At 38.2% G+C, this 144,179-nt stretch overlaps 4 protein-coding genes across 4 annotated transcripts in view; 2 read left to right on the top strand and 2 right to left on the bottom strand.

Annotated features, from left to right (window-relative positions):
* Nucleotides 1-27,162: 27,162 nt before the first annotated feature.
* On the bottom strand, nucleotides 27,163-72,080 carry cyp26b1 (cytochrome P450, family 26, subfamily b, polypeptide 1). Its single transcript, XM_087789670.1, has 7 exons — nucleotides 71,195-72,080; nucleotides 56,388-56,612; nucleotides 31,851-31,969; nucleotides 31,624-31,780; nucleotides 31,281-31,436; nucleotides 30,204-30,488; nucleotides 27,163-29,931 (listed from the first exon to the last, which is right to left on the bottom strand). The coding sequence occupies exons 1-7, from the start codon at nucleotides 71,396-71,398 to the stop codon at nucleotides 29,539-29,541; spliced, it is 1,539 nt and encodes a 512-aa protein (XP_087645796.1). The 5' UTR covers nucleotides 71,399-72,080; the 3' UTR covers nucleotides 27,163-29,538.
* Nucleotides 43,889-44,731, top strand: LOC148082475 (uncharacterized). Its single transcript, XM_087788333.1, has one exon. The coding sequence runs from the start codon at nucleotides 43,889-43,891 to the stop codon at nucleotides 44,729-44,731; it is 843 nt and encodes a 280-aa protein (XP_087644459.1).
* Nucleotides 72,081-88,340: 16,260 nt separating the features above from the next.
* Nucleotides 88,341-142,912, bottom strand: exoc6b (exocyst complex component 6B). Its single transcript, XM_087789668.1, has 22 exons — nucleotides 142,739-142,912; nucleotides 139,218-139,383; nucleotides 139,105-139,152; nucleotides 138,948-139,038; nucleotides 138,809-138,854; nucleotides 136,975-137,179; nucleotides 132,482-132,664; nucleotides 130,906-130,974; nucleotides 125,433-125,516; nucleotides 125,156-125,202; nucleotides 124,477-124,597; nucleotides 124,093-124,164; nucleotides 122,912-123,009; nucleotides 122,170-122,275; nucleotides 121,983-122,092; nucleotides 119,115-119,226; nucleotides 118,314-118,448; nucleotides 118,061-118,249; nucleotides 110,282-110,417; nucleotides 107,820-107,893; nucleotides 92,600-92,712; nucleotides 88,341-90,123 (listed from the first exon to the last, which is right to left on the bottom strand). The coding sequence occupies exons 1-22, from the start codon at nucleotides 142,888-142,890 to the stop codon at nucleotides 89,997-89,999; spliced, it is 2,484 nt and encodes an 827-aa protein (XP_087645794.1). The 5' UTR covers nucleotides 142,891-142,912; the 3' UTR covers nucleotides 88,341-89,996.
* A 94-nt stretch (nucleotides 142,913-143,006) lies between these two features.
* The window catches only part of LOC148082477 (type-2 ice-structuring protein-like), a 2,396-nt gene continuing 1,223 nt past the window's right edge, over nucleotides 143,007-144,179 (top strand). Inside the window, exon 1 of the mRNA XM_087789674.1 lies at nucleotides 143,007-144,179. This exon is cut by the window's right edge and continues 51 nt beyond it. Within this exon, the coding sequence (XP_087645800.1) occupies nucleotides 144,170-144,179 (10 nt within the window). The 5' untranslated portion in view covers nucleotides 143,007-144,169.

Here is a 144,179-nt window from a genome sequence, read left to right on the forward strand (position 1 = left end):
GATCCTGAACAATGAATTTCACTGAAGACATCCTGAATCATTGGAGCAACTATTCATGTCATTATTGCGTTAGTCAATTGTATTTCAATTAAAGTCTTGAAGATTCATATTGTTAAAACCCAACTCTCCTGACTCACTCACATGTCTTCCTCTCCAAGATGCAGTAAGTCTCTCACCATGACCATGTTTTTAACTTTTTTGACTTTATATAGTCCCCCCCACTCCCCCCGTCTGAAATGTTGTCAGCGAATGAGAGGTAACAAGAGCAGAGTTCATTATGACACAAAAATTTCTTCACTCGTCCTCCAGCTAGCTGTAAGCTTTGTTAATACAACAAGTATCTTTTAGATGAAGAATTCCAAGATTAATGACAAACCTTTATATTTGACTAATCACAGCGTATGTTTATGTTAACAAGATTTAATCTCCAGAAGCACATTTTCTAATGTGAATGTTACAATGGAAATAGACTTTTGTACAAACAGACACAAACTGATGATACAATAGAGACAAAAATCTAAACTGACACATTAGTCCCCCAAAGTGGAGTAAAATCTTCAGTTCGGTTCTCTTCAAGTTGTATAAATTCAAATGTTTTTGTTTGTATTTTTTGGACCTTTGCGTCTCCTTGACTCTGAGATAACAAAAGGGTGAAAAATATCCTAAAACATTGATCTTAGACTATTTGTACTGGTCACATTTTTTTTTTGGCATGGCCTGTTTGCTCTTAAGAGCTGCTCAAGAATTCATCATGGTGTTGCTGGTTGTATGTGGCTGGGCAAAAAACTTGCCAGAAGCCTGACGACTAACTAACATTATCTGGGCAAAGTGATTAGAGGGGGAGATTTAAATGACAGTCAACAAGAGGGACATTGTGGTTTGCTCCAATTCTAGAAACACAGTAAAACAAAACACCCGCTTAGGGCATGAAATCACTGTTCAGATGAGAAAAATGTGAAGATTTTAGACAAGGTTCATATCGCACAGATTGGACCTTCTGGTTTACAGACATTGAAGGTTCAGTAAATGCGATGGTTGTGTGGTCCACTCAGGAAGGTCAAACTTTATTTGAAGTGAAGACAAGAGCGGAGAAACAGCAGTCCTTACAGCAGTAACACATAAAAAAAAAGTCTGATTCATATCACACGCAAAATATATTGACGGACACTTGTAAATGTTTAAAATCATATTAATGCCTTTGATCACATCTTTTTTTTTGTCCTTTCTTTCCCTATTTACTTTAACTGCTAATTTCCGCTTTCATTCCTCTCACTCCATTTTATCTGCTCGCCTGTTTTTCATCGGCTCTTTCCATGTTCCTCCTTTCTCTGTCTCGGAGCCAACTCACCAGGTTTCCTTGAATGTCAATGTTTGTTAAAGAGCTCAAAGTGAATGACTGTTCAACACATTTCTTAGAAAAACTGAAATATTGGCTAATAATTAAATGTCTGTTTCGTGTTCAGTCTTTTAAAACGTGTCCTCGCCGCGACCCCAACGATTGGCCTTGTAACTCAGCGGCTCGACTCGCCAAACTGTCTGCTGATGCCACACGCAACTGACTGTGGAACTTCGGTCGAAGCGAAGAGGTTGATATTGAACAGAGCTGCTGATGAAACAAGAGTCTGTCTGCTGTATTTACTCTACATCATTAGATCAACACAGTTATCAACGTCCATGTTCTCCGAACATCTGTTTAATCCTAATCTGTTTTAGTGGCTTTCTAATCATTTCCCCTTAGTGTCATCTGATTTGATACACCCCGTGCTAAATACACTAAATACTAAACAATTTTTGCATGTTAGCAAATGCATGAAAACAGAACATACATTGGCTCCACACCATTTGTAGGATTCCTTATATAATAAAGGGATATGAATTTTACTGTCTGGAAAGTTCCAAAATAATTTACCAACTCTCTAACAATATTAGAAACTCTAAAAAATAAGAAAATCTTGAAAAATAATTGCTTCAACCTTAAAAATCTATTTATATATATATTATATATATTTTTTAATATTTTATATTGTAATTTATTTGATGGTGATTTGAGGTGTCTTTTATTTTTATTTGTTACAAAAAGTTTGTTTCAAAATGATTTTTAGAACGTCAGATTTTTTTCAGCTGCCACCAACCAAAAGGATTTACAAAAACATTTTGTAAAATAAAATGTTATTTTGTTTGTTTGGTTTAATTTTGTTTATCTTTTCTAATTTTAATTATATAAAAAATTAAATGAAAAAAAAAGGAGACAGAGAACTAAGAATATAAAGCAAAAAAAAAAAATCTATAATTAAATGGGAATAAAATACATTTCATATAAGAGTGATTCTATTTCGTCCCTCTGGCGGTCATCCGGGACTCATAGAACCGTAGTTACATACGTAACTTTCGTTATAACACATCACTTACAAAAGACTAAACAAATGTTTATTTTAATTTTTATTCAACGTGAGCTAGCTTTCTTAACAATTGTGCAAGCTCTGGGTCGACCGGTGGCCGAAAACAAATGTGTTTGTGGTATCCCTTGTGTTGTCTCTGGGTCAAGGTGAACGACCATTACATGAATGAGTGAAAACTTTATAATAATAATTATACATTTTATTTATAAGGCACCTTTCGGGACACACAAGGACACCATACAGACATATTATAAAACAACAGGGCAAAATGACAATAGTAGAAATGGAGTTTTAAAGATAAGAAAGAATAAAAGTTTCTTAAAAAACAATAAAACAAGTGATTTCAGTGAATAAGCAAGTTTAAAAAGATGAGTTTTAAGATGAGTTTTAAAAACATTCAGTGTGTCAATGTTACAAATGTCCTGTGGGAGGATGTTCCAGGATCGAGGGGCAGATCTGCTGAAGGCTCTGGACCCCATGGTGTCCAGACGAGCAGGTGGGATGGTGAGGTTGATGATGAGCTGAGTGTCCGGTGGTGAGTGTTTATGTGAAAGAGATCGAGATGGTAGGGAGGGGCAAGGTTGTTTAGGGCTTTAAAAGTCAGGAGGAGGATTTTATATTTGGTGGATGATGGAGAGCCGGTGAAGTTATTGAAGAACGGGTACGATGAGATTGATAGAGGGGGTCTTAGTGATGATCCGGGCGGCAGCGTTTTGTACCAGTTGAAGTTTAACGGGGGGTTTTGGTGGGAGACCAGAGGCGAGTGAGTTGCAATTGCGTTTGCATTTATTAGCATGTTTTCAAACTATTAATCCATTGAAAAATATTTCTGGTGTTTTAATCATTGGTTCTTTCTTTTATCTCTCCCAGCTGAGTGAGCGAATGTTAAGGAATGAACCTGAACGCTCGCCAGAGCATTCAAGGACTAACCACTCAAGATGGAATAATAATTGCTTCCAAGAATCTGTGGCTCTTCTTCATAACTCACTCTTCTCTGTTGTTACATCCTTCATTTCGATTTATCACACTTTACAGCCCCCTGGAAATGTAGAGTAATCGGGGGAATAGAAGACTATATGGAGTTACTGTCGGCATGTGTGTAATTGTTTGTAAATATCTCTCGCTACATCATATGCGGTCGGAGAGAAGGTCTGGAAAAATGGACAAGCTTTGACGGCTCATTATCTCCTAATGTCTCCAACATCTCACAGATCGTTGGCGTCTGTCTCTCCTCATCATGTAGTTGAAGCAGTAAAAGATCCGTTCACAGATCACTCTCTTTTGTTTCACATCTTTTTTGATCCGGGATGAAAGAGTGGAGAAGTGAAGCAGTGAGACGCACTCCAAGTAACTCCATTTGTGTGATGATGAAAGGCAGACGATATTTTCACGTGTAATAACCATTGATGGTTGAACAGTCCTGACACATGTACGACGTATTTAGCTTTTACACGGTTCATCTTTTCTTTATGTCGCGTACATTTCTGCTGCAATAAAGCTGTCAGAGGTGTTAATGTTCAACTATCTGGCTAGTTGCTATGTTTGCAGTTGGTTTTATTTTTACTTTTGTTTATAATGACTTTATGTTCTTAAATAATATTTAACCCCCAAAAACAATCTGTCAAAATATAATTATATGTTATAAGGTCAATCCAACAACTGATAATTTGATTTATCGATAAATCACTTTTTAAAAGTACAGCCAACTTCAAAATAAAACACAACAAAAATGCGCTGTCAGACAGAATCACTGTATATAATTGGATCAAGCTGAAGATGGGAGGATGAAAAAGATGAATGAAAAGGGGCAATAGAAGTAAAAAGAGAGAAATGCTGGTAAGAATTGTCATCACCTTCACACACACGTGTGCACAAACACACACACACACATGGTCCCAGGAAAACTGCTGAGCAGAGACTCGCTCTGATGACAGAGGGAAAGAGGCAGCGGAGGAGAGAATAGTTTAAAGGGATTGAAAGATTTTCTGAAAGATATTAGAGCCACCAAACCTGTCCAACACTAAGACAACGCTCAGCTTTTTTTGTGTTTTCACAAGGAGAAAAAACGGTTTGGAGATCACTGTGTTATCATTTTTATGTAGGACAACTCAAGATCTTTATTCCAACTTCTTAAACAAGACACTTGTGGTGGAAGATCGTTTCTCTTTTGAATAGAATTCTTGTTTTCGTTTTGGCTTTCGCATACACAAGTGGGCTTCAGAACCCCACATGTACAAACCATATCTCATTTGCACTCAAATACTTTGTAGGAAATTATAATGGTTGTCGGAGAAAATAAGACAAGATGGGAAATAAACCAGTGAGAGAAGTTTCACTTCCAGGAATCCAACTGAAAACATCTCAGATACAACCAAGTGCTGACCAGCTAAGTTGGAAATGCAACCACAGCACACTGAGGACCCAGTGAGTTTGCACGGCTTTGACAATTTGGCCCCAGAGGAAGCAAGCTTTTTTTTTTTCTTTTTTTTCGAGTGTGCGGCCGCTCTATCAACATGTACGTGTTGAAGGTTTCTGAGGAACAATGAATTAGTCTTGGATGTGTTTGCATCTAAAAATAACCAAGCTAGTCGTAGATATTGAGGAATTTTCCAAACATCTTTCAACCAAGAAATCTACTTTCATGTTCAGTGTTTTAAACAGAATTAGTTTTTTCAGTAAATGTGCTGTTTTAATCTGAATAATTATCATTAAAAGAGTTTCAATCAAAGCAGCAACTACTTGTTTTAGGTCATAGAAGTGGCTCCTTGTACAAAAGCAAAATCATTATAGAGTGAAGATGTTAAAATAAGGGTTTTTGTTTTCAACGGTAATTTAAAGTGGATTTGATTTTAAACTGATTGGTATACTTGGTAATGTCAACCTTTTCCATGTATATCACAATTAAAAATTTCTTAAAGTTCTGTAAAAACATGTTCGAGATTTTATTACTGATTTACAAACATCTGAGTTTAATGTTTAAGATTGTTACAGGACTGTATATTTCACCTCAAATAAGAGCTACTGGCAAAAAAGAGGGTGGTTTTCACCCAAAATTCAAACTTCACTCGTTTTAATCGTCATGTCAATATTTTGGATTTTTTTTGGAGTAATCCGTACATTTTGTAATTAAGCCTCAACATCAGAAATTGCTTCGAAAAAAAACCTTCAAAAAACTCTGTATATTTTAGGCTTGTTTTTAGTGGAAGCTCCTGTGTGAACCTTAACAATTAACATTACCAATTATACCAATCAGTTTTTAACTAAATTTCAACATATTCACACGTCTGTGATGTCACCTAAAGAAAGAGCATCTTTGTAATAGTTAGATGTGTGGATGGACATTTGTTTCAAACAAAAGGATATTATTTTATTATATTATATTATTTATTTTCCGTTGCTAATTCTATGTATGACTTTCTTGAATTGGACCATGTCCCTTTAATAAAAACTGACTCATAAGTGTAGGGTTTATTTTTGAAACATGTATTTTGTGATTAACAACACTACAATTAACCGTTTGGTATTTTGTTCAACACTTTTTGACACATTATTAATGCAATTGATGTTAAAGGGTAATATTCATTGTACAATGACCTTTCTTTATTTTCACTCTGCACCTTAGTTCAACCCTCTTTCCTTCCAGTAAGTTCAACTGCCATTACTCAGTCTCCTCTCATGTGTCTGTGTGGGCTTCTGTTCCTGGAATAGGTCAGCGAATTGTAGGAGAAACCTATCATCTGAAGTCATTATCATTTCACCATTACAGACTCAGACACTCTCACACAGCTTGTAATCACAAGGCAAAGGTTTGCAGAATAGGTGTAATCCTGAACTTGACCTGCTCCCTGTCGATATGTGAGAGATGCTGACAAAGCACTTTTTAATTCCATCTTATTGCATGTGTATATTAGAGCTGGGAACTCGCCAGAGATGTATCCTCTGGGAGCCTCCGCTTCAAACAAGCTTAAAGTCATTTTCTACTCACCCTCATGTCGACTAAGAGTTGGGATTATTTTTAGAGTTATCTGTTCTTTTTTAAAGTAATAGACAAAAATGTATGTATTTTTTTCCGAAAAATTCCTTATGTTGAGGCTTCAATACAAGAATTAAATTAATGAAATTTGAATTTTGGATGAATCATCACTTTAAGGTTAGTTAAGACATCAAAACAACTTTAAGTTGTCATGTATGGGGAGGTATTATCAGCTAGAAGTGGAAAGGGAGGCACTTGGACAGTTTGCTGGTCCTTCACAGACTAGAGTATTCACAAAATCGACATCATGGAAGTTTGATTAAAAGATTGTTGACTTTCACACAGAACCAAACTTAAAATACATCTGTTTGTTTCTGGCAATTATTGTATTTAAGCTCAAATCCGAAACATGTAATAATGTTTACTAGCTGCTGTTTTTACTTATGTGAATGGAAATTCGACAGAACTGCTTCGCATAAACCACATTGAGAACACGGGTTTAAGCTTTTAAAATGACCAGTCAGCATTTCCTCAAGATGTTTGTTTACTTAACATGAAAAATAATTACTGGAATTCTTATGTGCAATTTGCAAACAAGAAAACAATCCCTGCCTCCTGTTTTGTTGCTCCGTTATTTCGGTCATGTTCAGGGTTAAGCAGGGTTGTGTTGGCATCAGGGGACATGCTGCCAATGAATGAAACTCTGTAAAAATCTGAAATGCTAATGAACTATTTCAGAATCATCAAAAAAAACTACCGACCATGATCTATGCTACACAATCTCACTACAGCTCAAGGAAACCAAATGGACCATCCAGCCAACAATCCTGAGAAGATATTTGATAACCTGGGGCCTCATGTACTAAGGGGTCGTACGTACAGAAAACATGCGGACATACTTTCCCACTTCAAAGTCCATATGTATCAATAATGAAAAGAGTGTTAAAAAGTTTGGACTTCCCAACACGTTTGTCGGTCGCCTACTATCTGATTTACTGCTAAGATGCATGTCAGCCTCACTAGTCACGTTCGGATGTTCAAATCAGAGTTACATTAATGATCAATATTGATCAAAAATTAACACACACACACAAGTGTTTGTAGTTACACGAGTGTATATTAAATTATTCACAAACTTGTCAATATATTCTCATTCATCAATCTGATTATCTGTATTTATTAAGATGACATCGATCATTTATACTGAATATTTTAATCTGCTATTTCATACTATTCATAAAAAATCTAAAGCAATTATGAGTTTAAAAAATATATATATAACAAACAAAATGATCAGCGTCTGATCGCTTCAAGTCTTTCTCTACGAGAGTCACAGACGTTCTTGTGAAACAACATCACGTCAGATCAAACTGAAGCTGCTAAAGTTTCCCTCATGTGATCACATGATCGGAGCGATCTCCTTGAAAAACACAAAAATTGTTAATTTGTCATTCGTAAACAAAATGCTTTTATTGTATAAATGTAATTTGAGTTTGTGGGTGTTGTCCAGCTGCGCCACATGTCCATATGAAGCTCAGATGATCAGACCATCTTCACAACATCATCAATACTCAATGCTTTAAGTTAATGATTTACAGTTTTCTTCTTTTTAAACTCCATTTTAAGATGTTTCAAATAATGAGTGACAAACAGAGGTTGATTGAAACTTAGGAAAATGCTTCAGTTCATCTCTATCCAGGAGGAGTCCATGGGACTGATCCTGGATCAGATGAAAAGACCAAATGACAACTGAGAGAAGGGGACTTCTTAAGTTCAGACAAGAGGAGCTTACTGAGAAGAAGTCTGGAAGCTGTTGATGAAACTGCCAACAGATGTGGGGTTGAAATGCGAACTTGTTTTTCCCACGTTTTTCAAAATCAATTCACCTTTTTTTTTCAATAAAAATCTGCATTAAATCATCTTTGAGTTTCCAATTTCCCATCTGATTGTATTAAAGCTCGGTCAATAGCACATCAAAAGTGCAACATCTCCCTTTATATAACTACAATTTTTAAGGACTTTGACAAGTGAATGTTATGTGTTTTAAATCATACGAAATACATGTTAATTAATATAATTTGAAATTAGATTGAAAAAAACAACTGTACTCTTCCTTTTTTCACTGCCATTACTTTTTGAAATAGAACAAATCTTTGCTTTTCCCTGAATTTACATCTTGAATGATCTTTTCTTGCAGATTGATAAGGATGTGCTGTTTCAACAGAGAGACCATGTCTGACCAATCAAATATTTACAAAAAAAAGGCTTTAAACCAATGAAAATGTCTTGGTCCTGCAAGAGCACATAAGTTTGAGGATCAGCAATTTAAAATTTACAGAGCAACATAACGTAAATCCAAGGTAGACTAGTTCAGAGAACATGATAGGGTATCAAGTCAGTATCGGTATCAATACTATCAATTCTAGTGTGTTGGGTTGTTAAAAGAAAAACATGTGCCTGTTTTATTTTGTCATTACTCACCAATACATAACATTAAAATACTTTCAAAGTTAGTATTAGAAGGTATCAGTTAAACTGGCTGTGAATTTACCCCACTACTACTACTATGTCCTACTTTAAAACTTATTCTGCTGCTCCCTTTGGAAAGAACATCTCCTGGCATCTCTTGTTGACTCAGAACCACGGCTTCGGTATTTGTAAATTCTAAACGTTAAAAAAATATCAACCGTGAACGATTCAACATGATTTCTCTGAAGACATTCCTCAGCATTGTTTCTTGTTTTAGATTTTTGTCGTGGGGAAAATATTACTTAACTTCCAAAAATGACTCCAAGTCCCAAAACATCTAAATCGTCTAATCATTTCTATCACAATCTGTTTTTCCTTACCCCAGAAAAAAAAAAAGAGTAAAGTATTTGACTCCAGCCAGGGTTGCAGGTTACTGGAAGTTCACAAATGAAATAACAGCCAGAGGACATCCCAAAACCACAGGTATGATTGTAGAGCTGTGACTATGTTGCTTTCAGTATCCTGTAGGAATGTGTGTTTTTCACATTTTTATTGGAGTGGTTAGTTTGACATCATAATTAAAGACAAGTTAGAGCAAAGTGGGTTGAAATATAGACACATACGATAATATCTCCTACTGTGTTTTTTGAACAAGCCATCTCAAGCTCTCGTAGAACGAAAGCGTTTTGCAGCTGTGCAGACGGACTGATGCATTTTTGGTCTTCTATGAATAAAAAGAGCAAACCAATGGCATGCAGCATCTTTTTAGCCTTCAGTGAAACTTAAACAGTTTCCTTTTTTTTCTTCTTTCTCAACTGAATCTATCAGTGGGGGAAAAAAATGCTGGTAAAACATATTTGCGCTTTTGTCAGCTTTTGTAAAAGATCATGTTACTTTGACAGATTTTGTCCAATACTGACTGAAATAGAGAAGCTGATTATTCAGTGCCGTCCTGTCGGAATGGGGCCAGAAGTTTGAGGAGAGAATAGATGTTTTGAATAAAACTCTATGATCTTACAGATAACGTTCATGCAAGCATGAGGAACTCAGCTTGGTTTGTTTCTACCATGTTTGTTCTGTTGAGCTTTTGTTTCTAGACTGCCTCATGTCCTCTTCTACGTTTTATTATTTCATCTGTAACAGTCTTCAGCTGCTCGGTCAAACTTTTAATATAAGGCAGCACCATGTTAGCGACCCAGCTGTACGACTTGTACAGTCAGTGAATGTCCTGAACAATTCATTTTACTGAAGACATTCTGAGTCATTGGAGCAACCATTCATGAGATGATGTTTCAAATGTTGAAGTCTTTCTCTCCAAGATGCAGTAAATCTCTCATCATGACCATGTTTTGAACTTATTACTTTATAAACTTCTCCCCCGTCTGAAATATCAGCAAACAAGAGCATGACGTAATAATGGCTTTATCCCTCCTCCAGCTAGCTGTAATAACACCTGCACTGTTTATACAACGAGTCCCTTTGAGGTGGAGACTTTGGTGAAGTTTGACCAAGCACAGCTAAGTGGATGTGGTTGTGCTAAACAAGATTTAATCTCCAGTAAAATGTGTTTTCAGTGGGTGGGGCTTAATGTCATTTTCTGATGTAAATATTTCAATGAAAAGAGAGTTTTGTACAAACAGACATGTACTGATGAGAACAATAGAGTCCAACATCTATTTAAGAGACAATTAAATCAACAGATTAGTTGCTCTTTAATGTGGTTCAATTTAAAAGTCATTAGAACTTTTTATCTGTGATGCTCTGTGTTGCTAAAATGATTGAATGCCTTCAGGTACTTTTACCACGTCATGGATGGTTTGGCTGTTAGATTGATCTCAAATGAGCGATCCAAAAATTTGATACAGTAATTGTAATCTAGTTTTACAGAAGCTCTGTTTTAGTTCGCAAAATGAAATCAATAACTGTAAAATGATCTTTCTTATAGGAACTGAAAACCTAAAATCTGGAGTAGGAGAGTCAAATCAACAATGTTGCAGATTGGCATCATTCAGGATTCAGGTTTGTATTTTTAACTTGAGATACTTACTTATTACCTGCAATATCTTGGTAGCTTGGTCTGACTAAGGGCTTCCAATAGCAGTCCTTTCTTCGCCGGACTATAATTTGGTCGGACAACAAGTGATTTGGTTCAGTGAAAAGCTGCAAATAAAATGTCTACAGGAACAGTAGTTCCCTCATATTCTCTACTACTCTAAGATAGATCATTCATTCCCTGTCATTAAGAGTGCATTTTTTAGATTTATTATTTGTGCGAAAGTGTCAACATAGAATTGAACTCTATCTAAATATGTTTTCATTGTTGTGGAAATAGACTTCACATTGTTTTTATAAAGCAAAGCCAGTAATCCTAAACATACACAAGAGTATGTCTCAAAGTAGGATCAAATCGGTGGTTGTAAAAAATGCCACATCATGGTATTTTGGCCCCTAAACAACATCCTCTCCGTCAATAGAGCTCAAAAGAACCCACACCATAAAATGTTTACAGCATTTTCACTACAGAGTATTTACAGACTGTTATGACCACATGACGATTCATTTAGTTTATCAGACCAGATGTTTTCTTCTCCGCCAGTTAATGTCTGTAGATGAAGATATGTCAAACACGTGATCGAGCCATATGTGTTGCATAGAATAGCGTAGGATAATAGTGAGATCTGACCTTTGCTTGTCCCTTTGTGCCATATGGTCAAATCATAAAAGAGAGTTCATCACTGTCGTCTTCTCGCCTGCCAATAGTTTCCCTTTTAACTTCAGCCAACCGTTTGGCATGTCAAATGTTGCAGACTACTTGTATGACCAATGTATCTTTGCCCTTTAAAGTTAAACATTCACGTTTGGAGTCTCTTGCGCCGGTTTCTTGCTCTGGAGACACGAGTCACTCCGAGCCATGATAGACGACTCATCAGAGACATGGAGACATCTTCATATGTGTGTTTTATTGCTACAACTACGCTGCCAGTGATTCCATCTCAACTGAAGCCAGATCCTAGTGCGTCTTCTAGACCCCCAGACCCTGCAGCAAAGCTTCTAAATCTTGGCAAGATCTTTTGAGGCTTTAAGATGTTTACAATTAACATATTTGTCATAAATGGCAACTTATTCTCTTTTTTATCCTCGTCAAGTGCAAGAGTGTTTAGGTTTTGATAAGTTTGTATCTTTCAGCAAATACAGCATATGACGTTGCAAAAATAAATTGCCTTGTTGATATTATACAAACCCATATGGTGAATAGAAACTTCATGAACGACAATATTCAATAATAGTAGGTAGTAAAACTTAAAGTACACAACAAGTAGAAAGTTACCCACCTCACTATTGATACTACTGAGTGATGACATTTTAACAAAAATAAAGTGCAATCTGTATCATCGTCATCAACATTACCTACACATTTCATTCAAACTTGAATAATTGATCATAAAATCTTTGGCAGAGAAAATAATTACTTTAAATTTCAATTCTATTTAAATAACAAAGCAACTCTTATTGATGATGAAAAAATATATTAACAAATATATTGAAAAATACAGACATAAAAATGATATGTTTAAATAAATGTTTACAAACTATTAATAAGATCCCATTATTGAGAATATTTTACTGAAATAAATTGACTTAACATGGTTCCTGCAAATATTTGTGTAATAATAATTTTACAAAAAGGTGTTTATCATATGGAATAAAAAACCCGGACATAGGAAAATCAGTGCAGATTCTTTACATACACAGTATCAAGAGTATCAACAGTTGCTTTGACCCAGAACATCATGGCCCCTCTGGTTTTATAAACGTCTATGGGATGACACTGTTGTTGGACTACAGTATCATCACAACCAATCAGTGACTGGATCTGGATCAGACAACCAATCATTTACTGGAACAAAGAGGTCCCTGTCATCTTCCCGACCAATCACTTATTTGGCACAATGTCTGCAGCAGTCTTGTGTACTTCTTCCCTTCCCATTTTCATCTGTCTTCTGTGATGTTGCCTGTTAGAGTTTCAACAACCTGCCCTCAATCTGTTCTGGAAAGAAAAAAGCGACGGGAAATATTGTACTCGGACAAGTGCTTCTCTGGCCTCTGGCTGACCTGCTGGTTTAATTTAAGCCAACCTGGGATTGTTGTGGCAGCGTCTTCCTCTGACCTGATGTCACTGGAAGATAAAACTCTCCTCTTTAAACAGTCCAGTGCACCACACAAACATACAGATAGACATAATAATTACAGTTGCATAAACATTCACTGTAGCCTCGCTTGACCTCTCCGGGTTATTTATGTTATCATTCAATTTGACTTTAGGATGAATGTGAGTTCTAAGTGAGGCCAAGGAGAACCACCGCTGTTATTTAAGACTTCGCCTCACAGTGCACATGTGATCTCTCGGCCGCTTCCTTCTGGGAAGATGCTCAAGGCGTCCGAGGCAGAACCAATTGTGATCAAGAGAAAGAAAAGGCGGGTCAAGAAAAAAGACAGTTTAGACACCGGAGAATGCAGGACAGCATTACTAAAATAAAAACATAAATTGTTGAATTGACACTTAAAGGGTTAGTTCACCCAAAATTCCAATTTCAGTCATTTTCTGCTTGCCCTCATGTCGACTAAGGGTTGGGATTACTTCAGAGCAATCTGTGCCTTTTTAGAGTTATAGACAAGAATGAAAGTCCTTTTTAATGTAGCAACCAGTGCTTAGTTGTCGTCGTTTTCATCTTTGTCCAAAAAGATCTTCATCATGTTGAGGCTTCAATACAAAATGGACATTACAGATAAGCAGTATGGAGGTATTTTGATGTTTTTACGTGTATTTTTGGACAAAGACCAATTTGCTAGATTAAAAAAGGACAGATATTTTTGTCTATAACTATAATCTATAATCCCAACCCTTAGTCGACATGATGGTGAGTAGAAAATTAGTCAAGTTTGAATTTTGGGTGAACTATATCTATTTAATTGTCCAAAACTCGTCAGTGTCTTCTAATGCCGTATGATAAAGTGAAGTGTCCTCGGCATCCACTTAGACACTTCCCTATGTTCCTCCTCCCACCATAGATGACTGCTTCACTGAGAGAGCAACAGACACTGGTTGAGTTTATTTAGAGACTTATTTCCTAGACCAAATGCAAAACTGGGTCAAACTAAAAGCGTAGAGAGCACTCAATTATTTGCATCTTTCGGAGATGTAAAATAGCATGTTCGTGCCAGTTAGAACATTTGAATATAAATGTCAGCTCATTCCAATGCAGTTTACCTGGGAGGAGAGTGTAACTCCAACGATACCTGAGTTACTAATTCTGGGGTACATTTCTGGTCATTTTCTTAAGCACCCTTTTAGATATAGGAGGAAAATGTGTGTATTAGTGCATGGATATAGTTATTGTAGTAAAATAAGACACAGAGAGCTGCAGTTCGGTTTTTGTGTTATGTAACTACAAGAAAAAAAAAACATACTTACACGTTCCAATTTGTATTAGGTTGGCATTTCTTAGTGCTAAGACAAACATTTGGCAAACAGAAGTGTGTTGAAATCTTTCATTTCATTCAACAAGTCGTTCACAAGAGGATATTATGAGCTCACTTTGTAGATTCGAGCTTTGGACAGCAATTCAAGGTCTTGTGCGAACGACACATTTTTTGAAAATGAATGACTGAAACATGTTCTGTTAAATTGACCTGATGACAAAGCAGAAAATGGAATGAATAGAATGTTAACTAATAGTTAGTGAGGTTATTCAAAAGTCAGTTGTCATTTTTGGTATTTTACACACTGAAGTCTCATAGTAAATTATTCGCCCAAGACCCATAATCTACTGAAGTCTACTTACTCCTGACTCCACAGATCAACACTCTGAACTCTGACTTACCTGTTCCTATCTTGCACGTCACAGTAACAAGTCAAACCTGTGGTCTCAGGATGTTTAGCTGCGGTAAAGATGACCACACGGTTGCTCACTAAAGAGAGCGCATGTTTTTGAGTGTGTTCACGAGGTCAGAATGAAATCAAGCATATTGGACCCAAGTGACTAAGCTGAAGTTTACATGTTCATGTTTATGTCTGGCAGAGCCGTAGCTTGTTCATTTCACTGCTCGCTTACACATTGTGACACTGAAACAATAAACCGCTCGAGGGTGCTCTGAGGTAGTGAAAAAAAACAAAAAACTTTGAGCTAGTATGTCCCAATTCCTTTTTTATAAATGAACAAGGCAATGCCTCAGAGATGTTGTTGATCTACAAAGAATACTCCAAAATTGATTTTTATTATGTTGGTTATTATTGTTTACTTTATTATATCTATCTATTATAGATGTTGGAGTCGCTGTTGCTAGATCAATGCCATACAATTGTATACGATGAAAAAGTTGTACTTTCAAGATTATTTGCTAACATTTGGTTAGGAAATTGCTATATTTGATCTTCTTTTTTTTTTTTTTAAGTATATTAGTAGTCGATTAGCTGTTTTAATTTTTTTTTAAATTTGTGACAAAGACATTTCTGGACATGACAGAATACAAGTTGTCTCCCAGTCTTGGGGTGATTTACAAGCTTTTCTAAGACGTCTCCTTGTTCGTGTCAACCAATTTAATTATATTAATAACCATATCCTGTCCTCCACTAAAGGTCATCACCTTACACTAGCCAACATGTAGACCTTCACACGCTAAACCTACACAGGCCAAATTTCTTAACCACCAAATTGCGGATCCAGGGTCAGGGCAGCTTTTGGCGATGACACAAAGACTTTGGTCAAAACTCACTGTGGAACTATGTTTGTGTGGCTCCCAAAGTTGTATATACGAAGTATAAACCAGCACATGGCCAGAAAAATATGTCATTCGTCACTCAAAGGCAAGCCCGAATGCTGTCCTGGGTTTAAGTGACATGGCCAAGGCATTTGAAAAGCCATAAAGATGTAGACCTTTTTGTGAACCTTAGGAAAGTAAGAGTCTATGTGCATGACCAAGTGCATGTTTACAAGGTTAAAAAGCGACCACTAACCATGTAGTGATCTGCTTGGATAGGACAGTGTTCTGTAAAGTATACGTTCAGCAAGTTCACTGGATCCATACGTAATTTTTGGGTTCAAGAATTTTGTCAACTTCAATGAATTCAATTAGAAGGAACTGGTGAAGCAGTGGCCCATTGGGACAAAACTTAGCAAAGTAAATTATGTCATGTTTAATTTGAATCACTAGAAAATTCAAACCTGCTTGTAGCGCATGTAAGGTTGAGGTTTCTTCTCAGTGGTTTCTCGATTAGGAAACTATTTCACATGAGGCAAAAATAACTTTCTCGTTGATTTTTTAGTTAACAGAGAAACATCATGTGTTTTAAGTTGATTTTTGTTCAATAACTTGGACTTAGATAAGACAAAGGGTGAAACATACTGGGGTACTAACAGTTCCTTCTTTGTCCCTCTATGTCTTTGGTTTTATTACTATATTAGAAGTAAACTCAGTTGGGTACAATTATATTCTGTTTGTCAAGATACAATGCAGAAGCTAACTTGAGTTCTTTTCAAAAATGATTGAGATCTGTCAATGTCCTGTAGGAGTCTTATTATAGCTTCCAATAACTCTCTGTATGAGTAACCTTTCTCTGCATCCTCGCTCGCTCTCAACATCATGTTGGCTTCTGTTCAGTGTTCAAAGGTCACACAGAGAATGAGCAGAGATCTCAACCTTTGATACACACAGTCAAGACAACAGATCGAAAACACATGTGGGAGGACCATTCAAGTGCAAGAAAACTGAACACAAAGTTGAGTTTACATTCTTGAAGAGAGGAGAGGAAGAAAGTAGAGAAACATACAAAGGGTTTAGGAAGCATAAAAAACACCGATGAAAGTGTCCTGGTTGATAAAGCAATGATATAGTAAAATATTATGTGATGGACCCTGTTAAATAATGGTACGTTTAATCTTTTAATTGTTAATCAGATCAAGGAACACTGTGAGGTAGTGGTACGTGCTTCAGATTCACAGATTGACAGTTTCTGGTTAAATTCTACATAGCAATGAGTTGCACATTAGATTCTTTTGAGTTTAGATTTTGGATATGACTGAATGAATGACAGTGATTTATTTTCACTAGCAGTGGGGCGGAAAATGTATCTGCAGGAACACATTTGAATCACCAAAAACTCACCTGATGTAAGGGATTTCACACAACAATTCTATTCACTCACAAATCAACAACTGAGGTTTTATATCCTTACATTTTTCAGTTTTCAAGTTTGGTAAATTTAAGGACATTTTGAACGGCTTAGGTTATAATCACAAAGATACAAAACTTGTAATGGTAGCGTAATAACAATGTAATATTCAGAGCTGATTTTTTTTTTGCCTGATTTTCTTACAAGCTATTGACTCTACGGTATTGCAGTGGCTTGTTCATGCAGGTCAATGCATATGTTTGATGATGTTTAATCGTTTGAAGTTCATCTTTTCTGGACAATTCTTCTGGTGAAGAGAGTGACTGATATGTCTCTCCATGCTGTGGCCAAGCCTGACATGTTAAGTATCCAAAGCTGGCAGTTGTGGTTTTTAATTTGGGATTAATGTTGAATAAAAATACAGATTTATCCTGTTCAAGCAGAGAAACATTGTTGACTTATCTCAATCAGCACCAAGTCATTAATCAAAAGAACATTTTGCTACTTATTCTCACTTGAAGTCAAATGTGTGTTCTGGCTCTGAGGTTGAAAATATCTTGTTGAGTTTTGGATTCTCAGTAAAGACATTCAGAGAACGCCAGAATAAGTTACCTCTTTGTAAGTTATATAGTAACTGTCATCCTTTTTTTTTCATATGCATTCCATTGGCATTCTTAACCCTTGTGTTATCTCAGGGTCAAGGTGATCCGAAGGCCCGAAAACAAATGTGTTTGTGGTATCCCTTGTGTTGTCTTTGTGTTAAGGTGAATGACCACTGCCACTGCATATGTATGTCTGGTAGCCAGGGAGGTCGTTCACCTTAACCCAGAAGCAACACAAAGGATAATACAATTTGTTTTCGAGCCTTCGGGTCACCTTGACCCTGAGATAGCAAGGGTTAATTGAAGCCTACTGTCAGTAGACCTGGCACATGAATAAGATTGGTTGCATTAGTAATGTTTAAGCTATTTGTTTTTATTATAAATGGAAAATTGCCGTACGGTTCTATGTGGGTAGGCAAAAACCAAGAGATTTGAACTTCCTCCAAGCAAAGTGTTTAGAGGAGGGGATTTAAATGTTAGCAAAAGACAGTGTTATTGGGTTTAACAGAATGTATTTTGCAGAATGACTACAACTAATAAAAATAAAAGAGACGACGCCAACTCCAGTATTAGAGTCGTTAAGAAGGGGAAAGGTACATTGAAATTGTAGTCCATATCCATAAATGATTGGAGTTCTTTGACACTGACAAGACATTTACTTGGGTCAGCAGTGGATTTGTCAGCTTTACAAATATGAAATAACTCCGGAACCTAATCAATATTTTGATATTTGGGCCAAAGACATTATGTTTATTCAACTATGTTGCCTACATCCCCAAGTTAAGATTGAGAAGTATGGGGTCCGTCATTCTCTACGAAACTAAATATTGCAACTACTGATGGTCAGATGTTATAATGCTAAGCTAAAATGTTATAATATAGCCATTAATTAAACTTCCTTTTCCAATTCAGGAAAGAACAAAAAACATTTGTTGTCTTTCATAAAGTGGTGGATCCAAGGTAAGGTTGAGACAATTACCAACTTTGAAAAAAAAGATTCTCCATCAATACTAAGTTAAAAGCTTTATTTTTAGTGTTTCACTAAGAACAAATACTTTCACTTTGCCATGGTTTATTAGGATTTTTGGTTTCAAACAAGACTGGAGTTGTAATATTTCCCTTATTTCCAGGCTTGCAACAATTTCTGCTCACCACTGAACGTGCCTTGAAATCCTCCACAGGAATGTGACATCTTTGTGTGATGCTTCTTAAATAGAAATGGAAAATCATTGCTGCTGTTCTTAAGTTATGGTGGCTAGTATTCCTGAACAACAAGGTCAGAGTTATTAAATCACGAGTAGGGCTTGTCCCTTCAGGGTGAACCAATTACTTTTTTTTCGCGGCAGAAACCTTAAGAGAACTAGGATGGATTGAGCTGGTTGGTGAGAGAATAACGGAATGTGTGTGCAGAAGGTAAAAAATGACTTTTCATTTATTTATAAGTTATAATCGCAGAGTCAGTACAAAATCAGAATGGATTGGCTAGTCCGTAGAAAATAAAATGCATTTTAATGTTTAGAGTATGTAAAAGAAATTATAGTGAGCTCAAATGAGAGGAATGTACATCAGCTCTTTGAAAGGATTTGAATTTGTTTCATCAAACACTTAGAATGATATACGCGGCGACTGATGGTAATTCCACATCTCCCTCCGGTCTCCACTGCATCCCAGAAGAAACACCAGAACAAAGTGTCCGCAAGTTACAGATGTGGATCTAATTCCAGGTATTAGTCTCGACCGACACCTGAGGGATCGCTCAGCCGACTGCTGTGGTTTTGAATCGGGTCGAATCCCAGAATAAAATCAATAATAGCTGCGATGGATTCCAAAAAGCTGTACAGTTGAAATGGAAGATAATTCGAATTGGCTTGAATCCGGCACTGCGTAGCTGGAAGAACTTCTCTTGAGGCATTAATACATTCTTGTAGGGGAATCATTTTTGTTTTTGTGTGGAAACTATCGTTGTAAAAATGATGATAATGAATAAAATTATATGGATATTAGGTACAACTTGGACTTTTGGCTTCCTTTCGTGTTGCTCTTCAGCTTTATGTGGTGCCAGACTCCAACATTTCTAAAATAAAGAGCATTCTTGTTGATAATCAAGACAATACTACACACTCAGGGTTTGGATCTGGCGAACTGCAGCTCCGCTTACAGTTCGAGTCTTACTTTGAAGCATCAAACGATGGATTCATGACAACATATTAGGAATGCTCTATGTTGTTCATCAGAACTATGATTAAGGTATTGAAACTTTACAATAATAAACAATCCTTTAAGAGCAACATGTTGCTGCCCCCTGCTGTTCAGCAATTTGACTCTTAGAAATGAATTACGTGTGAATGATTAGTGCTGCTCACAGGATTGTCATGTTTGATGATGGATGATTTTGATTGTCGTACTCATGTTGTCCCCAGATGCACCAAAAAGTCTCTTCTACAAGCAACTGTTAATGAAACGTGTCTACATGTCAAACCGAGACTATGAGCGGTAGTGTTTTCTTTTTTTTTCTGTCAAATGACTTCAGCTCATTGAGGTAGGTGTTGTGTTTGTCGACACAGAAACCGTTGCTATGGTCGTCCGCAGCCGATGTGTCGAATTATGCTCATGTCAAATTGTTGTCCCGTTAGTCAGGTTCAACCATGTGTACCCATTTATGCAACTGAATTCTGGTGATATGAATCACAGGAAATAGTGTGTGGGATAAAACTATGGGTAAGTATCAATACTTTTGCAACAGGAAACTCTACTTGGCGTGAACACGGGTCAGTGTTTCTACTGCCTTCAACTGGTGGAGCTGGACCAGGCCGTGGGCCTCCTCCAACATTCCGAATGAATGAATTATGTCAATACTACGACCAGGAGTCGAAGTCAAACCTTACTTTCATGGATTAAAAATGTTAACGAGTATGATTAATTAAATAAATGAGTAATTATATTTTGGTGCTGTATGATTAATTCAGGAGAAACTTGTAAAATATATGTGAACTGATGTTAACTGATAAGATGAGTAAAAATAAACATCCTTATCAAGGGATAATTAACACCTAGTCTGAGTTTGAATAAATATCTTTAACCCTTGTGTTAACTTGGGGTCAAGGTGAACCAAAGGCCAGAAATTAAATGTGTTTGTGGTATCCCTTGTGTTGTCCCTGGCTTCGAAAAATACATATGCATTGGTGGAGGTCGATCACTTTTAACAAAATGCAACACAAAGGAATACCACAAACACATTTGTTTTCAGGCCGTTGGGTCACCTTGACCCTGAGATAACAAGGGATTGAGGGTTGAATTATATCTCTTATTTCTTGATTTATATGCATGTATAATAAGAACATTACAGGATATAATCAAATTGGTTAATTAACTGTTAATTGACAATATTTAGGCACAATTAATGTCAATGACCTCGATATGTAATTTTGAACTCTTACAATGCAAAATGAGTGAAGATAACAGTTGTGAAAGAACGTGTTTAACATAGCACTGAATAAAGTTCCTGCAATGCAATATTTTGTTAAATGTTAACTCATAGCGGGATTTCGATTCCCTCCTTTAAATGCAGTTCGATGTCAGCGTGAGAAAACATCTTCGAGCCAACCATAGGAATTCATAACACATCCTCAACATCACTAATACATCTGCCACACACATAACGCTGATGTGTCATCAATGTCATACACACTCTTCAGCGCTTCTTCACTCTCTGACACAAATGTATTCACGAATAGGTGTGATGTCGGATGCAAACACAGCAACTCACATGCACACATGACCTTCTGCCATTTGGATTGGGAGACAGATTCTTCTTGAAGACCACAAGACGAATCATTTGAAAAAGGCAATGCTGGGGAAGTTTTCTCTGCAGGGGATTTATTTGATTTCCTTACAAGTCGGCCTAAATATTTCATTTATTGGCAACTGTTCTGATTGAAACATAAGCAATATGGGGTGTAGTGGAGAAGACTGATGTCCATCTTGGTTGGACTCTTCACTGACAAGTGCAAGTCATTATCACTCCCTGATTGATACGGTTAAAAAAAACCCTGCTGGACCTGAACCTTTCTCAAAAACTATCCATGTATTTCATATTTTTTCACAACTTTCTCTGCTTCACTGTTGAAATTTGAAATCTGTGCTTCCATTACATCACAAAACAGCAGAGGCGACAGAAATAAAATCACAAATGTTCTTCTCCCTAATAATATCCAATCGAAAATCATGTTTTGTAGGCATTGTCCACACAATAGAAACTCTTTTATTCGGATACAGTAAGACCAGGAAGTGGTTGATTATACACACAAAAAAAAAAACAATGACGCGAACAAGAACGATGTGGACGTTGCAGAGCGGGCTGAGACACACCTGCATGCAATTTCACACAGTGTCTTGAGCATCTGGTAACCTTTGGATGCCCAGCACAGCGATGATAAGAGCCAAGAGACGGGAATGTCTTCTTTTCTAAACTGATACCATCACTGAAACTTGTTAGTTGTGTGACTAAAGGCTTTTCTCAGGGACTACACCCTCGCTGTTTGTTCCCACACACCATCGAATGCCTTCAGTCTGAGTGTGTTTTTTATTTTAAAAAATAAACTTTAGTTTGATTCTGGACGAGAGAAAATAATATCATATTAGATTCTGTATGCTGAGGGACTCATCATTCTGGATGCCATTCTATGCTTGTCCAATTAAGTAAGAAATGTAAAAGTAATTTACCATGTATAACTTCCTAATCTCTTTTGGATTATTGTACATAAACGACATATATTTGGAGCAGCAGTGAGCATTGTGTGAGCTACGCCTTGTGATTACTTGAGTCTAATGCAAACTGAGTGTAAAATGAGTCGCTTTAGATGGCTATCTTTCCAACCAAGCCAGATGTTTTCCCAATTGCTGAGCAAACTTTCTCTCAACCTATTACTTGCTTTGTTTTCTTTGGAGCGACTCCTTAAAATCAGATTATTGTTTACTAAGATTAACTCACACACAAAACAGACAAGTGTTTGAACATAATTCCCTGCTGAGTTACAACATGAACTACAATTTAACACCAGTTAAAATTGACCTTTGCATATTTAAGAAGCATTAAAAATGTAACATTTGAATAGCACTTAATTTAATCTTTTTTTTAAATCTCTTTAATAATGAGTTAATTTTAAGTAATAGCAGAAGCAATCTCGCTATTATCGAGATTAAGTTTATCGACAACAACCAAACACTCTCAAAGGTCAGAGTGGGTGTAGAACCAAACAAGTAAATAGTGTAACTCACTGAGATCGTCAATCAGACACCTGATCGGTTAAACTTTGAAGACTTGTTTGATTGGAACAAAAACCTGTAGCAATTCAACCTTTTCTGGATCAAATGAAGACCTCTGGTGTATAAAGAAATGACAAATATAAAGCTTGTTTGCCCCGCAACTGGAAAGGTTGGCAGCTCCTATAATTAGCTGAGACTAACCAGCCAGACTATGTTACTGGTAGGTTCGGCCAGTCGAAGATTTCCTCTGACATTGTCACGTACTCAGCTGCTGTTCAGACATTTATAACACAGATGCGGGTTGTTCCAACGGTTTCTGCGTAACTTCAACCAGGTTCAAACCAACCATGGTGGGAGTTTGTGGAAAAACATATAGAACTGAGCTCATCTCAATTTTTTTAAACAGATTCTTTAACTAAAAGCTAATTTGGCTTAATTTGCAATAAGTGTCTAATTCTATAGAAAATATTCAAAGATACCTTCAAAAAGATACCTATTGTCCTTCAATAAATAATAAATTACAATACTCATTAATTGAACCAAAGTTGAGGTAACTACATTCATGATTAGGTCAAAATTAGCTTGAACAGATTTTTTGAGTGTATTTGTATGTATTCAACATAGAAAGTTGCAAAAAAAAAATTGATTTTGTTTTTCAAAAAATCTTATATAAAAAAACTATGAAAAACCTATTCTACATGTTACATGCAACCATAACTTAATAAGAAGCTTACGTTCCTCAAATGCTGAATCAGACCTGTCGCCTAAAACTACAACAGTAATTGAAAAAAAAATTACCACAAATAACAATATGTCTTGCCCCATACTAGTATACACACATATTCACACATATACAGTACATCTTGTGTCACATAAAATGAATGGCAATGAACTAAACTCAAGTCATGCGTTTAATTTCAAAGATAAGATTGATTTTTAAGTCTTACAATGAGCCAACCACTGAATGAGACAATATGAACAACAGAAATGACAGGATATTATGATTGTGAACTTAGTTTCTTAAAATATAAAAACAGCAGTTTGCAATAAAAATGAACTCACATTTATACCACACAATGATATTGTTATGATGATTTGCCAGCTGTACTGATTTAATATTAATTAAATGTATTTATGTCACCAATTTCGATAGTGGAATATTCTGTGTTACGGTCAAAGCTTCAAGTATGCTTGATTTTCCTGCCTTTGGTATTCAATAATGATAACCTGCAATTAACAACGTCGTTTTTATTATGAAAGCAGCATCTGACAAGCTTGTATTTGACTCTTCTCTGACCAACAGGTGACGAGAGCCATGAGAATCGTCTTTTTTCCCTTCTGAGAATTCTTATTTTGCACTTTATTTTCTAAATGAACAACAGTACTTTCCCATACCCCCCCTCAAGTGTGTGTTTCTTTCGTCGTGTTCTTGAATTCTCTTTTTTTTTCCATCATAATTAGCTCCCCTCCAGCTCAACTTCAAACCTTGTGGTTGGAAAATCTGCATTCCACTGATGGAGGAACGTTAAGGAAGAGGAGTAAGGAGAGAGAGAAGAAGACTACGAGGGAGGGCAGACAGCTGAATGAACCTATTGTTCCCTGATTAGAGCAGATAAGAGATTCAAACCAGAGGGCAAGTGTAGTGAAAATACTTCATCTATGAGGGATTCATTCATGGACAGATGCAGGATGAGTTTCAAACATGTGAATGGATTGACAGAGAAGGCCCTCTAAGCATCTATCATTAAATTAAGTTTATTGTTGTACGTCCAAACTCCTCTTTAAAACCAAACCACAGCACTTTTAGGCATCAAGATATCTAGTTAAATCAACAAGCATTCCAACAAGGCCAGACCAAGTGCATATCTGGTAACCTAGCTTAACATTCACCGGAGGAATTTCATTGCTACGTATCTACCAATATGTGTTTAAATGTATGGTCTTGTCAATGTTTCGGAGGATAAAACCTGAAATAAAACTCACAATCGTGTTTGTTTTCTCTTCAGGGTTGAGTGCATGGGCGTAGCCAGATGTGTTTTTCTACATTCATAATTGTTCATTGTAATTAAGTTGAGTCGTTATTGTAAAGCTAAGAAGCTAGAAGTTATGGGTCATAGAAATCTACAAGTACCAAATGAAAGTTCAAGGTCAAACTTAGAAAGTTTAACTTCACTTGAAACTTGTTTTCACAATACATTTTCTTCAAAGACTTCTTTTGTGAATTCTACATTTTAAGGCTCATTATGAAAGTGTTTAAGTCGTAAGAAAAGTAAAAGTACAAAGCAGAAGAGTAACAGTCAGATTTTCCCAACATCTGCCCCAACAGGTTTATAAAGTTGTTGCACACCTGTTGCGTTTTATGTGTCATTACAAGTTCAGCCCAGTTTACGATCCCGCTGATATGCACACACCTGTGTCATTCCCTATCTTTCATCTTTCACTAAGAAAATATCTTTCAAGGATTTTTTCACCAATGGGTATATGATATACAACAATGTACACCAAATACCTTTCTGTTTTGTTTTTCAGTTTGGTTCATGGAACATCAAGAAAGTTAGCAATAATCTGCTAATGGCCTCTGATCAGGACAGTGTTCAGTACTTATTCTTCTGGACTCTTCTGGACTTCTGGTGCATTTAACATCGTTGTCCGCCAGATTAATTATTAGACTAAAAAATCAAAGATGTATGAGGAGGAACTGGTATAAGCTGGTTTAAGTCTTATCTATTAGAGGTTCTGTTCTTGGCCCGTTCCAATTCACAATCGTAGTGCGTCCACTTGGCAATGTGAATAGGAAACACTATGTTTGAAACTATGAAGTTTATCTATAAAGCATCATCTAAGACAAGTACAGTCATGTATTACAGATATCAAGTACTGGATGTAAATTAATCTAACCCAAAGTAATAGCTGAGCATACATCAATTAAAATGAAAGATAGCACATGAAGTTGGGGTAAGGATGAGTAATGGAGTGCAGGTTCCTACAATGTTGAGCCACATAGCGTTAGAGCTGAGTTACACTGCAAACACTGCTTTTTCCCCACTTAATTTCCCCAACGTGGGAAGAATAAAGGCATATCTTAAAATGAGAGCTAATCATTGGAGCAACCTTGTAGATCCATACATGCATAGTTGAGTAGACTTCAATGACAATTATATTTACCTTCCTATCTTACTTGTAAAGAACAAAAAAAGTTGGAAATGATGTGCAAAATGTATTGATATATTTACAACAACTCACCTTTATCATCCCACTTTGATGTGATTGCTCAAACATCGAGGTTTGTCACTGTGTATCATCAATCCCGGAAGTCTCCACCACCAGCTGACTTGTTGTATAAACAAAGCAGGGTGTGATTTCAGACGGGGGAGAACTTTATAAAGTAATAAGTTCAAAATATGGTCATGATGAGGGACTTACTGCATCTTGGAGAGAAAGACTTCAACATTTGAAACATGTGAGTGAGTCAGGAGAGATTTCAAATTATTATTTATTACATTTCACACCTCATAGTTTTCCTCAATTGTAAAGAATAGCTTTAGGAAAAGCCAACGTAAGCTTGCAACTGCTAGTTTCTTGGTGATTCAGCTCATTGAAAAAAGGAACGATAGATGATATCTCAGGCACAAGAAGTTATCACCAACCCACTCCTCATTTATCTTTTTTGTTTTGTTTTATTATTCTATTCTCCGCCTTCCATAAACAAAGTTTTCCACTCAGCAACTGCTGTCTTATCAAGCCGACTGCTACCTGCAGGACAAGCTGCTGCTGTGAGGGAGAGGCACAGTTAGGTTGACATGCTTTCAAAATAAAAGTGAGTATACGTTCAGCAATTTTGCCCTTCTTTAATAACTGCCGTTTACAACAATAATGTGTATAGTTGTATAATAATAATCTTATCTACTTAGCTCAAGTCACTATTATTAAATTGGTTATGACTGGTCACAAACTTCACCTATTATCAGTGGAAGTATGATTTGAAATGGTTCAACATCTCATTTTCTATCTCCATGTGAAGAGTTTTCTATTTACTAATTATCTGTCATCACAGACAAGACAGCGGTTTAGAAAAAAAAATTGGCATTCTATCAAGGAAAAAGAGATTGACAGACTTAAATCGCTTGCTTGCATTCAAAAAAAATTCTCTCATATCTTCTTCTCTTTCATATTTAATTAGAAGTCTTGGCATCTGATGTGTAAGAGTTTTAAGACCCCGAAAAGCCTTGGGGAATGAACTCTAATCTATTTTACGATAGAAGAGAAATAATTGACATGATAGGATCCAGTCAGACAGCACAGTTTATTATGTGTATACATTGAACATCGACAATACCAAAAAGGAAAGGAACGACAAGATATTCATATTTAAACTAAATGAAATATTTAAAAAGAAATACAAATATGTACAGAATGACATCAGACATCACTTTCAGAGGGATGGGGAGAGGGAAGTGTAGTCACATGGCACTTAAAAAATAGATATACCTCGCAAGTGCTTTGTGTTTTACATAATTAATATCAAATAAAATGCAGTAATGAGTCTAAATAATAAAACCAATAAAAAATATTACAGTAATAAATCAACAATATTAACATTTAAACACTGTTTACAATATTAACGAAATACATAACATTCTAGGTACATCCATTATTTTCCAAAGACCACCTCTTTTACACTAAAAACTCAAAATCTGTAATAGAATAAAAAATATCATTTCAAATATCTTATAACAACAATATTAATAAAACAACACATTACTATTCGATTACTAGTTTGTGTGAATAGCTGATATTACCCATGGCTTGAAAAGAAATGAGAAATATACAAATTAATGCTCTTTTTTTTCTCTTTCACAAACTGTTGACTTATAATTTGTTACCATATAAATTACATACCTGTAACGTAGCCATGTAAATATTGCTATTTAGATCTATTGTTGTAATCTAGAACTCTGAATGAGACACTATACAAAGAAAAAGCAGCAAAAAATATAACTCTTTAAATCGTTCACGGAGACTCAGTGGTGTTGTTGTTAGGATAAGAGGACAATGTCGAGCACAAGAAAGTCCATGTGACCGGACGATAGCAGTGTCCAAACAAACGTCTGAGTTTGTCTCTGCCTGTTCCTGAGTCCTTAATGGTCCTCCTTTTGTATCTGGAGTAGCTTTCCAAAGACCGAGACATGAGAAGAGTACAATTTCCCCGACCTTTGCGGAATGAACTACAGGATGCCAACTGTACAATCGCCTTCAGTGATAATCTCTTTCAGCTGATAAAGTTGTTTGAACCATTTATCTGATATGCATTCTGGTTTATTTTGTTAAGAAGCAGCAAGAGAGAACATCACCTTCTTCATAGAGGAAAATAGGCTGCTCCAAGGACAGAGAATACTTTAGACAGCACAAAAATATACAGAATGACAAGGCAACACTCAAGCAGCATTTACATAGGTATCCTCCTACCCCTTTACCTTTCCCTGCATCTCTTCTTCTTCATCTTTGACAAACCTTGTTCACTACATCGTGGGATAAGTTTCTGTGGTATTGGTACAATAGTTTTCTCTTAGCTTCACTTTATAAGATTTGAACCTTCAATATTTGAACAACCCAATCTCCTGATGGATTTTAACAAGTTGTTTCAATAAGGTTCATATGTTTATCATTTTCTGGTTCTCACAAAAACAAACTAAAATAAATACGAAATAGGCTCAATAAATAAATAAGTAATAAGCCATGGATTTAGGACTGACAGAAGATTAACCTTGTTGAGGAAAGTCATTCTAATAACTATTTCCTTTTTTATGTGTTTTATTGGATTTACTTTTTTATAGTTTGGGCCACATGATGAGCAACACAAGGAATCATTTTATTTGACCAATTAATGGCATCAAACAGTGCTTTTGATTTGGTTTTGTAGTAAGTGGGCTAGGTTTTAATCAAATCCATTATAAAAAGGTTTTGGAAAGCAATAAATAACTAAATGAACCCCTAAATATAATTATTGAACTCTTCCATCACATTAAGGTAACTGTTTAAAACTGGATGTATTTCCGGACCATGCTATCTTGGGTATCACAAACAGGATGTCAATAAGGTCAATGGTAAGTTCTGCCAGTTTCGTAAAAATATTTAAGATCTTATTAACTCTAAAATATTGAACATCAAACGCTCAATCTCGAGTTGTTGTCCTGTGTGTCCTTCTCTTGACCCACAGAGACTGCTTAAGCCTAGAAAATGAAAAACATATGACAAAATCCATCTCTTACGGTTGATTAATAGTGTGTTAAAATATCACCCAATACCCTGTTTTATTCAACCATCCGTCTATCTATACCTTTGGTTTTTACCAAAAGCAAACTTCCTCATCTTGTGCACAAACCCACAATCTTTAAACCTGTCTATATTACATAGCCTTTGTACATTTAGTTTCAATAATTCTCAAAAATACACAGAATAGAGCAAAGTTACAGACATTTTGGCAGCTTTTTCTCTATTGAAGATAAGTCCTCAACCTCAATGTTGAGTATTTGAGATATCTTCAACTTGGTAGATTGAAGGTGGGGATGAAAAGGTTACTAGTTCCTTGTTTCCTTCCTTCAGTCTTTCCCTAAAGATGTGAGTAATCACTTGCCCTTCTTTGTCTTAGCTTCAGCTTTCTCAGACCGTTGCGCCGAGCAGCTCTTCTGTCTTGGCCATAATTTTGTTTTGATTAGAGTCCAGACCAAAGAACTTCACCTTCAGTCCATCAACCGGGTGGACCACAGGTACTGTGATCAGGCGAGGAAATTGCCGAGTCGCTAGCTCAAAGCGACTGGTGCTGGCCAACTCGATTGCCAGGATACGCAGAAAAAGGGTTGCTAGCTGCTTGCCCAGACAGGAACGCACACCTCCACCAAAGGGCAAATAGTTGAAGCGTCCTTCTTTGTCTTCCCCCCGCTCCTGGCTGAAACGGTCAGGATCGAAGGCATCCACATCTTTGAAGACGGACGATGTGTCATGGGTGTCCCGAATACTGTACATCACACTCCAGCCCTTGGGAATCTGAACACCCTGAAAAAATAACAAAACATGAATATCCTGTTTTCCATGTACCTTCTTTTACTCGTTATGTTGGTTTATGTGTTTGTTCCTTTGTTTGTATGGTCTGATGGTTAAAATTCAAACTTCTGTAAGTTGGTATGTATACATTTTGAAAACTTAACTGTAAAAAAAAGTGTTAGCCCTTTGTCCAATTGTTTTTCCATTATACAACAAAGGTTTCAATATTGATATACATCCATCTTTATCTGTGGCACAATGAGAAGTTATCATTGGTCACTTACATCAAGTTCAAAGGTCTGCATGGCGGTCCGGTAGGCCCCTGAGACTGGGGTGAAGAGTCTCAACACCTCCTTGATGACACAGTCCAGGTACTTGAGGCTCACGATGGTATCCAGTCGTAGCTCTCCTTCAGGGCAAAGACACCCGTTTTGGAGGAGACCCTTGGCTCTCAGCTCCTCGCGCAGGCGCTCCAGAACGTTAGGGTGCCGCAGGAGCTGCATGATGAGGGAGGTGCTCGCACTCGCGGTCGTCGCAAAAGATGCAAAGATGAGTTCAATTGTTGATTCCTGTGTGACATATATGAGAGGCAACATTAAAGCCCATACTACTTCACCAGAGTCCCAGGCATGAAGATTTAACCACTGACTTTTAAACAGTGTTTATGGGATCATATCTGCATACGGTCCTTGAACCCACACCCTTTCATTCAAACTATGCCTAAAGCATTTATCAGTCGATAAAACAGATATTTAGTAATGCATTCCTGACAACTCGTGGCTTTAACCATCTGATTCCCATTTGCAATCGTAGCCGTATGTATGTAGCACAAAGGTTGATATTAGGATAGTGGAATAAATAACACAGAGGTGGGTTAGACCTCACATCTGCCATCATCTGTGGCCAAACACATCTTGGCCTCCACCTACCTGAGCGAGCATTATATATTTATGCGTGCGTCAGAAACCTGCAGGAGAGTGCTTGGCCCAGGGCCTCTGTGACAGGGGCTCCCCAGTTCAATTTTTGTGTATTCATATGTGTGTGTATGTATAGGAGGCCTCATTCAGACCCCTAGCAGGGGGAGTGTTGACTTATTTTTGGCCCTGGACTTAACCCAGAAACCACAGGAGTGAGAGGGAAGCAGAGAGACTTGAGTTTCCACAGAATTCCTCAGGATTACTTTAATAGGTAAACATTGAGTGTGTCCATGTGTGAGTGGTTGTACTACTCTGCTTTCACACAGAAACGACATGAAGGTTTGTTAACTTCCAGATAAAGTTTAATATTACATATAATTAGCCCCGAGCTTGTTGTCATTTATGTCTGCACAAATATAAAAAGCCCCCCGTCGGGTGTGTTACCTTGAGTTCTTGCATGGTCAGCTCTGTGCCGTTCTCTTTGGCGCTCTCCAGCAGAACGTCCAGAGCATCACTGTAGTCCTTCCCATGAGTGCTCAGGGGCTTTTCCCTGATGGCTTTTTCTATGCTCTTCTGCAAAGTGTCTCGTGCTCGGATACCCTTCAATTACACAGAACACAAGTTAAACATTTGACGAAGCACCTAAACCGATATGCACATTAAAGTGCACACATATTTAGGTTCAACGTTAGTTAATTGATTAAATATATGAAATAGTTGGACTAAAGTACATATAACACTGTGGCAGCTTGATGCTGCTATGATTTCCAAAAATCATTTTACTCACCTTCCTGTAACCACTAAATGGCAGGTCAATGGGAAGGCTGAAGAGGTTGTTCACAAAGTCTTGAAATGTTGAAAACAGATGCCGCATCTCCTCCTCCGACACCCTGAAGCCCAGCAGGACCCTCACCGCCATTGTGAAGGACAACCTTTGGCTCTCGCTGTGAAAACACAACTGGGTCACAACCTACTGAAGATGATCTTCCACATCACCCTTTTGGACCAACTTACCTATAGACGTTAATGGGCTCTGGGTTAGAACTCCACACTCTGAGGCTGTCCTGGATGACCTGCTGGATTTTGGGGAGGTAGGACTCGAGGGCCTCATGGCTGAACACCTTTGCAAACACCTGTGGAGACAAACGTGATGGCTTAAGTTAAGACTGTATCTAGGATGCATTCAGATAGTTCATACCTCCTAGAAGGAGTTCATTGGCATACAATCAGTTCAGTAAGGCAAATGGTCAAGAATTTAATTGCCATTGTCCCAACACACCACCAGTTCTTTTCCGTTGTACAAGGATCAAAAATCGAACATGGAAGACCTAAAATACATTTTTCCTCTCACTTTAATCAAAAACCAACTAAATTATGTAATTGTAACTCTTAAACAACAACACATTTCTATACTTATAACATGTTGTACAGCTGATTCACCTTAGTCAGCAAGTTTAGCCTGACAGAGGGAGGAGGGGAGGGTGTTTGAGTCTCTACTGACTGTTTGAAATGTTTCTTAAATGGGTTAAAATATCACAAAATATATGCAGTGGCTATCAGTTGTCTGAATTTAAAAACAAAACTTGCATTGCTGTTGTATGTTTTCAATTCCTTTTTTTCCTTATAGTTTAAATCCACCATATAAATCTAAAGGGCTGTTGGTGAGGGAGAATGAAGGCTAGGAAGCAGGAACATTAGGGTTCATGTAGTTCCTGAGGTTGATGTTTTTGCAACCAAATGATCAGTCGGGCACTCTTATTTTGTTCGCTCATTTTCCCCTCATTTTCCTTCTCCTTCATTGCTGTCTTTTTTCTTTCCCCAAACCTCTATTCCTTCCCCTGGTAGCCCCAGTATGAATGAGCAATTGTCTGCTGTGTGTGTGTGTGCATGTGTGTGGAAGTGTGCTAGTGTGAATTACGTCTAAGTGTATATATCTGAGTGGGAGGGGTCAGAGGAGATCACAGAGCGCTTTAAGACGTTAGCAGCACAACATTTCCTCTGCCGCCGCACCCCGGGGCCGCTGGTCACAGATCAGCTTACATGACCTGCTCTCCAACCCTGACCACAGGGGATAAGGCACACGATCTGACCTCAAAACAGTCTCGAGGAAGAACACAAAGCTGCCACGACTTCTTTTGTGAGCTATTTCGGGAGGGAAATGAAATGAACCTTCCGTTTTATTGGTCTCTGTTCTTCTACTGTGCAGTATATTTTGGAGACCACTTATTGGTGTTGGACTGGAGCAGCACTTTTGCACCCAGTGCTTTCAATTGATGGTCCAAACCATGTTGCTATGGCTGTAGACGATACAATACAGTTGAATAATGTTGGCAGTTATGATTTTCATGTATTCTTTTTATATCTTCTGATCTTGTAACCCTCAACTCAGAAGAAATGGCCATGCCAATTAGAAATTCAAACCTTTTATAAAGATGGTTTATTTGCATGGGAATGGCTTCCAAGGAGCTGTCAAATAGAAAAGATCCCAAAGAACTTGGGATTTCTATCCAAATGTCATCAAAGATGACAGCAAAACACCTGCCGTGGTCGTCGGTCACAAACTTGTCCTGTAACTGTGTTGCAATACGCTTCATTGCAGTCGATTTTATTGTCAGGTTCTCTTCAAATCACACACAGTTGTCGGTTGATTCACTTTGAGTGAGCTCATGTAGAGTCGGCAAGTGTGTGTGTGTGTGTGTGTGTGTGTGTGTGTGTGTGTGTGTGTGTGTGTGTGTGTGTGTGTGTGTGTGTGTGTGGGGGGGGGGGGGGGGGGGGGTGCAGTGAGGTGTGAGCCAAAGGTAACTACAGGTCAAAGACACTCACATACATTAACTCACTTTGTCTGTGAATAGATGCTGTATTTGGACGGCTTGTTCTTCGCAGTGTCAATGTGGGACATTCCACATTCACAGACGCAACAGCGACAAATGCTGTTGAGTCAGAACGTCTTTCCTTTTGTAGCCACAGAAGCATTGATACAAGCCTGCATGTACTGTTGCACACAGTCGTCCTAATAACATCCATATGTCCTAAATTACGTGAAAGTGCTGCGAGCTGCTTACACAGACATGTAAAGACTCCTTTCTTCATGCGTCTGCCCTCACTTCCCTTTTCTCTCCTCATCTCCACATACCTTTGTTAAAAAATCTCTTGCTGCAGTCATAGGTTCAGTCAGTTGGATATTTACTCCATCAAGTCATTGATCATCCTGCTGAAAGGAATTGGTTGTTTTTTCTTCATCTCTGGGAGCATCAAAAATATTTTAAAACAGTTTAGGTCGGATGTTACTTATCCACTGTTTAATGCACAGTGTCTTAATACTTGATTGTGAACATCTATGTCCTTCTTGTGAGTGAAGTTTACTTCCTCTCATTGGCAGTGCCCTCATCTGGTGACAGCAGGAAACACAGAAAACAGCAAAACTACAACAATCTAGATTAATGACCAACACCGATATCAATGCTCCAATCTCTATGAGTTGCCAGGGGGTTTTGAATGTGCAATGAAAACAATACAAGTTGAGATCTACTTAAGTTAAGCACGTAATGCACACGTAACTTCTATTTTTGTTTTTAAAGATGTCAAGGTTTAGTTTCTGCCATGGTTTTAATTTATAATGAGGACTATTTCCCTTGGTCTTCAAACCCGTTTATTAGAAATAAGCTGATTCATTGCAGGATTTGAATAAATTTTGTTTATATGAAAATGACTTTTCAACACCAGTGTTTTATGCAAGAGCCCAAATGAGACATCATCATGGAAGTTTGGATCACGGAAATCATTTTAGAAACTTTAGCTTTAATTGAATCATCTATTCTTATACATAAAAATTCACGTTTCAAGCCACTGCTGCAATTGATTGAATAGTGTTAACACCACCTGTTGTTTTAAATTATTCTTAACATTTTTTCAAACACTCAATGTTGAGAGTCAATTTAAAGTTATTGTTAATGTGAATAACACTCTTTACAGTAACTTTTTATTGCTATTAAGTTATTTATAATGAATTGAATTGTTAAAGATGTGCCTCTTATTTCTTACTTTTTTATTAAAAAAATGTGATTTTATTTACTGATCTATATAGTATATTAATATAAATGTTTAGGGGGGAAGTAGGAACTATATTTCACAGATAGTTATCATTCTACATGTCAAACTTTCCAACTGTAGCAGACAGAATATTTTTTTTACCGAACTATGGTGCAGGTTACCATGCATCACCATCTAAGGTAAGAGTATGTGTTGACATATTGAATTATATATTTAAATCACTTTTAATGAATGAATGAATTGTTCATGTTGGGTCATTTTGAGTGGATTAAAACAACAATTGTCTAAAATAACAATTTCAAATTATTTTCAATTTGAAAATACGTTTTGCCTTATTTTCCTATGTTGTTCCTAACACCTCGACTAGTGATTAATCGCCTCATTCAGACAAATAGCTTTTGCAAATCATGCAAATTGCAAGACATGATATATCAGATTCAGTTTGGGACACTGTAGACAAAACTTGTGTTTGAGTGAAGTTTTGTGACACTTCAAAAGCTACAACTACTCGAGGTAGGTACTAGTGCAATGGTTTTATCCATTGGCTCATTTAATTTCTAGAAAATAACCTTTTAAATAACCAAGGTAAGTGACGGTGACTAACTTGTGGTAATCTGCGTGTGGATGACTTCATCAATCCACATTTATTTTGATACTTATGCTATTCATTGATTATTTATTGGTATTTTATCCAAATACCAATGAATTAGATTCTGCATCATTCCAAATGTCATCTAAGAGACAGTGGAGTAAATTAATAGACATTGCATGTTAGAAATGGAGGAATACATCTCAAGCCTCTAGAGTTTTTATAATTTCCGTCTTTTAACCTATCTTATTCATTTTTTTTCCAGGACATGTCACCCTCAAACAACCTCTCATCTAATTGGTCTTGTTTCACGACCACTGGGTATGAATACAACATCTTTTCCTTCTACATTTGCAAAACGATATTGCTTCTTCCTCTTTGCATCCTTGTCCTAGTTGCCGGTTATAAGAAATGGCGACCTCAGTGCTCCTTTGCAACAGCAAGTCACTTTGAGATCTTTACGTACCACCTGGTTGTCATGGAAATCCTGTCTGCTTCCGGATACGGTTGTATGCTGTACTTCGCATACGAATTCAGTATATTGATGTTAAAGATTGGAGCATTTTGTTCTTCTCTCTCTGTATATGGAGAAATTTTTTTCAACATCGTAGCCTGTGGAGAGCGCTACTTGGCTGCTGTTCACCCCGTCATCTACCAAGGACTAAGAAATGCTCGAGGGTCAAAGATGAGAAACATCACTGTTGGATTTGTTTGGACAATGTGCATTTTATTTGCTCTCATCAATGTTATTTTTCCAGAAAATCCACCAGCGTGGGCAATGTTGCCTCTTCTTTTTTCCTCTCTATCATTCATCTTGTTTTGTACCACGTCCGTCTACCGTGTTCTCGCCAACCCCCAACCAGGTAAAGCCAATGACAAGATGAGCCGGTCACGGAAGAGAGCGTTACGAATGATAGTGGCCACTTTCTTCACCTTGTTCGTTTGGTTAACAGGCTACACTGTATGTATTATAATATCATTTTTTGATCACTATTTGAAGAATATAAAGTGCATCCTTACGTATACTTTAATGTGGTGCAACATGCCGTGCTCTTTGCTGTTGCCAATGCTTTATCTTATGAGAGCAGGTAGAGTTCCTGTTATATGTCGAAATCCAAAGTAAGTGTTTTCTGGTTTTTCAGTACTGAGGAAATCGACTCATGTGTGACCTTTACCATGTTCTTGTACACGTTCATAACTCTAATCAAATATTATGTTTTGTCAAACTTGTTTCAACCTTTCAAAATGTTTATTTAATCTCCAAACAGTTAAGTCAAGTTCTTACATTGTATGTTAATTTGCTGTTATAATAACATAAAAACACTAACATAAAACTATGTTTTAAATTGGTCTCTTCTCTGTTATTCTTATTTTCCATATTTGTCGCCGTGTTGTGGAAGAATATACCGTTCAGCATTGAAACATGCTGTCAACATACACTATATACAGCATCCCATTCACTTCCATAAATAAACAATAATATTTACACTTTCCCTGAAAGTTGTCAATTTCTTTTGACGGTCCCATATTCTTGAATTCCATGTGTTTTAAAACCATGTATATTGGTGCTATCTGTCTGGCAGTCAAAATCTTCTCAGTCATATTTGCAATGGTCATTTTAACAATGCATTTAATGCATTCAAATGTAACCTCAAAAGTTGAATAAATTTGTTTGCCCTCTAGCTCTATTTATTAAAAAAACTTGACGCAGCATGCAAATCAAAGAAAAAAACATTTAGTCCAAGTAGTATTTCTCTACAGTGAATGACCCGGTTTATAGATACATATTATCAAAAGAATTAAACATGTCTATAGTATAAGCTTGTTTTTAGCAGAAGCTGCTAGGCCATCAGTAAATCTTGCAATGAGTTTGAATAAGGAAAGACTATAAACAGTAGCTGAGAAATTGATAATTTGTCTTCAACAAAAGAGGGACATTACATGAAGTATTTGGATATTTTTAAGTGTCTCTTTTTGGACAAAGATAAGGACAAGGGTAACTAAGTGCCAGTTACTACTTTGAAATAGACACGTTTTTGACTATACGCTTAAGCCTCACCCACTCAAAACATTTTTTTTTCTGGAGATTAAATCTAGTTTAACATAACCACACCCACTGTGCTGTGATTGGTCAAGTAACGATGTTCGTCACCGTGCGTCATCAATCCCGGAAGTCTCCACCTCCAAGGGACTCATTGTATAAACAAAGCAGGGTATGGAGGAGGAGTGAAGCCGTTATTACGTTACAATGGACTTCGCTCTCATAACCACTGTTATTTGTAGTAATAATAAAGTATAATAATAATGTGTTTTTTTAGGCACCTTGTAACTTATCTTCACATTTCTAATAGTTGTTTTTTTTTTACTTTTAAATAACAGGTCTTATAAATATAACATTTCTTTATTCAATCCAGAGTCAAATGTCTTTACCGAGTGTGCTGATTTTTTTGTTTACCATAGTTGCTGCCACTGCATGCAAATTCAAAAATGTCATTATAATCTTTCTATATTGCCTGCAAGCCACTGAGAAGTGTTCTCTGCCAGCAGCGATTTACTGGGTTTGGAGATACTGGAGAGATAAAGGTAAGTTCACTCTGTCATTATTTAAGTTGTAGTAGAACTTTCGTGCAAAAGTTTTAATGTGCAAATTGCAAGACATGATATATCAGATTCAGTTTGGGACACTGTAGACAAAACTTGTGTTTGAGTGAAGAAGTTTTGTGACACTTCAAAAGCTACAAGTACTCGAGGTAGGTACTAGCGCAATGGTTTTATCCATTGGCTCATTTAATTTCTAGATAAGAACCTTTTAAATAACCAAGGTAAGTGACGGTGACTAACTTGTGGTAATCTGCGTGTGGATGACTTCATCAATCCACATTTATTTTGATACTTACGCTATTCATTGATTATTTATTGGTATTTTATCCAAATACCAATGAATGAGATTCTGCATCATTCCAAATGTCATCTTCGAGGCAGTGGAGTAAATGAATAGAAATGGAGGAATACATCTCAAGCCTCTAGAGTTTTTATAAATTCCGTCTTTTAACCTATCTTATTCATTTTTTTTCCAGGACATGTCACCGTCAAACAACATCTCATCTGATTGGTCTTGTTTCACGACCACTGGGTTTAATTACAACATCTTTTCCTTCTACATTTGCAAAACGATATTGCTTCTTCCTCTTTGCATCCTTGTCCTAGTTGCCGGTTATAAGAAATGGCGACCTCAGTGCTCCTTTGCAACAGCAAGTCACTTTGAGATCTTTACGTACCACCTGGTTGTCATGGAAATCCTGTCTGCTTCCGGATACGGTTGTATGCTGTACTTCACATCTGAATTCAGTATATTGATGTTAAAGATTGGAGCATTTTGTTCTTCTCTCTCTGTATATGGAGAAATTTTTTTCAACATCGTAGCCTGTGGGGAGCGCTACTTGGCTGCTGTTCACCCCGTCATCTACCAAGGACTAAGAAATGCTCGAGGGTCAAAGATGAGAAACATCACTGTTGGATTTGTTTGGACAATGTGCATTTTATTTGCTCTCATCAATGTTATTTTTCTAGACAATCCACCAGCGTGGGCAATGTTGCCTCTTCTTTTTGCCTCTCTATCATTCATCTTGTTTTGTACCACGTCCGTCTACCGTGTTCTCGCCAACCCCCAACCAGGTAAAGCCAATGACAAGATGAGCCGGTCACGGAAGAGAGCGTTACGAATGATAGTGGCCACTTTCTTCACCTTGTTCGTTTGGTTAACAGGCTACACTGTATGTATCATAATATCATTTTTTGATCACTATTTGAAGATTATAAAGTGTATCCTTACGTTAAGTATCATGTGGTGCAACATGCCGTGCTCTTTGCTGTTGCCAATGCTTTATCTTATGAGAGCAGGTAGAGTTCCTGTTATATGTCAAAATCCAAAGTAAGTGTTTTCTAGTTTTTCAGTACTTCGGAAATCGACTCATGTGTGACCTTACCATGTTCTTGTACACGTTCATAACTCTGATCAAATATTATGGTTTGTCAAATTTTTTTCAACCTTTCAAAATGTTTATTTAATCTCCAAACAGTTAAGTCAAGTTCTTACATTGTATGTTAATTTGCTGTTATAATAACATAAAAACACTAACATAAAACTATGTTTTAAATTGGTCTCTTCTCTGTTATTCTTATTTTCCATATTTGTCACCGTGTTGTGGAAGAATATACCGTTCAGCATTGAAACATGCTGTCAACATACACTATATACAGCATCCCATTCACTTCCATAAATAAACAATAATATTTACACTTTCCCTGAAAGGTGTCAATTTCTTTTGACGGTCCCATATTCTTGAATTCCATGTGTTTTAAAACCATGTATATAGGTGCTATCTGTCTGGCAGTCAAAATCCTCTCAGTCATATTTGCAATGGTAATTTTAACAATGCATTTAATGCATTCAAATGTAACCTCAAAAGTTGAATAAATTTGTTTGCCCTCTAGCTCTATTTATTAAAAAAACTTGACGCAGCATGCAAATCAAAGAAAAAAACATTTAGTCCAAGTAGCGTTTCTCTACAGTGAATGACCCGGTTTATAGATACATATGATCAAAATAATTAAACATGTCTATAGTATAAGCTTGTTTTTAGCAGAAGCTGCTAGGCCATCAGTAAATCTTGCAATGAGTTTGAATAAGGAAAGACTATAAACAGTAGCTGAGAAATTGATAATTTGTCTTCAACAAAAGAGGGACATTACATGAAGTATTTGGATATTTTTAAGTGTCTCTTTTTGGACAAAGATAAGGACAAGGGTAACTAAGTGCCAGTTACTACTTTGAAATAGACACGTTTTTGACTATACGCTTAAGCCTCACCCACTCAAAACTTTTTTTTTTCTGGAGATTAAATCTAGTTTAACATAACCACACCCACTGTGCTGTGATTGGTCAAGTAACGATGTTCGTCACCGTGCGTCATCAATCCCGGAAGTCTCCACCTCCAAGGGACTCATTGTATAAACAAAGCAGGGTATGGAGGAGGAGTGAAGCCGTTATTACGTTACAATGGACTTCGCTCTCATAACCACTGTTATTTGTAGTAATAATAAAGTATAATAATAATATGTTTTTTTAGGCACCTTGTAACTTATCTTCACATTTCTAATAGTTGGTTTTTTTTTACTTTTAAATAACAGGTCTTATAAATATAACATTTCTTTATTCAATCCAGAGTCAAATGTCTTTACCGAGTGTGCTGATTTTTTTGTTTACCATAGTTGCTGCCACTGCATGCAAATTCAAAAATGTCATTATAATCTTTCTATATTGCCTGCAAGCCACTGAGAAGTGTTCTCTGCCAGCAGCGATTTACTGGGTTTGGAGATACTGGAGAGATAAAGGTAAGTTCACTCTGTCATTATTTAAGTTGTAGTAGAACTTTCGTGCAAAAGTTTTAATGTGCAAATTGCAAGACATGATATATCAGATTCAGTTTGGGACACTGTAGACAAAACTTGTGTTTGAGTGAAGAAGTTTTGTGACACTTCAAAAGCTACAAGTACTCGAGGTAGGTACTAACGCAATGGTTTTATCCATTGGCTCATTTAATTTCTAGATAAGAACCTTTTAAATAACCAAGGTAAGTGACGGTGACTAACTTGTGGTAATCTGCGTGTGGATGACTTCATCAATCCACATTTATTTTGATACTTACGCTATTCATTGATTATTTATTGGTATTTTATCCAAATACCAATGAATTAGATTCTGCATCATTCCAAATGTCATCTAAGAGGCAGTGGAGTAAATGAATAGAAATGGAGGAATACATCTCAAGCCTCTAGAGTTTTTATAAATTCCGTCTTTTAACCTATCTTATTCATTTTTTTTCCAGGACATGTCACCGTCAAACAACATCTCATCTGATTGGTCTTGTTTCACGACCACTGGGTTTAATTACAACATCTTTTCCTTCTACATTTGCAAAACGATATTGCTTCTTCCTCTTTGCATCCTTGTCCTAGTTGCCGGTTATAAGAAATGGCGACCTCAGTGCTCCTTTGCAACAGCAAGTCACTTTGAGATCTTTACGTACCACCTGGTTGTCATGGAAATCCTGTCTGCTTCCGGATACGGTTGTATGCTGTACTTCACATCTGAATTCAGTATATTGATGTTAAAGATTGGAGCATTTTGTTCTTCTCTCTCTGTATATGGAGAAATTTTTTTCAACATCGTAGCCTGTGGGGAGCGCTACTTGGCTGCTGTTCACCCCGTCATCTACCAAGGACTAAGAAATGCTCGAGGGTCAAAGATGAGAAACATCACTGTTGGATTTGTTTGGACAATGTGCATTTTATTTGCTCTCATCAATGTTATTTTTCTAGACAATCCACCAGCGTGGGCAATGTTGCCTCTTCTTTTTGCCTCTCTATCATTCATCTTGTTTTGTACCACGTCCGTCTACCGTGTTCTCGCCAACCCCCAACCAGGTAAAGCCAATGACAAGATGAGCCGGTCACGGAAGAGAGCGTTACGAATGATAGTGGCCACTTTCTTCACCTTGTTCGTTTGGTTAACAGGCTACACTGTATGTATCATAATATCATTTTTTGATCACTATTTGAAGAATATAAAGTGTATCCTTACGTTAAGTATCATGTGGTGCAACATGCCGTGCTCTTTGCTGTTGCCAATGCTTTATCTTATGAGAGCAGGTAGAGTTCCTGTTATATGTAAAATCCAAAGTAAGTGTTTTCTAGTTTTTCAGTACTGAGGAAATCGACTCATGTGTGACCTTACCATGTTCTTGTACACGTTCATAACTCTGATCAAATATTATGGTTTGTCAAACTTTTTTCAACCTTTCAAAATGTTTATTTAATCTCCAAACAGTTAAGTCAAGTTCTTACATTGTATGTTAATTTGCTGTTATAATAACATAAAAACACTAACATAAAACTATGTTTTAAATTGGTCTCTTCTCTGTTATTCTTATTTTCCATATTTGTCGCCGTGTTGTGGAAGAATATACCGTTCAGCATTGAAACATGCTGTCAACATACACTATATACAGCATCCCATTCACTTCCATAAATAAACAATAATATTTACATTTTCCCTGAAAGGTGTCAATTTCTTTTGACGGTCCCATATTCTTGAATTCCATGTGTTTTAAAACCATGTATATAGGTGCTATCTGTCTGGCAGTCAAAATCTTCTCAGTCATATTTGCAATGGTAATTTTAACAATGCATTTAATGCATTCAAATGTAACCTCAAAAGTTAAATAAATTTGTTTGCCCTCTAGCTCTATTTATTAAAAAAACTTGACGCAGCATGCAAATCAAAGAAAAAAACATTTAGTCCAAGTAGTGTTTCTCTACAGTGAATGACCCGGTTTATAGATACATATGATCAAAAGAATTAAACATGTCTATAGTATAAGCTTGTTTTAGCAGAAGCTGCTAGGCCATCAGTAAATCTTGCAATGAGTTTGAATAAGGAAAGACTATAAACAGTAGCTGAGAAATTGATAATTTGTCTTCAACAAAAGAGGGACATTACATGAAGTATTTGGATATTTTTTGGTGTCTCTTTTTGGACAAAGATAAGGACAAGGGTAACTAAGTGCCAGTTACTACTTTGAAATAGACACGTTTTTGACTATACGCTTAAGCCTCACCCACTCAAAACAGTTTTTTTTTCTGGAGATTAAATCTAGTTTAACCCACTGTGCTGTGATTGGTCAAGTAACGATGTTCGTCACCGTGCGTCATCAATCCCGGAAGTCTCCACCTCCAAGGAACTTGTTGTATAAACAAAGCAGGGTATGGAGGAAGAGTGAAGCCGTTATTACGTCACAATGGACTTCACTCTCATAACCACTGTTATTTGTAGTAATAATAAAGTATAATAATAATATGTTTTTTTAGGCACCTTGTAACTTATCTTCACATTTCTAATAGTTGTTTTTTTTTTACTTTTAAATAACAGGTCTTATAAATATAACATTTCTTTATTCAATCCAGAGTCAAATGTCTTTACTGAGTGTGCTGATTTTTTTGTTTACCATGCAAATTCAAAAATGTCATTATAATCTTTCTATATTGCCTGCAAGCCACTGAGAAGTGTTCTCTGCCAGCAGCGATTTACTGGGTTTGGAGATACTGGAGAGATAAAGGTAAGTTCACTCTGTCATTATTTAAGTTGTAGTAGAACTTTAGTGGTAGTTTTAACTGTATAAGTAAAAACAACATAATTTATTCCTTTTTTATTACCAAAGAAAATTATTCCAAGCAATTAAAGTTTAACTTATTAATTCCCTTTCCTACTCATTTCCAAACTAAGTCTATATATTTTTGTACTTAATTAAAAATCAACAATTCTTTTTTTTTTTTTTTTTCTTCTAGATCTACAATGACTGCAAACGACACGCTCGAGGACATTCAAATCCCCCTGCACTGTACGACTAACATTAATAGACACATCCAGATAGCCATTGTATTCTTCAAAACATTATTCCTCCTTCCTCTCTCCATCTTCATCCTCCATCATGCTCGTCAACATTGGCAGCAGCATCAGTCCTTTGCTTCAGCAAGTCACTCTGACGTCTTCACCTACCACCAGCTTGTCATTGAGCTCATCGGCTTTCTGGGATATATTTTCTACTCATGTGGTTTGTACATGGATGCTGTAAAACTGTCCATTGTTGGATACACGTTGAGTTCCCCTGTTATATACGGGGAAATATCCCTTCACATTCTGACCTGCGTGGAGCGCTACATCGCCGTGGTTCACCCAGTCACCTACCATGGACTGAGAAATGCCAGCGGGGTCAAGATCAGAAACGTTGCCACTGGTTGTGTTTGGCTCGTGTGCGTCTTGTCAAGTAGTGACGCCCCTTGGTATCCACATATATACTTTATAAAGTTCGTTTACTTCATTGTTTTCTCCTTCTTCATCATTTTATACTGCAGTTTGTCTGTTCTCTGGGCTCTCCTTCGCCCTCCACCAGGGGAAATGAGAAGGCGCACAGAAAAGGCCGACCCCTCTCGAAAGAGAGCTTTTCAGACGATTACAATAATATCGGGATTTGTTCTTCTGTCTTTAACCATGTATTTTATTACATGTTTTTTAGGAAATGTATCTAATGCGTGTTCTTCAATTTCAATTGCCCACTTGCTCCACTTGCCGTCCGCTTTTGTGTTGCCTCTGCTGTTTCTACACAGGAAAGGTAGACTTAAACTAACGTGCTATTGAGAGTCAATGATCCGATCTGACAGTTGAGACTTAGATTCACAGGTTTTTTCCAATAAACATACCATGCTTTGGAGGGGGTTTGTCCTCATACTAGATTTACAGGCTCCTTCTTTGCAGACTTTTCGAAAAACGGATATGGTCACTATGTTTTTAAAGTAGGTTGTTCTTGTTTAACTCACTTTTTAAGTCAACGGTCATTATAATAGCAAACATGATTGAGAAAGTCTAAAACTTATCGTTAAACATTGTGTTAAGTAAATTGGGTTTATAATACTGTTCTGTGTTTAATTGAGAGAATAAAAATATTTAGAAAATGCTGTTTTTGCATTTGACTGATTCATTGACAGACAGAGAGTTAGACAGACAGACAGACAGACAGACAGACAGACAGACAGACAGACAGACAGACAGACAGACAGACAGACGGACAGACTGCCAGTTTAACCTGCTCAAATGCAAATACTATCTATTTGTGTTCTCTCACTACACCAATATCAAACAAATCAGCGGCATTTAAAAGTGACAGGCTTTAGTTGGGCTTGACTATCTTAGCGAGACCGAACTGATTTCACGGTAGGATTGTTTTCCCATTGTTTTTGTTAAGAAGCCTTTCAAAAGCTCACAATTTGTTTTATTCTTGGAATTACAAATAAATGTAGCTATAAAGTAAGTTTCTAGTTTCTAGTTTTTCATTTAATAAATGTAAGTAACACAGCAGGTCCAGTCACAAAGTGTATCACATCACAAAGTGTATCTTAAATTTCATGTGAGTTTCTATTGCAAATGCCTGCTCTACCTTGTGATTCTAGATCTATTATGGAGCGTTCAGCAAGCAACCAGACCTCAGCATTCCAGTATGACAACGGTACCTGCATGGACTTAGGAACTAATTTGTACTTGAACACTGCCTTTTTCACATGTCAAGTCTTGATTCATCTTCCTCTCTCCATCCTCGTCCTCCACTCTGGCCATCAAACATGGCAGCAGCAGCGTTCGTTCGCGTCCACCAGTCACTTTGACGTCCTGACCTACCACTTCGCTGTCATCCAGCTCATGTCTGTGACGGGGTTCTTGTTTTATTACTTTGGCCAATATTTTAAGATTCTAACTTTGGTTCTAGGAGGATATTTTCTGAGTAACATTGGATTTTATGGTGAAATATATTTTTACACGATCACCACTGTGAACTGCTACTTGGCCATTGTTCACCCCATCACGTACAAAGGCCTTGGAAATGCTCGCGGCGTGAAGATCAGAAACATCATTATTGGTTGTGCTTGGGTTCTAATCTTCTGTGCCTGTAGTATGTCTTCGGTGATGTATCCAAAAATGCCAACAGAGGTTCTTACGTGTTTTTTCTTCCTTTCCTTGTCAGTCACTTCTTTCTGCAGTCTGTCGGCCCTCTTTGTACTTATTCGACCACAACCGGGAGACAATAGGACGAAGAAAAAGACAATGAGCAAATCGCAACAAAAGACGTTCTGGATGATGCTGTCAGTATCGGGAGTTTTGTTGATGTCCTTGTTCGGGTTCGAGATTGCCATTATTTGTTTTGCCTTCTTTCCAGAAAACATTTGTTTGATACTCTTAATGGCAGGCTTGTTCAACCTCCCATGCTCCTCGATGTTACCTTTGCTTTATCTTCACAAGAAAGGGTTATTACCATGTAAGAGTGGCCAAGAAATGCATTGAAGGAACATAGTTCATACTTCTTAAGGGTTTTATTCAGGGACATTGAATCGTCTCTTTTGGAAGACCATTGGGCATGACTGAGAGAACTTGCTTTCTTTAACTGGTGGCTGGGTACTTTCATATTAAACATATATATATATATATTGCTGGAATTTTTATGTTTAGGGTTTTTTTGTCCTGTAAATCTTTTAGCTCTCCTTTTCAAGTTATTTAGTGTTATTATTAGAAAGCAGTATCTGTTAATAATCAGGTACATAATCTATTTTGTTATTTTTTCTGACATCATGTTTGTATCGGAGTTGGTATGAGTTGTGTTGTAAAAAACATGTTTTTCCTCTATCCTGTTTATGAAGAAGAAAAAACTGTCATAACTCAAGTGGTATATTCTCTTTCTAGTTCCTCATTACATAATGAAAACGATCGATAGCATCCAACAGAGAAATAGATCTGATGTTATGTGATCCACTCATGTAAGCTTCATTTACACAAGTGTACTTTTCTATCGGCAATGATTGTATACTAAAGAAAGAATATTGTGTATTGTAGTGCTTATAATACATGGTTGTCTAAGCTTTTATTTTTATTTGCCAGATCTGAAATGTTTTTAAATCGGGCAGAGGTCAACTGTGAACAATAACATCATGTAAAGACATTCTTTCATTCAGAAAAAAAAATACAAATAGCACAAAAATCTAAAACTCCCTCATGACAGACAAGAACTGAGATATTTAGTTATAATGGTATCATAATGTGTTCCTTGACTGACCTGCCAGTTTAACCTGCTGAAATGCAAATTCTATCGACATTCATTCGAGTTCTCTGACTACACCAACATTAAACAAATCATCGGCTTTTAAAAGTGACAGGCTTTAGTTGGGCTTGACTATCTTAGCGAGACCGAACTGATTTCACGGTAAGATTCTTTTCCCATTGTTTTTGTTGAGAAGCCTTTCAAAGTCTTACAAATTGTTTTATTCTCGGAATTACAAATTCATTTATCTATAAAGTTAGTTTCTAGTTTCTAGTTTTTCATTTAATAAATGTAAGTAACACAGCAGGTCCAGTAACATCACAAAGTGTATCTTAAATTTCATGTGAGTTTCTATTGCAAATGCCTGCTCTACCTTGTGATTCTAGATCTATTATGGAGCGTTCAGCAAGCAACCAGACCTCAGCATTCCAGTATGACAACAGTACCTGCATGGACTTAGGAAGTAATTTGTACTTGAACACTGCCTTTTTCATATGTCGAGTCTTGATTCATCTTCCTCTCTCCATCCTCGTCCTCCACTCTGGCCATCAAACATGGCAGCAGCAGCGTTCGTTCGCGTCCACCAGTCACTTTGACGTCCTGACCTACCACTTCGCTGTCATCCAGCTCATGTCTGTGACGGGGTTGTTGTTTTATTACTTTGGCCAATATATTAAGATTCTAACTTTGGTTCTAGGAGGATATTTTGTGAGTAACATTGGCTATTATGGCGACATTTGTTTTTATATGATCACCTCTGTGAACCGCTACTTGGCCATTGTTCACCCCATCACGTACAAAGGCCTTGAAAATGCTCGCGGCGTGAAGATCAGAAACATCATTATTGGTTGTGCTTGGTTTCTAATCTTCTGCACCAGTAGTATATCTTCGGTGATGTATCCAAAAATATCGAAAGAGGCTTTTTCGTGTTTTTTATTCCTTTCCTTGTCAGTCACTTCTTTCTGCAGTCTGTCGGCCCTCTTTGTACTTATTCGACCACAACCGGGAGACAATAGGACGAAGAAAAAGACAATGAGCAAATCGCAGCAGAAGACTTTCTGGATGATGCTGTCAGTATCGGGAGTTTTGTTGATGTCCATGTTCGTGTTCCAGATTGCCATTATTTGTGTTGCCTTTTTTCCAGAAAGCCTTTGTTTGATACTCTTAATGGCAGGCTTGTTCAACCTCCCATGCTCCTCGATGTTACCTTTGCTTTATCTTCACAAGAAAGGGTTATTACCATGTAAGAGTGGCCAAGAAATGCATTGAAGGAACATAGTTCATACTTCTTAAGGGTTTTATTCAGGGATATTTTATCGTCTCTTTTGGAAGACAATTGGGCATGACTGAGAGAACTTGATTTCTTAAACTGGTGGCTGGGTACTTTCATATTAAACAAATATATATATATATATATATATATATATATATATATATATATTAATGGAATTTATATGTTTAGGGTTTTTTTGTCCTCTAAATCTTTTAGCTCTCCTTTTCAAGTTATTTATTGTTATTATTAGAAAGCAGTATCTGTTAATAATCAGGTACAGAATCTATGTTGTTATTTTTTCTGACATAATGTTTGTATCAGAGTTGGTATGAGTTGTGTTGTTAAAAAACATGTTTTTCCTCTATTATGTTTATGCGGAAAAAAACTGTCATAACTCAACTGGTATATTCTCTTTCTAGTTCCTCATTACATAATGAAAACGATCGATAGCATCCAACAGAGAAATAGATCTGATGTTATGTGATCCACTCATGTAAGCTTCATTTACACAAGTGTACTTTTCTATCGGCAATGATTGTATACTAAAGAAAGAATATTGTGTATTCTAGTGCTTATAAAACATGGTTGTCTAAGCTTTTATTTTTATTTGCCAGATCTGAATTTTTTTTAATTCAGGCAGAGGTCAACTGTGAACAATAACATCATGTAAAGACATTCTTTCATTCAGAAAAAAAATACAAATACCAAAGATCATATATCAAATGATTTAGCAGAAAATCTAAAAGTCCCTCACGACAGACAAGAACTGAGATATTTAGTTATAATGGTATCATAATGTGTTCCTTGACTGACCTGCCAGTTTAACCTGCTGAAATGCAAATTCTATCTGCATTCATACGTGTTCTCTGACTACACCAACATTAAACAAATCAGCGGCTTTTAAAAGTGACAGGCTTTAGTTGGGCTTGACTATCTTAGCGAGACCGAACTGATATCACGGTAAGATTCTTTTCCCATTGTTTTTGTTGAGAAGCCTTTCAAAGTCTTACAAATTGTTTTATTCTTGGAATTACAAATAAATGTAGCTATAAAGTTAGTTTCTAGTTTTTCATTTAATAAATGTAAGTAACACAGCAGGTCCAGTAACATCACAAAGTGTATCTTAAATTTCACGTGAGTTTCTATTGCAAATGCCTGCTCCACCTTGTGATTCTAGATCTATTATGGAGCGTTCAGCAAGCAACCAGACCTCAGCATTCCAGTATGAAAATGGTACCTGCAGGGACTTAAGAACTCATTTGTACTTGAACACTGCCTTTTTCACAAGTCGAGTCTTGATTCATCTTCCTCTCTCCATCCTCGTCCTCCACTCTGGCCATCAAACATGGCAGCAGCAGCGTTCGTTCGCGTCCACCAGTCACTTTGACGTCCTGACCTACCACTTCGCTGTCGTCCAGCTCATGTCTGTGACGGGGTTGTTGTTTTATTACTTTGGCCAATATTTTAAGATTCTAACTTTGGTTCTAGGAGGATATTTTGTGAGTATCATTGGCTTTTATGGCGAAATATATTTTTACATGATCACCTCTGTGAACTGCTACTTGGCCATTGTTCACCCCATCACGTACAAAGGCCTTGAAAATGCTCGCGGCGTGAAGATCAGAAACATCATTATTGGTTGTGCTTGGTTTCTAATCTTCTGCGCCTGTAGTATGTCTTCGGTGATGTATCCAAAAATGCCAACAGAGGTTTTCTCGTTTTTGTTCATTCTTTCCTTGTCAGTCACTTCTTTCTGCAGTCTGTCGGCCCTCTTTGTACTTATTCGACCACAACCGGGAGACAATAGGACGCAGAAAAAGACAATGAGCAAATCGCAGCAGAAGACTTTCTGGATGATGCTGTCAGTATCGGGAGTTCTGTTGATGTCCTTGTTCGGGTTACAGATTGCCATTATTTGTATTGCCTTCTTTCCAGAAAGCTTTTGTTTGATAATCTTAATGGCAGGCTTGTTCAACCTCCCATGCTCCTCGATGTTACCTTTGCTTTATCTTCACAAGAAAGGGTTATTACCATGTAAGAGTGGCCAAGAAATGCATTGAAGGAACATAGTTCATACTTCTTAAGGGTTTTATTCAGGGACATTGAATTGTCTCTTGTAAGACAATTGGGCATGACTGAGAGAACTTGCTTTCTTAAACTGGTGGCTGGGTACTTTCATATTAAACATATATATATATATATATATTGCTGTAATTTATATGTTTAGGGTTTTTTTTTTCCTCTAAATCTTTTAGCTCTCCTTTTCAAGTTATTTATTGTTATTATTAGAAAGCAGTATCTGTTAATAATCAGGTACAAAATCTATGTTGTTATTTTTTCCGACATCATGTTTGTATCGGAGTTGGTATGAGTTGTGTTGTTAAAAAACATGTTTTTCCTCTATCCTGGTTATGAGGAAGAAAAAACTGTCATAACTCAAGTGGTATATTCTCTTTCTAGTTCCTCATTACATAATGAAAACGATCGATAGCATCCAACAGAGAAATAGATCTGATGTTATGTGATCCACTCATGTAAGCTTCATTTACACAAGTGTACTTTTCTATCTGCAATGATTGTGTAGTAACAAAATAATATTGTGTATTCTAGTGCTTATAAAACATGGTTGTCTAAGCTTTTTTTTTTATTTGCCAGATCTGAATTTTTTTTAAATCGGGCAGAGGTCAACTGTGAACAATAACATCATGTAAAGACATTCTTTCATTCAGAAAAAAAAATACAAATACCAAAGATCATATATCAAATGATTTAGCAGAAAATCTAAAAGTCCCTCACGACAGACAAGAACTGAGATATTTAGTTATAATGGTATCATAATGTGTTCCTTGACTGACCTGCCAGTTTAACCTGCTGAAATGCAAATTCTATCGACATTCATTCGAGTTCTCTGACTATACCAACATTAAACAAATCATCGGCTTTTAAAAGTGACAGGCTTTAGTTGGGCTTGACTATCTTAGCGAGACCGAACTGATTTCACGGTAAGATTGTTCCCCATTTTTTTTGTTGAGAAGCCTTTCAAAGTCTTACAAATTGTTTTATTCTTGGAATTACAAATAAATGTAGCTATAAAGTTAGTTTCTAGTTTTTCATTTAATAAATGTAAGTAACACAGCAGGTCCAGTAACATCACAAAGTGTATCTTAAATTTCATGTGAGTTTCTATTGCAAATGCCTGCTCCACCTTGTGATTCTAGATCTATTATGGAGCATTCAGCAAGCAACCAGACCTCAGCATTCCAGTATGACAACAGTACCTGCAGGGACTTAGGAACTAATTTGTACTTGAACACTGCCTTTTTCATATGTCGAGTCTTGATTCATCTTCCTCTCTCCATCCTCGTCCTCCACTCTGGCCATCAAACATGGCAGCAGCAGCGTTCGTTTGCGTCCACCAGTCACTTTGACGTCCTGACCTACCACTTCGCTGTCATCCAGCTCATGTCTGTGACGGGGTTGTTGTTTTATTACTTTGGCCAATATTTTAAGATTCTAACTTTGGTTCTAGGAGGATATTTTGTGAGTAACATTGGCTTTTATGGCGACATTTGTTTTTATATGATCACCTCTGTGAACTGCTACTTGGCCATTGTTCACCCCATCACGTACAAAGGCCTTGAAAATGCTCGCGGCGTGAAGATCAGAAACATCATTATTGGTTGTGCTTGGTTTCTAATCTTCTGCACCTGTAGTATATCTTCGGTGACGTATCCAAAAATATCGAAAGAGGCTTTTTCGTGTTTTTTCTTCCTTTCCTTGTCAGTCACTTCTTTCTGCAGTCTGTCGGCCCTCTTTGTACTTATTCGACCACAACCGGGAGACAATAGGACGCAGAAAAAAACAATGAGCAAATCGCAGCAGAAGACTTTCTGGATGATGCTGTCAGTATCGGGAGTTCTGTTGATGTCCATGTTCGTGTTCCAGATTGCCATGATTTGTGTTGCCTTCTTTCCAGAAAGCTTTTGTTTGATAATCTTTATGGCAGGCTTGTTCAACCTCCCATGCTCCTCGATGTTACCTTTGCTTTATCTTCACAAGAAAGGGTTATTATCATGTAAGAGTGGCCAAGAAATGCATTGAAGGAACATAGTTCATACTTCTTTTATTCAGGGACATTGAATTGTCTCTTTTGTGACAATTTTCCTTTATGTTTTCTCAACTGTCACACACATTTGAGAATGACTTAGAGAACTTGTTGGTGGCTGGGTACTTTCATATTAAACATATATATATTTTGCAGGAATTTATATTTTCCGGGTTATTTTTCATCTCAATTGTTTTGCTTTTCTTTTCAAGTTATTTATTGTTATTATTAGAAAGAAGCATTCTGTTAATTATAAATAGATCAGATCTTATGTGATCCAGTCATGTAAGCTTCATGAACAAAGAAATAATTGTATGGTACGCAGTACCTATGACAATAAACGCTTTGAATCTTGAATTTACACAAGTGTACTTTCTTATCTACAGTGATTTTATATAAAACAATATTTTGATTTAAATAATTTGTATTCAACAAATCTACGAATTAAACACTCATATGTGTATATTTAAAAAATAGTCAGTTATATCAGTTAAATGAATTTGATTTTATAATGTTGGGTTTTGAAGTAAAAACTTTTATCTAATTATTATCTAATGAAATAAAATAATCTCTTCCTGTAAATACATTATTTCTTTTCATTCTGATCTAGTCTTAAATCATTTTTCATGCAGTCTTCTTTCCATTTGAATAGAAGAGAGAAAGGTATTTGCACAATGTTTATAAATATGTAAATACCCCAATAACATTAGCTCACACTGGAAAGAACATTTGACTAAGTACCATTTGTCATTGATGCGCAGCAGCCCTCAATATAAGAGGACAGAACGGTGCTTGACAGGGTTCTCCGTCTCAACAACAACATGGCTTACAAGGTAGGAAATGGACTTTTTGGGAATCATACAGAAGAATGGTTTAAATAATATTGAATATGAATAATGTAATGTTTCAACTCAGGTTTCACATTTGGGGAATGCATCCATCAACTCTTCAGCTCAGCTTTTCAGCTGCACAGACTTCCCTCTTACATTTTGGGTCACCTACTTCTACTGCATATTGAGGGTTTTCGTAATCCTCCCCCTGTCTTCCACTGTCCTCTACGTCGGCTTCAAAAGATGGCTACGGAATTCCTCTATTTTAAAATGGAGCCCCTCGGACATCTTTTGTTACCACATGGCTGTCATAGAAATACTTTTTAGTTTAACAAACATCATTCTCAACTTGGCCGCCCTCTTTGATTTTATACAAGTGTTCAACTTCGTGTTGCATCTTTATGCTGTGCTCCAGTATGAGCAAATATTTATCCACTGCTTGACTTGTGTGGAACGTCAAGTGGCTGTGGTTCACCCCATCGCCTACACGAGCTTGAGGAATCTTCGTGGAGTCCGAATCTTAAACATCACAATCGTTTGTTCTTGGTTCATTTCCTCTGTGTGTGAATCAGTGCGTATGGTTAACTATGATAAATTCAGCTTTAGCTTGATTTTGACCATTCTAGTCATAAACTTGGCTTTCATAGGCTTTTGCACCTTTTCAATGTTCTACATTCTGATTCGCTCACGGCCGGGTGAAGAGAAAAAACAGAAAGATAAGGTGGACAAATCACGGAAAAAGGCCCTCCAGATCATCATGGGTATTTTTTCAGCACTTTTGTTTTGGTTTATAGGAGTAATACTGTGTACCTGGATAAAGAGTTCGAAAGGACTCGACGATCAAGTTTTATGTTTCCTGATTCATCTATCAGAATATTTCAGCCTCCCAAGTTCTGTTATTCTACCTTTGCTCTATCTGAACCGAGCACGGATTTAAAATTGTGGGAAAAGTTTTGTGTAAGTGGTCAGGACAGTTTTCCTTGTTTCAGTATTTGTAAAATATTTTATCTTCTCCTGATGCTCGACACAAATTTGGAGCTTATAAAATAGTTTTTTTTGGAGAAAGGTTGGTGTTTCAAATAACAATGTAGTGAAATATTTTATGCTAGAACTGTGTTTTATCTACATAATAAAAGTGTGGTTTTAATTGAAAAGGTTTGTTTCATCAGCTACATTAAAGGAAACTAGGTGCAGCATCTTATTGTTGTATCACAGTTAGAGATAGCAAAAGTAACAACTGGCCGACCGATGACAACTTTTTGACCTTCTCATTCTAAATTCTGAGTGGAAAATGACGGTCCCGGTCTAAATGTTTAAGGTTTTGCAGAGTGTTATGTACAAAACGCCTTTTGACTATTTATCAAGCAGTCAATTAGTAAAAACTAAAAAGTGCTTCACCTTAGGGTCAGCCTTGACATACCTCAGATAAGAAAAAACTGTTGATTTGCTTTATTTATTGCCAAAGACAAAGCGATAAACCAAATTTGTAGCCGCATGCTGAAGTTGTTTTTCAGGCTGGGGGACGTAAAGGCTGTTGGACCACTCTGCTAGCCCTCTGTGGCTCTCAGGACTTAGTTTTCTAGCTTAATACGTGGTTATGTGGAAACTGTCTGGGTCTGTTGATCCATTGGAAGCTAATGGGCTTTGTGAGGATTGTTTTTCCATACGAAAAACCACTAGGAGATGCAGACACAAGCACACATACACACACACACACACAAGTTCTCGTCCAGCATTTAATTCTAATTTCATTTTTGCTTGAGCTCTGGCGATGTTAATTTGGACTTCTTTTTTTTTGCATTTTCTACGTCACTGCGTTGGTCCTTCATGTACAACCATCTCCACACATTCATTGTCTGAGAAAGCAAGGAACTTCTTTCCAAGGCAATACTCACTTTTCACACACCACATCCTCTCCAACAAATAACATATAGATAGAAGTTATTGTTTCCAGGTTGATCAAGCTGGATCTATTATTGTTCTGGAATCAACAAAATATATTATTTTATCCTACAAATGTTTTATATCAGCATGGATCTTTGACCAGTGCATCAATTTAAAGATGCTTCTTTGTTGATCTATGCTGAGATACTTATTTCCTCTGCGCTCTCTTGGAGAGGTTGCAGGTCAAGGAAGGAGCAGCACGTGTCTGTGCTCAAGGGCACAACACAAGACATACTTCAAGAGAGTTCTTTTCTTTTTTTTTTTGCTTTTAGAATTCTAGCTGACTAATATTCAGGTGCACGTTGAAGTGTGTGCATTCATGTGCTTCGGTGTAGTGTGTGCGTGCACGTTGGGCCCCCACAGAAAGCCCCTCTTTGTGCCACGTCGGAGGCAGCCCTCCTAATCAGGGGTCATTACATGAGGTTAGTGCAGAGGTCTCTTGGGAGAGAGAAAGGAATCAGAGCCCAGATTAGACCCAGACGACCCTTTGCCTTCCCCGGGCACAGCCGCAACGAAACCCGACCCCTCGTCATCCCGTCGGATCCGGACTGATTTACAGGAAAACACACCATCATCTCCTTGTTTATCAATGATTGTGTTGTCCGTGAGTGTGTGCTCTTATGTGTGTGTGTGTGTGTGTGTGTGAGCGAGGGAGGAAGGTATGTGCCTTGAGGGATAAGGGGATAATAGATGGAGAGCTAAGTGGCTGATTACCTGAAATGATCCTGGTATTGAGGAGGGGAAATGTGGAAAGAGTGAAGAGATAACTGTCAGAATAAGGATGAAACTAGAGGAATCAATAGTAAAACAAACATGAATAATATATGTGGAAGGAGAATGAAGGCTGGATCGTGTTTCCTATATTTTTTTGGTGTCTTGCTAAGCTGGTATGATATGAGCAGTTAAAACTTAATAGACCATTTTAATGCCTTAATACATATTGAGTGTTTGGACTTCCCCTCTTTTAAACAGGTATGGGAAGTAAAACAATCAAATGCTTTTGTGTGGGTTTCATCTCTGCGTATGTTGGACTAGACTCTGAGTCATGAGAGGTTTCTGACCTTCCTCCTCTTGCGGTGGATGTCCCCGATGCTGTTGGCCAGAGAGTTGGGTCCGAGCAGTGTGGCGGTGCTCTGGGGCCAGTCCACCCTCACCAGCGTGTGCTCGCCCATCAGAACCTTGCGCACGTTCTCGGCTCCCGTGACCCGGATCAGAGGCCGACCGAGCAGGTGAGTCTTGAACACGTTCCCATACTTCTGCCTCCTGGATGCGTGGAAGCCGGATCCCTGTGAGAAGACAGAAATGGAAGAAAATTGTTGTTCATTAGTATTGAATGATAACAAACATCTGAATGATTATTAAATGAATTGTCTTCCACTGATGTAAAAACCCACTCATTTGACTATTTAAAACGAGAGATCTCCAGCAGGGCAGGATTTAATGAAAAGAGAAGCAGCAGAGAGATGAAATATACTGATAAAAGGGAGACCGTGTAAAAGGTGTGAAATGAGAATATAACGAATGAAGCCAGAGGAAATCCTCGACAATCTACCCTGAATTCCTTTGAGACAACCTCTACCAATGACTTACACCCCGTCCACCTCCTCCCACAAGTCCTATAAGAGTTTTCCTCACCCCTGTGCTGGTGGAAGTACTGCTAGCTTTCTGTTTAAAACCTACTTCCGAGGCCTTGATATTTGGGTTCCAATAAAAAGAAGGTTGAAAACCCACCATGCCAATGAGACTTAGTAGATAAATCTAGCAGAAATATAATTGTATTAGAGATCTTCATTGTCTACTTAATTGTGACTTCAAATTGTAGTAGTTTGGACAGTTTGGAGTATTTAAGACATACAGTATGAGTTCAAGTTTTTGGGATCACTGTTGAGATCTTCCTTTTAGTCACAAGACCATCCCAAGGCCACTTATTCTGGGTCTTAGTCTTGCTGCTCGTAGTTTATCTTAATTTCTCCTGGTTCTTGGACTTCAAAGTAGTCTCCAAGGATCATTTGTTTTACAGTCTTTTAATGACACACATGACACAAATGTTGACATCCCTCCTTACACCCTCTTACTTTAAGCAGGTAATTGTTTATCACATAATATAGAATTGCTCTAAAGTTAATTGGCAGACCAGATTTGGCCAAATCTGTGTGTTGTGTGGGACAAACAGGAAGAAGAGTTAACAAAGTCAGAGTTAAAGATGCTCAGGTTTTCACTGGGAAATTAGAAAGATAAATTTCTATGACTAGAATATCAGCGGGACGTCTTCTGTATAAAAGTAAGGAGGCCAGATGTAGAGAAATATCGAGAATAGGATGATCCAGATAAATTAAGATTACAAACCCAACAGACAAATGAAAAGGAATGAACGTAAACATCATAAAAGCACACACCACTAGCCTACTACATGATAATTATAGTGAGCAGCAACACATTATCGCCTCTCAAAGTAATAGTGAAAAGAAGTGTGTTCCTCTGGTGTCCTGGTCTGATCATTTAAGCTCTGCAGAATTCATCTAGACAGATTTTTATGCCATCAATTCATTTAACCCAACATTTTTCAGATCTGATGTTAACTTCAGCTTTGATCTTCACCTCCAAACCTCTGAGAAAGTATTTTTTCTCTGTGGTTTGGGGCCCGGACTGAGTGGTTTTGCTGTCCCCCACATGCAAGAAGTTACCCATGTTTCCATCATCGCCGCATCCAGAGCTAAAGTAAACGTGTACAGTAGAAGTAGCAGCTCTGCAGATGTTTAAGAAGCCCCTGATACATCCAGTAAATTCAATTAAAACTGATTCATGTTGCCCGGAGGACAAGATTTGCGCTCACGTTCAGCATCTTAATAGCTGAGGTTTCAGGTTCAAGCTCGAACCCTGAAGTAAGTGTTTATCCACAGCTTCTTTGGTGATTGAATTAAGGAAAGACAAACGTCTACTTCATCCAACCGTTTGGTTTAATGTGTTTGAATCCAAATTGAAATTATGTTAAAGTCACTTTTTTCTCATTTCCCAGACCTAGCGGAGGATCCTGGACTCGGTCGGAGCAGACGGCCTCTCACTAAACCCCCAGAGGACTCAAGCTGGACTCAGTTAGTAAGCTGACCTGGGTTCAGCTTTGACGCTGACCTCTCAAAGGGCCAGGTCATGGCAGAGCGAGAGGGAGCCGACCCCAGAACTGTAAATGGGCTGTTTGAGTGAAAAGAATATATATAAGCCTGAGGGCAACTTACTGTGTTACACTCTCACACACACACGGCTGACGCACACACACACGCTGGCAGACAAACGCATCATTCACATCTTTGCACACATGTGTACGTGGAAATCGCACTTGTACTACACACGTACATGTGTATTGAGTCTGAATTCCATAAAATTCACAAAAATGTTCAAGGTAAACAAACATGGAGGGGCCTAACTGTGAATTGCCGTGACAACACTAACTGGTTTGACCCCAGCGTACTCCTGAGGAAAAAGATATGTACAAGTGCACACATAAAGTAAATATGTCAACAAAACCAAAATATGGTTGAGCACACTGGTGACATGTTTGCATCTGCACCAAGGTTTATACATGTTTCCATCCGGTAAACCGTGAAACTCCATATTTGAGGACACAAATGAACATTGAATGAATGAAGTAAGTAAGTAAGTAAGTAAAGGTTATTTATTTGTAAAGCGTCTTTCTAGACCAGGGTTACAAAGCGCTTTAACAAACAAAAACAATATACAGTTAAAATTCATGCTTTAAAAAGCACATAAGACAAACAACGTTTGGAAGCAATTGTGATTATTTAAATGAAATAAAAAAGTTTTTTTACCTACCTAACCCTAACCCTAAATTTAACCCTAATCCTAATCCTAACCGTTTATGTCTTAACTAGTATTAAATCTGGTCCCAAACTACTGGGTGGTGGTTCAGTACCAATCTGTAAGCCATTTGTTTGTGGGCCTCACATGGAAAATTTTATAATTGATGTACTTTCTGATGTAGAGTTTACTAGTGGCTAAAATATGTTTTATTTTGGAAAAACCAGAAGACTTACCTTTCATCTTCTTAGAAAGAAACAAGTCGAGGGTCTACCGTGAATTTAGAGTGAGTTGTGTTTTTGATGTAAATAAAGTGTGTTTATTTTTTCTGTTTTCATATGCCACACCTTAAAGTTCACTCTGTGAACAAATGCCTACATCAAACCTGTCCATGATGCCTATTTTACAATACGTAGAAAACACATCATTTATTTTAATAAATCTAAAGATTAATTCATATTGAGTAGTTTTAAGTAAGATCTTTTTTATGATCCTAATTTCAGTGGGGACACTCAGAAATAAGTGTCACATTTTCTCTTTGATGGAATTTTTATCCAAGCTAACAGCTCTGACGGTTCCAACCTAGAATAACATGAATCAGAATTCTTAAACTGAAGTTGGTTACATAATAGCTCCAAATAACCGCGCGTTATTGGTCAGGTCCACCAGACGCGAAGACTGTACAGATAATGGGAGCCAACCTAAATGTTTTTGTACCAGCGGCCTGAAAGGCCAGGTCATGCAATGAAACCATCAATTGGTTTCCTTGTTCTTTTGGTTATGGTGAAAAATAATCGCTCAAAAAAAAAAATGATGCCAGCAACTATTTAGCTCAATTCTGTTGCCATAACCTGCTTCTTCCCAGTCATCGAGGCTCACATGCTGCAGATGTCTTGATGAAGTCGTCATACGAGGGTCAACATATGAACGTCAGGTTCGATCACAGCTCTGCGATTCAGAAGCTCCATCTTCTGTGCGTCATCCAACATCTCGTCTTGTTCCCAGCAGCTCATCTCTCTCCTCGCAACTCAACATCTCAAGTGTTTTCTGTGTGAACTGGAAGCAAATTGAGTGCAGATGCCTCGGCCTCTTAGCAGCTCTGTTAGTTGTTTCATGTTGCTTTGAAAAGCGTGATTGCCAGACGGCTTTTATAGATGAAAAATGCCGTTAATTAGCAGCGGGCTCAACATGCCCCACCTTTGTAGCCGGCTTCGTAATTGCGCCTAAGCTGCTTCAGATGTGAAGACCTTTTCATTAGGTGTTGACATTTCATCTTAACGGTGGCTTCTACTCGGGTGCATCTGCAGAACCGGTGTGTGCGCCAAACGCTCCCCGTGACAGAATTGTGGTTTGAAAGATAAATGATGGAGTTTGACAGGCGGAGAAACATCCAAGCTGTGACTTCTACGAATACTCTCCGAGTCTCTGAGTACAAATGTTTGACCTCAACTCTTTTAATAGCTCCTGTGCACATTTACTGTAACAGACACACGTTTATACACACACCAGGTCTCCGACTGGCTTCTGTAGCCCTCAGGGTGCATTTGAGTGTAAGTGGGTGTGTGTGCATTCATACGTGCATGTGGATTGCACTTTTTTTCCAAGCTAGAATTCTGCTGCCACATGGATGTAGAGTGGTTTAGTATGTCTGCCTGGCAGGCCTGAGCGCACACACACACATGTGCCACACACATAAACCCACTCTGGTACGGACACATACACCGATTCAAAGGAGGTTCCTCGGGCGGCCAGACAAGGCTCCCTTTCACACTCGAGATACAACATCTGATCTGGCCAATTGTGTCGTGTGGGTGTGCTTGTTTGTCAGAAAACTTTTTTTCCTTTGATTCATTTCTCTTGATTATACGTCGACTTTCCATGCTAAGTGTGTGTGTGAGAACTTGAGGTGTGTCCTGGCTGACATTTTGTAGAAAGGTGAGAGGCAGACGGAGCAAAGTATGGAAAGTTATGACGCAATGATGCCAAACGTCTTTAGCGAGAGAACATGTACATAACCACATCTCACAGCTCGCAGGCAGACATGAGACGTCGCAGAGTCGCCGGCGTCACGGCTTCACACTCGCGGCTGAAACACGCTTTGGCCTCCAAACTCTGTAAACACTCACTTGGGTTGTTTTAGGATCCAGAAACCCAGAGCTGCTGCCACAACATTACAGCTGATTTGACCACCGGAGTCAGAGAAAAAATCTGATGCGAGCTCAAAACTCATGATGAGGTTTACTCTTAATGATGGCAGACATGACGTTTTAAAGCTTTCTTGTTGACGCGTCGCCTAGCAACAATAAGCAGAACAAGTGAGCTCTGAAGACACAAATCCTGAGGCAAATGTGTGAATAAAGAGGAACATGGCAACATTATATCATTTCCCGCACGAGTTACAAAGTCATTTGTTGAGATTATGTTAGGATTAATTTGATTTCTCAAGAGGAAAAACGTGGAAAATCAATTCAGTCGTTTTTTTCTCACGTCCGTCACCAACAGAGAGCTAAAGACGGAGCTCTCTCTTTCAATTACATGTTGCTAAAGTATTATGTGTCATTTGGTTCAAAAACTACCGGGACGAGTGAACAGAATAAACAACCAACAGTCAGTCAAGTTGCATTAATCAATCCACTAATTCCATTTTAAAGCGTCTGCTATTAAAAATGTGGAGTTTTTTTAAGTGGTAAGTTTTAGACCAGTGGTCCATTTGTTGGGGGACGGAGGCACACGGAAAGAAAAAAAGTTGTATTGATCATCATTGTCTGAATGGTGTTCTAGGTTTTTTTTTCTGGAGTAACATAAGCCTGTGACAAGTCAAGACGCTTGTATGGGTCGGGTAGAAAATAAATAATTAAATAAATAAAAGTCTGAAAACTAGCAAAACTGTGTTACACACAAGCTGAATCAGCGCTTTTTCATTGGACCATCATGATTTTTATTTTTGCTGTCAGTCAGGGAAAAAAACACAGACATTGAACAAGTCTACAGTACAAAAAGTCCAGGGATCCCTGATAGATATTATTGCATAAATGTAAAAATCAAAGTATAGCTAGATCATCGGAAAGTTTAATCCTTGTGTTATCTCAGGGTCAAGGTGACCCGTTGGTTGAAGACAAATGTGTTTGTGGTAGGCCTTGTGTTGCCTCTGGGTCAAAATATATATCAATATATATGAAGTGATTCCGGTCTCCTTGACCAGTGATAGAGGCCGGCCAGTAAACAGTCGAAGCTCTTATATGTCAATATTAAAATCCAACTTGTATGTAAAAATTAACAATATTGATGTACGGCAACAGAGGGTGTCCTAGAGAATACTTGATATAATATAATCTTATTGTTCATTCTTCAAAAATTCTTCGGAAATATGAAAATGAGGTCATTATGACAACATGTCAGTAACAACATGTGAGTAGCTGTGTGAGTATCGGATTAGTGACCCTGGTTCCTGACGCAAAGATTTGTCTTAATAACTTTGTTGAAGTCCAACTTCAGCCTGTTTCTTATCTGTTTACACCACAACGGAAATAAACAAGAGCATGGATTTGTTGGACAAACATCACAAGTGTATACAGGCTCAGCTAATAAAGTCAGATTTTTTTTCTTTTATCTCTCCATTACTTCGCCACCAGCAGCGTCCCTTTGATTAAAAGATGATGAAAAACATAACCTGCCGACCACAGGACCGACGTATATCATTCCTCCACACAGCAGTAGACAGTCGAGAGTTTACATGCACGTTTGAGTCGGACAAGAACAAAAAGTACTGTGTTTCTTCCAGAAAGTATAAAATCTGACTTCCTCAAACTTCATAAAACGTTCTGTGTGTCCTGGCCAAAGCTTCCTGTGCACTTTTAAGCTCAGAATAAAAGCGATCACACCCTGAGGAATAGTTACGAACACTGCTCTGCACTGAGTACTGAGCCGTGATGAAGCCTTAAACTTTATGTTTCGATGCTAAATTCAGAGGTCAGAGGGCAAAAACACGAGAAAAGTCATGGGAACTGTAAGGAGACAGGGATGGAGGGGAACAGACAGCATCAAACGGTAAAAACAGAGTCAATTTACCTTTAAAACGTTGTTTTTCTTTGACAGAATACCTGACAAATGCCAAAATAATCAGAGAAAATCTCCCTGAAATGTCTCTGCCCGTGCAGTGGTAGCCCGGGCCGTGCTAAAAATACCCCCGTCTGTTCTGTTGGGGTTGGCCTGGGGGCGAACCTGGACCCGGGCTTATAAATGTCTTCTTTGTAGCACAGTGGAAATGTCCAACAAATGACTCTTTTATTAGGGCAAGACAAAAAAACACAACTAATTATGTTTACTCAGATCAACGCTGCACACCAGCCGGCTGCAGGGGGGGACGACCTGTGAGTGTCCTGTGTGTGTGCGTGTGTGTGTGTGTGTGCGTGTGTGTGTGTGTGTGTGTGTGTGTGTGTGTGTGTGTGTGTGTGTGTGTGTGTGTGTGTGTGTGTGTGTGTGTGTGTGTGTGTGTGTGCAGGCGGGAACAGTTTTCATATGGAGTCGTTACAAAGCAGACGTATCGGGGTGACACTTTGCAGCTGAGCAGGGAATGTTGCTGCAGGAGAGAGGGAAACTGCAACAGAAGCAGGAAATGAAAGAAAGCAAATGAAGGCCAATTTCCTGAATCAGCTGCATGTCGTGCTCTTACTTTGCATGAAGATACGTTCAATATGGCTCCTTAGGAGAGGGAAACATACATCTATGAAAGACAACCATGTTGTGTTGTGAGGTTCTGTATCTGTGATGTAACCATCATTGGATTCAATAAATAATTAAAGCATCTTTATGGCGCCCGTGAAACTTTCATAGCCAAGTAAAAAAAGATCAAAGCAACGTATATGCTTTCAATTGCTGAAAACAGAGATAAGCTTGATATAGGTTTGAAGTTTTGTGAATGAATGTATGTGTCTGTTAAACAGTTTACTATCTGGTTCCAGCATGATTTTCTATAGCAGTGTGCAATAATGAAGCAATAAAGAACTGACTCTGTTCAGGTTGGAGAACTTTAAACAAAGAAAATATGATCTGGTTTTCATAATATGGTAATAATTATGTATTTCATTAGTGTTCTTGAGCAGCACGTGGGCTCACTTGTTGTTGATCAGGTTTTATGTAAAAATCCCAGTCAGATAAGAATTTGAAAAGAATTGAGCATGTGACAATCTTCATATTAAGGCTTTAAATAAAACCACTTAAATCCCTATTAAATATAGAGATAAAGATATAGAGAGTTATATTAAGGGGGAATAATTAGAAACAGAGAAAAAGATGGCAATTTGAAACTAATAGAAAATATTTGAGATGTAAAAAACATCTTTATAACCTTATTTTCGCAATGATTCATCTATCCAAATATATATTTCAATCCATCAAAATGTGTCTTTTACATCAACAATTTTTTGACTAGTAATTATAATACAAGAAGACTTTAATCACAGTATTTGACACAAAGATTTTGTCGCTGCCCCGAGGCGTTTATGAATAAAAAAAACAGCGACTTAAAAGAAAGTTAAAGTGTATTTGTCGCGTTCAAACCACAGAAAAGTTTTGTCACGTGAATAAATGCTGCATGTTGTGATCCTGAAAGAGGATTTTATTTCACACAAAAGATATCAAAAAAGGTAAAAGTAAAAACATAAGGAGAGGCAAAGGGAGGTTAAAGGCTGTGAGGAAATTCCTTTTTTCTTTTCAGCTGTCCATCATTCAGACTTTGCCAAAGATTCCAAGGAACCACTGTGTGTGTTTTATATGTATACATATGTGTGTGTGTGTGTGTGTGTGTGTGTGTGTGTGTGTGTGTGTGTGTGTGTGTGTGTGTGTGTGTGTGTGTGTGTGTGTGTGTGTGTGTGTGTGTGTGTGTGTGTGTGTGTGTGTGTGTGTGTGTGTGTGTGTGTGTGTGTGTGTGTGTGTGTGCGAGCGATTGTGTGTGCTCCTGCGATTGAATGGCGCGATGGCCCTCGACTCGACAATGAACCCCCGTCCCTTTGCGGTCACGCCACCACATCAGAGAGACAGAAGGAGAAAGCAAAGAAGTGAGGAAGAAAGAGGAGAGGAAGGGAAGGAAGTGAAAAAAGAAAAGCAAAGAAAGAAGGTGTGAATGAGAGAAACGTCTTGGACGGAGAAAGAAAGCGAGCGCAGAGCGTGGCAGAGGAGGCGGAGAGATGTGAGGGGTGCTCGCCACCAAAAGACGGATTAGCCAGGAAGGGCTACAGATAGTTCAGCCAAGAAGCAGCAGAATAGACGGCGAGGGTGAGAGAGGGGGGAGAGGGGGGAGGGATGGCCCCTGACCCAGGCACATTATAGAAAGGGAGATTATGGTTGTTCAAAACTCTCTAAGCACTCACCCCGGGACCCCAGCTAATACCCTGACATACACTCTCTCTCTCACACACACACACACACACACACACACACACAAACAAAATACATCGTTTCATGTTCAAGCAAAATCCCACGAACGCAACACTGCCAAACATGAACTGCTGGAAGACCTCAACGCTCAGATCGTCCAACCGTCACAGTGGTAGATATTCATGGCACCGATGAACTATGACGTGCCATATTTTCACGTTCGTACCATTTGCCGTATGGTATAATGAGATAAACAGTTATTTTTCTTTGGCTCATTTGCTTGAGGCGATCCAGGATTTGGGGACACCCGGGGTACTCAATCCACGCCCCAAACCAAAGAATGGATTCCTGATATGTTTGTGCTAGTCCGTACTAGTGAGCTCCTGTGAACTCCGGAATACATCTTCCATCTTATGCAGTATGAGTTGATCCAAGCATGTATCTGCTCACGGATTCCTCTCCACCCGACCACGGATAAGGTCATCCGGTCGGTTCCTAACCAAGACGAGCAACACAATACTTGCTCTTCAAGTGTTCCACCAGCTCTTGTGGGTTCAAAGGATACGTCAGGGCCAGGAAGACTGGCGGACAATAGATTCTCATCTTATCTCGGACAGACATCTCCACAAAGTCTTCTCCGCTGACTGCATCAGTGTGTGTTAGCATTAGTGATCAACGTGACACACACAGCCAAGGTCAATGGGTCACTCTATGAAAGTAGCATCACTTTGGTATTCTTCGTAATATTTGTATTGTGTCCCTACGATAATCTTTTTGTACCTCAGAATGAGTAGCTAAGCTAACAGTTGACCAAGCTAAGCTAGGATGTTAACTTCCATTCACTTTATTACATTATCGAAGAATAAACACTTTATTTGAACTGTTTCTGGTTTGAAGTTCCTGTATCAGATTGATCTTAAAGAGCCACATGTGAAGATCAAATGAATCATATAATATTGTGTGGCTTCAGACCAAGGGTTTGAGTGGATGATGCTGGATATAATTGAACTTACAGTTGTAGTCAAAAATGTGAGGGTTGAAGATAAGAAATCTTACCTTCATTAAAATGGTAACTGGGCATGTTTTTATAACCAAAATTAAAGAAAATTTAAAATAGGAATTCTGAATTCATTGTATATGCCAATGATATGTGAGGCACACATAATCTCATGTCCTCCTTAAAAATAACTAACAAGAATAATTAACGCTTTCAGTTTGACATAACGTTTGGAATCGCACCATAAAGTAACCATTCCATAGTTCCGTAATTACCCAATAATACCCACACTAGGATACAGTTGGTGCCCATAATGGGGACTTTATATATATAAAAGTAATTTGTTAAATGTGTCACTTCATCAGGACTAAAGTACTCATGATTACTGCATGAATCCTCTTGTTGCATCAGAAAAAAACATTAATGCAACTCTATATTTTAAGGTCCTCCAGGTGCTCCTTTAGCTTCACAAAATAAAGCAAATATAATCTTGAATATAAAAACAATGGTCGCACCTCCCGTCATGGCCAAAGTGACCCTCCGAGCGTAAAGACGAGTCAGCATTTAGATAAGCAGCGAGGTTGAACTGAAACGACGTGGTGGGAGAATTCAGATGGTTCCAATTAACGGAAGTGTTTAACCGCAGGGAAATAATGGAGCACAGATTTCTGATTTGGAACAAATGGATTTAGGACTGAACTGCAGTCTTGTCCCGGTAAATCCATCCAAAGCTTTGGTTCACATGCACATGGTGACAGGAAGAGTAACGTTGCAGTCTGCGCAGGGCCGAGGAGGATGGAAGGAGGGAGCGGTGTGTGCTCGGGGTGAACCGAGGGGCAAGACGGACCACTGCCAGCACCTCCAGCAAACAAGAGATGGCGGAGGACGTGCACGGATGCAGGAGGGGACGGCCGACTAGAGGAGGAAGGGGATGTTGCAGAACGGCATCCCTGCGTCGGATCAAGAGCGACGACGAAAGCATCTGCTGTTGACGGTCCCTGCCTCCACATTCAGACGCTCGATAATCCTGATGTCTCCACCCAATCCAGCGGGACCGTCCAGCGAGGCTGGCGCCTCGGTGCGATGGCACATTCGCGAGAAATTGAGGGATTTTGTCAGATAATCCGGAGAAAACACCATGACAGTGGAGGCACGAAACCAACGTACACTCTGTTCTCGTTGGAAAAAAAAGAAGTAACTTGTTGACTTATTTTGAATCAACCTGCAGTGAATCGATCTGTGTTTATATGATCTGTCTACACACTCCATTGTGTGTGTGTCCAAGTGCACTCATGAGCGTCTGCTGCCTATTATGTGACTTTATATGTGTGTGTGATTCCTCATAGTCTTTCCATCGACTGTGAGTGTGTAAGAGAGAGCCTTAGGACTTGTGTAACCACAGCTATGCAGCACACAGCGGGTTGGACCGCAGTAATGGAACCTACTATAGATGAAGCCACCAGTCCACACAATCCCTGCTCTGTCTGAGTTCTGTAAAGGCACAATCCGCCCAAAAAGAACGATCCAACACGTGCTTTTAACAAGAGAAACTGCAAAGGCCCGGTTGTCTTTGGATTTATGCAGCATAAAACTTGATTTGAACCCACTGTGAGAGGTTTGCAAGAAAACATGGAAAGTCAGTGCCGGTCTGTAGGAGACATGAACGCATCATATAATCCAGCTGTCACCATCGCGTCAATCACACGCCGATAGCAGATATTCCCGAAGACAGAGACAATGAGAACATTTGTCTCCAACGTTCTTCTCACGTCCATATGTTTTTATTCAGGTCGTCACTTTCAATGAGAGTCTCACACTGAGAAGTTTCGGATCTTTCCAAACTTGTCAAAGAAGTAAACGGCGAAATGAGGAGGAAGACATGTTTGTTCAGCGTCAAGAAGAAGCATCTGCGACTCATCTCCACACTTGCCAATGAAATAACTTACAAAGCCGTTAGCTACTCGTACAAATGGGATGAAGAGCCAAAATGTTCGGTGACAAAACGATGACCTTTCAGGAACATAACAAGCTGAATGAATTATTCCTCAGAAGTATTGGAGGCTGATTTAACAAGGGTCATTTTTATTAAATATACCTTTGCGCTCTTCTTTATTACACTTGATTAATCATCCACTCGTGTGAAATCACTTTCATATTTTTGTTTCCTCGAGTAGCTCCACGGCGACGGTTGGCTTCAGAATTCCTATTGCAGACGGCACGAAAACACTCACGCTTGGCGGAACTTGTGTTGAAATGTAATATTCCGCCTCAAGCCAGAGCAGATATCTATATCGTTTAATTTTTAAAAAGCATGTACAGTAGCTGCCGAGGGCCGGGTGGAGCTAAAACAGAAGAGGGGTTGGAAGGGTTGGGGGGGGGGGGGCTGTCATCGCGGTGAGTGATGAGAGCGTGTTGGGTCTGCAACACTGTTATTACACTGATTCACACTTTGCCGCTGACAGGCCTGTAGACAGCAGGACAATCGATTAGGGGGGTGCGCCGGTGTCTGTGCCTTAATGACTTGCATCTAGAAGTGACGCAACATTTTCACGTACACAACCACCTTTCTTGCGATTTGGGGTCACTTCCTGTTGATTGGCATCTTCAAGTATGTCCACGGATGTCGGACAATCATTTGTTTGTGATGATTTCGCATTCATCACCCAAAGTTTTAACCATTTCCCAATTTTGGATTATTATACACTTGAAATTCCAGACTCAGATTATATACACACTATTTGATATTGTGTGTGTTTTTATGTTCAACTAAAATTGTAAAAACATCAACAATCAAATGACCTTTCCATTGCATGGAGCCTTGTCTTGTGTGAGATACGTGGAGAAGAGCTTGTTTTAACATAGGTCTTACTGAGCTGAATGTCCCATGATTCCAATATTAAAGACCAACTCTAAGAATTTCAGAACCTAATTATAAGGTATTTGTAAAGATTGAGAGACACTCCAGTGAGAGAGTCGAGTAAATCCAGGGATTTAAATGTTCCGTCTTAAATCTATGTTGTCAAAGGCAACTGGAGAAAATGAGTGCATCATATTTAGGTGACATCAGGTAATACTGGTCATCAGTATTAGATCTCATAATCCCATAATATTCCCCAGGATATGTGCGTTTGCCGTCCGTCGCTCCGGCTCTGATTTAGCCTCCACAGAAGTCTACAACTTCAAATGAGAGCAGACAGCACTTTGGCAAAGTAAAGTGTGTTTATGAAGGAGGTCTGGAGAAGACATTAAGGGGTTAGATGAGGAACAAATGTGATTTAAGAGAGAGAAGACGCAAAAAATGAAAGAAGCAATTCCACTTTTGGGTTTTACTGTTTGCTGGGAAAAACCACATGAAGCACAAGAGGACATGTGATACAAGGATGTTTAAGAAGATTAGACGATAGGAGGAAGAATTAAAAAATGTATGTATGGATTTTGCTTTCATTTTCTACTTTAATGTTTTGCTTTTAGGGAAGCAGATGAGCAAACAAAAACATTTTTTGGAAGGTGGGGGGGCGTTGAAACACAAAGGTGAATCCAAAGTTCTCAATAAATCAAAGCGAACTTCAATGATGTCCTTGAACTTTCATGTTCCGAGTGAACTGTGTCTGTTATCTATTAGGCAAGTTGCTACAGTTTCCTTTAGATGAAATCCAAAATGAATAATAATGTGTTTCAGCAGTGACTAGCATTTTCCTGACAAGTCTAAATCTGCTCTGGGATCAGCGGCCGCGACCATCCACATCTCCTGTTGTCCCAGCAACGGTGATGACAGACATCCAACTTGTCTCTGAGACGACGCCACCCCTCGACCCAAATGTTGGGTCTTCAATCCCCTCCACATCCCTCTGACCTCCCCGCCCCTCGCCTGCTCCTCCCTCCCGGATCCGCTCCGTAAACTTGGCGGCGCTCCTGAGGTGAATTCCGGGAACGCGTCTTAGTCGGTGTCAGATGTAACGGAGAGGAGCACCGCGAGTTCAAGTCCCGCACGAGGCCAACGTGCCTCCACTAGTCACCCCCTCCTCCTCACCCCCTCTTCTCCCACTTTCCCTTCTCTTTTGGGGGGATTCTTTCCCCGTCTCCCTCCTCTCTCTTTCTCCATCCCTCCGTCCTGAGCCAGGTGGAGTCATGACGCGTTTACAAAACTCATAATAACATTAAAATAATACATTTGACCAAAAAAAAGGTTAACTTTACGCACGACACATCTCCATGGAGACGTGTTTTGTTGTCACTTCTAACCACTCAGACATGTTGTTATCTGTCATCAGATAAAAGGGGATTTTATTCTCAGAGGAGTAGAAACTTCAACCTCCAGCTCGTCTGATGTGATCGATTTCACTCAGTCCTGGTGCCGCCGACGCGCGCGTCTCCCGCGCGCACGACGCGACGAATCCAACCGCTGATACGTCGCGACTCAAGAGTGAAGAGAGAGATGAAAGAGAAAACACGTCTAGCCGAGAATAAACGAATCACAATAACCCTTTTTTTCAATAAAAAAAAGATGCGGAGGCGCGCACGATCGATACGAAGTCGCGCGTAAAAGTTTGAAAACTTCTCTGACCACGTTGGGAGAAAATGAAAACTTGTCAGGTTGTTATTCTCAGATTTAAATTTAAAGAAGTTAAGACTTGTGTCGCACATCCCCATCCCCTTGGATAAAAGTGTGTGGAGAGGACTAACCTGCAGGAGCCAGTGGCAGGTCTCGCCAATGAACGGGAAGCCCATGGATCCTTTGGGCATTGGAAGCTTGCAGTTCTTATCCCGTGTGGCGGTCCAGCGGAGCTGCCAGAGCTGCTGGGACACGGCGAGGAGCAGAGCCATGGACACCAGACACGCGGCCAGAGTGGCCAGAGCCGAGACCAGGTCAAAGCTGTCGAACAGCATGATGGTGAGGATGATGGTGCGGAGGCTGGAGGCGCGGGAGGCAAAATGTCTTTCTCAACTTTCAGAGAGTTTATTTTTTTTTCTTTTTGTTGGGGGGGGTGTGGGGGGGCAGGATGAATGGACAGAAGGATGCCACAGGTGACCTGGATGCTGGTTCAACACCTCCGCTCTAATGGTGTATGCATGTGGGAGCAGAGTCACTGCGAACTGAGGAGCCGCTCGTTTGGAATCTCATTTTTTTGGGACGATTTCAGCTTTCAAAAAATGGGGGGGAAAGGTGGACACGTGGGTGATATGAAGAGTCCTTCAACTCGCAACAAAAAAAAAATAAAAAAAATCTTGTCACCTTGCCTCGAAATAAAAAAAAAGGAGTCTGTGAAATCCAGAAGTTGCAGGAGAGTGTGGAGTAAAACCTGAGAGGTGTAGATCCTTCAGTGGTGATGCTCTCTGCTCTCCTTCTCTGACTTTCTGTCGTCCCCTCACTCTTCTCTGTACCTTTCTGTTCCTCAGCGCTTCTCCCTCTCACTTTTCCTACACAAGTCACCCTCAGTGCGTGTGTGTGCGGATTCGTGCGTAAAGGAGTGTGTGTGCGTCAAGCCAGAGGCACCAATGAGTGTTTATATAGTGCGGAGGCAACTGGAAGGCGAATAGGCGGCCAAAGGGGTCCCGTCGCCCCCCTCGCGTACTCCCCCCCCCCCCCCCCCTCACTCCAGTGTTGTCCCCGTCCCTCCTCCTCCTCTTTCCTCTCGTTCTCTCTCTCTCTCTCTCTCTCTCTCTCTCTCTCTCTCTCGCTCCATCCCTCCCCCTGCTCCACCTCTCAGGAGGCTGGTGTAAAGAGAGGAGGAGGAGAGGAGCGCTGGAGGAGCGCCAGAGACCGACTCGTCTGCGTGCGGGACGTGCGAGACTGACCATCCGCGAGGACGACCAGAGAGAGAAAAGTCACTTTTGAAAACATCTGTGAAGTTCCCCCTTTTTTTTTTGGTTCTGGACAGGTTCGCTTGCTGAGTTTTCAAATGAGCTTAAATGTTTCCATCCGGAGCGACATTCAATTCCGTTATTATTCATCTGTGAGAATAAAGTCTGTTGGATGTTAATCTATTGTTGGTTTTGACAGTTTAACGTCAAAGGATTTAGCGTGAATTTAAGATTTAACCTTAAAAAAAACTGCAAAAGCAATTGCTCCGTATCCTTCCATATTTGATGCCAATGACTAAAAAAAAGAATTTAAATGTTATTGCGCAATACCTAAATTAAAAATTCATTATTTGTGCTATTGTCTTTTTTTTTTATTTCTTAAGCGCTTGAGAACAAAATGTTTATTTTTAGCTTCAATGTAAATCTAGAAATAGAACGTTTTATCTACAACAGGTGTTTCCTTATTGAAGGATAATGTTCGCATAAAACCTCTTTTTGGTTGATACTTAAATTGTACTCAGATCCATCTGCTTAAACTATTTTGGATGTTTCCAGAAAAATTGCAGATATTTCTAATGATTAAAGACTTCTAGAGTCAAAACTTGGTTAAAAGTTAAGGCTTGCTTGTCCAGTTCAAGTGTTTCAGAAAAAGGAGAGACTTAAATAGTTGTCATTCTTTTCACCTGAGAAATAAGGATGTTCTCAGCGCACCTTTTAACGTCCCTGAACCCACTGGGTTCTAGGTTCGATTCCCACTCCACGTGTCGCTCGCTGCTGATCCAGAGGGAACGATTATCTGCAGGCCTCTGGGAAGTCATGGATGTCCTCTAGAAGTTATTTTGCCACCTTCCTTCCAAGGAAGATCGCTGGCTTCAATTAGGTCCTCTGACTGCGATCATGAGATATTACCGCTCCAGTAACACGGGGGCCGACTGCGGGCCCTGACCCCAGCTGGGACACATGTGCACGACAAGCCGCCAGATGATCCTCACCGTGGATGGAGTCACTCGTGGGGAGTTTGTGTTTCTCATTAAGTTTCCCAATGACCTTCCCTCCATTTGCTGTGACCTTGACTTTAAATATTGACCCAAACACTTCCTGATCCTCCCCCCCTCCCTGACATGATTCCACTTTTGTCCTCATCTGATTTCATTTAATCTCGCTTCATTTATTTCCAAAAAAAAACGATCCTCGTCGCCTGCTTATGGAGTGTGGCTCAATGCTGCCGCCTAGCGGACACAATTCAGACGACAGCCGGAGTTAAGCGCCAGGATGCAGATGAACGTCGTCTTTAATGAGTTTGCTGGGAAGGTAAATATGGAGACCATATGTCAGGACGTCTGTACAAGAATCCCGAGCGTGCATGACATTCTTATAGTTGGTTTGAAGAAGAGAAAAACATAATTAGAAGATAAAGCCAAACTACACAACTGTTGACTGTTCAGATGACATTCCTCCTTTAGTCAGCAGGCCGACCTGGCTAGCTGGGAATAAGCAGCAGATGAAGAATGAGTTCACTTCCTCCTCGTCACACTTTGATCTCTGAGTGAGTATTTTCTGATCTGCAGGCAAAAAAAAAGAAAAAAAAAGTGTTGTAACCTCATTTGCCAGGATCATCTCAGAGAAGCTTTCATGTTCAGGGTTGACGCTCCTTCTGCTCCTCCTGCTCCTCCCGTCTCTCCCGAGGACCTGTCTGCCGAGTGTCTCCCCGAGACGTCTTATAGCACAACATGAAAGCGCTACAAAAATCGCATTGTTTCGCCTTCTGTCACAGCGACAGGAAAACTCACAGGAGGGAGAGTTTTTTTTTGGTGTTTACTTTATCAAAGACAGAACACTCTGTCCTCCTGAAGAACATCTCAGCAGACGTTCTGTACAACTATCTTCCCCCTAAGGTTATGAATACACTTTACATCGTGCAGGACCTTTTCCACCTGAGTTCATCCCACAGTGTCCTGTTCAATGGCACAATTATTTGGTAGGATATTGCAGTGGACCATGATCCTCCACACAGACGCACACAGGAAACACCAGGGGGTTGTCAGCACCATGGATAGCGTCTGAGATTTGTGGCCAAAGAGGTGATGGGATGAAAACTAAAAAAAAGTAAAGAAGAACTCTAACCTTTTGAATTCAAAATAGGTCTTAAATACAAACTAAACATCAACAAAATGATAGCATATAATATTTTGTTAAAATATCTGTATTCCTTATTGGTCAACCACATAGGACAGTGTCGATCAAAGTTCTCTAAATACAATATAGAGGTTGAAATAAGAAGCACTCAAGACTCATGGATCTCAGAAATGAACCATATTCTGCTCCGGAGTGTGCAGTTCTCCCTGAAAGATAAGGAGGGCGCTACTGAGACAGACACCCGTGATCATGATCCCCATAAAAGAGACGCTTCTTCATTTGAAAAGGACTTTCGAATTGTCCTTCGACAATTAACTGCGAGAAATCTCGAGTCATCAATAATCAAAAAGGTAAAAACAAAAGAAAAGAAAGTCATGGACGAATTGGGATCATATCAAAATGGGACCTGACACCAAACTGTTCTTCTTTTTTTTCAACCCTCATATTATCTCAGGGTCAAGGTGACTCCGAAAGCCCGAAAAAACAAATGTGTTTGTAGTATCCCTTTTGTTGTCTCTTGGTCAAGTTAACCCTTGAGCTCTGGGTTTTGATAATTTCAACAAGAAAGGAACTTTGTTTCTTTTAGTTCTTTTTGTTTCTTCTATGTGTGTTCTCAGAAGGAGAACAATGTCAGATAGTAGCGAATAAGAAGGTTACTCTGCACTTTCACTTTTGAGGAGGTCATTGCGATGGTTACTACACTATAGCGTGGTGGGATAGAGGCTCTAGCACAGGGGCAGGCAATTACATTTCCTCAGGGGCCACACTACACACTATGACTGCTGTAAGGTCTGTGAGCTAAAGGAAAGAAACAAAATCTTTATGATGCCATATTATGTTATAATTTTAAAAGTTCATAATAACAGTTAAATATGTTTAATAATGCCATTGTTTTTTTTAATGTGTATAAAATAAAATATGATAAAAGGTTGCTATAAATAAATAGATATGTTCTTTTTAGGTAAAAGGAAATACTCATAAAAAGGGAAAAGAAATAGAAATATAACAGTAAAAGTGCCGCATGTGGCCCCTCAGGTGCACTTGGCCCATGTCTTGTCTAGCACTAGCTAAAGGCTAATACAAAGACACAAGGACAAGAAACGTGAATAAACTTGATAGACAATAGAAACTTAAATATTTGTTATTCCATTTAACTGAGAATGGATGTTCTCAAACTCTCCTGAACATACTTGGTTAAAGGTTTGATTCCCACCTCACGTCTCCCAACTAGAGAAACCTTGATATGGACGTTTGAAGTAGAGTTGCAAAACTCTGTTCATGAAAAAATAAAATTATAAAGAGTCTGAACCCCAAGAAATTTGTGAATATAGATTTTACTATTCACCCATTTACCGCCTTCCTTCCTTTCATCGTCACAAAAAAAAAAGGATAATCTTTTTTCAGTAATCAATGTTAAAAATGTTCACGAGACTGACCACTTCATTGGGCCCCAGCTTTAATCAGTTTTTCCATAGTCTCTTTTTAAAAATGTTAAAAGTAAAAAGTGATGTATTTATTTGTATTTATGTACCAAAATTTTGTCATAATCCTTTCCAATACTATGTTATCCAAAACGTCCAGTTGAGCAGCTTTGTTTATATTCCGGTTTATGTGGACCTGTCATCTTACTTTGCGACTTCTGCTCAATGGGTCAATTGGCCTTGTGCTCGAAAGGGGGCGCTGTAAATAAGCTCGAGTCAGCATTATATTAATTTTGGAAAAAATGTATAATTTTTAATTAATAATTGATAATTACATTTTAAATGAATACATAAAGGAGATGGAGGAAGTGGTCATACATACATGTACATACATGTACATATGTACATGTGTTGAGAAAATGTTAAATATTTTAAATGAAGTTAAAGCGGGAAAAGAACACTTTCCACCTCTGAAAGCCCAAACATCTGATTTGTGATTAAGCTGGCTACAGTTCACTGGCGGGTCAGAACAAGAAGCTTCTGTGCAAATACAGAAACGTCTGCCATCGTGAGGCTGCGTTCGCTGACCTCAGAGCAGTACCAGTCCCCTCTTGTGCAAACGCTCAGTGTGTTCCAACAGGTTAAGGATGCAAGGATTTTCACTGCTTAGCCTGTTAACACTGTTATGTGTGTAAGTTAGATAATTACCACTCTTGCTTTGCCAGAAGTGTGTGCCGAGTCCTTTGTGTAAGCAAACCCGCCTTATCTTTAAATTCTCCGGCTGCGTCCGTTTAAGCTTTTAACTCTTTACACAAACACACGTTCGTTCTGCAGCGACTGCACATTGTGTGTGACAGTAGGAGCTGGAAACAAAAGTGTGAGTGCGAGAGAATGTGTGTGTGCGTGTGCATGTTTGTAGGTTCCTATAGGGTATATATTTTCAATTTCCTTTTGACCCAGAGGAACCCCGCAGAGGACGTTTAGCGGCGGCGGTGTTTGGATTAGGCTTAAGAAAGATTAACGGGACATGGATGTGGAGGTGCACACCAATGTGCAGATAAAGCAAGAGGGAGTTTTGAATGTGACAAAAGTAATAAGAATTACTTTAATTGATTAAAGGTCTTCAAGTTGTAGCGAAGTCTATTATTAATGCGCTTCAGCACATTAACTATTTTGAGGTCTGACATATGTGACATGGGATCGTCATGTTTATTGGCAATTTGTTTTACAATATCAACAACTGAAGACGTCTTAAAGGGCCACTATTGTAAGACCAAACTCTCACTCCTCCTCCAGCCGGCTGTAATCACACCCCGCTTTGTTTATACAACAAGTCCACGGAGGTGGAGACTTCCGGGATTGATGACGCGCAGTGACAAACCTTGATGCTTGAACAATCACAGCAGATTTTGTTATGGTAAACTAGATTTAATCTCCAGATTAAGTGGGCGGGGCTTAAGCACATTTTCTAATGTATATATTTTAATGAAAAGAGAGTTTTGTACAAACAGACACATACTGATGAGTACAATAGAGTCCAACATCTATTTAAGACACACTTAAATCAACACATTAGTTAAACTTTAAGTCATGCAGGAAAGTTTGCAAAAACTGTAAACTATCTTCTTTTCTTTCTTTGTGCCCCACAGAGAAAATATTTAAGGATCAATAACGTGATTCGTGTGTTAGAGGAATATTATTGATCATCCGTAACGATATATATGAAGTTATTTCAGAAGTGTGTAGCGATGTGATGATAACCCTCGAGGCACACAGTGTCCTTGGTCGTGCAAGAAGTTTGGAAGAAGACAAGCTTTAAATGTTGGACAGTAACAGTATTCATTTAGGAAATGTTGATAATGAGACACTAAACAGATGACAGTCTTCAGTGGTGTTCCCTGGGAAGGTTTTGTATTTCCTTGGAATGCTTCCGTTTGTAGCAAAACTATGACCAATAGCTTTGGTCAGTTGTAGTGGAAAAGGAGCTGAGCCAAAATATCCCATTTATAGTCACAAGTTATTGGGTAGTGTTTGAAAGATAGAGACAACAAAGTGTTAAGTTTATCTTCACTGTGTCCGGATTCTGATACAGAGAAGGACTCGACCACCAGGGAGAGACTGAGCGTAGAACCACATCAGGAGAGGCCAGGTGAGGTAACCAGGTCCTCTAATGTGTCCCGGACGAACCACTCCGGGGTGTTCTAGATACTTTCAGTAATAACAGTCTTGACTATTAATTAATCAATACAGTCCTTCAATAATGATATCCTGGTTTCAACCAAGATTCTCTTCATTATCTTTGATTTAAAACTTTGCTCTAGGATAACAGCGACCTCACCTTTGTCCAACAATGAAAGGAGTGTTCTTGTCCTCCACTTGGAGGTAAAAGGGTCAGTTCCCAATATTAGCCCACAGAGAAAGAACGAGATGCCTCTGGAACCACATCTGGAATCTAGCTCAAGCCAAGAGATGATGTTTAGCCAAGCAGATAAAGTATGGGTTTCTTTACTAAATATGGGTTTATTGCATTATAGCTCGTCTCTGCGGGAAACCCACTTTTTTGTTTTGCCGGGAATAATGATCTCATTACCGCACACATGCATGTTAAGACGTCGATTACAACAGACTTACGGAGGGATCCATGATTATGGCGAGATGAACAACTTCTGATGGCTCAAACTGCCAAATATCAGCCTGTGTTGGGATGAAAGAAAGCGGTTTGTCTTATTAGACTCTTATTTTCCTCGTGTCTCGTCGTTCCCGTTCCAAAGCATGAACAAGGGCAGAAAATTACTGATGTGATCTTCCTGATGTCTTCTCTTTTGCTCTCCGCAATAAATCGATTAGACGGCCGAAAATAATCACGCGGTCATAATGATACGGCACAGCCTTGTGTTTAGCAGGAGAGATATGGTCGAGGGTCAAAAGGTTAAGCACACAGTTAAACAGTCAAGTTGAAGTGGATTCAGGGATGTTGGTGCACATTTGTTTGCTTTCATCGTGCATTCCTGGATGGAACACAACGGTGCCGACCAGCTGCGGATCCTGAAGTCTTTAATAAATAGAAAACAGAAAACGAGTTGGCGTGGAGGAGAACAGAAAACAAAGGAAGGGAAATCTTGAAGAGAAAACAGGTACGAACGTGGTTGGCGTGAATCTCCTCCTCTGTTTACGCTCAAAGGTTGAAGGACAAGTTCAACTTCTCGAAAAATGAGTTTATTTGTCCAAACGATTGGATTTCCAACTCCTTCAGACGTTTAACTTCACAGACAATTAAACAACGTGTCTTTTGCATCTGATTCGGTTGGACATTGGACAGATTTCAATGAAGCTTCAGAAAATGTTTTTAAAAAGACAGGAAACAGATGATTTAATTTTAATGTAGTTCTGGAATACCATCTGGATCCATAAACGCTTTGACAGATTTGTTATTCAAGGGCAACTCATACGAAAACCCAACTCTCCTGACTCACTCTCATGTTTCAAATGTTGAAGTCCCTCTCTCCAAGATGCAGTAAGTCCCTCATCATGACCATGTTTTTAACTTTTTACTTTATAAAGTTCTATCCAGTCTGAAATCTCAGCGAACGAGAGGTTACTAGAGAAGAGTCCATTATGAAGTAATAATGGCTTCACTCCTCCTTTAGCCAGCTGTAATCACACCCGCTTTGTTTATACAACGAGTCCCTTGGAGGTTTTGGTATTTTAAGACGCACGGTGACAAACCTTGACGTTTGACCAATCACAGCAGAGTGGGTGTGGTTATGGTAAATAAGATTAAATCTCCAGAAAAAAAATTTTTTTCAGTGGGCGGGGCTTAAGCACATTTTCTAATGTAAGTATTTCAATGAATATAAAGTTTTGTTCAAATAGACACATACTGATGATACAATAGAGTCCAACATCTATTTAAGACGCTATAATCAACACATTAGTTGATTTTTAAGTCACTTTGCTGCATTCAGGAACGTTTGCGAAAAAACGGCAAACATCTTCTTTCCTTCTTGTTGCGCTACTGGTGAGATATTAAGGAACAAATAACGTGATTAATGTGTTAGAGGAATATTATTGATCATCCGTAACGATATATATGAAGTTATTTCAGAAGTGTGTAGCGATGTGATGGCAGCCCCTCGAGGCACACAGTGTCCTTGGAGTTGCAAGAAGTTTGGTGTCAATGACCAACAGCCGGTCAAGGACAAGCTTTAAATGTTAGACAGTCACAAGGAAAATCACAAAATATGTTGAAATGAGGCAATATTTCATTGTTGTGTTTACAATAAAAGTTTCTGATTATGATTCATATACGTGGTATGAATAACCCGAGGAGGCCACGGGTCATACCTGGGTCGGACTGGGGAGCTCTAATCGCAGGACTCCAACACACCAGAGTCCAGTCCAGACCGAGACACGGTGGCCAACCATTGATGTTTGCATAAGAGCCAGTGAGGTAGAAACAAGCGTGTTGCTAAACAGATGCTAAAACACAGAGACCATGATTCAATCCCAGCACTATTAAAGAGATTATGCATTTAAGAGATGATTAAAGTTGGAAGGAGAACCGTCTCTGCTGCATCTGACACCCCCGGGGTATTATGGTCGCTGACTAACAGTGGTTAGACCGTCATGGATTTCATGTGCATTCCTTGAACTCGTTAAACATAAAGTGCCTCGCTCCTCCTTCCTCTTCCTTTACAAATCTGTCTGGATGGGAGCCTGTGGGAAGAAGTCTGACTAGGATGTGGCTTTTTAATGCTGATCCTCAAGGTTGGTGTTCGCCGACTTCATTAGCTCCTCGGTTATGTCTGCAGAGCATGGAACCGTTTTCTGGGTCTTAAGCAGAAAATGACTCTCTTTGGAAAATCTCACCTGCAGTCGTCGTGTAAGATAAAATAGATAGAGTCTCTAAATGTAGCGGATACGTCACAGTAAACGAGTACATACGACAAATAAAACACAGTAACACGCTGGAACAAAGGGAGGAACTCAGGAGGGTAAAAGGGAATTGTTGTAGTGCCATAAAAAGAAAAAGATTATCACGTTGTTTCGAACAATGAATCTTAAAGGGTCGTGTTGAAAGTGTGACTCTCTGCCCATTGTTTTATGGAACTTTGCGCGGCTTCCTGGAACCGACTCTCTGGTGTGTGAGAAAGACATGAATGGATTATCATTCACACATGACTATTCCTGGAGATGAAGACTTCCTCAAACGTCTAAAGCTTCTGACAGTCATCAAAAGCTCCGCAGGCGCCCAGTGAGCCATGCATGAGGAGGAGGAATAGTAGCATCAGATGTTGAGCTTGAAATCTCCACAACACCAGTTTTTATCAACTCTAGAAAAAAACAAAAAAACATTTTGGCAACACAGCAAAATAAAAGCTTATTTTCTGATCCTACTTATTCGGCTAAAAGTTTTTTTGCAAACTGTCCTTATTGCAGTCACTTTTATTAGTGTCAAATCCCTCTAAAACATTAATGGATCCAGATGGTAGTCCAGAATTATTTTTAATCGGTTTTGTGTCCCTTTAAAACACATTTTCTGAAATTTTATGGAAATCTGTTGTCCATTCATTTTGGACCAGTGGTTCCCAACCTTTATTGCAACACATACCTGTTTAATGTCAATTATTTCTTTAAATCTTTAGCAAGCTTTGCAACATAGAAGAAACTCTAAGAGGTTTTTTTTAATTGTGTATAGCAGTGCTCTCTAGCTACCAGGTGGCAGTAGTACTGGAGTACTTCCTGTTTGTTTCAATATTGTTCTTTAAAAGTCTGCCACAAAATAGCGTAAAATATAGATATATCAAATTTTCCCGGAACAATTCTTCTTGTTGAGGCTTCAATACAAGATGGATGTTACAGACGAGTAGTGTTGAGGTATTTGGATGTTTTTAAGTGTCTTTTTGGACAAAGTTCGTCCAGTGGGCGTCAGTTCCTTTATTTTAATTAACTATAACTCTAAAAAGGAATAGAATCTTCTGAAAACAATCCCAACCCTTAGTCAATATGAGTGAAGTCTGAATTTTGGTTGAACACTTTAATAATAATAATAATAAAAAAGCGAAATTAAATGAATTATTGTATTGATTATTGCTTCCTGAAAGACCTGTTTAGTTTTAAAATAGCGACACAAGAAGTCAGGTACACAAAAAATAAACAAGCTTGTAAACTATCAAAAAAAAAAGTTTTATATTAATTAAAACATGAAGTTTATATTTGGGACACTAGCTAGTCATGAGCTGCTGCTGACTCAGCATTTTCATGAGATGTATTTTCTGTGCACTTTTTTTTTTTCTAAGGATGATGCTATTTTATATGAATTAAAAAGTGTATTGTACAAACGTCAATGTCAATAACGGCTGCGGCGTGAAGGGGGCGGGTGTTCTGGCAGGAGCGCCTGCAACACAATACCACACAGTGATGGATGACGGAAAGATAGACCTGGCAAATGGCAACAACTGCCTTTCGCGAAGTTTCTATTTGATCTCCTGGTCTGGCAGCCCCTTTTTTTACTGACTGAAATTTCAAACTGTCTTGTTCTCGAACCCAAATGTTTTATCCAGAGGCAAGATCCGAAAACAAAGCCTCGTATAAAAGCGGTTTTATTGATGCAGAGTCGCACCTTCAGAGCATGCCTCACACGGTTCAAACAGCGGTCTACCACTTGCATGGCTGAGTCTGGTTATGTGGATCAGCAGACTGGCATTTTACTGGGCACCAGCGAGCGGGTCGTAACCCCGCCGCCGCACATGTCTATAAAACGTGTCTGTCTGTCCTCGGGGTGTAAGATCTCCCGCTGATAGTTACACTGCCGAGTGCCAACGAGGCAACACACACATCCCAAAACTATTAGCACATAAACTCGCAGACGCACACACACAATTCAGCTGTGTGTGTTGTTAATCAGGTTTATAGATAACACATGCAGCACCAGTTTCCCATGATGACACAGAGCCGACGGCGAGAAAACACAGGTCGTGAGGTCAGGAGTGTGTATGTGTGTGTGCGTGTTCATTAAAGTGTGTGATTAATGTGTGTAAAATCCGCTTTTACGAGGGTTCAGGTCTAATTCTCCCGAATTTAGGTGAGGAGAAAATAGAGACCGTGTGTGTTTTAAGTAGATTAGTAACAGCAGAATTATGGAAAAGTTAGAACAACACTTTAATGTGGCTCCACCTGAAACGTCTTTACACTCTTCAGGACAGAAAACAAGTTAGTAAAACATACCGTTACGTTATATCAGGTGTTCTCCAACTAGAATGTTGCAAACATTGTTTGGAAGAAAACGAGAAAAGTCGTGGTTACTAGTCCGGGTAGTTTTAATAAGAGGCTCTAGAAGAGGTTGGTTTTCTTTGTCATTGATTATAGGGATTATAGGGATTATGTTATTGGATTAAATGATACTGACGCAGTAAAGCCAGATGAGTCTATTAATCAGTGGAGGATTATTTTGCTTTCATGGCTTGAACTTTCTTTCTCCTCTGACTGACCAGAACGTCTTCTCTCCAGACGCCCAGAGAGCTGCGACTGGAAATGAACAACATGGAAATGAACTTTTTTCTTTTTACTTTCTCTTAGGTTTGTATTTAACACCATGTGTCTTTTTATTGCTACAGAGTGTCGATCCTTCTTTCCTTCCATCCATTTATCCATCCATTGATCCATCCCGCTATCAATACATTTATAGCCCATCCTCCTCTAAATCACCACATCCATCCATTTGTCCATTCATAATTTCTTCCATCCATTCATCAACCCACGCCTCAATCCATCCATCTGTCCGTCCGTCAATCCATTCATCCATTCATCTGTCTGTCCATGCATTTACCAATCTGTCTTTTCTTCTATTTATCCATCCATCTGCCCATCCATCCATTACTCCCTCTATCCATCAATCCTTCCATCTGCCCAAATGGACATATGTCCATCCATCCATCTATCTATTCATCCTTTTATCCATTTAACCATCCATCCATCTGCCTCTGGGGGCATCTACTGTATACATCCATACATCCATCCATTCATCTTTATGGCCATGCATTCACTAATCTATTTTCTTCCATCTATCTATCTATCTATCTATCTATCTATCTATCTATCTATCTATCTATCTATCTATCTATCTATCTATCTATCTATCTATCTATCTATCTATCTATCTATCTATCTATCTATCTATCTATCTATCTATCTATCTATCTATCCGTCCGTCCGTCCGTCCGTCCGTCCGTCCGTCCGTCCGTCCGTCCGTCCGTCCGTCCGTCCGTCCGTCCGTCCGTCCGTCCGTCCGTCCGTCCGTCCGTCCGTCCGTCCGTCCGTCCGTCCGTCCGTCCGTCCGTCCGTCCGTCCGTCCGTCCGTCCGTCCATCCATCCATCCATCCATCCATCCATCCATCCATCCATCCATCCATCCATCCATTCTTCCTTCAATCCATCCATCCATCCATCCATCCATCCATCCATCCATCCATCCATCCATCCATCCATCCATCCATCCATCCATCCATCCATCCATCCATCCATCCATCCATCCATCCATCCATCCATCCATCCATCCATCCATCCATCCATCCATCCATCCATCCATCCATCCTTCCAGCCGTCCGTCTGTCCATTCATCCACCCACCCCACGATCCATCCATCTGTCCGTTGTTCATTTCATTTATCTGTTTATCCATCTGTTCATCCAACTATCCATCCATTCATTCATCTGTCCATAGGTTCACCAATCCGCCTTTCTTCCGTTCACACGAACCAAACCAGATAACGCAAACTTAAAGTGATTCTTTGGAACACAACACTGCCATATTTGTCCAGAGGAAATGATGCCTGACGTGATGAAGGGAGTTAAACTGTGGCGTTTAAGGAGTTGTAGGCGATAACAAGCTGCTGGTTGGCAAAAGTAAAATCACATTTTTTATGTTAAAATGTTTTTCTATTCAGTAGAGTCAAACGGTATTTAGATTTCTTTAATAATTCCGGTAATAAATAAAGTCTATAAGCTATATATTATAAGAAATAACATATACAATTGTTTGACGATATTTACGGTACTTTTTAGATTGAATTGATTAGCTTTTTCCGACAAATAAGGATCATCACTTGGTGAGTTTCCTCTCTGGCTGGTGCCCACATGCGTTCACACTGAGAACACTGCACACAGATCTGTATCAAATCAAAGATGGTCGTTACAAATAATGATCTCTGAAACGTTTGTTCAGTGAACAACAGCAGAAATATTCCAAACACACACAGAGTTGTAAAGATGGTTGAATGCCTCAACAGTGGGCTTCATCATAAATAACCTTCTTCTCATGTGGTCGGGAACTAACGGCCACAGTCCATCAAACTTCTTCTAATGAGATGAAGAAGAAGAATCGGAAACATTCAGAGCCGACATGCGAGAACACTTCCCAACCCAACGCTGTGATGTTCCTTGGGAATTCCTGGAAAATTGGAAAGAAGAATAAATAATACATGTTATGTTAACACAGGAGTGATCACCGATCGTGTCGTAGTTCTTTCACCTTTTGATCTTCTTTAATCATTCATGCATTCATCGTCGTCCTCTGAGGTAAATCACACATTCATTTAGAACCAAATCAATGCTTCATGGTCACCAGTCAAACTTTTTTTCTTCTAGTCCTGTCACGAGCCGACAGAAAGTGAAAGTGACACACACACAGTAGGCCCTTCTGTGACCTTTGACCCCCCAGACTCATCAATAACCAGCAGCAGAGAAGACGTGTGTGTGCTGTCTCATTCATCTTCATTAGTCGCTTTGTGCCAGTGTGTGTGTGTGTCTCTGTGTATACGTGTGTGTGTGCTCAAGTGTGTGTTTAGATTCCAGTGCACACATGTGAAACATTGATGTTGCATTTAGTCTATTAAACGTAATGATAGTAATACATCGTTAAATAATTAACTTTAATTATAATGGTTATAGTTTGTGTTGTTATTATTATGAGTTTATTTGTAGTGTTTAGATTTAAAAGGCTCAACACACCACTGTTTAAATTGACATTGAAAAGACTCTCTTAAGTCAAAAGCACCTAAAAATTGTTTTTAAAGCAAAATAAAAAACAAGATTTTAAAAAAGGAAATGATGTTAGGATGAATTGATGCCATTTCACAACAATCAATTTCAATAATTACCATTTTAGTTTTAAACTTTGTATCTTAAAATACGCATTTTAAAACCTAAGAATACATATGAAGGTAAATATATTTATATAATCAAAGGAAAAATGTGTAGAAGAAGTAGCAGAAGAGGATTTTTCTCTTGGAATTTGACACACAAAAAAAAAATTCAAAAGTTAACCTTGGTGCTAAAACAATGTTTTATTCATTCATTATTTGTCAAGCAAGAATCTGTAACCCCTGTCCTCCCCTCTTCCTCCCCTCTTCCTCCCCCCTTCCTCCTCCCTCCTTGACACATATTCCTGAAACGAATGTCTCTATCCCAGCTCTCGGTTCGCTCCACAAAGACGGCGCAGCAAATGTGCAGATTGTTTTATTGGATGCTGGTGTGGCCGAAACAGATCCGTTCCTTCTCCTTCTCGCCAGACCACATGAATCTGAGACGAACCAATGTTCAAGGGGGAATAATAATGAGATAACACACACACACACACACACACACACACACACACACTGCTCTCACACTTCAGAATGATACAAGGATGTGTAAGAGTGCACCAATAAAAGTGTGAAGCAGCGTGAAACAATTTAACAAGTGTCCTCATTCAGATACTTTTATCTCCATGATAACGAGGAGGACGGCGGCCAACACACACTTTTTCCCGCTCGCCTTCATTCGCCCTCACACACACACACACACACACACACACCCACACACACACACACATGCACACAGGAAGTTCTTGAACCTCGGTCTGCTGTTTAATGCCAAACCTGTGAACATTTTCATTCATCATTTGTGTTCAGTCACATACTACTTTATGACCTGATGATCCAACTCTATAAAGATCCACCTCAGCTCTGTCCACCACCTGTGTCACGCTCCAGACTCTCAGCCTGAGGTGAATCAGATGATTCTAGTGGAACGTCAATAAGAGTTAAGCTTGGATTTCAACATGTCAGCAAGATGTTTCTTCGTCAGGACGGACCGTGACTCCGCGTTGACCAGAAAAGAACATTCAGGCCGCAGAATCAAAAGTGTGGACCCTCATGATAAAGGTCGACCACGTTGAAAGTCTTCGAATCAAAGGACCTTATAATCCCAAGACTGTTGCCAGGAGCAGTTGTTGGGAAGTTGAACTATTTGGAATAGACAAGATCCATAACACCAGTTAAATCCAGAAAATAAATATATCTTATAACTAAACTTACATCAGTTTGCTCTATAGAACTTATAAATTATGTATATATAACTGTGTCTTATTAAACCACCATTTTAAAGTTGATTTGCCATCTTGGAAATTTAGTTTTCCTATTTAGCCTCCGGTCAAGAGGTGGAGTTCGAGTGGGCCTAACTCTTTTTTGCCGAATTGGACAGACTGCACCATTTAGTCGAGACCATTAGCATTCAGAAAATCTGATATATCCAAAATGAAAATTCACCTCTCCCCTAGAGTTGGTGCCAAAAGTAAGTTAGTAAGTAATTTGTATTTATATAGCGCTTTTCCAGACCAGGGTCACAAAGCGCTTAAACAATCAAAACAATACTCAATAAAAGATATACTTTATAGGTCAACATAATACTGAGAACAACACAGGAAAAGTGAAGTTAGTCTTTTTTAAACCAGGATTTAAATTTGTTTTTTTATGCTGTAAAACTATTTTTTTCTGCAGCCAGCCGCAAGTGGACATTTGATGAACTGCATTTTTTTGCACTAAAACTCCTATGTTTGCTCCACTGATGGGTCTTTAAATGAAAAGGGATCAAATGTGACAGATTTAAATAACAAGATGGACTTCCAGATTATCTTGGAATATACGGTTCTTCCAACACTATCCAGTTCCTCTAAACCCAAACCAGAAGTGAGTAACGACTGCAATTGTGAGCAACATATTTCTTTATGATTCTCAACAGAAGTGGTCGTCAGTTTTGATGTCAGACCTTCATGCCGTGAAGCTTTACTTGACATTATGATAGAACATGATGCAAGAATGATCACAATATTATTTGAATTAAACTGTCAAGTGTCAGCTGTCAACCGTCAATGAAATCATGTTCATGCAACAACAAAAAAAAGACACAAGCATGTTCATCACTTAATGTGCCAAATGTCCTGATCTTTGATAAGAGAACCAGATAAGGTTGTTTTCTTCTTTTCTTGAACGCTCCACTAGCATGCTGAGTGTCATCCATCTCACTCTCCAGAGCAGTGACCCCTGCTGCCTCAGAGGTCACGGTGATGACGTGCAACAACAAGATCCATCTGACGCCGTGAAGGTTATTTTGGCTCATTCATATCTCGCCGTGAGAGAAGAGAGAGGTCGACAGTTTGCTCCACTTTTCTTGCAACTTTATTAGTATTGTTTCAAGTTCATTAGTGGTTTTAATAAAACAGCGTGTACACAGTGCTTCCGTCTTTACAAGTTCCAACCAAACAAACGAGCGCAGCGTGAACCCTTGACACAGTCGTGCAAACAAAATATTCCTCATAAATTATTTGATCAACAGCAGACATTTAGAAGAGGTCATACAAGTTCAAAACACCATCTCAAATAAAACTGTGTCCAGAGGTCGAATATCACAGAGTTGCTACTTTTTTTTCTTTTTTTTTTATAAGAAAAAGGCACAAATTCATCAACTTGAGTCCCCCAAAAAAAAAACCACCACCCAAAAAGTGACACTTCAGCCGAAGTTGGATTAAAACACACTTCGGTGTGTAGACTGAAGAACACAATCCCTTTGCAAAGTTACATACTTACTCGCCGCACTCCTTTATTATTGCATCCAAATCATGTGCTTTAACAATGTTTATGCAGTTACAACATGTGTGCTCATATTAGTACATTTAAGTGTCATATATACGGACAAACAACAGATTATTCTCCCTTTTTTTAAGACATTCATATGTTTAGTTTATTATGGAGCAACATCCCACCGCTGGAGCTGCACTAGGTTTAGTATTGCGTCGCACAACTTCCTCCTGAATAATGTGCATGATGAGAAGACATTGAAAAAAAAGAAAAAAGAAAAAGCAAGAATTGCTTCTTCGAGTGTTCAAGTAGACGAGAGGAAATGGGTTGCCATGTTGGCTTAGAATCCTCCTTCCGGCTGCTAATGCAAACAACAGCATCACAAGTCCTTATGTTCATGTTCAGAACGGCACGGATGTAGAAAGTGACCGACACTAGTGTTCCTATAAGCATGTTGTTATTAGCACAGCTGGACTTTATATATCATTCAACATATACTCAGACAACGCGAGTTTCCAATAAATAGAAGAGTTTGAATCCCGTACATGAATCTTCTCAGCTAACGAAGGCAGGAAACTAAGAAAACCAAATCATGGTGGTTAATCTAAGTTAAGAAAAACCAAGTGATGTTCTCTTCCAGAAACAAGACCTGACCTGAGATATCACAGACTCAGACTGAACATCTGCAACGTCTTAAACTCTAAATCCAAGCAGCCAATGAACGATCAGAGCGGATGAAAACACACATTTTCCCAACAATACAGGACAGTTTTGTTTGTGTGTTTAGTGGAAACATTTGTGGAAACACTCATTCGCTCGGATACTAATGGAAGATTTTCCGTTGTTGTGTTCCAGTTTTGATGAATGTGTCTTGGTTTTAATGACGGTTTCCGTCGGGTTCGTCTAATCCTGTGGTGTGACCTTGACTTTCCAATAACCTTTTGCGCTGCGACACTTTGGGCCGGCCCTGGTGACACACCAAAGTTTAAAATAATCTTTCAAAGATGTTTTTATGAAGATTTCTTACAGCAGCGGACTTACAGGAATTTTGTTTTAATGACGATCACAGAGCTCCGGTCAAGACCAGAAGACATTTATAAAACTTCTTGCTAACCACGTGAACGGGTGACATTAAAATAAGATTGCGTGAAACATTTGGAAGGAAGCGAGATGATTGACAGTCAGGAAGGTCACGCAGCCCAGTAAGGTGCATTAACAGCAGGACGGATGCAGGTCAGACGTGGTGCTGCACGATGAGATTACGAAGCTGTTTGATGATCGTGTCGATGAGCTTCTGCCGGTCCCGGTCCGTCTTTCTGAAGGTTGCGAAGACGTTGTTCTTCCTGCTGCTCTCTCTCATCCTGGAGAGGGAGTCGGTGAAAGATTCAGCTGCATGTTCACTCGTGAAGATCACACTTTATCTGAGAGAGGATACGCCTCGGAACACATGATGCAGAACATGTTGTTTAGGGTAAAACAAGGAGGGACAATATTATTTAATTTGAAGCCTGAGAAATTTATATTGTCAATATTCTTACGTGAATTAATCAACTTATTTAATGGCTCCAAGATTCCAGCACTAACTCACTGGACTCACTGGTGACAGTTGCTGAGAGGAGATCATTGAACAAACTACTGTCCATCATGGATGATGACAGTCTTCCTCTCAGCACTGTCATCAGTGAGCAGAGAAGCAGATGGAGCATGAATGCTCCTTCCCACGTGCAACACTAATAGACTCAAGGACTCATTCATTCCTCTGGCTATTAAATTGTACAATTCTGAGTTCGGGGGCAGGAGTGGAGCGAAAGAATCTGGATGTTCTGTTCTATGTTAATCTTGTATCCTTTGTTTTTGTTATTTTTCTTTGATCTATGTTCTTTATATTTAGACTTAGATTGTATCATCTTGTTCTTTCTCTTTATTTCTCTTTGTTCTAGTTCTATTCTTGTTTTATTTTGATTATTTTTTATGGAAAATTGCTGTATTTGCTGTGGATAATTTGAAAAAAAATATATATATCCCAAAGGAGACCCTCTAAGGGATCAATAAAGTTCTACCTAACCTAACCTATTATTAGATTTAAAAAATAAAAATTAATTTACTTTCTAATTATGATGAAATGAAAGAAGTAAAATTAATTGTTTTATTTTTTCGGATTTGAAAGAATATATACAACATAGCTATATTTAAGGATAATGAGTAGACTTGAAGTCATGACCAGCTATCAAGACCCGAAAGTGTCGAAACCAAGGCTAAAAGAAAAAACTAAATGTACACAATAACCTGTTTAAGTTGAAGAACATTAACATCTCGTCAATTCACAGGTCGATTATGTCTTGAGACCACTATTACAACAAAGCCCAGGACCGCAGAGACCTGGACGGGACTGGGATAAAGAATAAGTGGTCTTGAGGTTCTACAACACTAGATATTATAAAATATAACTTGTTAACTTGGTCTTGCACACAAATGCATTGAGTTAATGCACAGTTGTTAGTCATCCAGGAGACGTGGATTATTATCATTATTGATTTGTTTGTTGCACCTCAAGACATCATTAGGTTTCAACAGTGAGTGTAAAGATGCATTCAAACAATAATTCACCAGTAGATTCACCATAAACACCAATAAGTAGTAGATCTTGAACTTTCTATGAAGGTCGTTTGTAAAAATGCACCTCGAACACATTATATATTTATAAGACTTTAAAGAAGACGTCAGGATTATCATTAAAGTCACTTGATAACAATGTTTATTAATTATTATTTTGTGTGTGTCTTAATGCATTATAATGTATCATTATGGTTTATAGCTACACTGTATTTAAAATAATTACTGTAACTGGAGAAACACATTGTAATAACAGTTTTATATATATATGATTGTAAACCGTCATAAAACCTTCTATAAATTCTTATAAATGCATTAAATGTCTCAAGAAGGAGTTTGTTATGCTTTATACACGAGACCTTCGTTATTTCAACAAATATTCTAGTGCTGAGAACTCAAGGATCACAACTGGTGCACTTGTTCTCCCTGTGAATGTGACATTCGTTCACCCGTCGCACTCAACAAACCTACGTGGTTCTCTAGTTTGTGTTCATGCCAAAAATTCAACACACAGCAGTCACAACAGCACAATACTCACGGCTTAATAACTCTGTCAAAACATGAGAGGAAGAGGAAGATGAAGACAAAAAAAAAGATGGACGACTGATACACAGTTAACATCTGAAAATCATAACATCAGCTTTCATCACACTCGAGTTATATTATAATCTTTGTTCCCTCAGTTCGCAACATTTATTAATCTTTTTTTTTGCCAGAAGTTGTTTCGGTTTGTGCACGTTAACCACACTGCAGATGTCTACAGCAACACAAGTCAACAGTTAATACACGTTGATCTTTTTAGCTCCAATCAAATCTTGACTCTAGGTAGTATTTCACAGTGAGCCGGAGTCTTATACGGTCACCTGAAGAGTTAACTCTTCTGTCCTTTATTCATCTGCAGGCCATCAGATTATCTTTCTGATATTATAATTATGACCTCACTATGTGGGAAAACACAAATATGATTAAAACAAATCAATAAATGCAATAGATTTTCTAAGCACTCAAAAGAAGATTTCAAGGTTAAAACCTGCAGACTATGGTACAAGTAAGAACGCTCTCCATGTAATCAATTATAACTCCCATCATGCCTTGCAAAGAACCATCCTTAAATCCAACCAAAATCGTATCAGTACAGCTGCAATCTAATGTATTGTCTTGAATAATAGTAAAAAGTATTAATAATTATACTTGTCCAGCAACATGTTAAACTGAGGAACTCACTTCTCCAGCAGGGCCAGTGCTGTGTGTGGATTGACTCTCAGGTATCTGCAGGTGGATTTGCCGTAGTCAGCCAGGTAGGTCGACCAATCCCAGAGGGTGAAGAGGTCCAGTAACTTAAGAGAAAAAAAAATGACATGATGGTCAAATATCATTACACAAATGCTTAACTACACACCACAGCATTAACATCACCACTCAAAAACTGTGACATAGTTTAACACATACAGGTGACATTTTTCCAATGTGTAATTATCATAAGAAGAGGGTAAATAAAGTAACTCAGAGTCACTAAAAAATGGTCATCTTCACATGATAATGAATAAAAACAGGATGGTCTGCCCAGTCCTTGTGTGTTGTGGCATCACCTGCTGCAGACCTCAAACACACAAACGCACCATCATCCAATATCTGTCTGCAACACTCACACATGAGCAGGGAGCCCAAGTGAACTCTGGGTAACACCAAACACACAGACCCAGAGAAAGAAACCATATGTGAAGGAGGGATGAGAGAAGAGGTGGGGAGAGAGAATAAAGTAAAGAGGGATGGAGAGTAAAAACATATGTGGGGGGACAGAGAGGAGTGGACATGGAGCGAAGGAGAGAGAGAGAGAGAGAGAGAGAGTTGAGATGCAGAGACACAGATGGAGAGAAATGAACAACAGTGCAGGAGGAGAAACGGAGGGGGCAAATGAAGTGCAGATGAAGATGGATAAAAGAGTTGGAAGAGGATTGATGAGTGGTTGGCTATTGAGGTGCTATTGGCAGAATGAACGAGGAGAAAACTACAGAAGAGAGGAAAAAAAAAAGGATTGATTCAAGAAGTTTCCCAATTTTTTGTTTACTGGATAAATGGACATGGATCCACGAGATCAACAGTGTCACATCAAGTCAACGTGAATCTGTCAATCACAGTTTACTCATCTTCGGTTATTCGAGCAAAAGTATTCTCAAGAACTTAAATAGATTATAGTGAGCCTCACTATATGGGTGTATTCTGTACGGACTCACAGTGACAACATTATATGGAATACTTCCTGAAGAACAAGGCAGTAAAATACTCACAACACTCTATATCTCTTTATCACGGCTGTCAAGTATCCGTTAGCACGACAAATAGAAAAACCGCCAGTTTTTAATGAGATCTTTAATAATGGGTGAGGGAGAGATGACTTAATTTTGTTCTGGATTACCATCTGGATCCATGTGTATTTTGAAGGATTTGTCACAAATCACAAATTATACAAATAATATGAATGAACACGTTTGGGTAAAAAAAAAAATGGGTGGAAATATCCAATTATTTGATATAATAAGGTTATTTCTATACATACAATAGCAGATGGAAAATCCTTTTTTAAAGATTAACACAGTGGCTTTAGTAACTCAAACTAGTTTTGTGTCGACACACCTCACAACTTGCACATCAGCAGCTGCTCAGCTTCGAGTATCTTCCGGATGACTGCACGTGCCAAACATCATATCCATGAACAAAACTTGCTTCTCCACATCCTTCCCTATCTCCTTTGCTCTTTACTCCCTTTTCCTCCCACCGGTCCTCACACTTCTGGATTCACATTTCTCTCCGCCGTGTCCTCCAACTCACCCGTACGCTGCTGAGGTTTGACCCGCTAATCCGCCCACATAAACAAGTGCAAACACGAAAACAGGCTACATGCACATGTAAACAAGGATAAACACACCCGAGGACTGACACTCAAACATCATCTGGATGCGAGCCTCCGAAAAGTATTCCTGTTATGTGGAGCAGATTTGTGAGGACGTGTGTGGTGTGTGTACGTTCTGGTGACACAGTTTGAGGAGAAATATATAGATATATATTACTTTTTAAACACTATTATAATGACACCACCTGGTCCTTAAATAACTACAAATCTATTACAAGTGGTACCGAGTTCAGGAAATAATAGTGAAAGAACAGAAGAAAAAAGCCGAACACGATCCCTTCATAACAAAAGTTCAGGTTGGTGTTAAAGGAAACCGATACACAATGTCAAAAACGATTACAAGTGAGAGCCAAACATGGGGACGAGAGGGCAATGCGATTATGAACGGAGGTGATAAGGGAGAGGACGTGGGAGTTTTGGGTAAAGCGCAGGTCACAGGGCAGGTTTGGGGGGGGAAGGCTTGAAAAGAAGGTGAAACAGTAGGATAAATGCAACAAGAAAGGAGGACAGCGGTAGCCGAAGAAGATAAGACTAATGAAAATGAGATTGGTGGAGAAAAAAAATAAATAAAGAGAAAACCTTCCTAAAATCACAGCCACCGGCAGCCGGTCCTGGCAAGTACACACACACACACACACACACACACCTGACCCACGATTCACCCTCGGCGCTCAAAACGGCAGGTCTCTCTCCTCACCCTGCGCTGAACTTCTCTCTCCGTCTCGCTCCCCCTCTCTCACCTCGCTCTGACCTCCCCTGCGCTATCGCTCCTGTCTCCCCACTCACTCACACACACACTCTCTCTCTCGCACACACACACACACACACTCGTGCGTGCACACACACTTAGATTATTGCTTCCTCTTATTCTTCCACAGAGACAAGCAGAAAAACAAAGTGACGTGTCACGCTCACATTTCTTGTTTGTTTTCACTCATTTCTCCAGAGCTAATGGGCTCCCCGCCTGCACTCGAGTAAACACTTACCTCACTTTCTTTCCTTCAACCTGTTCAGTCATCACCCTGTTCTCGTCCCCTCTTTGTCAACTCAACACTTTATTTCTTTCTACCTCTATTAGCCTCGCTTACCTTTCATTAGCACTCGTCTCTTCCCTCAATATCTGCCGTACAGTCCTTTTTTTTCCTACTATAATGACCTGGATATATTAAAAATTCCTTTTCTCTCCTCTTGTCATTCATACATATATTAAGATCATTTTCAAACAGACAATGTCACAAAAATCAAGACAGCTTAAGAACAAAGCCAACAGGAGCCTTTATATTCTCAGAGGAATATTATCATTACCTTTATATAAATATCATCTCAACACAGACGGACTTAGAATGAAATTCAAAACAAATACATGTCAAACTATGGTAGCTCATCAACAAGTAAATGTTTTTTTCTGTAGTATTACAAATGGATCACCATATGATCGAGTTCTGCATCATTAAAAATGAAAGTTTAGTCAATAAAAGTAAATGTTGTGAATTTGGTAAAAGTAGGTTAATTTCCATGCAGAGAAAAAAGGCAATACTATCCATTATTAATAACTTAATTTAAACATTAAACTAAAACTATTTATTGTAACTATATGTTCATAACATTTGCAGTTGTTTGGAAAGAAGTTTTTAATCCGTTTTACGAATTAACGAATGAGCCGAAAAGTAACCCTGAACCAAATTTGTATTTGAAAATAAAATGTATTGAAGCAAGTTTTGAACATTAGAGAGTTTTCCTTCCACTCATGTTTTATTTTTATCTGAAAGTCATGATAATGAAACAATGTTTAAAAAGTCAAGTTGAGGAATAATGAAGATAACGCCTGCTCCAAAAAATGTATTTCTATAGTTGATATCAGCTTCTCAAATCCCAAAATGGATAGCTCCGTCTCTCACTTCTCTCAGTACGTGTGCTAATGGATTTTCCGGCTGCAGGCAGGATTTATTTGTTTGTGAGCACCAGGGAATCAGTGTTTTCCTGTTCCTAATGGCCAAATGTCAGGGTCAAGCAGGATTCATCGTGTTCAATCTTACAAGTTGTGATGATGCGATTTGAATTGGATACAAAAAAAACTTTGAAAATCACTGTCATTAAGTTATATTTGCTGCAATAAGAAAGAATCAGTCTGGGCTGAAACACACCAGTTCCTTGAAGTCTGTGGCCGACCTGTCTATCAATCTGTCTGGTCTTTCAGAGGATTTGAAAAGCAGGAGGTCAAAGGACACTAAAAGCAAGTGAAGTGGACTTTTATCTACAATAGCCATTTTGACACCTGTCAATCTCAAGAGCCACTTCTATAAACCCCCACCATCTCTCCATCCATCATCCCTCCATCCATCTGCTGCCCTCTCAAGACTACTTAGATAGCAGACTAGAGGTATTGAAAGAAAATGTTGCAAATAATATCGACAAAGTAGGTTTTAGGTTGAGAATGAAGGTCAATATACGCAGGTGAAAAGCTACGACCAATGACATGAAAACCAGAAAATGTCAAATATCCAATCCATGCACTGGGAAAGAACGAAATTAGTCACATTGAAACAAACAGATGCTTCTGTCCACTTCCTCTGCCTGGACTTAATAACCTACAGGTAACGCAGGGGTCACCAACGTGGTACCCGAAAACACCAAAGGTGGAGTCCACAGGCCTGTTTAAACTCTCTTTTTATACAATAATCATCTTATTATGTTTGATTTTGTATTTCTTTTTGCCCCATTGGTAATTATTGCGAAATCAAAAAAGTGATTAGTGTATTAGAGCAATATCATTATAATCCATAATAATATGAGTTAAATATTTTTTAGAAGTTTGTAATAAATGAGACAGTGATTTTGGAGCCGCTTGTAGTTGCAAAAAGGTTGGTGACCCCTGACCTTATGCAACTATTAATTCTGATAATCATTTAAAATGAATTTGTGTAAATAAAACCATGACTGTGAATCTGTGTCCTCAAGTTGGTTTTAAAATAGGTAGTTAAAAGAAGATGTAAATTAACGTATTTAATAAAAATTAACCATATTTCACTGAAAAACACCGTCAGACCATCTTTACACATTTTCTGTTTTGATAGAGATGTTGTTTAATCCACTCAAAAATGAAAACACTGTTAAGCCCCTGAAAAATGTGGTTTTGGCGTTTAAAACGCAAAACATCTTATCAGGCACCATCAGGGTCTGCGTTCAAGCTGCTAGTGGTGCTAAAATAATTTTGCTAATGTATTTTTCATCACTAAATATAGCACCTAGCACATGCATGCAAACAACAGATCACGCATGTATGGAGCGAGAGCCTGAAAAGCCACGTCGAGGAGCAGAATGATTAAGTTATCAGACCATAATTGGAATAATTCTGCAGGGATGTTTACGACTTTGAAGTAAGAAACCATCCTTTCTTACAAAATTGATGGCCAGATATTAAATCGAAACCACAATCTTGAATCTTTTGTACAGCTGCGCGCAGACTTATTTCCACGACCACAGTACACGAGCGCCAGCGACCACAACACAGCTCATCCTCCACTGTGAAAACTTCTGCAATGTATATACTGTACTTTATTAATCCAGTGGGTTTGTTGTTTGTCCTCTGCAGGATAATACGACACAGATAGCAAAGAAGCTACAAATCTGGATGTAATTGTTCCCTGAGGAGAAGTAGTGCTAAGAAAACCAACATCATCTTCAAAAAAAAACCCCATCAGACACTCGCCAAAACAAATGTTTTATTTTATAGAAATGTGATCGTCCTTCTGGATTTATGGGATGGCATGATGATCACTGAGGTTTGTCGTCCACCGAGCACATCTTTGGAATTAATATCCAATTTAGTGTGTGTAGAGATTAAGGGATTCTTTCAAAACTCTTCAAAATGTATGATACATGCCTTACGTTTATTCTATAGAAATCGTTTTTTTCTATTTAAAACAGGGCAACATCATATATATACTGTTGAATAAGAAGTGCCAGAATTGTATTTCATAGCATAAAACTTATAATAATAATTATTTTCAAAACATCCTTCATTCATTTATTCGTTCACTCAAGTAGTACATAAAAAAAGACTGAAAGAATGTAAACCACTTAACATATTTAGTTATTGAATCATATGAATATGTTTACATGCATCCCTTTTTTAGTTTACTCCAAAAAAAATGCTAAAATCGCAAGACAAGATGCACGAGAAAGTGTGGAGCGGAGGATAACTCCAATAAATACAATAATGGAGAAAACATCCTCAAGGCGCTTAGTTCATTATTAGGTAGTATAGTTTCTTCTCCAAAATACCTGAATATTTTTTCCGTGTACAGCCCCCCCCCTCCATCTGTACGCACTTTGAAAGATTGTCACACAAAAAGTTTGTCACCAACAGACAAAGTGAAATGGACGGAGTGGAAAAAAAGGCTAATCGAGAAGTTCGAGTGGTTCAACCAAGGGTCTCCACTGTCAATTAGACACTACACAGACGGAGAGAGTGAGAGAACGAGAGGAGGGAAATGAGAGGGAAGAGAAAAAACCTCAAAAAGAATGATTGGGGAAATATTACAGGACTGCAGGAGAAAAGGGAAAGGAGGGAGCGAAGGTCAGGCGGAGGCTAACTAGATGTTACGGAGGAGGCAGAAAGAGTGAGGGTGAAACTTGGGGACGATAAACGAGTGCAGGCTGATGTCAGCGGGCCCCGCTGGGAGCTGCCTCGTTCACTGATAAAGCAAATAAAGACGGAATAGTCCAAAACAAACAGGGATGGAATAACAGCGGTACTCTGAGCTTGGTTTAGATTAAAGTGTTATTTAAAAAGGTCAATTTAGGCTGCGTCACACTAAAGGGCCATTCAAGCCCTTTAAACACTTTTTTCGAAAGGTTAATTGTGGGCCACAGGTTCACAGAGTCACTTTCATACAAAACTAAATGACGTGTATCGTCACGGAGATACATCTTAATTTTTAAAGGCTTTGTCTTTTATTATATAAATAATAAATTACATTAATCAATTAAAAACAACAGCTAATACACTAAAACACGATCGGCATAATAATATGCGGGGCCCCAGGATCGTAAGGTTGTAAGTGGGAAGGAACTGCTCATGACATTTCTCTGCAAGTGGAAAACAAACATCTCTTTCTCCATCTCCTCCAGAACCCAAAACAGGAAGCAGTTGAAAGGTGAGAGCTGTTTCAGGTCCTCAGCGTCTTGGTTTGACCATAGATTGACCGCAAAAAGTTACACACACACAGGAAAGGGTGTGTGGATGCAAGTCATATTAGGGAGACTAACAGAGAGGTCAAAACTGATAAAACAGAACAATGACCCGACCCGGTCACTGCACGGTCACTGTATGCGTGTCAGAACGCTGCCGGTGCAAAGATGTGAGCTAAGAATGTCATCTAGAAATATCTGTGAAAGGATGTCTGAACTTAATCATCGGCTGACCACTGGCCGCAACTTACAAACTTCCACTATTCACCCCCGACAATCGGGTCGTTGAAGAAACTGTTGTCATGACCAGCGGCTGACCTGTCGCCACGACGATAAGAGCTGGCCACAGACAGGACAGGAAGTTGAGACGGCGGCCGAGAAACACACTCTCTGACCTCTCCCGCACAAATAATAGCTTGAACTCGTAAATCCAGAGTTATGGACACACGCACACACATGTTTGGAAAGCTAGCATTTCTTGGCCGCTATATCTTAAGCACAGAAGGATCAAGGACTTAATGACTAGGCTGACCTGAAGTGTGTGTGTGTGTGTGTGGCTATATCTAAAGTGTGTGCCTAAAGCGGTGTAGGTAGCGCTCAAAAAGTATGCGAGCAGTGGATATGATCAGATAAAGGGGGGGTTTTAAGAGGTCGAAGTAGAGTTCCCACCCCTGGCTGGCTCCAGTACTTATCTCACTGACCCTAAGAGCACCCATACATTTTCATAGTGTTTGTGCAACTGTTCAACTACTTATGCAGCGTCAATCAGACCAGGTCATTCAAAAAGTGTGCCATTTAAGACCCAATCCAATGTTGGAATCTATCAAGACTCACTCGTGAGACAGATCTTAGTTTAAGGGCTAAAATGTACTTGTATCGGTAGTTAGGACCATGTTTTAGCACTAGTCATTGTGACATCATTAGAGATGGGTTTCATTCACGATTTATCTGAAATTGACAAACCAGAAATTTCAAACACTGTCTGAAATGGTGCCTAAAGAATAGATGACATCCACTCTTAACACAGACTCAAAACAAAAGCTGTCACAGCATGGCGTCTTTGTGTTGAAAAAATAAATAAGTCCAAGGGCCCCTTAAGAGGATCGGTTTCCATTTCCTACGAGTCATGTTGCAGCAGCAATGTTTAATAAAAACACTGTTAACAGACATTAAATCGCTTGATGTCAGTACATGAGGCTTTAAGTGATACAACAAGATTCCTAACAAGTGTTCAATGTTTGTATTTTAAATAAAGATTTAGAGGAAACAAGACAAATATATTTGAGTCACTTCACAGTACAATGATTCTATCCATAACAATTTTAATAAAATTATTAATTATTATTATTATTAATTATTAAATAAATAAAAAATATTCGTGTTGCTTTTGACTTGTTGACATCCAGTGACTAAGAATCACCAACTGATTAGAAACAATTCAATTTAAGTGTATTTATTAACAAGGATGTTGTAGACCTGGCCACACAAATCAAAACCAAAGTTTTTCCATATATAGTGCAATAAATGATACTTGCCTTTTTTCTTTTTATATTACTTACAGTGTAAACGCAACACTTCAGTATAGAGTGATCATAGTGTAAACAAACTGTCTGAAATTCAAAGTTTCGTCTTTCCTTGATAAAGAGCCATTTTCTTATTAAAAAATATCTGGAATAATGGCAAAAAATTATGCACAATGATACAGCTAAAAGTTATAATAGATCCGTTTGTGTGATCAATACAATCATGTGGGAATAAAACTAAATTGAATTTTAACCGGAGCATTTCACCCATTTTCTATAAATAAAACTAAATTGATTAAAGTTTTTAATTGATTCACCTTTAGTTCCATTCAAAACATGTGTTATTGTCTATACTGGTATCATGAACTATAGATATGCCAGTGTTAAGATAAGATAGGATAATGTAGAGATAATAAAGAGATAATGTCAGAGTAAAATTCATGTTGAAAGAAAGGAATTTAATTTGGAGAAAAAACAAAGATATTTGAATCAGATTTTGCCTTCAAGATTGAAAACATTGGTCAAAGTAAGAATATTTTGGTCTCTTGCATGAGTTTGAAACCACTTGTTTGAAAACACTTACTGTAAATAAGTAACAGTTAGAAATTTGGCCATTAATTTTTTCCCCAAACTAATATACACAAACAGTAGAATTAAAACTATGATGAAAAGATATGAAAACTGGGATTATCAAAAAGAACCAAGACATTTTTTTTGACAAAGTCCAGGACAAACATGTATATCATATAAATGAATGAACTAAATGCAACTTGATGATCAGCAACGAAGCGGCGACGTGTGAACGACTCAGGATCACAAAGACGGCTGAAGTCTGATTCAGTGGGAATGTGTCACATCAGTGGTTGAACCAGCGAGGACTTCCCGAGTCTGCGCGTCTCCCAAACTTCAGCAATAGATCGGCAGGCGAGCATTTAGATGTCCATCCGCGGCTCATCATCCCTCCGTGCTCTTTCTTCCTAGCTCATCCCGCTCTTTCACCCCTCTATTCATCCCCCCTTCTGCGCCTGGTCAATCGCATGAAGGGAAGTGTCAGTCTCCCGAGGAGAGAGAGGGAGAGCGAGGTTGTGCGACAGCGGAGAGAGAGAAAAAGACCACCCTCTTCGTCCATTTCACCCATCGTATCACTTTCACCTGACTGCACTCTTTCAATCTGAATCACTTTTTGCTGGCCTCTGTCAACATGTTCACGCATTCGTGTCTGACTTCCTCGCTAAACGGATTCAAGCCAACTCTTCTTCCGCTGGAGGAAAAAAACTATTTTCTCGACACCCCCCCCCACCCCCCTACCCTCTATCTATACCTTCCTCACTTATTTCTAAATGATAATCGGTGGTGAAGGTGAAGCCGTTGCAGATGTGGTCAGCGCTGGACTGATGGCACTGGTCTCTGAAGCCGACACAGTGTGGCAGCTGTTCCACTGTGACCGCAGAAGCTAGGAATGTGACAGTAGCAGATTTTCTGTCCGATTCGATTCCTCCGACCTCGTCCTGTCCTCGTTCTCACCTCAGTAATCCCAAAGTTATTTTCTTCAACAGAATCTCCCGCCATTCATCACTTAACCTCCCCCATACCTGGGGAGCCGCGAGCACCGTAAGTCAAGTTCTGACATGACAATAACCTTTTCAAGGAGTCAATGGTTTTGACGACAAGTTGTTTTTTTTTAATGTCTTGAAACCACGGATAAACAAGGAGCCGACAATCAAAATGAACCTCTCAATATCAACATTTTAAAGGAAGGGCAGCTACGTGGGATAATGTCCAGGACGTAAAAAGTAATATTTCATATAAATAAGGAAACAAGAGCATTATTTAGCAGTTAAGTGGAGAACAATAAAATGACAAACACACACAAGTGAGTATATCCTTCTAAGACAGATTGTGTTTTTGTGAATTTTTCAAACAATGAAGGAAGAATACAAAATGCTTTTTTGATGAACAATGCTGCATTTACTTTTGTCAAGATTTACTACATGCCACGTTCATGACAAGCATATTGGATTTATCATTAGAAGTTTTTTTATTTTATTTAAAATACCACACTTGTGTTAAGTTTAATTAATTTGAAAATGAATAACCAGTTACATTTAAAATGTTTAAATTAATAGTTTAACAGTACAAATTGACTTCATCTTTAAAGAAAAAAGTCTTATATTGCTCAACCATTAACAATCCAATTAATTTATTATTTTTCTATGATAATAAATGTGAAAAATGTTTGCAAAATTAGAAGAAAAAAAATGATTAACTATTTTAAAAAGAGAGGGATTTACAAATCTTTGTTAAGAAGATCATTTAGAATAAATATAAATAAGAATAAAGTAACAACTTCTTCTTAGGTTTTACAGTAGAACAGATCAGTTGCAATCTCAAACAAGCCTTTCCATCTTTGATATGAAAAAAGAGAGAATGTGCAAACGAAGTTCAAGTTCAAGATTTGATCAATCGGCAGGATTACCATATCTCGGAGGCTCCCCTTCACATCTGAATCCTAACCCTATTATTTGTGTCCGTCCTTAACGGTTGCATTAGTCTCTGGAAACCTCTTGAAATATGAGCTGGCTAAATGGACCACAATCCCTGTCCCAACAATGAACCCTTTTAAAAAGTCGCTCAACTTAAAGTTCAGCTTTATCTGTCGCCCATCTGCGTCTGTTTATCAGCAAACGCTATCTGTTGAAAGGCAACAAACAATGTCATTCAGTCGACTGGAAAAGACATTTACAATTATAGTAGCAGTTTAACAAGGGAAGCAAAGTTGGGGGATAAAACACCAGTGAAATATTGGTTGTGGAATGATAAATTATATTAATTAAGATAAAATACATGTTTAAAAACTTAAAAATCCTGCTATTTATTTCTTTAGTATTCTAAAAAACGTGTTTACTTTGAGTTTTTTCTTTTATTTGTATGGTAATAAGTGAGGTTTCTCTCCATCCGAGGCTCCCGTTTTCCCCGGGCCTGTCCCGAAAAACCAAACACACACACACTGCCCACGAGAGGAGCCGCTTTTCTGTTCGCTCTTAATCTGTGATGGCTACGCTGTTCAATCTACACAGCATAAGGATAAGGGCCGCAGTCGTCATGCTGTGACATGTCGCTTTTGGAGAGGGAATCTTTTAGGGGTGATGGTCCGGACACACAAACGTCAAACGGAGAGCAAAAAGGCCTCAGCAGAGTCTGTCTCGGTGCAGTGTCGAGAGTCTACGGTGTGTATAGAGGGTGCAGAGTAGAGAGAATATAAGAGATTGAAATAGCTGAGTTTTCAATAACTACATTTAATTACACATTATTAATTAAAAAATATCTTTATTTAAATATATATAACAAAATTGGTATTTAAGGATGAGAGTAAAACCAATTAAGGATCAAAAGCAGACACAGAAGAATTGCATCATTTAATTTAATATTTGTAAAAGCATTTCTAATCTTAAACTAATTTAATTCAATCCATTTCAGAGACTTTGAACAACAAATATTTAAGTAATCTTCAGTAAATAAAAAAGGCCTTTTGTAAAAAGGTTATACCAAGAACAGGATGTATAATATACAAATAATAAATTAAGAACTAAATTAATAAATGATAAAAAAAAACATTTAGACTTTCCTGACAATTTAGCAATGTTCAATTTGCTAATAGGATAAGTTTCTGATTCTGAACATGGTCATGATAAAAAATACATCTGAACATGTTTTGTTTTTTTTCTCTAGTAAATAACAAGTGACAATCATGGTGACAGACCGAAAGTCAGTTTTGAAAGCTGTTCAAAGCGAACCTGTAAGAGTTATATTTTCATTAATTCATGTCCTCAACGTTTATGCTAATGTTACCACAAATTGATGTTACTAGATTAACCTTTGTTTTAAAAGTTTGAGAATTGAATTTTATTTATTATTGACCATTTAATCAATTTGAATTTGAGCTACTGTAATTCATCTTTGGCTTCAGACTTTTTTTGAAAGTTAAAATATGAATATGAACATGTGCAATACAAGTACTTCCTCGGGTACTAATGGAAATTGGATATAGTTGCATGAAGAGGAGTTTTAAATACTAATTAGTGAATAAAAAAAAATGGTATAATAGCATATTTAATAGTCGTTAATTAAAAGAATACTATAAAAAAAGGGGGCTCTAGCTTCAATCACCACGTCTGTGACTGTGTGTGTTCTGGGGAACTCCTGTAATGGCCCTGTCCCAGGACCCCGGAACCTTCACGAACACCGGGACCTGACTACACAACAAACAGCCCCTTCAGCTTGATTTATCGACCATTCACCAGCAGGTCACACGTATAAAAAAATAAAAATAATAGGCATGTATGCCAAAGGGATCAATGTGTGTACGGGCCAATTGAAAGCTCGGCTGCTGACAGGTAAACATGACAAATTTGTCTTCACACACTCAAAATAATGCAGATCTGACACACACAGAGACGCACTCAGGCAGATGTGTACACACAAGTTGAAAGCGTTAGAGGCGGGAGGAATTCTTTTGATATGATAAGAATGGGTGAAAAAACAATGCATGCGTGGAAGAAAGAAAGAAATGAAAGACTTTAACGGAGTGATGGAGTAAACTGATTGGAAGGAAGAGAGAACGCGAGGAGACGCCAGAGAGGAAGGAGTTGAAGGAAAAGCAGCAGATGATTCATGCAAAATAAGTGAAGAATTTACTTTAAGTATTAAATGTGATATCGATGCCATTCTTTCTTCTCATCTTTTTCCCCCTTGCATCTCCTCCTCGGAGCCAGTGAACAAGAGGCACTGCATCATCCCGACAGGCAGAGAAAGAGAAGAGAAGGAAAGAGAAAGAGAGATTGTGACGGAGGGATAAAGGGCTATCCGTCTCTGTCTGTCACCTCATTCATCGTCCCCTGCTCCGTCCTGCCGCCCCATCCGTCATCCGCTGTCACGCACCAAAATACAGACACACTCTCCCCAACAACTTTCACACACTCGACAAACACACACTCAAAGATATGCAGACCAACACACAAACATTGACTCGCTGTCCGGCCTGTTTCGCACATTCACTGCGATGAACACTGGTTTCATAGATACACAAGCATGCGCACACTCGCACACACACACACTCACACTATGACAAATCAATCACTTCGGCATGTATGACGACATCTCCGGAGTTTTTTACATCCAATGATGATGACGGACAGACAAAAAAAATGAATAAATAAAAGGATGGCAACATAAGATCCCACTTTTTTACTTGTAAGTTCACAATATTCCTTGAAGTGAGGTAACACACAAACGTCCTCGCTGCAACATCCGCTACAATCAGTGTGAATCAGAGACATCACGTTTTTGCCCTTACTGTAAAGCTGCTATTTAGCTCTGGGAGATAATCAAGATTTATAACCACTGAGCCAAGAACCATGCATGGTCACGCTTCGCAGCTCCAGTGAAACTTACCAACATCCTAACAAGAAACCAAAGAGAAAAAAGGTGCTCTAAGGAGAGACGTATGCCCTGTGCTTGTGTCAGTGCTATGAAATAAACTATTCTCTCAGGCTAGAAAACTAAAAATAAATGGATTAATTGAATAAATGGATACATTTACTTTTTTAATTTGACACAGAAATTTGCTACTTTATAAATTCACAATCTGGAATGTTTTATCATTTAAATTCAAAGGTGTACATTGAGAAATGTCTTGTATGTCCAGACAATCCTTGAAAATTGTATGTCTAAAAAGACTAAGAATTGACATGAGTAGTATTTTGAGACTGCAGACAAAGGATAATAAGAAACCTAATGACAACAAAATGCCTGATATTATACAAAAATACATTTTTATATTCATGTTTAGCTTCTAATTGGTGTCACTACTGTATTTTGTAGCTTAACTGCTATTCTTTAATTTTTGTCATTTAAAGTATATCCATCAGAATTAATCCAGTTAAATTAAATGTGTTACATATGATAATATTAATGAGAACCTTTTTGTGAGATCTGTGCAAAGTCTGGCCTTCTGCAAATATTCATCGGGCCTCGTGACAAACCGAGCACGAGAAGAATGTCTCATAGTTTCTGTTTAAGGTTTAATTCTCTATTTTATTGTTCAATATGATTTTTCACTGTTCAAACATTTTACCTGATTTATATCCATAGTCTTTTTTCTTTATTTTTTCCTTAAATGGTTAATTTTGCAAAATATTTAACCTTTTTTTTTAATCAAATGAAATTACAAAAATGAATCTAAAAAACATTACTGTATTTTTTTAAAATTTCATTTAAATGACTGTAGATAAAATATAAATACAAAAAAAACACCTCTGGCTGCAGCAACAGTATTTTAACAAAACGTTTAATTGCCCACACATTTTGGAGGAACAAGATATATGCACATTGGTTTGTTTATCTACTGTTTCATAAGAAATTTCAAGTTTATATTTCAGTTTATTTTAGTTCTAGAGTTTGACACTTGTTGCCGACAAACGTCCACACAGGTGGGCCTGAAAACGGTGCTTTTCACAAAACCAGGGGTTTATTGAAGAGTCAAATACTGGGTCGATGTATTCAAAATGCATGAATGATGAGGCATGTCAGTTTTTAAACTTTGATGGATAGTGATGAAAGTCATATTGTTGTGGAATACAAAAAGAAGAGAAGCACACAGAAGAGGAGGAGGAGGAAAGGTTGGAGAGGGTGGATGGGACGAAGGATGAAAAGGACAGAGGGGGAAGAGGCGGAGGCCGAAAAAAGATAGTGGAATAAGAAAAGAAATTCAGAGACAGAGTAAACGAAGGAGAGGACCATGAGGGAGACAAAGACCTACTTGTCTCAAGTCACTGAAGGCCAGAAGCAACGTGTCACCCTGGAAGCCTGCGACCGGGCCGGCTCTGGCAAAACCTGTGGGAAAATACAAACCCGCCACCCCTCGGTCCTCCCCCAGAGAGAGGGAAGAGAGGAGGAGCAGGAGAGAGAAGAGAGTGAAAAACAGAATAATAAAAGACCTGGTCGCATTTGCTATGCATCGGGATAGATTGGCAGACAAATGACAGCCTTGGGAGGAGAAAGAAGGAGCGGGGTGAGGTGATGGGAGGGAGAGGTGGGAGGACTGGGTGTCAGAGTCATGTTGCTGCTTAGAAAGCGAAGGAGGATGTGTGCGGGTTCTAGATGGAGCCACGTTGTGTATATCAAACTTTCTTAAAGGTGGAGGTTGAAAGTTTTATTTTACCGAGTTATTCATGAGTGTGTATGCATGTGTGAGGACATATTCAACCTGTGGGCGACGGCCTCGCGTTTGTGTGTCAGGGTCGTGTGGAGTGTGAGCTGGGGTCTTGGCGTCAGTGGGACCCGTAAACAAGCCGATTGAATCAAGGAACAAGGGAAAAGAAGGCTGCCGCGAAGAAGAAGAAGAAGTGGAAAAAAAAAAAAGCAGAAAGAGCAAGTCTGTAGCTAATCTCTTCACCTTCAAACACACACACTCGCGCACACACACGCGTGCGCACACATGATTACACGCCTGCCACCTTCAGTGACCCTGTGACACAGAGCCGGTCTCAAACTGTGTGATGCTATCTCTTAAGAAAACCTTTCCTTGTCTTCAACTTTCTTTAGACACGGAGTCTATCGTCATTTATTTCATTAATTATCATAAATGGAAACACATTTCTTGTATTATTCGTAGAATCTTTTCATGACAATACATTGCGAGTCAAATGAAAACAGTTAATGAAAACAAAGTGTCTTGGAGGTGATTTACAGTATTAATGACACACGGTGACAGACCTTGATGTTTGACCAATCACAGCAGAGTGATGTAAATATTTCAGTCAAGTCTTAAGTTAGTCAAAATACCAGAAATGTTTTTTCCTGTCTGTTCATGAAGACCTTTTTCAAATTTGTGTTGAAGAGGTTGACTTCAGAGGGAGTTGAACGTGGTCCCGCTCAACAAACGTTTTTAACACGCTCTGAAGTGGTTCAATCGCTTTACAGGAATTACAGGAAGACAACATGCTTAACAAACCATGAGTAATCCAAAGTGACATTTTTCCTCAGTATTTTTAATGGTTGACTTATAGGGGGAAACTCATTTGTTAATTTAAGTGTCTTTTAAATATATCTTGGACCTCTATTGTATTATCAGTATGTGTTTATTAGTACATAACTCCCTTTTCTTTGAAATATTTACATTAGAAAATGCTGTGGTGATTGGTCAAACATCAAGGTTTATCGCCGCACATCATCAATACCTGAAGTCTCCAGCTCGCAGGGACTTGTTGTATAAACAAAGCGGGGTGTGATTACAGCTGGCTGGAGGAGGAGTAAAGCCATTATGACATCATAGTTCGCTAACTTTATAAAATAGAGTTGATTTTTAACATTAGTTGCCCTATAAATATTACGGAACTATTACCAATTATTTTTCTTGAGTCATTCAGTAAATGTCTACAACATTGTATCAATGGATCGTTTCTGAAGCTCTCTGAATTCCTGTGGTTTCCAGCTTCCATTCATCTACAATCTCATCTTTTTCCCACCCTCATCCCCGCCAGGGCCCAGGCTTCCTTTCCATTGAATCCTGACCTACCCCATACCTAGAACCCCCTTTTTCTCTCCAATGTCGCCCCATCTATTCTATGTTTTTCTCATCCGAACCCCCCAGTCTGCTGTGAATGAGTAACTCTGTAACCTCCTAACCTCTATGCAGCACTACACGCATGTCACTGCGCATCATGTCAGACAAACACACATACACAGACAGTGTGACCAGCGCTGTGACTCTAAGAACCTTGATCATGTACAAACTGAGCCAACAACGCCTCACACTCATTCATTCCACCCTCTCCTTTATCTGTGCATGCTTAAGTCCCAGAGAACAAGAAGGAGTAGGAGGGAGAGGAAGGAGTGCGGGGAAGGATGGGAAGTTTGGTAGAATTAAAAAATGGCATGGAAACCGTTTTAATGGAAGAGAACAGAAGAGCGGTTGAAAAAAGAAGACAAAAATAAATTACAGGGCACATTAAGTTAAATTAACCATTTTTAAAATGAACTGCAAAGGAAACAGAATAGGAAACAAATACAATACACACAAAAGTAATTAAGTGTTAAGAAATATTTACGATCATCTCCTTAACTTGCTTTTAAATGTGAATTTTATAGTCTGGATTAATGAACAGATGATATAAAACGTTAATCAATGGATATACAGAGTAAAGTAAAACAGGACAAGAAAGAAAAGCAGGGTGAAAGCAGTGATTTTCTTTAAATATATGAACTAGTCTAACATCTTACCCTCACATTCCTTGACATCAGCGTCCAGCTGGTGCAATGCTCCCATGGAGATCTGTTTGACCTCATCGAACAGTTGCATCAGCGACGTGGAGATGTGTTTGCAGGCCGACATGCAGGCCGTCTGAGCCACTTTACCCTGTGCAGGACAAATGATGTTCAATGTTAGCCACGTCCATCAGCTCTACGGTGCCTGAAGATACTACAATTATTAGCATCTATATCCAAGAGATGTGCGTGTCAAAACTAGCATAAAAAAAAGTTATTATTTATTCTATGAACATTTCTTTAAATATGTATGATAGAACTGAGAGACAGGAAAACCTGAAGACTGAAAGTCTAGATCGACAACTTCACGTATACAACAGTCATCCGTGGTCGTTCTCGAGTTGAAAAACGAACAAGCGTAAATCCCTACAGTGACACATAAAAGAGTGGTCACATTCCAGGTGCAGTCACAATGATGAAGTAGCATAATAACAACGAAAGCGTTGGATGAGGAAGTGCATGACAATGCATTAATACTGGTGCTAAAATATGTGCTTTTAGTGGGCTTGATGGAGTGTGTGCGAGCTTGTTTTGTATTGTCGTTTGATCTGGTTGTAGCCTGGATCTTGACCTCCACATCTGCATTCATGCAGAAGTGTGCGAACCCAAGAAACATTCAAAGGTCATTGCAGTGGGAAACTAAAGTGATGAAAGGAAACCGGTATCAAGAATTATTCAACTGTTCCAGATGTCTTTGAGACACTTGCTGTATTACACAGAAAAGGACTCTGTAAATTAAATTTAGAAAAATGTAAATGTCCAAGCATTACTTTTTCGAGTATGTTTTAAGAATAATATCAACAACCGCAAAATCTCCTTAAGGATTCAGGCATGATCCCCGATGACTTTTGGTGCCTAGGTATCTTGTTTGGATCTAGATTGAGTACATGAAGAATACAAGAAAAAAGACTTAAAAAAAAAACTTTTTTGTCATTTATGTTTCATGAATAAGGAAAGTAAAACACCCTGGTTCTTAGCACCGGTTAGTAGATGAATTAATTCACCTTGCAACAGATGGTCAATATTCTTGAATTTGTTTCATCTCTTTTAAGGTTCCTTCCACTTTTAAATAGACTGCCGTACGGTGTACATTTTAGGATGTTTTTATGAGGCTGCTTCGTCTGAGGGATGAAGCTGTTTAGTGTGATACCTGACGATGTCCTAAAATGTACACCGTACTGCCGGATATCCGGCAGACAGACTTGCCCAAAGGTCGATTATAAAAGGACGAGATTGAGCGTGAAATGGGCTTACTCTGTTTACATGTCCAGCTCCAGCTCTGACTGACAAACAAAAACATACAGGTAGGTGTTTCAGACAGGTATGGCGTTGTGACAGTTTTCAGTGCAGACAACTGGAAACAATTAGCTTGGGGCGCACAAGGGAAGACATTTGAGGTTAGAACTAAAAATAAAGAAATATGTCACTTATAGGAGTTTTAGGAATTTTAAGATAATAGGAAACTAAACAAGAAAAACCTATATATATGGTGAATACTGATATATTATTCTGCAGAATATAATAAGTGCCACTCGATAGGTTGCAGTGACTTAACAGGTATTTCACCGGATAGGAAATTAAATTAAAGCTAAATTAAATAATAAAGCAGATGTCCTTATTTATTTTAAAATATACTACCATTATATTTATGCTAAATTAGAAATGGATCAAAGATCATAGAGTAATCAAAAAAAGATTAAAAACGTGTTTTCTGTTGTCACAAGAATAAAGAGAAAACGCAGAAATAAAATAAAGGAACTCGAGCTAAAAGAAATGGGATCTCTGAATGTGTCAGGAGAGGCCCTACTCTGTTTTTTCCCAAATCCCCCCCATTTATCTAATGAGGCGTTCATCAGAGAGCTCATTAAAAACTACTCTACTTCTAACGGCTGAACAAATAGACCAGAAATTGGGGGAAAAGGCAGGAAAAGTGGAAAAGATGAGGGAGGAATCAGCTGGGTCAGAAAACACTGGAACAATCAAGAGAGGGCTCTGAACAAGACAAGGAGAGAGATGTGAGCTCCAGAATACTGGTGTCAAATATTCTTGTAAAACCCTTATGAAGACATTTTTGTTCACAAAAGCCAATAAAAGTATATGAACATTTCCACAAAAACTTGAAAAGTAATTTCACTAAAATACAAATCATGAATGCATAATTGAAGGTCGTGCTGTCAATAAATTGTATTACTTTATTATTTATGATTTTGATTTACAAGGGTTTGGAAATCACAAACATCAGCTAAAAGGAGGCTTTATATACCGTTTTATACACCGTGTGTGATATTTTCCAAGTAAAACCCGATCGCTGGAGCCGCAGCTAGCAGAACGTCAGTTAGTGGCCAAAGGCAACCGGTGCTCTCATATTCAAACATTTGTATTTTTTAATTAACCAGCATGTGTGTGGGCCGACTCAAGGACGCTTCTTTCGAGGAGACTTGCTTACGTAGCTTCACTCACAATTAACCTTGACAAGTTATTTACACTCGCTGTGATCAACTTTTGACAGAGTAGCCACTGAATACAAGCCAAATTGTAAAACAAACAGAAAAAGGGTTCGGGTTTATCATATTTTTGAGGGAATGTTTCCAAATATAAGCTTGACCTGGAGCTCAAACCTCAGATGAAAGATTAAGAATTGTCGACAAATTTTCTGGTATAATCTGAGCCGCACATGTTCGAGTGTTTGATTCCATAAAACATTGATATGCATCTCAATCAAAACCGAGACTTGTTCGGAAATGTTCCCTCTTAGAAATCCGCTTGAGCCTCATGCTAAAACCATGCGGAAAATACAACAGAACCATCAGTCAGGGCTTCTCAACACCAAGGCATGATGATTCACAACTCCTGGAAGGGATTGGACACGGTCTCTTATATGATCTCTATCAGCCCAGAAACCTGTCAGTCACACAAGCAGCAGGTCGGAGCAGCCAAGAGTCGAAGTGGAATCACACCAACAATATCATGTGATTATGGCTTGCTGCAACCTGAGTTCAACCAAAGTAACAGACGATATGTGGTTCCAGTTCGTTTTTGCTGCACTCTGTAGAAGCTGAAGATCACAACACCATCCGTGCGGAAGCTTTCGGAGCCAGAACTTCTAAATGTTGTTTCCTTGACTGCAGCTCGACGTGGGACAAAAAAAGATGTTCTTACACTTTAGAAAAAAAATAAAAATGAAAATGGACTTTAATAGAAGCTTTTTGGGTTTGAAGGACAATTTATTTCCCACCCAGCTTTTTTGAAGCTGAAATAGGTTTCAACTACAAAAATAAACTAGTATTTCAGTAAGTGGAAGTCAGTGTCTCACTACACTAAATATATAAAAAATTAGTCAATGGTGTTTAAAAATTATTAGAGTTAATGATGATGTCGTTAATTAAAAGTACTGTTTGGTGTTAAACAATCGCTTAAGTCGGTTTACATGTTGCAGACTTAATATCACACATTTTATCATTGGTTTAGTTTTTATTAAACAACTGGTTGCTAATGCTAATGTGGCTAAATGAAGTAGACATGCTTAATGTTATTACTTTTTTATTTAACTTTCTATAGCAAGGTCATACGCTAGGTCTCACTTTAAACTACATGCAGCTTTGCAACTTTAGGTAACGACTCAGGGTTAAAGTTTAGGGGTTAATAGGTTCATTCATTGGTTCGTTGGCCTCACTTTGTTACTTTAATGACCAGGATACTCACCGGTAAGATAGCATGTTCTACAGGCATTCCCTGCGACAAAAGAACAACAACAACCGGACAGTTTAGCAGTCGGAAACAAAAGAAAAGGTTTGAAACATTAGTGTTTTGAGTATAAGACAAGATGAGGGAAGGCTGCGTCCAAAGTGTCACGGTATATGATCGTGAAATAGGAGCGCACCAGCCTCATCAAACCCTGTGGGGAATTTGGTTAGAAGGACATTCACAGAAGCAAAGCTGCCAACTTTCTCAGTGTTCCGCAAAAAAGTGATCAAGAAGCTTATAAAAAGAAAATGCTGTGGTTTCTTTCCTAATTATCACATGGTTTTTACTCCGGGCACCTTTTCCATTCCTTTTTTCAATATAGTCTCTTGTGATATTCGTAGTTGTAAACTTCTGGTGGCTCTGGTGTTGGACAACCTGTTCCTCAAACTCATGCAGCCTTAAAAATGTTTACTGAAAAATCTCTTCCAAATTTTAATATAGTTTAAGAGCTACAGTACAATAAACATTCGATTCATGTCAGAAACTCTCTCCACCAAGACAATTTAAGAAATATAATCAAAAACACATAGATAGAAGATTAACAAAGACACAAAGGTGGCAAGTTGCCTAACAAATTTGCCCTTTTGCTTGACACAATCTCAATATGAAGTCATCAAATTAGCTGCCAATCATTTATTCTTTAAGAGACGACCAGAATGGCAGCTAATGACCAGGTTTCCCAGATTAAGGACATAAGAAGGCTCCTAAGGAATTTCGGCTAAGAAGGACTGCTAATTTAAAGTCGTTTCCCAGACGCGTTCTTAACTGCCTTCTTAGGAGAACCTTAAGATCAAACCAGAGAAGGTTCATAAGAAGCTCTTAGTGGGCTTTGGCAACACATTTATAAGGTTTTACTTGGTTTATTGGACTGAAAACCGTTATAGTGCATTTTCTCGTTTTTTTAATACATTTTCTACGCCCTTGAATGCATCATTGGCGTATGACAATTCGTGCAGCAAAAGTCTTTTGTGCATCCATGTTAATTTATTGCAGTGATTATATGGCAAAGGGATGTGTTGAATGAAGTTTTACTGATTTTTTTTAACTGTTTAAAGTTTAGTCATAGTAGTAGTTGTGGTCTGACAGAGCGTCATGAAGCACCGTCATTATTATATAACTGTTCTAATGAAACATCACGTCATTTTTAAGCTAATGACGCCACCTACTGACCTCTAAACATCATGACACTGCTTCATTAAGCTTCATCAGTCGATCACTACATAGTAGCTCTATAAACGTATATATGCAGATGTGTATGGAAAACTTAAACATGTAATTCAATAAACTTCACAGAGCAGTCGGTCACCAAGAAGGCTGTTAATGGTGGCTCAGTTCAAATCCTATATTTCCTTGTGAAAGATCATCAAAAACCAACTCTGGGAAACACATCCTTCTTCCACAACGTTCTTAAGGGCACTCTAAAGAAGATCGTAGCACTTCTTAATCAATCTAGAAAACCCTGCCATTGACGGTTGAGGGTCTGATTACACTTGATTAGTGATTAGTATTAGTCTTTGTGCTGACTTGACATTAGAATTTGACAAACAACGACAATATAAATTAAATCCATTCCACTATTTTACAAGCTTGAGTTTTCTGCCAGACAAGGCCAAATGAACGAGTAAGACTTGGCTAACACTAACCACCTACACCTAGCAGCAAATACGGTTAAGCAAGGGGCCAAAACATTACACTTTGAAATCACACACTACTGATTGATTATGATAAAAGTCTCCTTAGACACCAATATATACAGCAGCAATGATGTACCTTTATTCTCCATTTAATAAATACAGTTCGTGTTTGACCGTTTACATATCGACCACTGCTGAATATTGTATTACATCATTTAAATAGGGGAAATAACTTGTTTCTTTACCCATTATCACAGAAACATTTGGAGAATGACACACAGAATATAAGTAATTCGAAGTGTTTGTGGTTTTTTTTTAAAGATTCTAATATCTTTCTTCTATTATTATACTACCCCGAACTCTTCTTCCATCAAGAGTATCTTATTCATTTCTGTGTAACGCAACACTTTTATATGATCACCTTTTATTTTAGAGGGTCATACCACCCAGCTTTTTAGATCCATAGTATCTGATCCACTTAGGAGGCCCCTCGCAGTGTGTGTGACGGGGTCATGTCCGGGGCTCGTGGGGGTGTAGGAAAATCTCCTCAGAAGTGCTGGAAAACACTTGGCTCAGCCACCGTGTGCGCACGGCCTTATGGCCTTGTGACCCGCTTGGACGGAATCCGTGCGTCTTAAAACCTCAAGAGTGTGAGAAGCATATTTGAGTGGCGTCCATGTACTTAAACAGTCGCAGGACAAATTTGACAGATTATATGTTCAAATTAAGAGTCCGGAAAATATTGAATTAACAGATGGTTTTCAACATAAAATTAAATGACATACTTTGATAAATATTCTTATCATGTATCCTTTCCTTTTATTTTAGGTGAATGAGTGATCATTCAAAATTCAAATGTTATTCATTTTCTACTCACCCTCATGTCGACTAAAGGTTGGGATTATTTTCAGACTAATCTTTTTTACTTTTTGGAGTTATAGACCAAAAAAAATGTAAGTACATTTTAATGTAGCGAATGATGCATAGTTGTCAAGGTCTTCGTCCAAAAAGACACATTTAGAAATGTTGGAAAAATATACGGATTTATTTATTTTTTCTGGAACAATTCCTCTTGTTGAGGCTTCAATACAGGATGGAGGTTACAGACGAGCACCACGGAGGTATTTTCAATGTTTTTAAATAAGTTGTTTTGGATGACGATTTCTGAGCTCGAGTCGCTGAATTTAAATGGACTTGCATTTTTGCCTAGAACTCTAAAAGAAACAGTTTACTCTAATAAATATGAGAAAACTATGAATTTTAAATTTTTGGTGAACTTTTGCTTAAAGAGAACTAATCTACTAATCAGAAAATCAGAAATACTTAATTACTAGATCATAGTTACAGACACGGATAACAAGAATCAAGTTTTGAGGGGAAAATTAAAAACAGTGGAAAGACTTGTTTTCATCCATTTTTCAGGTGAATGTTTTCTATTTAATTATTGCAGATCTTTTATCTAGCAAAAACTAAAAAAACTCAAAGGTCATATATACCTCAAGACATTTTGGCATTAAATAATTATACAAAGTAATTGTTGAAGTTATTGGAATACTCAATAAAAAATACTTTTTTTCTTGCCTTGATTAATTGTTAATTACATTTTTACCTTGTGTGTATTGTGCACGATTACCCTTATGGGAATGATCCCTCTGGGCCCCTGCTCTAGAGTCAACAACAAGCGCTCTTAATCTACTGCTGCTGACATGAGCGCCTCACCTCTTAATTAGCTCATAGGGCCCCATGTTAACGAGCTAACAGGCTTAGCCCGTAACGAGCTAAAGCCGATTGTCCGGCCCTGTTATGTCAACATGCAGCAAGGAAAGGCCAGTGAGCTTATGATGAGCAAACCCACTTAAACCCATCTTTAACTGCATGACCTTAATGGTTACTTCGATGGCCTATAAAATATTAGTGTAATACACACAAACTTATGCCAACTAATGTTTCAGACAAAAATGACAAAAACTGCTGTAGAAAAAGAAAATAGTTCAAACCCCAAAATGATGTCTGCTTCTCCAGACCTCTGTGATGTAACACTATCCTGCAAACAACATGCACAGAACTACCAGATTTTCTTTTTGAGAACCCCCCACCCCCTTGATGTCAGCCGTCCAACTGCAGTTTTTACAACCCACACTGGTCAGGTTTTCTCCCTCTTTGAGCAACCATTAATTTAAGTGATCTTATTTTTATCATTAGGAAGTAAAGAGCATCACCTGTTGGTGACTTAGAATATCAACAGCTGACAAAAAACACGAGACAGAATGTCACCAGTGATAAAATAAGCATTAAAAACCTTTTAAACCATCCAGTTTTAGTGTGTGTCTGCAGGTGTGTGTGCACAGATACTAACGGGCAGGTTTGTGAAGACGCTGAAGGTGCTATTCAGGAAGGCAGTCAGGTCGATCAGATAGTCGCTTGGTTCCAGAGTGCTCCCCGCCTGCGCTGGGGCCATCCAATCGTAGTCGGCCAACTGCAGGAACTGGTCGATCTTGGCATTCAGACTGGTATAGATTTCTGCTTCAGCTGCGTGGCGAGCGTCCTGCAGGAGGACATGTTGGATTAAAAACTGAACAAAAAACTTTCTATTTCAATTTAGTTTTTACCTTAAACGTCGAAGTCCCGTATAACTTGGTGGCATTGGCTGTGTCAGGAGGAACATTGGTGATATTTGATATGAACTCCTCAAGAAAGTGGCAGCTCTGCTCCAGGTGCGTAGTGTTAATAATCACCTGCACCAACTACACAGAAGACAGATCAATTCATTTACAGCTGTTCATTTAAACATGAATATTTTAATTGGCAGATCATTCTTACTAGCAAAATAATTTGAAACATGTGCAATATAGTTTTTTTAATCAAAGTACATTTTCAACCGGTTATATAAGCGGCTTCAAAATAAATAATCTAAAAATCAAATCATCACAAGACTTAAACCAATAACATATTTTCATTTTTCATACTTTCCTGCATATAAAGTTCACTTTTAAGTATTTTCTTCATTCATTTCCTTTTCTTTTTTAGAGTTTAGATCTTTGTAAGAAAATTATGAAGCAAAAGAATGTATTATTACTTAGTACTATGTCAATTCTACACAGCCAAGATACGAATGCCCGTAGTTTAATGCACCAGTGAGACTAGTCAGGAACGCAAAACTTAAATAGCACAGAGGATATACTTATTTTAAACAAAATTGAATAAAAAGAATACCAATGAAGAAAAATATATATACTAAAAAAAAAAAAAAATCTACCTTTTAGATAAAGTAGAAATGTATCCATAAGTGTCCTTTTTAAGGTCGAATGAGGAGGAATGAGTGACATTTATAAAAAAGTGGTTATTAATTTGCCCTAAGAACATTTTTATAAGCTGTTTTTTTAATATTGTACCACACACAAGCACATCACCTCTGCCAGTCCCACATTCTTCTTCTTAATGGCATACTGCAGGCAGTGGCTAAGGGTTCTGGTCAACAACAGATTTGTGGACTTGCGGATCATGTCGTCTACCTCTGTGGAGCTGGGGAAACACACAAAAGCATATTTTTAATATGCCATATATAAACACAAAAGTGTACAGCTTTCCAGAGAGCACTGAAGAAGGCCAGAATAAACAGTTAAACTGAGTTTCCCCGTCTGCTAAACTTCCATTTGGGGGGAAAATAGTTTATATGTCATCAGAGTTGAGCAATCAAATTATCCCCTTTAGTCAGAAGGCCACATTTTAACAACACTGTTTCAAACTGTTAAGCATCATTTTCCCATTACAACAGCAGTGCTTCTGCAAAAACAGTCCTGACAAGATATACCGATATGTATTCCTGCCACTGCTTTAACAATAGACAGATATTTAGAGACTGAAAGTAGTCATTTGAGAAGAGAAAACGATGCTTATTGAAAATGAAAAAGGAAACAGACCAGAAGAGTTTTAGCTTCATAGAAACGTAAAAATAAGAAAAGATTATATTTTAAGTTTGAACTAGAAAGAACCTTGCTTGAACAGAAATCCATGCAGCGGGAATTTGAGGACTTGATGCACCGGTAACATTACTAGCAATCAGACATATTGCAAACCTTTTGACATGATTTTGATATTCTTAGAAAGCAGAGTCAGGAAAAGGCAAGTGATCAATGGCAGTTGACTGGGAATTTAAAAGGCTAAATGTGTCCAACTATCAAAGTCCATTTCATATTGTGACATATGTCACAGTACAGATGGAATTCCAATCTGTACTAGTACAGATTGGAATCCTGTTACTGAACTGGGATCTTAATATTGATATGTCAATCAGAGAAAAAACGTAAATTAGTGACTCGGTATAAAAGAGCTAATTTCCCCGTCCCAAGCCAGTTCCAAAGTGGATGTCAAAGTGACAGCATAAAGTAGTCTAATCAAGTGATGGCGGCGGATGAGAAGCAGCAGAAAGCAGAATTCTACAGATTGCTTGAAGAGATGATCAGCAGCCTTGGGTAGAGAAAGAAGGAAAGCTACTGCATCACACAAGAAAGATATGACTCTACAAGCACTACAACTAGACAAGTGGGTGAAGAGCCAAGATGGGAGCTCCTATTAGAATTGTAGATTGTCCTGGTAGAATTCCCATGTGTCCTAGGACAGATTAGAATTCCAATAATCAGATCCCAATACAGTAGTAGGATTCCAATCTCTGCTAGTACAGAGTGGAATTCGAATCTCTACTAGAAGGATCTGAAATCCTACTAGTAGGGATCCTACTGGATTCCAATCTGTACTGTGATACATAAATTGAACGTTTAATTAAGTAAATATTTTTAGTCAATTGTTTTTTCGAATTCAACCGCAAACATGAGTAATTTTCGAAGGCAAAGTTGAGAGTTGAGATTCCAATCTTTTAAACAAAAACAAATAAATCCTGAAAACACTTGGATGATTCAAAGCGGGAGGATTTCAATTCCTGGAGCAGCTGAAGTGCAGAGTTGACAGAAATTCCAAGTGTGTTTAAAGAGAGCAGGGCAAAGAGTTAATGTGCGCTGGTGAACTCTGCAGACAAATGTACAAATACAGACACACCACAGAATTTAGATAGAATTTCACTGTATTTATGTTGCCATCAGTCACAATAAGCGAGCACTGGCTGTGTCAGCTAAAAGACGTCTGTGCCGAGCATGAGGAGTAGTAAACAGAAGTGACACTGAAAACTCCTTACTCTTAACACTGTTACATCATTTATTAATGTCCCTTGACTCTGCATCTACACTGATTCAACATTGAGGTTTATTTTGATTAAACAATTAGCCAGAGAATGTTGCATTAAATAAAACGTGCCGAAGTTTTCTGACAATTTTAATGCAAAGGTTGAAATGAAAGTGGTTTAAAAATTTGGAGGTAAAAAAAAAGAAGTTTTTATTGACGTAAAATTATAACCTTGAACATCCACTGATAATATCCATCCAGTAGGTTTCTACATGTAGTCCTGTTTGTCTTCACTCAATCAGAAATGCAAATTTGGGTTAAGGTCAAAGGTCACAGGGATCAATGACCAGAATCCGGGCCCTTCGTCCAGTCTGCTTCCGGGCCTGTGAGTCTGGGTCGTTTGAAAACTGTTGAAAGGCGAACGCTTGTAGTAACCAGATATTTGGGTGTGTACAACCACACACTAACTCTGACTGAGGGAAGTGATTAGAGCGGTCTGATTGGCAGCACCAGAAAAAAAAATCCGTCTGACAAACGGGTATTAAAAAAAAAAAGGCTCTTCATATCTTTACAAAAAACTTTTGAACAACAGTTATCAGATGATCGACGTCATGTTAAATGTTTCTGAAACATGAAAAGCTTTTGTTTTTCTCTGATCAGGAAGTTTTGGTGGAGAAAGAATACAGTATTTGGGCAAATGTGATGTTAAAGTGTCTCGCCTTGATACAATTATTTCATTACAAAAGAAAGAGTTAAATGATTATTCGCTCATCAGACTAATGCTTTTTTTAACCTGATAAGGGATGAACACACAAGACTTAAATAACAACACCAATCCAGCAATCTACAGCAAAATAATGGCAAATGTTATAGAATCATGTATTTTATCTGCACATGTATGAGAACAGTGAAGCAGTTTTAAAATTATTCTTTTTTCTCTCGTTTTAAAAAATTAAATCTTATATCTGGTATTTAAAATATTTCATAGGCATGTGGAGGAATAAGAAGAAGATCCTTAAAGGTATTCGTTCAAGAAAAATATTTTATCAAATAGAAATGTCAAAAAAGCACATTTCAAGATTGGGTTTTGTGTGTACATTTACCTGAGATGGAGGTCTTCCGAGTACTTAAGACAGGCATAGATAAACTCTTTTAGCTGACTGTAGACTTTTGGCACAAACTCTGAGAAAGGCAGCTTTTTAGGGAAGGGTTGCTGGAACAAAAAGAAAGAATGATCATTCAAAGGACTGTCCTAGTTATACTTCTCAATCATCTTGTTTTTGGGTTCACCTTGTCCAGTTCAGGGTCTTGCATTGGAAACTGGGAGGTATAACTTTGGTATTCCTCCTCTGTTGAGACAGGAATTGGACTGAAATTGTCCTGGTCCAGCACCTGCCTGTAGAGGTGCAACATAGTTCTTGAGTTATGGTGAAATAAACCCTGCACTCTTAAAAAGACAAACAGGCAGAGTCATCCCATTGGGGTAATTCTGATGCTTGAGGTTTCTTTACCACCCCAGACTCTTTCACCACCTCCTTTCTTGTTGGCACTTTGAGAGTTCCGACGTTCCAGCGTTCCATAGAGAGGCCATGAACCGGAGAGCACTCTATTCAACAATACGAGACAAAATTCCTGTGGCTTCCCGTGTGTTTGAGTGTGAAACAGAGAGGTAGAGGAATATGAGGGAGTATGTGTTTGTTTGTACGCTCTTGCTGCAATTCCCATTGGTGCCGTTGGCTGTAAGCGATGGTGAAACAATGGCACGCGTCATCTGAGGGCGCTGCCCATTCTCGGCGACACTTCCTCTCTCTGGCTGGTCGTAAAACTTCAAAACCACGACATTTCCCACAAATCGACAACAGCATGTTTGTTTAGTGGGCCCACAAACTCTGGGTACGCCCGAATGACCTTATTACTAAAAGGGCACCACAGGCTCTCCAGCATTCTCTGACTCCGGCAACTAAGTAATAAAAGTAAAACCTTCCTATTCACCTTGTGTGGCTGAAGGTGAGAAAGATTTGACAATATTTACCGAAAGGTGATGTTCCATCTTTTCAGCAAAATTTCCCCATACTGCTCCCTCATCTCCAGGAGCATGTCGAAGAGTTGTGAAACTGGAAAACCGTAACCCTGAGGCAGAAAAAAAAAAAAGTTGTGTCACCTTAATTAAAAACAATTCTAATTACTACACCTACGGATTGGAAAAGATCTTTACTGTTGTCGGATCTTACGCATTCAACAGTAGCTCAGTGTGAAGACTCTCTAAAAAGATTTCCCACGAATGATTCAATGATGTTGCTGAGGTAGAAGATCGGTTGGTAGCAGTTAAATTCTAACTTTGTTTACAGCGAGAACTTTCAACCTGTATTTAGAAGCAGCACTAAGGAAAATTAAACATATTTGTTTATGGCTCCCCCTTGTGTAAGAACATTGTAATGGCAATCAATAATGTTAAGTTGGTTTCCCCTTTCATATTTCTGAAAAAGTCCTCTCTGTACTCGAGCCATAATGGAAATGTATGAAAATGCTGTCTCTGACAAGATCTTTGTTGCAGTGGGTCAAAGAGCACCAATAAAAGTTGTACTGCACAAGTCATGACTATTAAAAATGAACACAAAGATTACACAAATTAAAACCCAATTGGGAATTGAAAAAATAGCAATTAGCCATCTAAAAAAAACAGAGCTATTCAATACAAATCCTACCGATACCGAACATCCTCAGCAGCATCGTACACTTCTTTCTATCAGGTTGCTGGCAAAAGAAACTTTTACGGAGGTTTTGGCTCGTGTTATCAATTTGTCGATGTCTAAATAGTTCACTTCCAACCGTTCTGCTGTTTTTCTTCTCATCTAACCTAAACTCTCCATCATCCAATCAATCACATTCAGCGAAATCCATGTGCTTTCCAGTACAGTGGAGAACGAATACACAAGAGTACAAATTGACATCACATGATTTCTGAGAGGTCAAACTGTGAAAGAAACTCTGTCTACGGAGATTGGCAAACACATACATTTTTTGAGAAACATTCAATGAACAAATGTATTCAGCTTGTTTTATTTCACTTGGCAAACACCACATGATTTAGTTTTGACCAGAAGAAGAAGAAGAAATCCATCATAAGTGGACTGGTTTGGGGCAAAACAACGGTAACTCATGCACTATGATGAGCTGCAGGAAGATTTACTGGTGGTATTATAATGTACATACCTGCAGAGTATCAGCGAAAAGGACAATGAGGTTCTTGAGATCCAGCACCAGATCTGGATCATCACAGTATGACTGAAGACAGGAGAAATAAATTATGCATTGAAAAAATGTTATAATTCAAGATTATTCTTTTTGAAAAGTCTTGCCATTTCCAATAGAAACACATAGATACGCTGAAACCTGATAAAGAACAGAACAGCCAGAAACAATTGATGTTACATTATACAGAGCCAAATGAAATCTATGGATTTAAAGCTTTGCTTTACTTTTCTTATGTTAGGGCTTATATTGCCGTTCAGAATAGCAGCAATGATTTTTGACACAACAGAAGAGTGAAATAATGGTAATAAAGAATTAAAAGAGAAAGACTGGATTTGTCCTTACAGAATGGGTCCTCAGTGCTGCAATTATTTTGGAGAGTGCCAGTTCCCAGAGCTCCTCCACATACGCTCTGTTGACCAAGCCTTGTGTTGTGTGAAGGACGTGATCCTCCACCACAAAGAACCTGGAAAGGTGGCGGATTATATTAAAACAGGTAAAGGCAGATTGTAATATTCCCAATTCCCCCCCCCCCAAAAAAAAAAAAATCACACTCATCCGGAACTAAAACATACTAGTCAGCAGAAGCAGCTATTAACCCTTAACTGATTTCAAAAAGTAAAAGCTCTGCACGAAGGATTCGTGGTCCGGGCATGGACTTGTTGGTAGATTGATGACATCGTTGGAGAAGGAGGATGGCACTTTTAAACGGTTTAAATGGTAATAACAGACTGGTCTTTGTGAGTGTCCAGCACTGGCTGTGTTTATAGAAGTGTCTGCACAAGTTAGACAGACTAAAGGAATAACAGAAATAGATCAACAGACATCTCACACACTCCATAAATCGATACTGCTGTGGGTGAGCTGGTATGCATACATGCGTGTGACGGCAAAGTTCTCTTACATGGAGAAGAGGGGAGGAGAGTTGAAAAAGGGAGAATAGTGTTGCCACAAAGAGAAATGTATAGACGTTGTAGCCACTTTTATAGATCATATATGAAAGCAAAAAAAAAGGTAGACTTACCCAACAATCTGATTGAAGTACCGCCTGTATCCTTCCAGAGTTTCATGCTAAAAATGAATGATTAGGATTAAGAGATACAAAAGACAATAGCTTACTTTATCTATGAGTTCCTTTAAATTATCTTTTAAATCAATATTTTCAATGATATGATGAAGAGGTAGGTGTTTAGAAGGTGAGGAGTGGGTCTATGTGGTGAGGAGGGTCTAAGAAGTGTAGTCAGTGAGTGTCTGGACTTAAAGTGCACATGGACAAAAACAGAGTGAAGGTGCAGTCATACCATGTTAGAGTGAGGCTGCAGCACAAGGCGAGCCTGTTTCCTCCTTTGCTTTCTGTAGTAGTTCTCAAACACATCACGCAAACCCTAGAACACAAATTACAAGTGAAATCGCTGTAAGGTAAACAAACAGTGCTGGTACACTATATAATAGTTACAGTATGTACGACTTGAGGGAAATCAAGAACTTATTTCTGACCATGTCGAAGGGCATTGTTCTCAGAAAATTGAGATGCAAGCAGGATAGTGGTCTACTCATTGACTCCGGGTACTGAATCAAGTTGAGTGGAATGAGGACTACCAGGAGTGGCATCGTCCCATTTTTAAATTGAATTTAGTTGTTACCCTTACACAAAGAAGGAAGTCTGGAACTAAAGATCATAATACCAAAGACCAAAACAAGGCTATTAAGTGAACTGCCTGTGTGTATTTTAAAGATTATTGGATAAACAGTGTCGAAGCTTCCACAGACTCAAACACCAATATTCTTTCACCTAGAAGCCATTTTACTGCCAGCAATTTAACTGGAATAACCTGTCCCCATGTCTGAGGAAAGAAAACAACATTTGGTGTATTACATTTCACTCCAAGTTTCATGACAATGATTCAGAAAAGGAAGAGGGAAGTGAATTCCTTTTCAAATCTTTCATTACCGATGGAAGCGTTCTTATGTTAAAACTGCAGACGCCAAAGCAGAGGCTTAGCCTGTTTTCAGATTAAATGTGCAGTTTATTCATCATTGCCACACATCTTGCCAACACCTCTTCAGCTGTCAGGAGAACCGACTCCATCCAACCTGTAGGCCTGCATTTAATCTGACACAGATTAGATATACAACTTCAGAAATGATGGGATGCTGATTTCACCAAATGATGAACGTAATGAGGTATGAAACCAAAGAGAATAGCAAGAGAGTTCAAATGAGTGCAAGCCCGAGTGTGTAAGCAAGAGAAGATGCTGTTCATCTATAAAGACTAAACCAGAGTGCGGCTCCGTTTTCTTTGGCGTCTTTGGTCAGACATCAAACTGAAAACACCCAAAAAGCGACAGGAGTTAACCAAACATGAAACGTTTTTTGATCTTTCATGCCTCAGCGTTTAACTTTTGGTGCCTTGGTGTCCTCTCCCTGAGAGGCTTGTTGACTGTCTGAGCCCACAAGAGTCCAAATCACTGTGCGGTTTGAGATTAAAGCCTTGAGGTGGACGGATGACTTGAAAACACATTTCAGTCCATGCACCACCTATACAATCATTTAAAAAATTTGCTTCTACAAAATATTAAATGTTTAAATCACTTACATCTGTTCTGAATGAATAAGGGCTGTGGAAAATTAGTCTTCAATACTGTCACCACTCAAACAGTTCAGGTTCTCAGACACAAAATGTTTTTTTATTTAAAAAGAGAAGGAAAATAATGGAAAGTATACATCCAAAGTTTGGCCTCTCAAGCTTTTAAGTTTACCAAAGTATTATATAGTCTTGTAATTATCATTATTATTATCGTTTTATAATATTTTTTATAAAGTTTACACAGAAAATGTCTGTGTGTTCATTTAAATAATAACAATCTTCTTGGATGAAGTTAACAAGTTAGTTTGCATTAATAAGCTGGTAGAAGTAACACAGTGACTATAATTTCAGACAGTTCATGTAAAAATGCCAAAAAATTAAACCTAGCACCAGCAACCATGTCATCAACAAATCAATAATTAAATTAATCATTTGAAAACTCTACTATTAGAAACAAGAAATCAACTGTAATTATGAACTGATGATTGCAGAAAACAGGTAATATGGTAAACTATAGGCAAACTATTGGTAAGTAAGTTAGTAATCTTTCATCTGAAAAAAGCGCCTTTCGCAGGCCAGGGTCACCAAGCACTTAAACAACAAAACAATACACAGTTAGAAATACATACAAATTTACAAAAAAAACTTTAGTAGCCGAGACAACAGAGTGACAAACATGGCAGCCCTAAGATAATTAAGAAAAGGCCTTAATGATTTATATTATTATAATACTAAGATGAAGGTTGACGCCAGGGTTGGACACTCATTTTCTTAAGACCTCACATAGAAGACAAGCACTACTTGAATGTTTGCTTCAAATCCACATTTTCCTCTATACAACTTAATGTCAAAGGTAAAAGAAAATAATAAATATGAATAAATGTTGCCGGTAGCGTTACACTATTTTTATCCAAACACATCAGAAAGGTGGGAAGTAACCACAGGAGGAGAACATATAAAGCAACACAAACGACCCTTGTGTGATGGGCTGCTCTTATTCTGTGCACGCTGGGCATCAGGCCCATGTTTGGACTGATCGCAACTCTGTCCACATCCTTCAACATGAGAGCAACAAAGAAGTATTGTTCAACAGTTGATGGCACTTGACTCAAACTGGAAAATCATGGTCTTCAAATGTGAAACAAGATAATGAGATGGGGAAGGAAAGAACGACAGAACTTGAATTGAACTGAGAGTTGATTGCTAATGTGATTTCACTTCCAGCTTTATTAGAAAAATAAATCAAACTGTTACATGGCTGTGTGCGCACAGCCTTAACCTTTATGAACTGGATTTGGTGCGTGTGTTTATTATCGTCCATTCAGGGCTCGAAGCAAAGCAGCAAATTGTGCAGCTCATTTCCTCCTAGTAGATGCACGTCTGTGCCTAAATGTCAGTCATAGAAAGTGAAAGACCCTTACACTTTAGAAGAATGTACTCCACCATGTTTAGCTGAGCTCTGCTGCGTTCAAGGAAAATAAAATAAAATAACCAAGATGTAATCAAATTTACTTTTTGCTGCTGGAAATAAAGGTTTCAGTTTTGGTCTCAAATGCAGTAAATTATTAATTTTATATATATATATATATATATATACACACACATACAGTACTGGGCAAAGGTTTTAGGCAGGTATGAAATAATGCTGTAAAATAAGAATGCTTTCAAAAATGGAAGTATTAATAGTTTATTTTCATCAATTAACAAAATGCAGTGAATGACAGGAGAGAGAAATGTAAATCAAATCAATATTTGGTGTGACCACCCTTTGCCTTCAAAACAGCATCAATTTCTACTTCTAGGTACACTTGCACACAGTTTTTGAAGGAACTCAGTTGGTAGGTTGTTCCAAACATCTTGGAGAACTAACCACAGATCTTCTTTAGATGTAGGCTTTCTCAAATTTTTATGTCTCTTCATGTAATCCCAGACAGACTCAATGATGTTGAGATCAGGGCTCTGTTGGGGCCGACCACCACGATCCTTAACGTTGCCCGTTTCTTTGTGCTTCTTCAAAAGAGCTTGAACATCTTGAAACTGAGTCTGCTTTGAAATCTTTGACTGGGAGAAACCTTGCTGATGCAGTAGAACTACCTTGTCTCTTGTTGCTGTGCTCAGTCTTGTCATGGTGTACAACCTGTGACATGAAACTTCCACAACCTCAGCTTGATAGCAGAGTTTGTTCCTCACCCAGTTTTAAGCTCTTACACAGCTGTATCTTTTTCACTTCATGTCGTGTTTCAACCTACTTGTGAAACTGATGATCATTAGCACCTTGTTGGTATAATTGGTTGATCATACACTAGAATCCTACAAAACCCCTGACTTTGTGCAAATGTACCTTTAAAAATTGATGCTGGTTTGAAGGCAATGGGTAGTAACAACAAATACTTTTTTGATTTAGATTTCTCTTTTGTACGCTCACTTTGAATTTTGTAAATTGATAAAAATAAACAATTATGATTTATATTTTTGAAAGCATTCTTAGTTTACAGCATTTTTTCCCCACACCTGCCTTAAACTTTTGCAGAGTAGTGTATATATATATATATATATATATATATATATATATATATATATATATAATTATTCTAGACCCTAATCAAGCAATCTGGAAAAATAATACATTGAAGTATTTTCCAAATGAATTACCTTGAAAAAAATATCTGAGAATAAAAAACACAATAACAAAAAAGTCAACAATAACAAAAGCAAGGCAAAAAATAAAAACATATGTAACATTGTCATTTAAACCACAAACCAGCTGTCATGCAGTCAACATTTGTATAAGTTAAATAAATACCATTTAAAAACTTTCTTAAAAAGAAATCACTCGTCAAGAAATAATTATCAACATGTTTTTTTCTGCCAGAATAACTGAGTTCAGCGACCTATTAACGTTATCCTTCATCTCACCATTTGTCCTCCCTTTGACCTTCTTTCGTCATTTTGCTTTTACCCACTCTGCCTGTTCACTTTCTCCTTCCTGTCAAAGTCCATGCACTTCCTGTCCCACAGCCACAGACTGAACAGAAACAGGCGACCCTCTGGTCATAATGGCCCGGTCACAACCTCTACAAGCCTGTGGGCAAAGGTTCCTCCGTGCAAGCGTACTTGAGACGCACAGAAATCGGTTTCCACCCCAGTCATGGCCCAGTCAACACCTCTACCCATGTCGCTTCCACTATTGCTGAGATAAGACACATACATTTTTCCCTTTGCTCACAGGCATTGCAGCCACCAAGTTGGAGCAAAGCCAGGCTCAAGTCGGAGGCCTAATCTTGTGGAATAATTTGCTTTTTTTTGAAGTAGAAGTTTGTGGACAGTCAGATTTGGGCTAAATAACAGACAATTTTAACAAGATGATTTAGGTTAAGTGCACAAAGGATACCACAAAACTCTAATCTGAAACTTGTGGCTTACATTTGTCTACATTTATAATGAAATTATTATTATTATTATTATAAATATATATTTCAATGTTGATGTCATCATTTGCCGTAATCTTTTAAAGAAATACAAAATTAAGGTTTATTTTTGCATCATTGAATCCAAAGTATATACACCAAACTGGACCTCTCGCTTGCGCACATAGAAATACTGTACATCCACAGAGATCTGTAATCACTCACCTACAGATAAATAAACTAGATCTATGTTTCATAGTTTCTTTTTTTCATTTTTTAAGCAGACTAAACGTTGTAAAAAATGTCAAGCATAGGTTCATTGTAGGTTGATACAGACATTGGTCGGGCACCATATGTGGTTCTGACTTTATTTATTTGGTCTTTATGAAGACAGAGTAACACTTTAAGACAGATTGTATCTATTTGTATTATTTATTTAACTACTGCAACTCATCATTATATAGTATGTCCTTCAAAGTAATTAGAATGGCTATTGAACACATATTTAGAATAACATGTTTTTTGAGTTCTTATTTTGCTTATTTTGATATTTGATTACATTTTAACCCTATTATCTCTTGCTCTATGAACCCTCACAACAGTCAAAGTACAATATGTGTCCCCTGAAGAATTTTTTCCCACCCCTGCTAAAATATAGGAATATATTAGATATTGGAAATACAAACTTTGGGTGTAACAGTGGTAATAGTGGTTTGTTAATCATCCAGTACAAACATAAAAGTTAGAGGTTATATTATCTTTGAAAGAAAGAGAACTTACCAGCACTGTATGGATATGCAGACAGTGATAAACTGGAGAGAAATCCACCAAATCTTGAGCTCCAGGCATCTGAACAAAGAGAATAGTGTTATTATTACAAAAATTAAAGGCATAAAAAAAACAATTGTATGATATCTCTTTACATTATTTCTTCTTTTCAGCCACTAACTACCCTTGGTGGTATATAGCCTTGTAACTTTGATGACATTCATGATTAAAAAATGACTGCTTTTTAAATATTATAATATATCATTATTAAAATAATATAAGAATAGAATTGTATTTCATTTAACATTCATTTTTTATAGTTTTAGAGAGATACAGAACATCTTCATAAGAAGCATTGAAGAGATGACATATAATAAAGAATATTAGAATGTTCTCAAGATTACAATAAAAGTGTGACTTTTAAGAAAATGTTCAATTAGAAAAAACATGATTTAAAGATCCACGTGATCATGACAGAGTAAAAAACTAATATTCCTGTTTCCTGTCTTTGAGAGACTTCTACAATAAGATGTCTCAACCGTTGAGGTCTGACCAAAATACAAATAAAATCGAGGTCGTGGTTTGCATTGTATCTAAAAACAGACTGTTTTGGCAAATTTCTTTTCATATTTTTAACATCCAATAATTACTTCTCCATTGCAAAGTGTATCTTTATGTAGAGGAACAGAGCTCCAAACAATAGCACTGTCTCATCACTTCATTTGTCTGAGCAGAGTTTAAGATCTAATGTGTAACTTTGATTTACAGTATTTTAATTTAGATAAGACAAGTATGTGTAAATTAAAAGGGAAAGCTTAAAGTCAGAATGATTGAATATTTGCATAAAAAAGAGGAAAAAAAATACAGTTAACTTTAAACATTCAATGGGGGGGAAATGGCGAAGGCAAGACAAAAAAAAAGCAGGGATCACAAAGAGGACAAAAATAGGATGATGAGACACGGGGGGGCAACTTTAAAGGAGGCAAAGGGAAGGAGAAAGAAGGACATGGCAGAGGTGGCGTGAAGGGACGGGATGCCGGTGGTTGGCATCACTGAAGGCTTTGGCGCCAAGATAGTCGTAACCCTGGCGACCGCGGGGTCAAGCCTTTGTTTAAGCCAAGGTTTTCCCGTGACCAAGGTTGAGTCAAGTTTACAGGACGTAAATAAGCTGAGGGGACGACAGGGACCTTAAAACAGAATGGGAGCTGAAGGGTGACAAGTTCAACTCTATTCTCTACAGTTTCATTGTACTTTTTTTTTCCTTTTCTTGAGAGTGAACACAGCAGCGGCAGCGGAGAGGAACTCTGATCCCGCCAGGCATTCCATGAAGAGTTCATTGTTCAGATACTCTGCCTCCATTGTACAATAGTAGTTGAATGTCCAGGAGTTCATTTGAACTGTCAACATCTGCACTGTTAACATAATTCATCAATTTTCGGAGTTAGAACGTATTCTTTTAGGAAGAAACGCCACACGAACCGTGTAGAGATGAAGACTTTCAATAGGACCTTAGATGGGGCATGTTTTAAGCTATACATTTGAACTCATAAATAAGTTGGCGTTAGCTTTGATGTAAATCCTCCCTTACTTCATCATCCTCGTCGTCCTCCACATCCAGAATGCCAGAGTCCTGTTCCGACAGTGGGCTGCCTCCTTCCCCATTGCTCCGTGTCACCGGGCCCCCAGCGAACGCCTCCTTTCGGTGTCTTCGGCCGTTGAGGGCCCTGTGCTGCATGGACACCGCGCTGTCCAAGGAGCGTTGAAGCTGAGCCTGTGAACATGTTTAGTTATTCTAGGTCTCCAAAGCCAATCACCACTTGACAAAAGAAAATAACCAAGTATTAACACGATATACATAATGTTTACCAATGCCATAAATCATGGGTGTGGAAACATTTGATGACGTGATATGAGCAGGTGTAAATGAAATCTACCAAAGGGCCTCACTGGCAGCACTTTGGAAACGTCCGTCCTAAATCTTGTTGTTGGCAATATAGTTAATTTGGCTTTAATTACTTCTATTTAGTGGGAAATACAAAAAGAAGATCTTAAAGCAGCGAGTCACATGCAGACAGTAAATAATAAAGAATTATCATGGGAAAAATATGCTTATTGATACACCGTTTGAAGACGGTTTTAAGGGAAATGCTTGGGATGGTCAAAAGGTCTCCGTTTGATATGTTTGAGCCACTCCTTGTCCCATGATAGTACCCCTGGAAACGACCAATAAAACGGTTCGAACAAAGGTTCGGAATACAGCAGCAGGAAACGGTACCAACAGACAGGAAAGGCAGAGCAGGAAGGACAGAGACTTCATAAAACTTCAAACCAAACAGTAGGAGAGAAAACGTGACCATTTGGGCATCAGTAGCTCAAATTTGTTTTCGTGTATATCGTCGTTAAAAGTTGGAAAAAAAGAAGAAATTGTGAAGTGTGAAAATGCACGTAGATCAGGTGTGTCAAATTGAATCCAAATGAAAAACAACTGTCCAAGTACACAAATTAAATATTAAGCAAGAAAAAAGATCTTAATATCCCTGTTAATAAATGAAGGCTTATTTTGTTAAAAGACATTTCTGTGGTTCTTTCCCAAATACATCAATTCTTATGCTTCAGCACTGAATCTGCTTTGCAAAGAGACAATAAAAAAAACATTTTGTCATCATCCATTATTATCACAAATAAAAAGCTTGAGTGCTTCTAAAGAAGGATCCGCAAATTCCACTGTTTGTGTTGATAAGATATTATAAGGGAAATCTCAAACCGTGATAGTTTGCTTAGAAGTGGTCAGAAGAGCGTTGGCAGTCTGTCACTGACTGATGAAACTTGCAGTGATTTTTACATTTTATTTTATCGTAAGAAATCAATTTTTAAATGAATGATTAATTGCATTATTATTATAAAATACACATTTATTTCTATATCATTCATGAACTCTTGCTTTACAACCATTTTAGCTATATTGTAGTTAACATTTAGATAATTAAAATTATTTCCAATTATTTAAGGTCAGTTCAGTGCACTTTACAATTCTTTTTGCATTGAGTGTAAATTAAAATTTAATTAATTTAAAATTGTGTATTATAACATTTTAATAACAGTGATTCACAAGAAACCTGGAATAGAAAATATAATAAATGATTATAAATTGCTGACAGAAAAGTGGAAAAAATTTAAACGGCTACACCAGAGGAATTTGTAAACATGTTTTGCACTTTGGAATAAAGGCAAATAACCAAAAACATTGCAAAAGGCACTTTGTCTTTTTCCGTCTTCGTTTTTGCTGCCACCTACTGTACTTTTTTTTCTGAAAATCAAATTATATCAAATCGTGAGGTCGATTGGTATCAAAAAAAAAACTTCAGCCAGAACACGACTCTGCTGAAGGCCAGTAAATCATCTTTCTCCAATGACACACATCTACCGTCTATATTTGCCTGTGATGGTTCAATTCTCTGACCCAGTGTTTGCCCTTCACCACTACGACTGCTGCTGCATGCACACGCACGTGTGTGTTCAGTAACTAAATACAGGTAATCAATCTTCTTCCACTTCACAGACTCAATCTGTTTCCCATTACAGCAAGAGTGTGTTTGACTGTGTAATGCAACTACCGAATACATAGTAAAGAGGCTAAACTCATCCCTTTGTTCAAGAGGTTGGGAGTTGGCACAGAGATAACTGAGGTGCGTAGGTCACAACTGAGGTAATGCTTGGCTTATTAACAGCCGTTAATCCATGTATAAAGTTAAAAAGAATAGAGAGAAAAGAGGCATGTTCCTATTTGACTCTGTGATGTTACTCTTGCAGACTCTCTTTTAAATCAATGAATGTCTTCTTTTTTATAGATGACAAAAAATATTGGAATAAAATACAGTAAACATCCAAATATTCCAAGAAAAACAACACTGAACTTGGGAAGGAAAATGCAGTTCAGATTCTGCCAATATTGGGAAAACGTATATCGACTGACAGAATGCTTAGTTTTTAAGACCAATAACAAGAAAGCTTATTAGACAAGATGGGTTTGAGAAAGACGACCCATGTTAAAAGGATGAACATCATTTGGCCTGCAAGAGCGAAAAGAAAAAGTTGATGAAACTCAATTATCAAAATTCTTGGCAATAATTTTTTTGCTTTTCAATTACCCCCCGAACGGCACTAAAAGTGAACTCTGTGTTATTTTTGCCACCAGTGGAAAGAGAAAGAACTAAAGCAAATCACACAAAAAGCGGGATCCTTATTTTCTGCAATACTGCTAAAATAGCAATGGTTTCTATTTTAGAGCCAATGTTGATATTAAATATAATGATTGTCCAGAAATATCAGTGATGAAACTGGTGCATTACAAAGTATAGTGGTAAGTAGCTATTTCCAGATATTGAATCCTAATCCTTAAGGCCTAATAACACCCATGATGACTGTCTCGCTTCACTTCGTCATGACATTAAGTTGGTTGAATCCAGCGATCATTAAAGCGCAAAATCAGTGATTTTATTTGAACGCTGGCGGATCTAATAAAATATTATAGCGATCCCACTCACTGGGGGGACCTTGTGACAAAGAAAGAGTCCTGTTGGTTGATTTTAAAATAGTAGAGGTCTGGTTAAATAAGCTGGATCTTGGTTCTGTGACAGTGCAGTGTAAATAAAGTTATATAAATAAAATACCAAAAATCAAAGCAAAAAAAATAAAGAATACTAGATTTTAGAACAATAATATGATTAAGTAAATTGATGGTGCGTGCGGTTAGATCACCCTTAAAATAAGAATCAGACTTTTTTGCCATTAATGTCAGAAAAAAAAGGATTTTTTTTAGTGTTTCAGTGGAAAAAGAAAGTCAATCAACTCTTTAAGTGCAGATACAAGGTTATACAGCTCAATAATACCTCTTTGGAATTGAAAACAGCAAAGTGCTTTTTATTTTATATTTTTACCGCTTGCATTTATGAAAGAAAGACCGGAGTTAACCCTATCAGATCGGGGAGTTGCAGCCCAAGCCCTTTCTCATGTCTCCGTTGTGCTTTTTCCAATGGGCAACTAAAAAGAAGATGTTTTCCATCCGGTTTTGTTGTCACTTACTCCTATTGCAGAGTGAAGGCTGTATGCCAGGTATTGGACAACGCAGCGTAATCTGGGTATCAATATCAGAGCGGCTGCATCACATTAATCTCTGTGTAATTAGTGGTCGAAGAAGTTAGAGTTTGGCTCCTTCAGTCACTGCAAGTGGATTTTCTACTTCAATGACTCTAAAATTGCCTTCCAAGAACCCCCAGAAGTTCACTCAGAGGTTTCAAACTAAAAAAAATATTTTTTATTTTTCCCAAAGCACATAAATCTTCAATCAAAACTAACTGGATGATCAATATCTACATGCTATGTTATGTTACACAACATATGTTGTGTACTAATGTTGCTAGTTGAACCTTGCTACATTTTAAAAGAGCCTCTTTCAAGACATTGTTTTACTTCTTTACTTTCTATTGCGTTTTTTTTTTGGTCCACAGCTCATAAACTAAAAAAAATTAAATATTCAGTCTATTTCTGTCCTTCAAATAATTCTCAAGACATTACGTCATGGAAAGTGTATTGATAGTCACGGTAGAGGTTTTGTGTGTTGTTTTTTTTGCAGATGCAAACCTAAAACCTGAAGTAAAAATGATCCAATACTGACATCTGGAGGACAAGATGGGTTTCACCAATATTTCACAGTTGAGTCAAGAACATTTTATTATAAGGGACAAATTAACTTCAATGTAATTTGTTTTAAAAAAAAGAAAATGGATATTTCTTGATGAAAAGAGATATTTTGAGCTTTTCAAACTCCAGATATGTTTCTTTATATGGCAAGGAGGAACCATCGTATGATCGGTTATTATCATGCATCATTCTAACATGACAGACTGAACAGAGGAACAATATCACGACAAAACGATATTTAGATATTTAGCTATTTATAATTAACATTTAAAATGTGTTTTTACATGACATTTTTTGTGGGAAATCCCCCCCCAAAAAAGCTTGTAGACTCGTTTTGAAATATGGTGTGTATGCATGCCGGTGTGCGAGTTCTTTGTTTACCTGTTTAATGGCCGCCTCTCCGATCTTATCAGAGTGTTTCCTAATGCTCTCCAGGAAGTCTCTCAGCTGCGTCATGGCAGTGTCCTGTATCTGTGTTCTCAGTTTTGGGATGTTTTCCGCCATGATGGAGCAGAAGCGGTACTGGCCCGCCTTGGGAAGACAAGTCTGCTCCAACTGTTCCAATGTGCGCAGTGCTGGATAGTACCTGGTAGAGTAAATGAAAAGATGGATAAAACACATTCATTCATTAGGGCGAGAAAATCCTTATCTTGGATCAATGAAAAGCCAAAACACTTAATCACCAACATAAAAAACAAATCAACAAGCTCGTGCACACGCTCATCCAAATCACCCAGAGCACTTTTTTAGAAATACTTTGCTCCATCTGTCAAACAGACGAGGTCTCTCTTTGCAGTGGCAGCCAGCTTTGGCTGACCCTCGGCTGCTCTCTGCGAGCCAAGCTGCCGCAGGACACAGGGATGTAGAAAAACACACAAACAAACGACAAATTTATGACCAACCAGCCTTCTGTCTTCGGGTCAGGATGAGGGCAGGAAAAGAAGGAGAGACGGAGAGAAACTTGGTTTATAAGTGGACTTGTATTTCAGGATATCTGGCACCACCTAGTGACTAAAACATGGTACTTATCAAATTGGAAAATAGGAAAGGTATTGTATAGCGTTGGAAATTCAATGTTTCAAAGTGCCAGAGTTCGAAATCAGCCTGAAACTGTACACAGGAAAAATGTATGTGGCCATGAAATGTTTGCTAAATATTTGTGCCGGTGCAAAATATTATACTGTGATTTATTGACAGAACTGGAAAAAAATCCTTTCAAACGCTAAGCAACATCACATCTTACCCTAAAAACACTGGATACCGATGAATCCAGAAAATCTGGAATACTCACTACATTTAGTTGTGCATAAACATTTAAACTAATGCGTCTCTGTAATATGTATACATTTATATTCATGGTGTGTGTATAGATTTTTCTGATTTATCGCTTTCTAATTGTACATTTAATAAGTATATTGAATGCAAACTGCATTTCGTTACCGGGTACTTGTGACATGTGTAATGACAATACAGTTGAATACTAATTCCAATTATAAATATCTGATCCCTCACTTTTGATTCCTCCTTCGATGATGAACTCCACATGAGAGTGGCAGAAGATCAAAGAAGATGCAAAATACATTATTTACAGAATAATCAACATTTTCTACATGGATGTTCTTATCCAAATTCCTATATGTTAAGAGCAAAAGGCTTTCTGAGACAACTATGCATAAAGGGCTATTGGTTTCTATTATCGACCACAAGAACAACATTGCTACTGTTCTATTATAAATATTGCTTAATATACATAAATGTCATCTCATTTTACAACGCTGAAAATACACGTGTTCAGATTCTGATCATATTTTCTACTTGTCGATACTCACAGTAATGTTAAGCAACAAATAATGACATTTTAGAAAACTGTCCAAGAGTATGTTGTGTCCCTGAGCAAAAAACTTTACCCTGACTGCTCCTGATTGTTGAGCTGGCACGCTGCGTCGCAGCCTACTCCCATCAGTGTGTGATTGTGTGTGAATGGGTGAATGCGTAAGTTAATGTAAAGCCATTTGGATGCTGAACAAGCATAGGAAAGCACTATACTGTATATGTAAGAGGCATTTACCATTTTAATTCCTAAAAAATTCCTGTAACTGCAAGAGCATAATATACTTTAAAGAATTTTAGGCCAGGCAGCAAAACACTATGAAGCATGTGAACGTTAATGATCGTCTTATTCTCCACTTGTTGGTGCACACATTCAGTTCAATACCTTTTAGCTCTCATCTGTTCCTGAAGTCGTCCGTACATCTCCAGTACTGTGGGGAACAAAAATAGTTACATTAAATCCAAAAAGGTGAATCCTAGCTGTATCTCAGATTTGATTGGTAAAAATCATTCGTAGACACTACCTGGCAGGCAATGCGTCAGTTTATCGATGGTGGTAGCAATGTTTCGCTGCTGGACTCGACATTGTTGCAGCTCCTCCATCGATGTCAGAAGCTGCAGAGTAGGACAAAAACCATTGATCGGTTGAACAATCTGATACAAAAGGACTGGTCCCCCTACCTGTTTACCATCATCCTGGAGACACCTGTTGGTTTCAGTCACCTGACTCTGAAAAAGGAAAGCAAACACTGTGAGTCAATGTGACCACCTCAATGTAGCCCCGTGTCATTTACCTTGAGCTTTTGTGCCTCCCCTCGTACTTTAAGCAGCTCGGTGATGGAGTCAACAAACCCCTGGAAGTGATGGTTGCACATCTTCTCAATCTCCCTGTCATGGTTCCTGATGCGTGCGTCCAGTTTATCCATAAACAATCCATGTTCCTGACCGTCGTACACCGACCTGAGGAAGGATACAAAAATCATACAAATTTGAAAGTTACAAAAGCAATTTCCACCTCTCGTGAACAGTAATGAAATGAATAGCTTCTTATATTTTTTAAGAATTTTTATAAGATTTATACTTTGAGCTTCTCAGTTTGCATTTCATCATTAAATATGACCAGGATATGAAAGTCTATCTAAAGAGGTCTTAACACACTAAACACTAGTGTTGTGCTTCTTTTGTTCCATTAAACATTACACATTACTTATTAGTTTGTTAGTTTACAAAAGCACCATAAAGGTAAGGACACAGTCAGGCAATGTGACTTGGTTTGTCATCAGACGTAAGGCTAACCTGTAATGATTTCTCTTTGACGATAAGCATCAAAGAAAAAACGTGACATGTAGACTTCTGCTAGTCTGTGATTTAAAAATAACAGAACAAACAAGAATGAAGTTTAAAATAGCACTTTTGGTGCCAAGTATAGACTTAAAAAGGAGATGCTATGGAGCTCATACCCAATGATCCTTCAATTATAGAGAGAGATTTTTTACCCATGGAGCTGAATTTATTTAAATGATGATGTTGTCAGAATTTGATTTAAAAGGATATTTAAAAAAAAACACGAGAACAGACGGGAACTAATGTGTGCTGCTAAAAAAGCTTTTACTTCTTACTAATAATTGCTAAATTAATGACTTCATTCAAAAAAAAGAAACAAAAAAGCCTAAAGATACTTCATATTTTTGTACTTCTTGAATGCCCAGCTACTGGCAATTGAAAGGTTGACGATTAATTTAAATAGGAAAAACAACATCCTCTTCTTTGTAATATTGTTAATCCTGCAACTTCCTGTGTTCTTTTCCTTTCCGGAAACAGCACGCACACACCTGCACTCGACAATTACTGACCCTTCCTCCTGCTCACCAGGAAATGCCAAAATTATCCGATTGGACAAAGGACACCACATCAGGCAACACAAAGAGCGGCCATAACACACGGAGAGCTGGTAGACATCAGAGACAAAACAATAAACGTGTCTGTCTAAAATTAAATCTTAAAAGTGTCCCCAGTGATAACCACAGCCTTGAAAAACAGTCCAAGTCACACTGAAAGTATATGTGCTATTTTAATAGTGAAGGAACAACTAAAAAAGGTTGCTTTGTAATAACTCTTTGCGTAATAATTTTCAAAAGAAAAGTAGTACAGTTTCTTACATTTGCTCACTTAATTTTCACAACTATTGAGATGACTTCTCCTCCTATCACTGAAGTATTTAAATATATGACGATCTGTTTTTCCTTCAGTTAGGAAGCTGCTGAAGTTGAATTAAGTCCAGCAAAATAAATCTTCTTCTATGCCTCTGAAAGTCGTTTCAGAGATGAGCTCAATCATAGCCTTCAGTTCATGTGATCATAAAATACAGTCGTTATAATCCAACCCTTTTATTCTCTTTGTATTGACCAACACACCCTGAGAGTACATTCCATTAGGTTAAGCACACTTTTATGCAACTGTAAAAAATGATAATGATAATGTGCATGTGTAAATGTAAGTAAATATACTTTACTTGCATAGACATTTAGAGGCGTGTGTTTAAAGTATGTGATCTGAAAGTATGTGTTTGTGTGCATGTGTGGGTGTGCATCGTCACTCTATACCATTACATCACATGTTTAACCCTTCTGACACCAACATAAGGAATTAACCATTAGTGTCTGTGTTTAGGGAGTACTTTATGTAGAATGTAATCTATGGGTGTATACGGAATATTGCATCTCTCACTTCAGGAAATTCCTTTGACTTTCAACTTGATGGATAAAAGAGGGGAAAATTGCAGCTCTCCTACACAAATATTGGTCACGATCACATAAAGACACAGCATGAATCTAGTAACCAAGCAAAAAATGAAGTCAAGGTGCTCACTGTGAGGTATATTTTGTAATATTTTGCTGTCAGAAGGAATGCCTCTCACAAGTCTGAACCTGCATTCAGGTCTAGACAGATTATTAAAGAAAGCCAATAATTTTCGCCAAGAAGAAAAAGAAAATCCAAGATATATCATCCACCATCATAGTGAGCTTCATGAAAACCATAGTTTTGTTATGGGTTGTTATTGTAAAATAGGCTTTAAACGGGTCAGACTCATATCAGGGGATTTTAAATTGTTATTGTCTCACTTGAGGATCTGTGGTAATATTCTATTGTAAATTAAATGACATCTCTTAATCTGAACATGAACGGTATATCTGTATCATATAGAGACAGAAAGTTCAAGACCTGCCTTTACATCGGAATCATTGGGTGAACTGAAAACACAGAAACATGTATAAATACATCTGGTAAAGCATGAGGTTACCACCAGAATATTCCCCCGGCAATTTGTACACTCGCACTTCCCTAAGCTGTTGGTATAAAGGTTGACACTGTTAATATTGAGGTCATTTGACAATCGAATGTACAGCTTTCCCCATAAATTATCTTTGTGCATTTGTTTTTAGAGTAAGCAATATTGTGTCCCTGACATTGTACCAACTATAGTCATTTATATTTATACCACTTATAAACTCAGAATAACACCAAAAATAAGAGGCAAAGATAAATGTATCTCTCAACTCTTGCTCAATATTTGGCTTCATAAGAAAAAGGTAGGTAGACACAGGAATAGTAAGTTAGTAGGTACAAATAATAAATAGATTCTGAATCCACATTACAGGTACAAGTGGATAGCCTGTCAACAACAACACCCTACTTGTCAAAAGTACATCAATTGCTCTAAATACATATAATTTAATTTTGTAATTGTGGACAAAAAAACAGCTCACATGTGTGTCAGTTGAAAACAGTGTCATTCAAAATAATCCCCAACACTAACTGATGTCAACAACTTGAAGCTTGAGGGTCTGTTTTGGTCACTGCTAGCCTGTTAGCGTCACTACATGTCAAGGATCTGAGTCATACGTTTAAAGTTAAACTGCGTGAATTGTTACCTAAAGTCATGTCGTTAAAGTAACAAGATGTATTTGAGATGGTATTAAGCTGACAACAGAGATACGCTTGAGAGTCAGTTAGCCACGCTAGCTCACGTTAGCTTCTGAAAAGTTCCAAGAAAATCTAAAGACAGATTCAAGAAGACACTTAAACGACAAGCGAAGTTGAACATTATTAAGAAAATATGGCACGTTTGACGGTAACAGCGAGTGGATATGTGTTCACCGCCTGCCAAAGCTGGCACAGTTATCTGTCCGAAAAATGGCAACATACGAGTTAAAGTTTTGTTCGAGCGTCACTTGCTAAGTGGCTAACCGATGCTAGCCGGGCTCGCTCAGCTGGGTGTCGCCGTCCAGCTCCGGGGCGAACAGCTGTGTCTTACCGGAGCGTCGGCCCGATACAGTTGGTGTCCGTGCTCTCGATCTCCCGCAGGATGCGTTCGTGTTCGGCGGCTGTCTCCACGCTCGCCATCCTGCATGTTGCTGGGGACGGTTCCGAGTTCAACTGGGCAGACTGGCGGCTCGCGTGCGTCATGCTGGAGCCACCGGAGGACTGGCTCGGTGTCACTGAAGAACCGGGTGACGTTAACGCGTTAACTCATCCATACGTTTCTAATCCACAGATGTTTTTGCTGTATTCAAGTTCAATTTAAATCTAACATAAAAAGAAGTCTGGCAAGTTGGTGAAATGTCATGAATTTGATGTTTTTTTTATTTATATTTATTTGTATTTTTATTCTCAACATCAGTGTTTCCTAACCAAGGACCAAGAAATTGAATTCATAATATTTCTGTTCCATTGATTATGACTGAAAGTTGTTTTCTTTTTTGTCTTTTTTAATGGTATTAAAAATAGAACTAGCCTGTGACGCTTGTGTCAGTCAACTTTCCAAAAAAAAACTGTAAACTTGTGAAAATGAGTGAAACACGACATCTATATGATTTATTTTTACTGTTTAAATCTGAAATCCGTGAATATAATGCCGACATGTATCTGGTCTGTGGTGTAAAAAAAAAGAAGAAAACCCTGCCCTACATCCCTTTATTCGATTTCTCTCACAGCACATATAAAAGCATCAGATTTACAGTACAAACAATACTTTCAATGAAATTTTCTTTAATTGTGTAACAGAGAGATTCACTTTCAGAATTTGTAAACTTGCTTCTTTCCGCCCGAAAACAGATAATCTGATTATGAATTGAAAACTAAACTATTAAAATATATTATAATTATTATAACCCTGCGTTCATTGACCGAGAACGTACATTTAAAGTCAACCAAAGGACCCAACGTTTGCTAAAGAAATAGGATTAAAGATGAAATCGAAAGAAATTTAAATTGAAAGAAACTGTGTAAATCTGTTGTCGTAAGGGATTCCGCCCACAAGATGCTGCTATTGTCATATTCGTCGTTTTATTGCGCAAGACTGTGAGAAAATATACTCAAACTATAATTATTTTAAAGCATATTGTTATTCACGGCTAAATGTTTTAAATAATTGGATATGTTTCCGATTATATAACTCAAAATATACATTGTAGATCCTTTATTTGTTGGCGAACAAAACTAACATAAAATAAAATTTGAAATGAATAAATATTCATTTTTCCTGAACCAAATATAATTTGACTTAAAAAACTTGATTATTTTTTTCTAGATTGCTCAAAACTGAACACCTCTTCCACTCTGTCGTAACAACATGCATATGCAGATCAAATCGCAGCTGTGGTTTTCAAAAAGGATGGATATAAAAGCTCCTCGAGTGAGTGAAGAACATACGTGATCAGCCTTCCGCCATAAAGAGATCTTTAACATGAAGACTT

Source organism: Callionymus lyra, chromosome 4 (assembly GCF_982586985.1).
Source record: "Callionymus lyra chromosome 4, fCalLyr1.hap1.1, whole genome shotgun sequence".
Classification (NCBI taxonomy): domain Eukaryota; kingdom Metazoa; phylum Chordata; class Actinopteri; order Syngnathiformes; family Callionymidae; genus Callionymus; species Callionymus lyra.

Bases quoted from the DNA above. Each gene is read 5' to 3' on its own strand.
- cyp26b1 (XM_087789670.1), bottom strand. From the start codon at position 71,398: ATGCTGTTCGACAGCTTTGACCTGGTCTCGGCTCTGGCCACTCTGGCC. The intron at 31,970-56,387 runs GTCAGAAACCTC...TTGTCTCCACAG, and splicing joins TCCACCGCAAGAGGAGGAAG to GTGTTTGCAAAGGTGTTCAG. The intron at 30,489-31,280 runs GTAACACACCCG...TATGTCACACAG, and splicing joins TGACCATGCAAGAACTCAAG to GAATCAACAATTGAACTCAT.
- exoc6b (XM_087789668.1), bottom strand. From the start codon at position 142,890: ATGACGCACGCGAGCCGCCAGTCTGCCCAGTTGAACTCGGAACCGTCC. The intron at 123,010-124,092 runs GTATGTACATTA...TTTCTGCCTCAG, and splicing joins TTTTCGCTGATACTCTGCAG to GGTTACGGTTTTCCAGTTTC. The intron at 122,093-122,169 runs GTGAACCCAAAA...TTTTTGTTCCAG, and splicing joins AAGACCCTGAACTGGACAAG to CAACCCTTCCCTAAAAAGCT.
- LOC148082475 (XM_087788333.1), top strand. From the start codon at position 43,889: ATGACTGCAAACGACACGCTCGAGGACATTCAAATCCCCCTGCACTGT.